A 115,782-nucleotide genomic window follows, 5' to 3' on the forward strand; every position below is an offset into this window, starting at 1 on the left:
TGCTTTTACACAGACTGTCAAGTATTGGATGTGATGCTAACGCTCAAAGATGGTTCCACAATTACCTCTCAGGTAGACAGCAGTGTGTAAAAGCAGGTAATGCCCAATCTGCATTTTTATCAATAACAAAAGGTGTTCCCCAAGGTTCAATTTTAGGGCCTATCCTATTTACAATCTACATTAATGACATTGTCCAGGCCCTAACTACTTGCACGGTTCATTTATATGCTGATGATAACATTTTGTACTGTTGGGCAGATTCAATACAGCTGGTCATTGACAAGCTGCAATCTTCATTCAATACTCTTCAGGAGGCACTCATTGGTCTCAAACTCATGTTAAATGCAGAAAAAAACAAAATATATGGTATTTACAAAATCTAGGAAAATTGATTACAGTACATGTGACATCAGCACTTTATCAGGCACAGCAATTGAAAGAGTCCCACACTACAAATACCTGGGCATCTGGATTGATGACAAACTCACTTACAAAGTTCACGTTAATAATCTGGCTAAACAACTGCGGACAAAACTTGGTTTTCTCTACAGAAACAAATCTTGCTTCCCAATGTTTTGTAGGAAAAGAATTGTTGAATCTGTTTTACTCCCTGTTCTTGACTATGGTGAAGTGATTTATAGACACGCTGCTGTTACAACCCTTAAGCCCCTGGATGCAGTTTACCACTCTGCTCTTGGGTTCATCACCGGTGATACCTACAGTACCCATCACTGCATTCTGTATAACAAAGTTGGCTGGCCATCTCTCTCTGTGAGACGAGACCATCATTGGTATTTATTTATTTACAAAGCGCTCCTTAACAAACTACCAACCTATCTTGCATCACTATTACATCTAAGGACAGGAGCTTATCAGACCAGCTCTCAGGACCGGATAACACTTCATGTTCCTTGTGTCAATTCTGAACTAGGAAAAACTGCTTTTAGATTCTGTGCTCCAAACACATGGTATAACCTGCAATGCACTTTAAACTTAGAGTCCCTGATAACTTTGGGAGATTTTAAAATTATGCTTAGAAGTTTTAATGTTCTTACATGCACATGTTTTAACTAGAAATTGTATTAATCAACTGTAAATTTCTTACTGGCTGTTTATTTATCTATTTTTCTTTTTTTCTTTTCTTCTTCTGTTTCTATTGTATTTCTGCTTTGTTGCCCAATTGTAATCTCAGCATCATTGAAAATGAGGGCCACCCCTCAGTGTATTCCCGAGAAATAAATAAAGGTTGAATGAATGAATAAACACATACACACATACATACGTCCATTACTGTGAAAGATGTTGTGATTGTAATATGATTCATGATTACTGGGATATATGTTTGCATCACACTTTTAATTACAAAAAAGTATTAGGAAAAAAATTAAGTGACATACATACATACACACATACATACACACATACATACATACGTCCATTATTGTGAAAGATGTTGTGTTTGTAATATGATTCATGATTACTGGGATATATGTTTGCATCACACTTTTAATTACAAAAAAGTATTAGGAAAAAAATTAAGTGACATACATACATACACACATACACACATACATACATACATACATACATACATACATACACACATACATACACACGTCCATTATTGTGAAAGATGTTGTGATTGAAATATGATTCATGATTACTGGGATATATGTTTGCATTATTAATTTAAGTATTAGGAAAAAAATTAAGTGACATTTGTTGGGATCTGTTCCAAACAAACATGTTTTCTTAGATCTTGAAAACAAGATTTGTTGGCCAGGGTTCTCTGCAGAGCTGCAATACTTCATCATAATGCTGATTTGTCACATTTTTCCTTTTTCAAAAATTGCTGCTTCTGTGATTTAGATATTGTTCTTGTACATTTTGCAAATTCAATATTTCCATTAATTGCACAGCCCTATTCTGTATCACATTTCCTTCTCACCTATGGGGCATATATATGCATATATGCTGATACCTATAATGTATGATTGGACAAGAGTGCAGTGGAGATGAGGTGATTATAATCTTCCTGTACTCTTCATGCACACAACATTAGTATAATGAAGAAAATCCAGCTGGAACTCCTACCTGAGTCGATGGCTTGCATAAGGCATTCATACGTGGTCTGAACCAGTTTCTTTGCTTCTTCATCCACCTCTCCGACGTAAAAGGTTTCATTGAGGTCACCATGGAAACCGTTGTGGTAGACGGTGATGTCCACTGTGTAACAGTAACACACAAGTCAGAGCCATTGTGTTACATGACAAACTAGATTCTATTATGTTAAACACAAAGACCGTTATGAATAATGAAACATAATGGTGTGAACACATTTTTTTTTAAAACATTGACCTATTTGCAAGGCCAAACAATACGTCCATATTTAAGATTGCTTGTGAAATTGGAACTGCCAGTGGGCAAAGTAGGACTTCACCCACTTAAGGAGAAATATAGTGAGCAGAGAATGTGACTAGCAAATCCCCACTGGTAAAGGTTAATGAAACAATTTGTCTTGTCGGACCACGCAGCAAGAGATGAGTTGCTGGCAAGTACTCCATCAGGCGCTCTGAGGGGAGTGGCGGATGGAAGACATCGCCTAAGCAGAGATATTCATAAAGAGGCTAAAATTGGCCAAACTCCTGCTGACAAAATTTCAGGATGCTGGTAGAACCATTTGTCATGGAGGAGGAATCTTTTTTCCTTCCTCACTTCAATCTTGCTAACTACAGGCTGCAATGTGTAGCCAACTACACAACTGTTATCATGGAGTTAGGTGTTATCGTGTAATGCGGCGTGAGCATACCGTTGAGGATGTCTCCTTCTTGTAGTTGTCTTCTATCTGGGATGCCATGGCAGATGACCTCGTTGACAGACGTGCAGCAGGATTTGGGAAAGTTGTAGTAGTTGAGAGGGGAGGGGTAGCAGTTCCTTGCTGTACAAGCCTGAACAGACAAAGCATGTTGGTTAAAGAGATAGCTGGGTCTGCTCCGTAATAGTCGACTAAACTGTTGAGGTGAGAAGAGTCTTAGTTGACCATGTTTTCAGTAGTTTGTTAGTTGCAGGGAAAAAAAACACCTGAAACATTTTGGAGCTGCGCCTCGCTGTTAGGATGAAAGTATAAGGGGATTGTTGCAACATGGACCTTTTCTCTTTTAACACTGAAGTCAATGTATGTATAAACAAACAACAACCTCCGGTGCTGAAAAGTGAAGCCAATGCGGATGTGCCCTATGTAAAAACGACCACAATCACAGCAGAGATAAACATCTTTACATACTGGTATGAAAAACATTTTCTGTCTCTTTAGCTAAATTCCCTCTTCATGACAAGTGTACAGGTGTTGAATTTTCATATAACTCACCCGTTTAAATATATGAATGCTTAAAGTTATGCATAATTACAGACGTGCCCACTCTGAGTGACAGGTGGATACCGTCTCAGATGGCTAGCCGCTAGGTAGACACTTTGTTTGGCTGCCTCAGCTCCACTTACGCTCCAACATCTGCCCATTTTTAGAAAAGCCAGGAGTTAGTCGAGTCAGGCACTGCCAATATGGTGACAGCCAGAGCCACCACACTGACACCTTCGAAACAGCTCTTAAGAAAGCTATGGGTAACAACACAAACATACCGTCCACACTAATCATTTACTGGCAATGGTATGTGTGTCTTTTTTTCTTATTCCATGTAGATCATAACGCTTGAATATATATCATGACTTACTGAAATCTGTTGGAAATAAATTTTATGGTGCTGTTTATCCAAAACAAAACAGCTCCCCTGTTTACACGCATTTGTTCACAGGTCTATCTTGCCCGGACCAATATGGCAGCAACGCTGTCGTATCACAGCAACAAACCAATGCAAATATGGCATCCTCGGATTTAATGTCTATGACCAGTGCACTGCAATAACTGTGCTGCAGCTGCCATTAGCTAGTAAGCCTTATAGCCTGGTCTGTTTCTGGGAACAGTTACTCTACATCACAATCCTCTGTGTGTTGAATGTATTAGATAAGTCAGATATGACAGTGTCTGCCTTCAAGTCATTATATTGTACAAAAGTCAACTGAAGTTGAATTGATGTTCCACAGCAGGGGGCTTCATTTCTGTGTGGCAACTCAGTGTTACATTATTTATTAGCAGCGTCTGTTCCACAGCAATAATTAAACAGATTTAAATAAGACTAAGAGTCTACAGCAACTTCATCTTTGAACTAAAGCATGCAAACACGCTTACAATGCCAACATACTGATGTAAGGCAGGCATGTTTACCATGGTGACCATCTGACTGTAGGTTATCATGTCAGCATACTAGCATTTGGTTATTAACACTACATATATATATATATATATATATATATATATATAGGATAAGAGTAGGGCTGCAACAAATTATTATTTTTATAGATTAATCAATCATTAAGTTAATGAATCATCAAAATTATTACTTTTCACCCTAAGAGGAATTCCTGTGCAAAATATCATGGCAGTGTATCAGATAATGGTTGAGATATTTGGCTCATCTCAAATGTCAACTTCATATATTTCACTGTCATTTACCCATAAGGAAAAACAGGGATGCCCATGTATTTAGAAAGGAGTAAAAATATGCATTTGTGCACGACAGCTATTTTTACAATGGGTTTGTGTTTCTGAAGGCAAGGAAAAGACACAATATTCCAGCCTTTATAACTTGCATGTGTGTGTTTGTGTATATTCACCAGATGGACAGCGTGATCGATTTCTTCTGTTGTTACACCCGGTTTCACCATCATGGCTGCAATGTCCAGGACTTCTCGTGCCAGCTGTGAATAACATACATGTCGATACCAAAATGGATTAAATGGAACACTAACAGCACAAACCATGGCAACCGTGTGACAGGGACATGACGTCAGTTCTGTTACCTTGCACACCACCCTCATGCCTTCTATGTCCTCAGCAGACAGGATCTTGATCTGCGATGTCCCCTTCAGAAACTGCTCAGACTCAGATATCCCTGTGTAACAGAAACAAAGACAGACGACTGACATCATTCACACGTCAGGGCTCAGTGAAGCTGATGAGGACCTTGCAAAGCAGCTGCCGCAAGTCTATCAATTTTAAAAGCAGCAACAACTTGGGCCATCTCAGCTGGATCTACATACTCCTAATTGATTTTACTTAACATAATAAGTGACAGTTGACAATAAGCCATCTGGTAGTGAGCAGGCACATGGCATCGTCACCCGGACTGTTGACTTTTACCTTCTGTGGTGTCTGACGCCTGGCAGCTTCAACATAGCACACAATTAATTCAACGCCAGACCATGAGTACACGTTTCACTGACGAATCGACAGGAACATCGTTCAAAGAACAAAATCTACTTGCTAAGTCTACACTCAGCAGAAGGCGTGTCTGGAATCTAACACAGCTTCCTGAGTGGACGTGATGCAAATGAGCGAACATCAGATTATTTAAGTTTTTCCTAACGCAGATGACTTAACCTGCTCCATGTGTCAGTGAAGAGACTGAGACCTGCTGCTTTTGAATAAACCCTTGCCCTGATCCTATTTTTGTGTAGTTTTGGTGGATTTGCTTCACCTCCTACCTATTTTTCTTATTTTTCCCTCCGGTCAGCAGTCAGACTGAATGAAAAGAGACTATTTTACAAAGCTGAGAAGCAGCTCATACTATGATCCACAGCACCCTTTTCATACAGATATCCTCAAAACAGGACGAGGTCTGCAAGGAAAATGGGGAGCTGTTGGAAGTTGCAAGTAAGTAAACAGTCCCATAACTATACAATAAAGAAGGCAGCCTTAAGAAAGTTACATTTGTAAGATTAAATTACTTCCGACACTAAACTTACGCATGAGCAGAGAGAGAAAATACAAGTGAACTGCTGCCACATCGCTCGTAGTAGACAATTTTTCATGCTCCATCTGCTGAACTTCACTTGCTCACTGTATGTTGGGTTGAGCGAAGTATCAAAATTTTTATGATCTTATTTTGTCAAAGGTTCAACATTAATGTTTTTTCCAATTGCCTGGTTGGGCAAGTGGGTCAGACATCTAGTTGCCCAAAGTCAATTTTCACTTGCTCCTAGACAAATATCATTGTGGTTGTTTTTATTTTTAATCAAGTAACAACAAAGTAACTATTTGAACTACAAACTAGCCTTTCTTTTTAAACACAATACGCTCACTTTTGCAATTACCTGACTGGCCGCAGCAGTCATGTTTCATACGAGCACCAGAAAGTTCCCAGAGAGGGGCTACTGCCAGCTCGTTACTCCAGCAATGTTTTTTGGAAACTTGGTGAGCCTTTGAAAAACTACCGTTTTATCTGCCTTGCTCTCAAACTTGGAGCAACGTGTGCAATTCATATTTGGAGTTTCACCCACATCCTCTAACGCCTCCTGACTAAGCTCTGTGTTTCAGCTCAAAAAAATGTTGCCATATTCTCACGAGTGTCTAATCAGTAGTGTGCATTTGCAACTCTCAACAAGGATGAGACGGAAGTGAGATGGCTTACTCTTAATCTATTTCAATCATCAGCTGGAGAAAAAACTGTGTTCAATTCCTTTTTACTGCTTGCCCCGATTGGGCAAGTGAGTTGCTAGATTTATTAGCCCCGCATGGCATTTTACTTGCCCCAGGCAACTGGATAATCCATATTGTTGAACCCTGAAGTCTGTGTTTGGTTTTGTTAATACTGCTGAGCTAGAGTTGTGATGTTAAATCTGTACTGTTTAATTTGAAAATAAAAAGTAACATGAAAAAGGGATTTCAATGATTCCACAAACTTGTTATCATTTGTGTTAACCAATGTTTTTGTTATTATACTTTGTGTAGATATATATGGCAAAAGTTTCCTTACATTCCATATTTCTATCAGACATAAAAGCGACTTGCAGTACTATGGATAACTAGTTGCTGAGAATAATCTACAGCATCAGCACCTGAGCAGAGGCAGAGTCTAACGACACTCACACTGTCGACTCAGAGGAACAGAGCAGGACTGTTCCGTGGAGAAGAACAGAAGCACAGGTGTCACATGCAGCCGGCGTGGCAATAAATTAACCTACCTGCAACTCAACTAGAGATTAAACAAGATGGTAACGTTATTCTTGGACTGAAAAACACATCAAGACAGTATTTTACTACATGCTGGTCAAAGCACTGGAGTCATCACAAATTCACTGATTTATAATTTATTAACTCAACAAGATGATTGCTGGATGAGCATGAGCAGTTGCCTAGCAACACGGACTTTAGACAGGTTTGTGTACAAGTCAAATACAGCCCTCCTTCTGACCTGAAGAGCCCACAGTGTGAGTGCTACAATCAATTGGACTTACTTACGCTTGGACAGGGCTGCTCAGAGAAGAAGCAAAGCATGAGAAAAATCACAGTGTGCACATTAGCATGTCTTCATTATGGTATGGACCGCTTCCTTATGCATTTATTAGTGGTAATAATTACCTTTTTATATTCTGACAGACAATTCCAGTTTTGACTTCAGCTCAATGACAGTACCACATTAAAAAACATTAGCCTGTAACAACTGTGCCTCAGTCCCTGAGAAGCCATCACAGGAGAATGAAAGGAGACTGTAACCATGACTACCTGAGTATGGATCTATGCAGTCAGATGACAGGGATGTAGAGGTTGCCATGGTTGCACAATGAAGGGCTTGCCCAGAGACATGAACGTAAATAAGTCGGGTTACACAGGTAAAGGCTGTTTAACAGCACAAGATACACTCACGTTTATGGTTCAAAATATCACCTCTGAAAGACACGTGATTATGAAGAAGGCACCTACATAATACTGAATGACTGTCAAGTTTAAAATACCAAAAAAGATGAACATATAACTCAGAGATCTATTTAAAGCTACCACGGGAAACTTTAGGATTGTGTTGATTTTGGAGGCCCCTGTGGACAAAAGTGAAGCTACCACTAATATAATGTAATTATCTAAGTAAAATCTCCTCTTGCTTCCTTTTGTAAATGTAAACACGGGCTTGTTTCATCTGATTTCAAGGAGAATCTGACCTGACGACAGGCTTCAAGAACAACCATGCAGACAGAAAGAATCAGTCTACTCCCTGACGTTATTATTTGCTTTTGTGGATTATATAAAGACATCAGTATTAAATTGAGACTGTTTTATAACCAGTTAAAAACTCCTGATAGTACGATTTAAAAGCAGCCGCATCAAGCAACATTTTTCAAGCAACACTGAATCAAATGAACTCCAGTGAAATTACACTGAACACTACAAATCCTACAGAGAATACACATCTCATTAGCTTTCTGCCACTTGTTCAAACCACATAATAAAGGTTCAAATGCATGAACTCATTGCAGACAGCTGTTTGGCAGTGACAACACCACATTATCTCATGTTTGTGGGTGTTATTTTTTTAAATACATTTCTTTTTTAGAGGACGAGAAAACTGTACAATGGCTGAAAGAAGAATCAATTAGAAATAAAGCAGTGTTTAAGAACAGTAGTTTTTACTTTCACAAGTTACAAAACTTGTACAATTGCTAGTCTTGTTCTTCATCAAGTTCTCTGTCTTCAGCATTGCCTACAGGGGCGCAGACTATCCTGTTTGTGTAGAATTCTTTAGCCACCAGCACAAGACATAACAGCTCATCTGTGTATTCATGCAAAAAGTTATATAAAACACATGCATGGATGACCGCTTTGTCTACACTATTGTAACACACTGAGACTGGCCTTCAGCAGCTTGAAACTCAGATTGTGCACTCACGTGTTATGAAATCTATGCCATCAATGGCTGACTTTTACATTCAAGTGATCTAAAATACCAACGGATCTCAGAGGTGTTGTTGGGCACTCTTCAGAGGGTTGACTGGTTCTCACCCAGGATTGCAAAAAACCCTCATATTCTACAGATATAGTGATGTTCCTAGGCCTGTCACGATAACTACTTTTTGTTGGACGGTAAACACTTCTGTCATGTTTAACTTGTTCTGGGATGACAAAATATGTATGTTAAATATGTTTTTACATTCCTATTCTTGCTCTGTACCATCTTATTTTATCTGTTTGAATTGTTGTGTGACACTTGATCCTGTCTGTTTTATTTTGTTACCTTTGTGAAGCACTTTGTAATGTGAATTTTGAAAAGCGCTCTATAAATAAAGATTATTATTATTATTATTAAATGTTTGTCATTTCAAAACAATTTTATGCCACTGATATAATGATGACATGACTGCATATTAGAATACAATATTCAGACAGTGGAAATGTGAAAAAACAAATTAAAACAAACTGCGGCACAGAGAGCACGACAAGAAATTACAGCAAAATGCATTTCGTTTTTTTTTTCTCTGTTCACTCTGCTTAGGCACTGTGAATAAACACTTAGATGCTGTGCCAAGTTTTTGATGGCATTAAGTTGGTGACATTAAAACATAGGTAAACACATATGGACATGACCTCAATCATTTTTTCTGACTTTGAAAAGCTGATAACTTAATTATGGTGACAGGTCTAGATTACACTATTTAAATATAGTGAATAAACACGTATTTATATGGAGGTAAAGCTAGGGGTGATTCACAAATGCCAAAATCTGATTTTTGCAATAAAGTTAGTTAATAATGTTATGTTGACAGAAATTGAACGATGAAACTAAACAGTGAGGGAACAGTCTGTAGCGTGTGTTTGGGCACATTTTGGATTAACTGACAGAAAAATTAGCTTTCCAAGACAATGGTCATGTGTTTTGAGAATACTTCACACCTAATCACCTGCAGACTAACATTAATGGAGCCGATCACTGAAGTCCAATACTAACAAAACGAGGTCAACTGACCAACACAAACTGTAGCACTTTATAAACTTCAACCAACTCTAGTGGGGCAAAGAAAATAACACTGTCTGTTAGTCTGTTTCATTTCAAAAACCCCGTGCTGGTACAACACTTTGGTTGTACAACAACAGCTTTCCCCCAGTAGTAAAGTAGCAGAAAAGCTGTTCTCCACTACTGGGGACATAATGTTAACAACACAGCAGTATATTACACTTTCATTTCATCATTTCTAAACAGGAAGCAGACTGCAACATGCTTCAAAGATAATGCAGTTAACTTCAATAAACAACTTAATAACTAAATAACATGAATAAAAGCTGCATACTCTCACACAGTTTTCTCAGCTTTTTTCCTTTAGTCAAACAATCACCCTCTTCAAGACCAGTTAGCTTCACTGACAGTAGTGTTTCATTTGCAGCTCAGTGGGCAAAGGACAGGAGTTAATGGTTTGACATACTGGAGTGAGAGCCAAAACATAGTGCCTCACTTTCTTTTTATTGACACACTTGTATTCAAGTGTTGTTTTATGCTGTGTACTTGCTGCTGTGTGATTGTTTTCTGACTGCCTGCCCAAGGACAACAGATGTTAATTAGTTGTTAGCTAACTCTTGCGCGATTACTTTTAGTTGTGCGGCGTCCCTGTAAAAAATAAATAACTAAAACATCATGAAGCATTTTGAATCAAGAACTGATTCTGAGTTGGCCGGAGAAGGCAACTGTGGGGTAACCAAAATCATTAATAATCCGTTGACCGTGACAAATTTCATGTCGAGCAGTTGTTGAGGTATCCTGCTATGAGGCAAAGTGTTTGATAGACAGAGAAACAGATGGATGGACAGACTGATCAACTTCATCATTCTTAGGTCCTGCAGCCGAAAGGCACCATAACCACTGCGGGGTGAATGTCACGGGGCAAATGTGCCGGTGGAATAACTAATTCTCATACTTAGATCCTTTATTTTTGCGTGTGTTTTGCAATTTTATGTAATAAAACATTTTCTGACACTTATGTAAGAAAAAGGCATGGTTACCTCTGGGATGATCCGAATAGTCAGGTCTTTGGATGTCACCGGGGACAGACCTCATGGGAGTCTACACCAGGGACCAATGAGAGGACAGAAATGTTACATCATGGAATTAAGTGCTGGTTTCCATTCTTTTTGAGAGACATTTCCATGTTGTAAAACTGTTTTAACACATTCAAAACAAATATACAGCATCAAGTATCATTATATGAGCCTTTGCTGGATTTTTTAATGGTTTAAAATATCTGATGTTGTATGCAGTAGCACGGTTTATCACCTCTGCTTAAAGGAGTTAATGTAGTGTCCAAAGCCTGAAACCTATTTGAGTGAATGCACATCCTTTCAGCTAATAAGGTGCAGAGCTGTGTGACAAATGGTCAGTTGACATTTAAAAAAAAAAGTGACAAAACATTAACAAAGGTCATATGTATATATAGAAACTCTCTCTCCCCAGCTGCTGCTATGGCTACAGTTGCTAGCTGTAAATGATGAGAAAAATGGTGAGAAAAATGTGCAAATCATTTTAGCACCTTTGAATACAACCAATTACGCGTGTCTGAGCTTAGGTCTCCTTTATCCATTTTCATTTCATGACTCATACATGCCAAAATGATGTCAAAATCAAAGTTGTTTTTTTTTTTAACAGCATGAACTTACCAGGGGGTAGTGAGGGCGTAGTTTTCCTGTGTAGCGGTAGCCTGGCCATGGGTCTGTGTTGACTTCCTTCTCCACACAGTTCTTCGATTCATTCAGATTCTTGTCCTCCTCTGACAAAACACAGCACAAGGTCTCTGAAGCATCTGGCACCGTGGTGTTAATTCACAGTCAAAGGACTATGTTTTTGTTCTTGACTCTTGTAACAAGCTCTAATTAAACACCATATACAGGTTCAGCTGCTAGTTTCTAAAAGTTCAACTTGTGTATCAGTATTATTCACCAAAATAGCGAGTAACACATTCAAAGTGAAGAAAGTACAGAACCAACTTTGATTGGTAATACATACTTGCTTTTTTGTGCAGCAACTTGTGAGACACCCAGCTCCCTTTGAAACATTCCTGAAAATAAAAACAAAAGATCAAAATGAGGACATACGATGACAGATCCAAGTATCTTAATGACAGTGCTCGAGCTGTAATAATTAATTGATTAGTCAAGAATTAGTTGCCATTTATTTTGATATTCTATTAATCATTCCAGTGATTTCTCAAGCAAATATTTGTTAGTTCCAGCTTCTTAAATATAAGGATTTGCTGCTTTTCTTTGTCATCCATGTCTAGGAAATTAAGGGTCTTTGGGTTTTGAACTGTTGGCTGAACAAAACAAGTGATTTAAAAATGTCATTTTGGCTTCTGGAAAATTGTGACGAACATTTCCCACAACTGTCTGACAGTTAATAGGCTACATGATTAATTATTTGTCAAAGTACTTAAGTAAGTTGCAGATTAATCAATGATAAAAACAATGTGTTGGTTGTGCACCAAAGTACATTTAGCTAGTCAGACAAAATTCACATACATGGTCACTGACCCATTCAAACCTAACAAAAATAATAATAATGCTGTGTGGTGCCCATTCTGGCAGATCTGGCTCCAGAGTGCCTTACAGACCCAAATATACAGTATCTTGTATGCATCTTTGGAACAATCACACCATAATTTGTTAATTTCCGTGGTCTTTGTGTCTTTACTGGACAGTTAACAGCTGAGAGAGACAGGAAGTATAGAGAGCTGGGTCAGGTTGCACGGCCAAAAGTGCGATCACAGCAAAGATCTCTAGGGTCAAATGCCATGGCACCACAAGTTCATTTAAACTGCCACCCCACCAAACTATTTATAAAGCTGCATTAGATCTACTTAAAACTAGAATTGTCACGATACCACCGATACAATACAAAACTTCAATACAACACTGGTATTAAAACAAACAAAAAAAACAATACTAAATACCTATTTTCATACCACAGCAAAAAGAAAAAGGCACACAAAAATGATAATTTTCTTTAATTAACAAGCTACACAAAGAGCTGGTACAGAAAGTTACTGAACACTGTCTGGTTTTGCTGCAAGCCAAATTCCCAACAGGACAATAAAAACTGAAATGAGCTGAGGTCTTGAATGAGCACTTATATTTTTATAGCTTCAGTACTTTTGATACTACACTAAGTAACCTGATATTGGCAATGTTTAAAACTCATGGTGTTGAAAAAGTATTGAAGTACTGATGTTTAGAGCCAGAGAAGTATATCAGTCAGCCGATATTATCAGTCAATACGGATTCATCACAGCTATATCAGTCTATATCAATAATGCCAGCATATACATTGTCAAATATGAATACTTTTTTGACAAAACATAATTTTTAATTTGAAGTATTTTTTAATTTAAAACATCAGTTAAAATTTATTGTTTCACTGTACTGAATAAAGTTTGTTGTCAAACTGTAAAATACCCTGCCTCCATGACTAATCTTTGTCACAACTGTTTGATACACACATCTGAGGGTTCAGACCTGACTTTATTTTTGGGGCTGATCACAATATCAGGGAGTAAATAAATTCTGATAGATATACTGGCAGATGTGTCTGTCTGCCTGTATACAGAATATCATACACAGAATGTAGAATCATACACAGAAACACTCATTTTTTTCAGTGTTCCCTAAAAGTCGCAGTTGCAGTGGAGGCAGGATAATTAACAGTTTGGCAATAAACATTAATGTCCAAAAATCCAAGGCACTGAAAAAATAAACTTTCCCTGGTATTTCTAATAATTATGAATGAGTATACCATAGTATAATTTAAATAAAAACACACAAATAGAGAAAAACATGTCTGTATTTTAACCCATATTAACGTAAAATTCTATCCACACAGCTAAGAAAAACAACTTGTATCATGTTCTGTTAAAAAAATAGACAGCATGTATGCCGATACAATATAGTAGAGCTGCAACCATTTTGATAATCGTTATTAGTTAGTTATTAGATTGTTTTCCATGTTTCCAGCTTCTTAAACGTGAATATTTTCTGGTTTCTTTTCTCCTCAATGACAGTAAACTGAGTATCTTTGGGTTGTGGGCAAAACAAGATAAGACAAGGTGAGGATGTCACCTTAGGTTTTGGGAGATACTGATCAACAATTTTCACCATTTTATGACATTTTATAGGCAAACAACTATTGATCGATTAAATCGAGAAAATAATCAACTTATTAACCTACTATGAAAGTAATTGTTAGTTGCAGTCCTACAATAAAGGCAAATATAGCTGCAACAGGTTAATAAGGAGGTGATAAAATCAGCTGATCAATGTATTGCTCAGGCTTTAACTGCAATATCAGCTAATATATCAGTATCAGCTTTTATTTACCCCTTTTTATTGTTATCCGCATTGGCCCCAAAAATCCAGCTGGACAGGCCCTACTTTTAACAACCTTAGTCACCTCTTCTGCCAAGAAAGCGATGCTTTATAGGCAGAGATAGTTTTCAATGTAGTGTCTGCTGCAAGACAAATAAACCACAAAGCAGCATCCGTACTCTTTATCGAATAAACTCTCATACGTGACTTGCGATAAGTCCAAGCCCTCTAGCTATGCATTGAAGTGAAAGACAACACTGACAATGGGTCTGTCAATAAAGTTGCGGTACTGTTCGAAAAAGTCATGCTCAACTGTAAATAAAGTAGAGAAGAGCTTCAATTACATCCTTAGGGGCATAAACAACATTTAGTCACGTGTGAAATCTTGTCAACGAGAAATTTATCTTCAAACTGACTCATCTATGACTGAGATTTGGTCTCATAAGAGAGAAAGTACCAGGATCAAACATCGTGGCACCAAGTGATCCGTCACGCAACATTAACTCTGCAGCACTCTACAGCTCTTTTTCTCTTTACTTAGAGCTGACTGCATTAGTAGAATACCTGGTTCATACATAATATACTCGGTTTCATACAGACTTTTACGCTGTTAGTAAAGAAACTTTTTTTTTACCACAAACGTCCTATCACTCACTTTAGCTGACCAGGCAAGAGTTAGCTAGCTGAGCGGTTTCCCTCGGCCTACTGTTACAGAGAAAGCATTGGTTTCAAACACTTAGTGCATTATTCATCTCCAGCCATCTGTATAACATTACACAGTAAGAAGATATTCATTAACTTTAAGCAAATTCATTATTAGCGGTTTACCAGGCACCTACACATGTCTACCTAGCTAGACAGTTAGCAGCCTCGTGATGAGACACCGGGCCCTGGTGTGGGGCTACAGCCGCCAGATTAAGCCAGACACGCCGAAAGAGAAACAATACCTGTGAACAGAAATAGGAGCCTTGAATACCAAGCTTGATACATGTGGGACACTGAAGTTTGGCGTCCTTGCTGCAGCCCTCTGTCTCACACTCCCTTCTAGCCTCGGTGCTCGCCATGCCTTCGTCTGCAGGAGGGGTGGAGTCGCAGAGAAGCAGCCAGCCAGCGGCGGCCACACTGCGCATGTGCCAGCGGCGCCGTCACGTTGCGTAGCTCCGTCCAATCAACAGAAACTTTCCTAACACAGATTTGTAAGATGGCGACCGCCGAACCGGTGAGCACTTTCTCCTAAGAACATATCAAAACATTTTAGGAGGGCCTATTGCTTGTAATTACAGGGCAATATCCCATTTAAGTTAATGAACAACTTTAAACATTAGTTTACGAAATCAAATTGACCGTTGTTACAATCACACGGCCTGTTTTGACTTGTTTCGAGTTTGTCTTCTGTGCCACGACCTAAGCGTAAACGAGGAATGCTTGTGAGTGGAGATCTCCCAACTTTAAAGCTGACGTTATAGCTAACCGACGTGCCGTTCACCTTTGCGAAGCGAACCACACCAATTTCTACTACAAAATTAGTTACTTAAACATTACTTAGGGTTAACTGCAAAAGTACATATATGAGTAACATTTATTAAAGACACGTATGATTATTATGAACTACCACTAAATTCGGCGTGTAACATGACCCACCAAACTCAAACAGCAGTTTTGTAGCTAAAATGTGAGCTGTCAAAATTGGTTGCGCTGTCTGCTGACCTCTACGATGCAACGTTAGCTTGGTGAGTTACTTTAGTGGCTGAGGTTGTCGTTATTTTAGCTAACGCTTGACGCTACAGTACCAGCTTTAAAGTTGTTTTTATAGCTAATGAAACGCTATTGGGTGTATAAAATGCAAACAGAATTCAAGACGGACCCAGGTTTTGGGTGAGGGGGTTCTGCCAAACAAGGAATTATTTAATTGGCTGTTATATAAATGTAAATTACATAGTGTTCTTTCCGCTCATCAGCAAACATGCTGGGAATGAATACAGCCGTGCGTAACAATGAAGTTACAGCATCAAGAAAGTTAGTTGTCACCAGTAGTGGGCAATGTTAGCATTAGAGTTGGCTAGCTAAACTGTAGCTTCATGTCACAGTGAAATGTGTACCAGATGTTCATATCATGTTTCACTAGTGCACTCTTCCTCTGCACGGAATATATTTTTTTAAGTTTGCTTATGACAAGGGGGAGGTGCCTTTGTGACAGTAAACTGAGTATCTTTGTGTTTTTGACATAACAAGACATTTGAGGACGTCCCTTGGGCTTTGGAAAACAGTGATCAACATTTTTCACCATTTTCTGACATTTTATGGACCAAACCACTAATTGATTGCTAATCGATTAATCGAGAAAATAATTGACAGATGAATTGATAATGAAAAAAAATTGTGAGTTGCAGCCCTATTTGTGTTTTAAGTGTACGGCCATTTGTTTGACTCAACAGTTCACTTGTAATCTAATCAACAGCTGAAAAGTTATCACAAAAGAGATTTGACTTAATCTGTTACAAGATAAGTTATGTAGAAAGCATAATCTTTTGCACTGGGAACAGAAACCAACTGCCTGCTGTGCTTGTATGATTTAATCACATCCATATCTCACTGTGTTTTAGGAAACCACCCCCAGTCCAACCCAGCCTGATGAAGATGGAGCTGAGGAGACTGGACAGGAGATAGTGAGCCCAGATGCCTACATCAAACACCCCCTTCAGAACAGGTCAGAGTCTGCAGTTTAAAATGTATTTGAGAAAGCCAGTTTATTTAAAGCCAGTATTTTAACACTTCATCCGTCTTAGATTTGAATTTTTGAAAATGATATAGACATTCATGGTCTTTTTCAATAGTCAGTGCCCATATTTAGAGAGCAAGCAATATAAAAATGTTATGCTGCAGATTTAGGAGGGTTACAGGTAGTTGCTAGAGAGCGGGGTACAGTATGTCAGAAGTGACATCATAAAGCTGCATTATTAGAGCATAATATATATTTAACACTGGCCAGTAACGTGTTAGTTTGTATTTGCTGTCATTCAGGAAAAGACAGTGGAGAAGAATAAATTTAGGCTAACTGTTACAGCAGGATGCAACTTAAAAATAATTTCAGTCCTCTGTATTACTGTCATGAGCAAGCAGACAACCTAAATATTTAAAAACTTATGTTGTAAACCCACTTTATCAGGAATCAGTCAGTTCAATATTAGGGGTAGTTTAACAGTGAGAAAATAGAAAGTTGTACTTCCCTTTTCTAGTATATAATTTGTCAGTTAATCAATGAGTGGATTGGCACAAAATCGAAAAAAATAACTGATTCCTTTGTTTTATATTTTGGTTAAATCAAGCAGAAAATACAGATATTTGCTGGCTCAGCTCCTCAGATTTAAGCGTTTGCTGCTTCTTTCAGTTTTAGCCTATATGATTGGAAATGGAATGTGTTTGTGTGCTTTGTACTGCTGGTCTGACAGAACATATGGAGACATCCCTGTGGGTCTTCAGAACATGTAATGGACATTTTCCAGTGTTTTTTGCATACTCTTCATTGACAAAACAATCAATTAATAAAATAAATAATTGACAGATTAATTGGTAATAAAATGCTAGTTAGATTTGGCTGTAATAATGACTTGCCATTTTATTTAAGCCATAGTAATTAAAATTAAGCTTTACTAAGAATTAGGGGTGCAACCAGCAGTTGTTTTCATTATCATTTCATTATTGATTAATCTGCTGATTGCTGATTCATTTCTTAGTCTTTAATATGAAAAAAAAGATTATTCATTTACTATCAGAAGTGATAAAGAAAAGTACCAATTCCTTATATTTAAGAGGCTGGAACCATAAAATGTTTGACATTTTTGCTCAATAATGACTGAAACAATTAATATATTTTTAAAATACATGGCAAGTCATTTCTTTCATTCAACTAATTGTTGCAGCTCTAATTTTTGTTTTATGGACTGCCAGTAGACATGTTTTGTTTTGGTTCACCTGTTGAATTGAGGAGGTTTTGGATCAACTCAAGTTGAGTCAGAAAGCAGGGAAATCACATATATTGTCCCTGTTTGAATACACCGGTATCTGATCACCCACTGCTTGGGCTGGGCTGCTCCCAGATGTGCTGTAAAAACATTTTCAAAGAAAAGATCAGTGACATGCGCGTCACACAGTTGCTTGATCTGTAGACATAGTTCAAGAACTGAATGACCCTTCCCCCACAGCTGAATGGACAGCTCATACAGAAATGAAAGTGACCATTCACCAAAAAACAATGAACCCTGTGTTCACTCAGCAGTTCACAAAATTGTCTCTGTACATTGCACTATAAAATCATGCCAAAAAAACAAAATATCAATATATGATACAATCTATCTGCAACTTAGCTCTTCAAAACTGCAAAATCATGTGAAAATTAATCTGAATCACTGATTACATTTTAATATTTTTTTTTTGTTTTAACTCTGGTCTTGTTATAGATACTAATTTAATGATACATAAGAATATATAATGAATAACATAATGATTAAAAATAATGTGCCTTCACTTAGTGATTAGTGATGTTGCTTGTGGCTCTGGTCCTGTCTGTGTTTTCATGTTCTCCATGGGTTAAAGTGGATTTCCTCTCACAATCCAAACAAATGCAGTCTGCTGGATTGGACATTTTTATTTCCCCATAGTAAGACTGTGACTGTCTGTGGTCTGGTGACCTGTCCAGAGTGTTTCATTGTTTTTTTTTTTTCCTCTCTCGGTCCATACTCGGATAGGTTCAATTTCCCTTCTGTACTGAATACAAATAAGCAACAATTGAATATTTTATATATATTTAAATTCCACAGGGATATTTGTGTCCAAAAGGGTCAAATAAAAAAGCCAAACTCAAATAGAAAGCCAGTCAGCTTATAGAAAAGTTGGACTCAAAACACTTAGTTGGTGTTTCACAGCTTAGTTGTGAGGTTAGAAATACATAGGTTGAAGTCTAATGGTAAAATATCCCCACAAATTGACCATTACAGTGCTGCAAAATGACTGAAATGCTTTCATTGCTTCAATAGTTTTCATTAGTTTGGATAAAGTAGTCAAGTAGCCGATATTAGATATGATTTTCCATTGAACTAATTTATGCTAGTACAGGTCAAACAACATTAGACTATTAGCATTCATTTATCTTTTCCGGAGTGTCTGTGTGGGTGAGGATAAGCACACAGCTGCTATTTGGCTATTCACACCCCATCCCCTTAGTTTAGGATGCAAATAGCACCTGCCTTTTTTATTATTACTTTCCACTTTTCAGTCACAGTTTGGTTAGGTTTAGTAAAAGCTCATGGAGTGTCTCTGACATCAGGGTGCAAACAGCACTGTTGGCCACGGACACCTGGGTGCTTGTCTTTACCATGGTAGACCATATACACCCATGTGTAAATTGACACAAATAATAGTATCTGGTTTTCAGTCGCAGTTTGGTTAGGTTTCGGAAATAAAACTACTTGGTTACGTTTAGGGGAAGCCTATGTTTTGTCTCTGCCAGGTACAAATAGCTTTGTTGGCTGCAGACACCTGTTTGTTTCTGTCATGCTAGGGTATAAAATAGCCACTTTGCTATTCCACCAACTAGTAAAAAGCATCAGTCTTCTCGATCTCCCTAGTTCTTTACAGGGTCATTGGGTGCATGAGCTTATCCCAGCATGCATTGGAAGGCAAAGAAACTCCCCTAATGGCTTGTTCACACCACATGCTAGAGCAGTGAGTGACGACACCATCACTGAGCTGCGGCGGCTCGCACACGCTGTGGTGTCCACACAGGCTTCATTTCTGCTGCGAGGCGGCTGCTAAAAGCCTTACCTTTCTGTATAGAGTTTAATGAGAGGAAATCCGTGATTTCCCCCTCAATCAGAGAGGGAGGGAGGGATGAAAGGATGGAGGGAGAACAGAAAAGAGAGAAACACTGCCCTGTCTTCCGTGACATACTGGACAGATGTAGACAATGAAACTGTAATGAGAGGTGTCCTGTTTCTGATACGATGTCGATATGACTGTCAACAGATCATTTTTAAAGTGTATTTTTGCACAGAACCACACGCATCATGTAGAAAAAATAGGTGTGCCTCAGAATCTCTAGATGAAGCGTAACAAGAGCAGTGTCTGAGATGTGCATGTGTTAGGCTGCGCTGCTCAAGCGGGCTGTGTGGACGCTCTAACCTATGATGGGGCGCCAAAATGAAAACCAGCTCGTAACGCCACACGCACACACTACTCCAGCATGTAGTGTGAACAAGGCCTTAGAGGACCATGTAAGGGACTGGACATATATGGTGCTTCTGATTATGGCTTGTGGTGACGCAAATATTTTACCAGACAAGCGAACAATGAATACACAAATGTGTCATAAACTGAAGCCTACCAACTACTGGACTGTCATATTTGCTTATCAGGCGTTCTGCTATGCATGCACAATGTAACTCAAAGAAACTTAAGTTGTATCTGCGGTCTTTTTCAGCAGATGGCATTTATTTGGACTGTTCTCTCATTTAAATTCACCTTCCAACCCACGTGACAGATTAGCAGCTTAATGGCTTTATAATAGGGTCAACAGCCAGTTTTCATTATTATTCCTCAACCTAAAGAATTTAAAGCAGTTGATGAGCCAGAAGAAGACTCAACATCAAATGAGTGACACAGCGTCACAATTAATTAAACTAGGAGAGTGATGACTTGATTTACTGAACAGTTTGTGACAACAGCATCCAGGTGCATCCATACATCGCTCATTTGCTCTGGAGCTCAATAGCTTTCCGTTACTTTTGTTTACCTCGGGTTTAATTAGGGCCTTGTTTCATTTATGCAAATTCCTTTTTTTTCTGTTTTCACCCCAACAGATGGTCTCTGTGGTTCTTCAAGAATGACAAGAGCAAAACATGGCAGGCCAACCTGCGACTCATCTCTAAATTTGACACGGTTGAAGATTTCTGGGCGTAAGGAGCAATAAATCTCTCCAAGTCTTTTTATTTTCCTGTACTTCCATGGAGGCAGTGAAGCCGTAAAATGTCTTAATTGTACACAGTTTCTTTCAAATACTGTTAGATCAGCATGTTGTGTTAATGCTGTGCTTTCTTCATTTCAGTCTCTACAACCATATCCAGTTGTCAAGCAACCTCATGTCAGGCTGTGATTACTCCCTTTTTAAGGTGCGTTTGATTTATTGAACATTTAAATGCGCAGAGAGAGTAGGGAGTTCAAATACACATTAAAGTAAAGTTAAAACTATTTTTTACAAAAATATGATGGTGTGATAATAAAGTACTTTACATCAGCGTTGATGGTGAATGATGATGATGAAGTTCTCCTGCTGCAAAATCTGCTGTTTGTCCTGAATCCTGTGATGTGGCATGATTAAATATAATTAATAGTTAATAGTATTAATAAACTATTGGTGGTAATTGATAATTGGTGTTAAGGTGGAACTGCAGGCTATTTCACCGTGGATTTCTGGTCTCTGTCTCTGGGTAGCCAGGGGATGTGCTAGAACAATGCTGACCAATAAAGTAATAGCTATAAGCTAGGGTGTGGCTCGCGTGCAATGCATCCTGGTACATGTAGGCTCCACCAACATGGCTTTGTGAGCAGGAAAATGCAGCTTTTTCAGTCAGTATAGCAGCACTGAGGAATTTATTACTTCACCTGACATTCACCATCAACACTGGACATCCTCATGAAAGGTGCTGAAATTTTCCTTTAACACACCAGTGTCCACAATTGCTGTATTGTGTGTTCAACAATATGTACAACAATTTTGTTTTCTCTCTCCTTTTGTTTCTGAGTCAATGAAGATAAAAGAACCACGCAAAAGGTTATAAAACATCTCTGTATTAAAGTGGAGGATCACATTTACATCATAAGAAAGCTGATCCATCATGAGGAAGCTGATCCACACTTTAAATACTGGAAGAAAAAGTCATCTTTTTGTGGTTATTTGAAGAATATGAATTTCTTTCATACTGATATCCTTGGGAAAATAATTGGCACTGAATTGAAAATTAAATAAAAAAAAAACGTTTCATCACCAATTAAGACAAACTGCAAGATTTTTTACGCCTACAGAATCAGGCAACGCTCCTGCAAACAGAGCAGTGCCTGACTGAGTCGTTTCAGTCGGAAAAACGGCATCGTTACTGGAAGGTAGACAAACAAAGACAGATGTGGGCAGGACTTTTTTTCTGACTCAGTCTGTCTCTGCCAACTCAGCTCGTCAGTAAAAGAGCTCATTTAACCAGATGTGATGATAGAATATGAGAGGCGTGTGTGGAAGTTTAGTAAGTTGAATGGCAGCAGGCAACTAGCAGGAGGCTGCTAGCAGCTAACAATACTGTGTTAGAGGTTGTTAGTGATAATAAATGGAAAAGCAGTAATCAAATATAATTGCAGTCTTTTTTGTCAGTATGCTTTTATTGAAATCATGAACATTATCACCTGTGGAGAGGACAAACTTGTATTCATAGCAGGGGAGTTAGTTTATCAGCACCTGTCAACTTAAGGTTAACAAATTTTAGATTTAAAATCTCATAAAATAAAGCTTTCTGCAAAACACTGCAGTGTGAGTCAGAACGTTGAGACAGAGCTTGGATAGAAGAGCATAAATACATACTTGAGAAAAAGATGTTAAACAAAATCTCTTGGCACATGTTGAGTTCTTGCTACCTTTTGTAGTGTTCCAGCTGCAAACTTTGGTAAGATTGAAGGAATTTCTGCTGTGATTACTGAAGAGTTGGAAAATTTCTTGCAGGCAATGCTGAAGTTGTGCTGAGACCTCACATTTTCTGAAGCTGTTTTGAAGTTTTGGTGCCATGGTTTTGGGATGTTTTATTGACAATTTGAACCATCGCTGCAGGATGGCATTGAACCCATGTGGGAGGACGAGAGGAACAAGCGTGGCGGGCGCTGGCTGATCACACTCAACAAGCAGCAGAGGAGATTAGACCTGGACCGCTACTGGCTGGAAACTGTACGTTTGGCTGCTGGGCTTTCTCTCCTATTCAGTGTTGTTACCCAAATGAGTGATACTATTAATCATTTCTTGAGTCTCATGCCAACATAGTACATTTATTACCTGCTGGCAGCCATAATTAGTTTTACCACTTTTATCACTACATTTGTCAGACTGCCAAAATGAGTGATTACATCCTCTCATATCTTTTAAAACTGATGTGAGTCACACACCAGATTTTTTTAGTGCTGCCATCATCGTTTTTCACAACAACACCTTGTATGATACCAAAGAAAATATACTATTGCTTTGACTGTACACTGAACCGATGCTAAGTGGTAAGAATATGGTCAAATGAGAATATTTGCTTGCTTGCTGGTGCCCCCCCCCCCACCCCACCCCCGTCGTGTTGAGCTCTCTTGCTGCCCTAAAGGTCACTGACAGTGATACAGTCATTCAGTACACTATGACTTGACAGTTAGCAAACAGTGCTGACTAGACTGCCAATACTTGAACCACTGTTGTGTTTCTGGGCTGGATGGAGTCACTTTTCAATTGACATTCTTACTAGAGAGTTCTGTTATTTAAACCAGTGTTTAAAAAATATATTGATTATTATCACTACCAAGTGTATACTATCTGTATGGCTCTGGTATGATTGCTGTCATCATATGGCGTGGGATACAAGACGCTGCTGGAGAGAAGCAGGTTTCTGTTTCTAGGCTAATAAATCACGTGATATCAGATCGGTTCATACACTTGTGAACTCACTGATACCTGATCCAGCATTTTAGGCATTATGCAAAGCATTTCCAATACTGGTATCAGTATAGGAACAACACTTATTCTTTTATCATTTATGAAGCTGGAAACAAAACAGTTTTTAATGATCATGGACAGTTTCAAATGGACCACAACTGATCAGGTGGGAGGAAGTCTTCTTAACAACCTATATACTGGTGTAAAAAGTAGTCTGGATTGCTGCCATTGGTGCCTGGAAGCTGTATTGTAGTGTTAATAGTGATTAAACAGTAATATCACTAATACCTCATCTAAGCACTACACCTCTGAACAGCGCTCCACAAGTTCTGTGCCATCTTTTTCATTTAAACAGTTCATCTTGACTGACAGAAAAAGACCTTTTCTAAGGATACAAGATGTTTTATTTATCATTTACAACAAAGTTGCATTACAAAAATTCAATCTACTTTCCTTGTGATTGATTGATTTGAATTGGAACATAAGCAATACATTAAAATATGGAGCAAACTAATTTATATGGAGGAGTGCTGAGGATATATTAAGCAGTCTCCCAGCCTGAGGGAAGAAGCTGCTCTTCAGTCTGGTACAGCAGCAGTTACTTCTTCATCTCCTGCCTGATGGCAGCAGGGTGAACAGGCTGGGTGTGCGTAGTCTTTTAGTATTTGCTGGGTTCTGGGTACACATCACACCTCCCCGATATCACTGGTGCTTGGTAGACGAGTCCCAGTGATCTTCTGGGCAGTTTTAATGGCCCACTGTAGAGTTTACCTGTCCTGGACCGTGCACATCCTGTGCAAGTTTATTATGTTTCCAGTCAGGTCGCTCTCAATCGTTCATCCGTATGGATTCATTAATCTGTCAGAATAATTTCTTAACAGTCATCTGACAGCATTTGGGTTCTGGGTTCATTTGGGTTCTGTGAACGCTTGGCCGCCACAAGCCAGTTATCCCTGTGGTAACTTTGGGTTCTGGCAGATACCCATGCACCATGATGCAGAGTACACAGTCCTGGATCTGTGCCAGTGATGCTGATTCAAACACCTATCATCCAAATCCCTGAAATTTGTTCTGTCAGACAAGGCCTGTGCATGGCTTTTATTTTCTTGTCTAGTGTAGGCTGGTCTTGTGTTGATTAGTTTGGTTTAATAGTGTCTGTTATGTCTTGAGATGACATTTTGTTCATTATCAGAATGATACGATGATGATAATATGAGTTTGGATTGTTGGTCTTTTCTATATTTATATAAGACTTAACAAAAGATTCCAAATACTATTCAAATATTAATGTTTTTTAATTGCTATTTCCTCTTCATCCATTCACCAGCTCCTGTGCTTAGTGGGAGAGGCCTTTGATGACTACAGCGATGATGTCTGCGGAGCCGTGGTCAACATCCGCACAAAAGGAGATAAAATAGCCGTCTGGACATCAGACTATGAGAACCGGGAAGCTGTGACGCACATAGGGTGAGGCAGGTTTTTCAGTAATTTATTGAAAATAAATTACACAAATACAACCTCTGCATCCTCTTATGGTGCCATTTTCCTGTTAACAGGAGAGTTTACAAGGAGCGTTTGGGGCTTCCCATGAAGATGACTATTGGCTACCAATCTCACGCAGACACAGCCACCAAAAGCGGCTCAACCACCAAGAACAAATTTGTTGTTTGAGAAATGCCCTACGTGCCTCTTTTCATTTTCTTGTCTTATTTGTTGTTGGTGCATATGTTTACTTTGCTGCAAAGACTCTGCGGAATGCAATCTGGAAGACGAAACCCAGTCCGAGACAACATGCCAAACATTTCCATAACATGCCCAGGACTTGAACCACAGGAAAAAGAAACCAAGGAAAACAGATTAAATGAATCTTCTTAAACACTAACAATGAGAGGTATTAATAGTGGATGAGATTTAGAGTGCTGCATACTCTACTAAAGAAACTTGTGTTGATTTCTTTTTTTTTAATTCAGGGGATCCTGAAATGCAAAAAAATGTATATTTCTCTCCCGTTTTCTACAGCATTCTTGATTTGCTGTAATCCTTAATGACATTAAACACTTTTAATTTATTGTTAATTTGCCTGCATATTATTAGATTAGACCTTTGTTTTATGCTTTGCCTTGAACTGTTGCACGTAATCAATCTTTTTAAAGTATTTCATGACGTGTTAATATAATTAAAACATTGGTTTTGCAATTATTAGTTGTTAACTTGTGTAATACTTTTTCATTTTAATTGACTCTTCCTAAGTCCCGCCCCTTTTTGCTCTGTGTTTCTGTGTTTCAACAGTTAGATTTAGGCATGAGGAGCGAGATTGTTTAGGGTTAGAGTAAGATTATCAGGGTAAGCCAATCAGAAGCAGAGTAGGGCAGGTCATTCCTTTGCCATCCTGGGGGAAAAAAAAATCTCGTCCTGTACTTACGCTATGTACTGGGCTCATCTATGTTGTTTATATATGTTACTCATATCTTTAGTTAGCTAATCTTAGCAAAATGCTAGCCAACTAGCATGCCTTATAATTGTAGATTAACTAGCTAGTTAGCAAGTGTTTTGCCAACATTAGCTATCAGCTATAACTAGCTTACAGTTGATGTTGATTAGCTAGCTAGTTACCTAGCATTTGGTTACAGAGCAAAATACTAGCTAACTAGCCAGCTAACAATTGATGTAGCTAGCAAGTTAGGTTGCATTTTGCTAACATCAGCTAACTTAAGGTGTTACTATTTATTTGTTGCTTTTACAGATTTATCTGCATCATCCTTAAAAGTTGGCTCTTTTCAACATAGATGGGTTTAGCACATAGCATGCTAAATCCAAGGTTAAAAAAGGGGCAGGACTAAGAGGTCAATTGGTACATTCCTTGTTAGATATGATTAGCTTTTGACTCACAGTGGTGCTATATTGTAGGATATTGACTTTTAGTCACTGAGGACATTTACAGTAGAGAGGGGACATGATCAATCTCAAAGAAACAAGAAAATCTCTTCCAGCTTCCAAGTAGCTTACGATTCACTATAGCTGGTGTGAACGTGCCAATGTTAAACCTACCCACTCCCACCCCATCATCCTGAGATCCCTTAAAATGTCAGTATAAAAAGAACTCTGAAAGAAAAGGTTACTTTGGGCAACATGGCTTCCCATCTCAGTTCATTGCCACCTTTAAAAATGTCACTTCAACATGACAAATGTCATCACGTTCTCAAGGATCGGCATTCTTTAAGCCAGCAGGCGATGCATCCACAACTAGATCCTTCTTGATAAGAATCTGATGAAGCGTTAAGTGACTGTAGAAGCTTCATTAGGTCTGTGTTGAAGTTATGCCGTAGTTGTGGCAGTAACCTTTAAATGCCAGCTGATCTATCATGTAAGATGCTTTGCATGCAAGCATGCACCTAAATAACAAATACAGTAGTAAGTAGACTGTCTATATATATATATATATATATATATATATACACTGTTCCAAGACACATCAGAAAGTGCCACACAGTAAGTTGACACCTGTAAAACAAAATCATGCTGTGAACATCCCACATCCACAGTGCAGTACACTGTGAAGCATTGAAATCAGGGGAAATGGTCAAAAAATTCAACCCTTTACAAATCCATGTTAATTACTAAATAGGCCTGCTGCATCAAACATACTGAAGCTGGCCTGCTACCAGAGTTTACCACCACCACAGCTATAATGCATGTAAAATATAACTTTTTACCCAGATAAAGAGACGTAAAACACAAGAGGGCATATTAATTATTCTGCGTCTATTCTACAAGTTCTACATTAATAACAGAAAATGGCTAACACACTTAACACTGGTTTTCATAACATCACAGTGCTCCAACTCACATCTGTTACTGCACATCTATTGAAAATATAAATAACCACAGTGTTTCGGTTTCAAAATGACAGTATGTTATTTGTAGCGTGAGTATTAAAAACTGAAATATCTTGTAACTCATCTGCTTTTCTATGCGTGTCTCATCCTTAATGATAATAATTTGTCATCTGGTTAGAGAGTGTCAAGGAAAGAACAGCTTCTGTACACTCAGTGGCCAGTTTATTAGGTACATCTCGCTAAAACGAATGCAGCCCTGCAGTGAATCCTACACTGCAAAAATAAAGTAGAGAAAACAATCAGCTGCAAAACCTTCACAAGTTTACTCAACTGAAGGCTAATTTGTTGTGTTGAGAAGTTCATTCAAAGTGCAATATTAAGTTTGTAAAAGTTAACATGACTAGACAAGTAAAACAAACGCCTCGTTGGCTGCATGCTGCTGCAAAAAAGGGAATTACAAATGACATTGGCCCACTGGCAGAAAAGGGTTCAACTGGTGCTGTCACCCAACAGCCCCACCTACGCATGAACAGCCAACAGGAGTCACAAGCAACTTCAAAATAAAAGCACTGGTACTTCGCAAAAAAAAAAAAAAAATTAAAGAAAATGCAACTTAAATCATGTCTTAACATTATACTTCATAGAAAAAGTAAACAAATCATACAAATTATATAGACTATAATGTCAACAATTACACAGTCTGACTGTCAAAAATGTAAATATAAATTCAATAAAATGTAATTATAAATTTAAATAAATTACTGATTAAATTATACATTTAAATACAAAATAAAACATGTCATAAAAAAGCTCCTCTGCGCTTGTAAAGAGTTATTTGCTATACATAGCAACCATATAAGTTAGCTGTCACTGTGGCTTGTGATGTAGTTGTTAATGTTGTGATGACTTTCTGTTGTCTGTACCTTTTACTTAAGAAATATTGGTTCCCAACATGTAATGTATTCAGGGTCATATTTCCTTACCAAGTACTTTGAGCTTTTACTGGCTCAGGGTTGTCTCCCACATCATTTTTTTTTCATTTTAAAATGCCATCTGTTTTGTGTCACTGCCTCCGAGGGAATGTTAGCTCGCTAACAGTGGCAGACCACATACATCTCTACCTGATGATGTGTAGTGAACTTTGTAACTCAAGAAGGCTTTGCAGCTGGTCGCTTTACTTTTTAAAGTTTCCTTAACTTTTTTACAGTTCAATTTTCGAAAATGTTATTGTGTTCATTTTTTTTGTTCAGAGGTGTTCCTTAAACTTAATAGTTATTTTTGGAGGCTGTAGTTTGTGGTTATATACTGAAAGATGTATTATATTTAGTCAGTGGTCTGACAAAATATCCAGTCACCTCTTAGTAAATCAGACATAACATTTTGCAGTTTGCTGCAGTCACATCATTGCATTTATTGACAACTGCCCACCAACACAGATGGACATAATATTTTTAATCTTTCTGCTGTGAATAGTAGTAAAACTCAAGTGGCCCAGTTTATGCAGACAGGTAAACACAAGGCCAGTGACACGGTCACTTTATTAAATGGGGTGACAGACTAACCTTGGCAGCAATAAATGCAATCAATGTGCTAAATTGAATTTAGCGCAGTTTCTGAGTCTCCAGTCGGCCCCAGTAGCTGCAGGGCTTCCTTGTTTTCCAATCAGGGCCACTTATCAAAATCCCAAACCCTCCAACGTGAGACATCGGGTCAAATCAATCGGACAGAAGGACGTCACATAATCCAGCAGGGGAAATATGAGCTTTTAAAATCAGAAAAGACTTCCAAAAGAAGAAAATATCGCTAAAGAGAGCCATAAACTCTGACCTGAATCAAGCAGAAAAGCACAAAAAGCCAGAATAAAACATCATTACTGTGGAATATTTATCCAGCTGACTTGTTTTAGGGCTGCACTGGGCTTTTCTGTTTATGCTGTGGCTCCAGGCAGGTTTTAATAGGTAATCATTTCACTGCTGTCCATCACTTTACACTGGAGGGAGCTGCAACCCCATTTAACTTTAAACTGGTGTTTGTAAGGCCAGTAGGCAGTACGGGGATGTATTTGTTTTCAGCCGTAAGTCTACATCCTGCAGGCTTTCATCTTTAAAGGCAGTGATTTAGGGGCTCAGTCTTGTGTGGATTACACTGCGGTCTTGTCTTGTCTGTCTGGATATTTCCTATCTGGGGCTTTGATGGTGGCAGCTCACAATTCAGAGGAAAAGAAATTAACTCAGGCAGCAACACCAGTTGAAAAATGTATTGTGTGTGTGTGCAGGGCTGAAGAGGGAATTCACACAATCAACAAAAGCATACAACATCAAAAAGGAAGTTTTTGTGTGTCACTATGACTGCCGGTGTAGTGCTTACATAGTAATGTCAAGAAACATATACTTGGAATGAGATTACACTTTCAAAATCAAAGAAATGTGTATTATTACATGCGGTGTATGTTGCCAGCAGCTATAATTAGGACATTACATTGTGTAATACCCTCACAGCGAAAGGATCTAAGCCAGGGCCATTTGTGAATCTCAATGCTTTATCAGCTTGCCATTCTGTATATAGCTGATCAATTTCCCCAGGGTCCATTCTGGCGCTCATTTCACTCCCAGTAGTATAGAGATCAATGGCGGAATTTGTTAACCCAGATTAAATGAATCAAGAGGGTAATCAGAGAGGCTCTTAGCCTACTTTGTGGCTTTGTGATCCAGAATTCTTGGATTATATATAAAGCCCAGACATACACTTAACATATATACAGACGGACCCAAGAGACACCATAAATACGGAACACAATTGTGCCGTGTAAAGCAGTCATTGAACACATCGTGGGGATTTTATTGATCCACTTGTCTGAGCCAGTAGGCCTATACTGTGAAGCCCAACTCCTGACAGCCAGCTAAAAAGCAACATCATATTATCCCAATTTTAGCTCCACATTGCTGGTTCCCAGTGCAGTGCAGGATTGATTTTGAACATTTTATTGATCACCTTTAAGGCACATCTTGGAGCACCCTAGTTATTTCGCTTAACTTTCAGCTGAGATCTTTGTGGCTGAGGGAGCTCTGTGGTCCCTTATTGAGCAACTTTCTAACCTTGTCCTGCTTTAAGACTCACTCTGTAATTCTGAGTCTGAAATTTCAGTACCTGGCAAAGAAATAGTTCACTATTTTAGGAAACTTTGCTGAGGGGTTAGATGAAAAGATCAATACCACTCCGACGTCTGTCCGTTAAATATGAAGATAAAAGTCAGGAGACGTGAGCTTATTAGCATAAAGAGGAAGCAGAGGGAGGAAAAACTTTAACCTCCAAAGCAGATTTAAAAAATCTGCCTAAAGCTCACTTAACTCATTGTATCTCAACTGTTTAATTTGAACAAAAAAGTATGAAAAGGACAGGTTGCCATTTTTGAGGACCAAATAGCCTACCCTCCCAGTCACTGTACTAAGTTAAGCCAGCCCACTTCTAGCTGTAGCTTCATATTAAATGCAAAATGACAAACTCTTCCCATAAGACATTTCTAATTTCCCTATGCTATTAAGTGTGTGGTCATTTGGACTTTCAAATTCTGACTTTTCCTCATTTAATCATTGATACTGTCTGCTAAATGTGAAGCTAAAAGCCTTGAGATGTTAGCTTATTAGCATGAAGAGAAAACAGGGGAAAAAAATTGCTTGGCTCTGTCCAAAGCTAAAATAAATCTGCCAGCACATTGAAAGCTCATTAAATAACAAACTGTATCCAAATTTAAAAACCAAAGTGTAAAAATGACATGTTGTGGTTGTAATGGACCACATACCCTTCCAGTCTTTCTGATAACTTAAGCCAGCCAATTTCTAGTGGCAGCTTTGTAATAAAGGCGCAGATATGAGAGTGATCTTGATCTTCTCATCTAACTCTTGGCAAGAAAGTGAATAAATGTATTTCCCAAATCGTCTATTCCCATAAGCCAGTTGCAATTTCCCTCTATTACCCACTGTAGTGTGTGGTGTTTTGTTACTGTCCATTGAATATGATGTGAAAAGTCAGGAAACATGGAAAGCCTGAACACACTGTACATAAAATGTTTAATTTGTACAAAGAGAAACTATAAAATCACATGTTTTGCATTTTAGGGACCACGCACCCTTCCAGTCTTTGTGAAAAGTTAAGCTAGCCAACTCCTAGCTGTAGCTTCATATTAAATGCACAGATATGAGAGTGACATTGATCTTTTCATCCAACCCTTCACAAGAAAGTCAATAAATGCATTCCAAAATATGAAAATATTTCCATAATTAATTTATCATTTCTATAATATTTGCTTTTGGTGTGGTCGTGTTATCACTTTCGCAATACTACTACTACCTCATTTATTCATTGCTATTGTCCATTATGAAGCAAAAAGCCAGACGTTAGCTTATAAACACAAGGAAAGGAAAAAATAGCTTGGCTTCATAAATCACATTATATCTTAATCTTAAAAATCCGTACAAAAAATGTGTAAACATGTCAGATTGTAGTTTGAAGGAACCTTGTTTCAGTCTTCGCTAACTTAAGCTAAATGACTCCTAACTGGCTACATGCACAGATATGAGAGTGATGTACATCCTCTCATCTAACTCTTGACAAGAAAGTGAATAAAGTGTTTCCCAAAATGTCAAACTATTCCCTTAAGCCACTTGTAATTTGCCTACTATCTAGGGAACTTTGGTGCGAGGTCATTTTGTGACTTTCAGAATCTGACTTTTACTCATTTAATCATTGCTACAAACCACTTTGCCCTTTTCTTCTTCCCTTTGCTAATTGAAAAATTGACATTTAGTATGCATTGTGTTAATTAAGACAGTGATTTGTTTCTTTAATACAGTGGTCCTCAATCCTGTCCTGAGGACCCTCAGTGCTGCTGGTTATCTATCTTCTTACCAGGTGGTTAATTGCTGTTAATTACATTCACCTGGCATTGCAGGTGTCAATCAGCGCCTCATTAGGTGGTTGGAATAAAAAACAGCACGACTGCGTGGAACCACAGGAAGGAAAACCGCTGCTTTGGAAAAGCAAGTGAGGAAAAACAAACTGAAAAGGTTATTTCTGCTAAAGTGGGTCAGTCAATGAGTTTGTGCACTTTTGAAATAGCTTGAAGATACACAATCAATAGAATATCTCATTAATTTGAGTTGTGCATTCATCTAACTTTCAAAGGATGGTGAGGTTAGAGCTGGCAAAGTTCAAACAAACTGGAGGTAATTAGTGTAGCCTTTTTGTGACGTTTCATGGTGTTTGCACTTGCAGTTACAGTATGTAGTAAATTGGCTGGTAATAACGTTCCCCTGTGCATTCCCTGTGTGTCATTCATCTGTGACAAATGAGCTCTAGAGATTCAGTAGTCATGTTTAATTTGTTGTCTCGATTCACTGAGGTGAGTATTTTCCTCACATTTAATTTCATAACACTTTGTTATATCCCACCCAGTGTGAAAAACATTGGCATGGTTGACTACATTTTTTAGGCTGATACTGATATCAATATTTGGGAATTAAAAAAAAATCAGATGATAATTGTGAATTTAACATGAACACAAAACATTTTGGTGCAGGTGGATTTTTTTTTAAAACTGTGACCATGACACATATTGAGCACTTGCAAAATCAGCCATATAATCTAAACAGAGTTTAAATCTCGTATTTCAGATCTGGATTTTCACCTTCCAGATGAAGCCTCTCCTCTTGTTTCTCTCTCCATCTGTGTGTGTTTGTTCCCATCTCCCATCTGTGTGAATGCTGTGCTTGAGCTCTGCCTCTTACATAAAATTACAGCCCAGACAATCAGGATGACAAAATTCTAGATAGATTGCAAATAAATATGAAAAATTAGGATACAGAAGGGCTTCAAGCAACTTCAAACACAAACAAACAAGAGGTAACCGCTGGCTTACTCCAGACAACCAGGTTGCAACGGAGTAACATCCATTCACTGATTTTTGAACTATGTTTCTTGACACCTGATGAATAATAAGTCTAATATTCGCTCTCCACCAACTCCAGGGAGCTCTTTAGCTGTTCCCCAATTCTCCAATATGTTCACTAGCTTGTTGCTAACTTTATCAGTCTTCTGTTTGGTGCTACAGAAAGGGAACGTAGAACTGCCTGTTGCACCTGGAAAGACAAGAAGACCAAAACAATGAGCTGAAGGATGTTAGCAACCTCTGTGGAGTTGAGAGCTGAGGGGAAGTGGATGATAATCCTCTGTAGGTTTGTCGCTAAGAGCATCCCCTTTCCCATGCACACAGTCATTTGATCCATTGTTAATATAAACATGTTAATTAGTGCAGCTTTAAACACATAATTTTACCAATTAGTACGAGGGTTGAAATTAAAGCTTTAAGCCCTCTGTAGCTAAAGGCTGCCTATGTCTCTAACTGTACATTTCAAGACTATGTGTGAATCCCACTGTTACATACATTAGCTATATAAATCCCATGTTCCACAGTCAAGTTTTGAGTGTGTGCTCACACTGGAAAAATGTGCATACTAAAAACTGCCTGAGTGTGCCGTTGTTTCACAGTCCAATACACAAAGGAAATGAATAAACCTCTCAGAGCTGCAAAAAAAACATAAATTAATTGGAGTTGGTGGTGAGACAGCGACAGAAATATCGAGGAAAACAAAAGTACAAAACTGTAAAGATGTTTTTGTTTTCTTTTTTTTGCATACTTACTGCAAAAACAGTATGGCAATTAGCATGTGGTGCATATACTGTATGCAGTTAGTATGTATGAAAGAATTAGGACACAGTAATTATCCCAGTAGGCTTAAAATAACAGAAGAAACCCTCTGAGATATAATTCAAAGAGTGATCCCCTCCTTGTAGTTGGTGCACAAGACATTTACAGCAGCTGAGCAAAAAGTTGTAGCAGTTAGTCAAAAATGAAGAAAAGGCGGTGCGAAAGCATATTATGTTGTCTGTCAAAGTCTTAAGGATTATCCAACCTCCAGGCCACTGGTGCTCTATAAGAACTTCAACAACATTATTGCTGCCTTGTGGAAAAAGTATGGATACCCTTCAAAACATGGCCTTGTTTTAGGAGATGTATGTTTTTTCCTTCCAGTACCAGTATGTCAATGAGTGCTTTTGATTGTGCATGAGTGCACTCAGTACGTATTTATTATGGTGTGTCCCCAGAGGGAGGCCCTAACCTTCACACAATTGTAGAGTACTTATTTGTTTGCCTTTATTGGAATAGATTGATGAAATAATGTATTTAAATCTACAGACATTCATCATACTTAAACCCAGTTCGGCTTTTTAATCATACCAAGTAGCTGGATTAGCAAATTAGCTGTCTGCCTACACAGCCTGCTAATTAGCCTGGCTAGCTAAGGTAAACATTGGATATTATATCATATTATCATTACATTAAAATGTCAGTCAGAATCTATATTTCAAGGTAAGGCAAGGTAGTTCCAGGTGACAGAAGTTCTGGATTTCGAAATAAAGGATTCAAAAGTAAAAATTCAAACTGCTGAGTATTTAACGTTGCAGCTACAATCTTGTTTTGGCAACTCAATGATTGACATAAGTGTATAAGGCAAATGGTGAAAATGTTGTGAAAATGCAGCTGTTTTTCTTGTCCTTCTTCTGTTATATTTCCAGTAGATTGCGGTACTGTGGAAAAAAAAAAAGTAGTTCTGACTGACAGAAGCTCGATTTCAGGGTTTTGAATTTTAAAATACAGGCATCTGGATTTCAAAAGAAAAAAAAAACGCCAGTGACATACATTATGTACATTAGGTTGCTGTTATACTGGCTAGCTATCTTAATATTGTATATCATCTTAATTCAAATATCTACCAGAATTCTTTTCTTCTGTCTCTTTTATGGATCCACTCAAAGCAAAGTGCTCAATCTTTCAGGGAGCGTTGGTAGATATGATCTTGATAAGTTTTTTTGTCTAATTGGAGAGCTATATTTTAGAACGCAGCAGTGAGTCGGCAACGTTGCTGTCCAAAGCTACTTTTGTCCTCTACAGCCTTGTTTTGACCTTGGTGAGTCAATATTGATGTAGGCGAATAAGGAAAATGCTGCAAATGTTAGTGTAACTGGTCTTCTTCGTCCTCTGTTATATTTTTGGTAGATTTTGGTGTTGTGGAAAAAGTAGTTCAGATTGAGAGCAGTTCTGGAAGTAAAAGATTCTTGATTTCAAAATAAGGAATTCAAAAGTAAAAAGTAAAACTGCTGAGTATTTATTTAACATTCAAAATGAAATGAAATCGTAAAAAACACCAAAAGCAGACCTTAAATGCAAAGATATCTTTTGAACCAGGTTTGCAGAGAAACACACAAACCACTCTCCAGTTACATGAGCAGGATAGGATGACTTTCACTGAGTGTGGTGAGGCACAGAGACAGGCAAATAAAATGCTTACAGTCCAAACCAGGAATCCTCTCTATTTTCTGGTGTTCTCCAGTAAGTTAAAGCTACAAGTGTTTGACGACATTCACATTTTTCTGCTGCTTGTTTTTTTAATGCCTCCAGTACTTTGCAGTCAGTTGCTGCCTTTGTGCACTTGGCTTGCGTTCACCAACTGATGCAGCCTCCAACTATTCAACGCCCACCTCGGAGCCACTTGTCACTTTTTCATGGCTGTTATCGCTCAGTTAATTTCCCAAACAAGTGCATTTGTGCAAGACTGTATAAAGGATTGTGTTGTGTGACTTTCATGTGCACAATAAATTGGCTTTTTTTTCTTTAATTGCTCCTCTGAGGCGTACACAAGACAGAATTTAGCTGGAGTTACACAACTACAGCTGAAATTATACAATATTTTGAGCATAACTCAGGATAATGAACAGTTGTGGTAATTATAAACACTGCCGTGGAGTGTTGCAATATGGAAAGGAAGGCTAAATAAGGGTTATTTTATTTTTTATGTTCATTTTAGTGTCTCGTTGTCTTCTAAACACATTTTCACTGCAGACAAAACATTTAAAAGCTTTAAATTTGCTAGTTATCATGACATTATGACTATGTGCTGCATATTTTATTAACATTAGGCTCCATCTGTGTGCTCCCATGTCATTCCATTAATGACCTGTTTATTGCTCTGTGGTCTGAATACTCATCCTGTGATCACTGTCTCCGTACTCTCATTTACCAAGTATTGGTGGTAAAATGATTTCATTACTTGTGTCGAACACCCAGCCGCTTGTTATTGCAGACCCTCACCGGGTTTTTTGCTGCTCTCTCCTGACTAATTTGCCTCCCACATCACAGTAAAAAGGAGGAGAGGTTGCAGTGTTCCTTGCAGGTGCTGTGAAGTAACAGGGCGCTTGACCAGTGATAAAGCGGTTAATATTCCTGCCTCCTATGCTAAGCAGACACTTTATCCTCCACCTTCTAACACCCTGCCTCTCTTTCCCTATAGGCTAAGTCTTAAAATTGTACAGCTGTGCAGCAAAACAAACATATTTTAAGCTTTAGGGTCATTGCAAATTCTGGCATTAATAAAACATGCAGTACATGGTTTTATGTTTGTTTTCTTGTGTTGTAGAGGTTGTTTTCATCTACATTTAATGTCCTATTACAGACTATAAACCTAATCACTCCAACTCCAACTGCAGCTTCTGCTTTTATTCCTACACACTTATGTTCAGCCGTTCTGGAGTATAGTAAAGAAAGGAGGTTCACACAATAACAGCTCTAACTAAAAGAGTGCATTCAGTAGAGTGCAGCTCTCTGCCACGCAGTATGAGCCCCTTTGTAATCACCAACATTTCAATCAACAGCTGTTATTAAATTGAATATTTTTGTCCGTAATTGTAACAAATTACAATTACGTTTATTTTTTAGTTTAAGTGCATGTGACTAGTTACACGTAAGTAGCTTCTGTCCAACACTGTTGTTATCCTGTTAGAGATATGTGTGAAAATGCGTCATAATTAGTGTGTGAATTCTTGAGTTATGGTCAAAAATGTGTTTTGTAAGGTCACAGTGTTCGGATCCTTTGACCACCACAATCTAAACCCTATCTTGACGTCACATACGCAGTAATATGGTGGGCAAAAATAAATGTTTGGTTTAAAATTTTTTGTTAACTCACTTTCAGCATATTGATTTTTTGCGTACATGTAATTTGTCATATGGTATACACATTCATATGTGTGTGTATATATATATATACATATATATATATATATATATATATATATATATATATATATATATATATATATATATATATGTAGTCAGATGATTAGCTTAGCTTAGCATTAAGACTGGAAGCAGGGAAACAGCTGGTCTGGCTGTGTTCAAAGGTAAAGCAATCCTATCCTCCTATCAGGATCAGTGACTGCCTGTAGTCTCCTGGTCTCGCTGGTTGCCTGGCAACCTCATGACAAGACTCCAGACAGAAACTGCCCTCAGCCAAGAAATAGTGCCAGCATGTAATCCCCAGTAACACCACAATTTGTCATCTTTACACATCGGTTTTGGAAAAAATGAAACGAACAAGATATGTCATGTGTTAATTAGTGAGCTATGGAGTCAGGTTTTTTTTTTAACCTTTGGAAAGATCCAGACTAGCTGTCGCCCTTTTTTCCTGGTCTTGTTGCTAAGCTAATGACATTAGAGTTGTATTCGTGATCTCATCTGCCTCTCTGCAAGAAAAGAAGTAAGTGTATTTTACAAAATATCTAACTATTCCTTTAAAACAAAAGTCAGCACCTCAGAGCCATGAAAATGATTTCTTATGAGTGTACAGTATTCATCTGTTACTAAATGTCAAATAATATTGGAGTTTTCACTGAAAAGTAAGCCAGACTAAACCAAACATCTCTGTGCTGTGTATTTACTTTGGAGGTTGACCTTTAAGCAGGTTTCTGACTGCGATACACAACCTGACTCAACCCCCGGACGGAACATCAGCACATCAGCTGGAGGTGCTGCTGTTTAAAGTGGAGCTGTCACACAACCCTGCATGACACCTGAGGCCTTATGCAAGTCCACTGTAGTTCTGAAACCCACCAGGAGGCTGGTCAGGCGTCAACCAGGGACGTGAAGCTACGTCAGTGAAGGGCAGATGGACTGGTGGAAGATGTAAGGTTTATGTAACTTTCCCTCTTTTTGCCTCAGTGCTTACAGTTACTGATGCATATTGACGGTTTCAAAATGTCCACAAGAGAAGGAGTGAATTCCCTGGAATGTTCCTACGAGCTACCCAAGATGTGTCTGTGAGCAGAGCCTTGTTAATACCAGAGGATATCATGTACTGAGCGCCTCGCCATGACACCAACATTGTGCACCCAGCGTCATCACAGGGCTCACTCAGGCACAGAACACCTTTGGCGCGATGAAATCAAGATGGCATGATTGTTTTCTTCAAGGCCACGGAGGTGAGACCAAATGGTGTGCCTTCTGTCCCCGTTGTTTCTGCCTCTCTGCACAACCTCTGCGTGAGTACAGGCGACATTTCTGATCTAAGCCAGATGCTTATGACCCCGAGGCTCTGCCGCCACCGGGCTCTTGGATGGTGGAGGTGAGTTGGGTTGAGTTGAGGGACCGTCCTTCAGCATGTCACTTAGATCTTTTAAATTAGGTTTAAAACTTCCTCTGCTTTTCAAGTCACACAAGAAGTACTTACTTAAGTTTTCCTGATTCCTCTATTGTACTTAAACAATCCATGCCCTACATTGTTACCTTATTTTTCTGTATTTTCTGGTCTTAAAAAGCAAAACATACATGAGCTTATTGCTCCAACACCAGAAAAACAGATCAGTATCACATTATAACATGAAAAGTTTGCTGTTATAACAATACACTTTTCATGTTATAACAATATATTTTCACATTATTACCACATACAAACTTAGCAGCTTATAACAAGGAACTTTTCTTGTTATGGCAATACAGGGGAGAGCAGGGACAAAAGTGTAGAGGGGAAACATGGATCTTTTCTGTTGTAATACAGAAGTTGGGAACATGCCATGTACACACACATCAACGATTCCACAGCTGAAAATTAGCCTGATTCGATCAGTTTTTCAGAGTTGAAGTTAGGGTTAGAACTAAAAACAGATTTTGTACTTGGAAAGTTTCTTCTTTCTCAAACTTTTTACAGCATGTATCTCCTCAGAAAATCTTTAGCTTTCTAAGTACCAGCTTAACCCGTTTTCACCATTTTGGGCCTTTTATGTTCAGCTCTAAGTGCTTTCGTAGCTTCTAACAGAATCTTTATGGTTTGAAATTTAGTTTTTCTCCTGTGTCGCTGTTTGTACTTTCAGGTATCTGCATTATTTTACCGTTTCATATTCGCTTTCAGCTGTGTCAACATCATGTTAAGTTACTGCTGACGAAACCCCTGAAGGAAAATATTTGTGCTGCTTCGTAATAAATGCATTTAAATAACAAAACAACAGAGGATTTTTATTGTGAAGAACTTAAGCAAACAGTGTGTTTATCCCAGAGATGTATATGAACAGTTTATCCACTGCTTTACAGCCGCTCAGTTTGAGCCTCCTCAAGCACATCTTCAAGTAAAAGACACAACTTAAAGCAGGTAGTCCTGTTGTAATGGACATGCAAACCCCTGCAGTGCTGGGCTGATGGGCTGAGTCAAACCAAGTCAAGCCAGGCCAGCTGTGTGTATGGAAAAGGACCATTTGTTTGCACTGTGGACGCTTCACCAGTGCTTCTTGTCATCCACTTCATTTTCAACATGATTGCTCAAAATATCCTCCTCCTGATCCACACTTTTCCTGTTTAGATCCATGATTACAGGGTCTCTTACCATCTTGCTATCACAGTTTAGCTTGTAACTGCCAGTAATCATGGATGATATGTGCATGCAATGTGCATGATTGTGACTGTACAGCAGGCTGATATTGCAGCAGAACGATGGAAAAGATAAAACAGTATACATCTACAACAAATCACACACAAGAACAAAGTTACAGTACACAACAGCAAATAAGCCAAAGAGATGAACAGAAGAGACAACATTTATTAACATTTATGGCTCTTAAAATGAACAATATATAAATGGAGTGTGGCAGGCAGTGAGACAGTCAGGCACTAAACTCAAACTTCAAACTTCAGATTGTGTTTTCAGAGCAGCAGGTTTTTGTTTTCAGGATAACGGGCTTAACTTCACATCAACAGACAACAAACAACTTACTGGATACTCATTTATCCAAATTAAAATATATAGATATATATTGTTATGACATGAAAAACATTGTTATAAGAAACTTTTTAAGTTATTATTTCACTGTGTTTTTCTTTTTTTTTTTTAAACTACATACATTTTCTACCTGTGGTGATAAAATGTTTAACTTAATCTGGTAAACAATGAAACTGCATATTGCGTATGGCACAATAGCACAATAATTTTCAAGTTCAAACACACACACACACTATTATATAGCTAAATTTTAAATATGAAAATGCATCTTGGGGTTTTGTTTGTCTCTTTACATTCTCACATTTGTTGGCTTTGAGTGTTTTTTCCTAAGCCTGTCTCCCTAACAGTCTGCTGCAAAGTGGCTGCAGGCAGCAAACCGATATTAATAATTGCAGGTATTAATTCAGGACAAATTAGATGATTGCAAAAGTGACTTTTACTTCATAAGGCATAATTAGTGTCACACAGATCTGGCAGTGTGTGCTCCTCATTTATGAAAGGCCTGTCAGTCACAAATTATGTTTACAGTCTCCTCAGCTGACCTTTCTGAGTTGGGTTAGGAAAAAAGAAAACTGAAATGTCATGTACCCTATGTTTTAATCACTCGAGATATTACTACAGTGAAATAATATTTCCTGTTTATCAATCCAAAATGTCAAAATGCAAGTCGCTTATAATTATAGCCTTGCCTCCGTCATTATTTGCCATCAATCAAGAAAAGTATTCTGGCAGGAGTCTGCAATTGTGCAGACATGAGTAGAATAAACTGCTTTGTCATTAACTAAGTGGGCTGTGAAATGAAAAAGGAGGTAATGTTTGGTTATTTAGACATTTACCACTCAATCTCCACAGTTCTCAGGATCCTGCTGGTTTTTATTGTAATCTTTAATTAGGTGCTGATTTCCAGCTGGTACAGCAGGTGAATTTAATTAACTAACCAATAAGGTAGACAGAAGAGAATTCATGTGAACTCCTACCAAACATTAACTGAGGGTATCATATATCCTTTTTTTTTTTTATTAAACTGTTTTACAAAGAACCACACAAGTAAATCTTTGGAAGAGTTCATTTGTGTATAGATGAATGTTCCTGACCATTTTTACTGCTATTTCCACATCACTTTATATTATCTTAATGCAGGTTATTGCCAAAATAAACATTTTAAATACTTATAAATGAGAAAGACAAAGCCTGTAAGCTGACTTAACAGGCCATGTCACTGATTTTATTTCCTCTCACTGGGAAAACAATAAAGGACATTTTAGCCTGTTTCATAAATGAGATAAAATAAGTGGTTGTAACAACTCTGGAAGGTTGAGACTCAGGTGCAGAGAACACACAGGAGGCAGAGTGAGGTTCAAACAAAAATCACTGTCTTTACTAGAGTCCAAAAGGCAAACAAAAGGAGACAGGAAAAAAGGCACAAAACTAAAATCCCATAAACAGGTGAAGTCCAAACAAAACCATGGAGCCTAACACAGCAAAAGCTAGAAGCAGCATCACTGACAACAAAGACAATCTGGCAGACATGTGGAGCTGGTGGGGGTATAAATACACAGGGATGGCAAGGAGGGTAATCAGGGGCAGGTGAGTAAGTGGCCTCAGGTGTGGTTGATGAGAGGCGGGAAAACACAGGAAACTGAAAAGACACAAGAGGTAGCGTTACAAAATAAAATAAAAGGAAATAACACGATGAAAACCAGAATGTTACAGTGGTGGAATTAACAGGTTCTCACGTTTTAAATGATTTATAAAAGGTTTACTGCAGATATAAATCTTAAATTTGCAGAAATTCTTCCACAGATTTATTTATTTGGTGACCCAAATAAAATCTCCTGTGACCCACCTACGGGCCACGACCCAGGAAAACACCAACAAACAAGACGAAACATTCTACAGCAGCATTTCACAAATATGGTAGGGAGACATATGAGGAGACATATGGCAGTAAAATGCACGCCGATGCAATTCATTCAATAGCTGTCATGATTATCTCTCAACACCAATGTCTACATCCTAGTGACACTAGATGAAAGGTCAGGGGTCACCAAAAACACTGGGCATCATCCTCTGGGGACCATAAATCGTGGCAAGCTGCCATCGAATACTTGCTTGTTTAAACACTGCCATCCCTTGAGCAAGATTAAAATATGAAAAAAGTAAACAAGAAGTTGTTGTCTGTTAGAAAAACAGGAAAAATCTGTCTAGCAGTACAGCAAGAGGAGTGACCTGCAGGCCATCAGCTCATCTGTATACAGTGTGTTTCTTACCATGACAAACATTTCAGTTCAAACAGGCTTCTATAGACAAATCTTACTTTGTAAAACAAAACTCAGACACTCACAGACATAGAAAATACAGCAAATAACAGAAATATTCTTTGCCTTCTAATGTACTCCATTCAGCATATACCTCACTGCAGTTTTAATTGATTTTCTGTATTGCAGAGACGTTTCCACGGGGAACTAAGTGATTGCTACCAGTGTCAAAGCATTTGACAATAGACTGTTTTCTCTGATTTACACCGCTGGAACCTCATTTAAGATCTGCAAGTTAAATCAAAGAATTGTCTTGAAAGGAAAAAAGCTAATGGAGGGATTAATTCCTCTCATTTAATGTGATTGTTTTGTTTTTCCTTTTTTTAATTGGGTTGTTTCAGTGATATTCAATCCATCAAATTAAATGTTTTCATGGAGCCTGGTAAATTTAATACCAGTTAATGTAATTAAGAGTTGCTGTACAACAGAAAAGCTGAGACGAGGACAATGCATCAAACCGGGAGAGGAAATATTTGATGTTAACGTCATGAGTAATGGCAGAGTAATGAATTATGGAGCAGAAAAAAAGTGTGACTAGCTACAGACGTTTTAGGTTATGCTTTATTTCTTCCTCAGCATGGTTGTCATAGATGCCAGAACTGTGTCTCTTCCTCTTTGGTCTCTGGTTCTGTCTTTACTGCTTCTATTTTGGTCTCCCTCTCAGTCCAAAGTGTCAGGCGGCGCAGGAGGGGAGTGGCAAGCCAGTCTTTCACCACAGGGAGAGGAACGGAGTGCTCGGTTGTCTAGCCAGAACCCCATAGAGACATTAGCCCCACAGGTACATGCTAATGAAGACAGCGGAATCAATATTCCTGCCATCTTCCCCACAGCGACACACACACACACACACACTGTTGTATTCCTGTACTTGTGAGGACCTCCCACTGACTACACTTAGTCCTCGGTCTCACACCAAGGTGAAGTACACCCGTGATTACACTGTTAAATATCATCACACTTTTTGGTGAATCTAATCTGCTTTCTATACTTCAGTTAGCTAATTCTCCACATTTCCCAGAATGCAATTTGGGAACCCACATGCATTTTTGTCTGGGAAGAGGAAGGAATGGGCTGACATTTTATGAAATACACTTTTTTTGCTTTCTTGCAGAGAAATAATTTTGGTGTCAGTGGTTCTCAAACTGAGGGGCGCTCCCCCTGGAGGGGAACTGACCCACTGCAGGAGGGGAATGGATGACCAGGGGAAATATATGGAATGAAACTATGTTGAATTAGTATGATATATGAATGGAGAAAAAATTATTAGTTGTTAATTATGCATCCAAATCCAAATGCTATCTTCAGGAAGTTGGTCGAATTTGCTCATTATTATTCAGCACACAGCACAAATTTAACTGCTCTGAGTATTTCCACCAAAATGAACTGGTTCAGAACACCTGAAAAGTTGGTCCCCACCTGGAACCAAAGAAATAGCAGGTTTTCCTTGGGAACCAAAGTGGGCGTGTCATATTCTACCGCTTCCATGTGCATTCTGCAATGCCCTCTTAATCATATAAGAATATTAAATCAACTTGATGCTTTAAAGACACAACAATTGCATTGCCAATGAAGATTAATATGATATCTCATAAAAAACATCCCGTTTGGATGGATGTTTGGATTGGTTGAAGGTGAACAGATACAGATAATGTCTCTCTGCACCTCTACTGTTAACGATTGGAGAAAATTGCGTGGGGTTGTGAACTTTTTTCAACTTCTTGCCAGAAAAAAAAAATGAGAATCACTGTTCTATATGAAGCTACAACCAGGGAACAGTTAGCTTAGCTTGAAGGACTGGAAACAGGAGGAGACAGCTATCGCCAAAGCTCACTATTTAACATCTTATATCTTGTGTAACTCTCAGTGAAAACACATTTTGAAAGGTTTTTTTTCTCTTTAGATTTTGAATTAATTTTTTAATTAATTAATTATGTGGGTTATGTTAGTCTTTATGCTAAGCTAAGCTAAGGTCTCTTGCTTCATGATTAATGAACAGGCAAGAGACTCTTGACTATAAAAAGTTTATAGTCATATAGCTTATGAACAATAAGTGAATTTCAGGCATTTTTTTTAATGTCTTATGGATGGATTGCAGTCTCGTCTGTCGAGGATACTGTCTGTGAATAAATTTGTATCACTGCCTCTGGTATCACTTCAGTCATTTTATTATTCCGGGTGGAAACCTGACTTGCAGTGGGCAGGGACACAAGATAAAAACGACACAAACAAAAACAAAAGTACAAAAACAAAAAGTACAAAAAGGCCCTGCTCTTTCTGATTCTGGGGACTTGTACGAACCTTTCCCTTTGTTGTTTTGGATAGCAAAAACAATCTGAGTTTCAGTAGGAATGCAAAAAATACCAAAGTATCATTAATCGTAAAACTGTAAAGAAAAATATATAGAATCAATAGCCATTTAAATGATGTTAAGGTGACAGAAAGAAAAAAAAAAAGAATTGCCACTTGTTAATGCACACATTTGACCACTGACTTTTTGTGCAGTCCATCGTTATTTGCCAGAAACAGCAAAAACGTGAGCAATAGGCTAGCTAGCTGTGCAGCTAATGTACAAACCAACCATGCAGGATCGATCTGGCTTTGTCCTTGTTTCTAGTTGTTCTCCATTTCTCTATATGTTTATCAGTTAGTTCCATAAAACCATATAGGGGGCTGGGCAAAGTTTCCACACATTAACACCTTGTTCACAGTAGCCATAATAACATTGAATAACAAGTAAACAAGTATTACCAATGACACTAATTAAATACTGTAGGACACATTCACTTTCTAGTGTTCAAATCAAGTTATGTTCGGCTTGCCTGTCCTTTTTCACTCAAAAATGCGGCACGATACAGAAGCTAAATACTCTAGCTAGAACTCCATAATCTTAACCTAATCCTAAATTAAATATTCACTCAGAATCTAGATCCTAGAATAAACCTGTATCAATCATCTTCTCACTTTGCAGAATTTTTCTCATTCCTTGCTGCCTTTTTGAGGACTTTTGGTCCTCATAAGGATAGAAGTGAGGGAAAAACAGTGTCACCCACATCTTATATCTTCATTATGCCGCATGCGAGTCGGGGGTCCCCTGTGACTTAGTTACAGGGAGAGTATGTCACAGAAGATTAAAATAAGAGAAAGATAAGGAGAAGTGTGCTGGTGTATGTGAGAAACAAGGATAAAGGGTAAGAATGGATGAAAGCTGATCTCGGATTAAAAGTCACACACGCAGGAATGTGAGAAAGACAGAGGAAATAAAAAACGGAAAGTGGAGGTAGAAACAAAATATCCCACAGGCGCTCATCTCTTTTTTGCCCCATGCTGTGAGCTGCTGCTCACTGGTAATAGCAGACTGATTAACTTGGAAGGCTGGATTCCCACCACTCCAGTGGCAAGCTAGAAAGATTATGGCAAAAGACTTCCTGCAAAAACTTTCAAAATAAAACATTAAATGCAAAAATCATTTTAGACTTCAAAAAAGTCACCATCTAAAAACACATTTTTTTGTTGTTATGTGTGTTCTCCCTGCAGTCTAGTTGTAAAGGCAATTTAAGGTGACAGGACTGCTGGCATTAAATCAAATCCTGCTTTGAGTCGGAAAGATTTGATCAGGATTTGGGTGATATATGAGCCAGATATCGACCTGTTCTTAAAACCCAGATAAGCTTTATCTCGAAGTCAGTGTTGTCCACCTCTGATCTGAGTGATGCATTTCTTTCAGCAGAAATTGATTGGCGAATTGATCAGTGCTGGTTGTCTATGAGAAGCCTTTGAGTTGATGCTAATGTGACATTTTATCTGATTCCACACATACGAGAGAGTGAGCGTTCATTATCATTGTAACATCTTCTTTTCCTTTGCCTCTCCATATGTTAAATTTATGGTTGAGCCAAGATTTAGTGTTGTTTGGCGAGGGAAATTATAAAATGAAAATGGTCAGTTGGTAGTTTTCAGACTCATTATGGAGGGCCAGGGTGTTGTTGATTCATCTGACCTTGGTCAAATGTCTGTAGAAGATCAATGCTGACCTATTTAAAAATGAATGAACAGATGGATGGATAGATGAATAAATGGATGAGTGGTCAAATACATGAGGCAATAAACAACTTAACATGATGAATAGATAAAACAACTGAAACAGACAAATATATAAAAAAATAAATAAACCTCTAAAGTGTCCACAGAATAAATTAATTGATGTACCGGAGCTGACAGCGAGACAGTGGGACCCACTTGAGTTTTGTACATATTGACAAAGAAACCCAAGACGAACAGCAATAAAACAAGACACTACCTGGACCCAATACAGTTTGGACCCAACCCATCTCAGTATAGGGACCAGTAGACCTTTTTCCCAGCAGCCATTTTGACATTAGTACCATAGGTAACCACCTGTGTTATCCTACTTTTCGATACATGGCTGCCGTCAAAAAGGTCTACGCAGACTTCTACTGTTGGGTTCCAGCTCACCTTAGCTAGCTTTATCTTTTGCCTCTCTTTTCCCATAACCCACCAACAGCTGGTGTTTACCAGTTGCCAGCCAGTAGCCTTTACTTCTTTCCAGCAGTTTGCCAGCACCTTCGACCTTGCAACAAGACATGGTCTACACTCCTCTGACCTTCATCTGTTGCTCTCTAGTGCTTCCACTCTCAAGTGATTTCCTACTGAAGACTTCATGAAACGATCCTGTGTGCTGAGATGTTGTGCAGTTTGTTTACATACTGGAGTGCATCTATGATGCGAACATCCATGCATGAGCACGCTTAAATTGAGGCTTGTTCCAGGTCATGTATGGCAAGTTGACACATTAGACAACTGTTTGGAATATTACACGGCGTAAGTCTCTCTCTATTGCGAGTCAGCATTACACTTTTCTCATCAATTAAATGTCAGGACACATTAGCAGCTCGTAAAGCATGTACTGCCTATAGAAAACAACTGTAAACACACACCTCTCACTGTCCTTCAAGTGGTTAAAACACCTCGATTGTGCAGTCTGTGACTATGATTATGCTTCGAGTCTGCATTCGGGTTAGTTCCTGAAAATTCTGTCCTGAATTTGCACTTCATTTAATTTTGTCCTTGAAATCTCAAGGGACTGTTTTGTTTGGCAGCACTTTCCTAATATATTGATTTTTATACATTTTAATTTAACCTTTTCCCCCCTGGCCTGAAGTGCCATTCATCCATCTACATTTTTCTAGACTAAATGGCACTCAGCTTGTGGTGCTCAAAACACCAAAAATTACATTTGAAAAGTCTGAAACCCAGTGTCCTTCTCCAAAAATCATGATCCAGTTACTCAAGATAATCCACGCACCTTGTAAGCATTTGTTACTACTTTCTGCCTGCAGTAGAATCTACTAGACGTCCTTCTCTCTGCTCTCCCTACATGAAACTGCTCACAACAAGGTCTGCAGATTATCTTGAGTAAGTGGGTCATGATATTTGGAAAGAGACACTGGTTTAACATTTTTCAAATGTATTTTTTGGTGCTTTGTGCTCCACAAGCCGAGTGCCATTTAGTCCCATTATATTGGAGAGAAAGCAGACATCTCTGTGGCAGACATCTCCAAAACTCTGCAACCCACACCAAAGAAAATCTAGATGGATAAATAGCACTCCAGGCCAGGGGAAAAGTGTGTGTATTGATTTTGGGGAGAACTGTCTCTGTAAAAAATCTTTGCCAAATATATTTTATCTTCAGTATGCACATGATGTGGGGTGAGGGGTTCAAAAATCTCTCAGATTTGTAATTAGCCAATTAAGCTTGGTTGCTTTACCAGTGGGGCCGTGTTCCCATGGGATATTATCTGTCTGATCGGGCAACTTTTGATCATATAAGTTTTATATTAAAATCGTTTGATGTGCTGTTTTTTCATAACATACAAGAAAGGATATGCAGGGTAAATCCTGCTGAAATTGTTATGAGACACATATTTATGAAATGTTTGCCTGTGCATTTTATTAAACTTATATTTTCTAAAAGTAATAAACAAATTTCTTCAGTTTAAATCCTACAATAATTCTCTTCCATATGTTAGCAGTGGGAACACAGCCTGAATTGCAGCCTGAATAAAAGATCACTGGATAACAGTGTCCTGCAGCTTTTTTTTTCTCTGTGATCCCTCATGCTAACATTTGCTGTGCATACACATGACGTCAGCCACTTTGTCTTTCGTTATTTAATGCGGGTTTTTTTTTTATTATCTATTATAATAATGTTATTTCATGCTTTTACTGTGAAAGAGTGGACCTGCTCAGTCTCTCTGTGGACGCAGCTGCGTGCTTGACGCATCTCTCTCTCCTCAGTGTGTCTCTACCTCTCTCTACCCGCCGTCATCCAGCGCGGTGCCGCTGCCTCGTTAAACCGGGAGCCGCCGTTCAGGAAGGATGAGCCGCCTGCTTACCGGAGACAAAACCTGATTTAAGTAAAACATTTAAAACAGACAAAAACGGATCTCTTTTATTATGAAGGTAGTTTTCTATGGAAGACAGAGTGGAACTCAGTGACAGGATTGCGTTGACAGTCTGTGCAGGTGTGTGAGTGTGTGACAGTCAAGACTCCCCACTCAGTGATGTAAAAACGTGAAGGTGGATTTTGGCATGTGGAGGAGCAGGTAAAAGGTAAGACTCGTATCACTTTTATTGATCATCGATCAGCTTTAAGACTTCAGTTTGGATCTGATGTCATTTCAATCAGCTGTCAAGATGAATGTAAATCTTTTCCATTGCACGACTCACTCATATTAATTGACTGTTAACTCGCGGGGGAGAAAAAAAAAAGATATTGACACTTGGTTTCATCAGCAGACTATAGCCTAGGCGTAGCCTCTATCTGGGCAGGAGGCGTGGGGAATAATTTTTTAAAGGGGGGTGCAAGTAATTGAATAAAAATAAATAAATAAATAAATAAAAGAAGAGAAGTGATGAGCTGCCCATGACGTCTGTGGTGATGAATGGAGATAAAAAGCTCAGCTCAGCCTCAGTTTGGGAGTGATGTAGGTGTTGAGGGGAAAGAAAAATGTGGTGCATTCAGTGTGTGTGAGTTAAGGTGGGTGATGACACTTCTTTGCCCTATCATTGTGGAGAATTAAGTGATGGTAAAAAATTTTCATCAAACGTGTCTTGAGTGAATAGTTTGTGGATGTGGATGTGACTATTTTTCTCTCTTTCTTTTTTTTAATAACTGAAGATAGATGCAGCAAAGAGATTGCATGTGTGCACACACTGGGATGACATGATGACACTAACACACTTCAACCAGGTGGATAAAAACCCTCCCCGAGCAGCACGGCGGGGGATGACACATGCACTGTATGAAGTTGGCGGCTGGTGCTCTTGCTGTGAGTCAAAGTGGCCCTGCAGCAGAGGAACACAGGTCTTTTTTTTCCGTACATCCCTAAAGTGGACCCTCTCTTAAAAGCCTGCGGGGGTGAGGTATAGTGTAGATATATCCTTTCATGCGGATGAGTGCGTGCAAAAAACCCTCACTTTAGACACTTCTATCCTGAGCTTAAGTATGAGAAATAGGACTGAATTATAAATGAGTTTTGCTCCAGCCGAGGGACTCAAAGCTACTGTCTCTCGTCTGACTTCCGCAGGCATTAATTGGGTATGGCGTGGCCTGTACGGGAATTGTGTGCAAATTTAATCTGCCCGTTCTTATCTTTGTAACGGAGAGCAAAGTTCGGGAGGGAGAATTGCCAGAAATGCATCTGTAAGCCAGATCTAAAAATACAACGAGGCATTCAGGAACAACAGTTTGTCGAGCCGTGTGAAATGATGTATCAAGCTGACCACATTTCTACATCTCGTTCACACATCTGGGATGTAAAAGTAGAAGTTTTTTTTTTTTTTCTCTTGTGACAAATGAATTCAGGCGCAGGGACTTCCACCCTGCTGTCTCCAAGCAAGAAGGATGCTAATGGAGGAGAGACAGAGAGAGAGAGGGAGAGGATACAGGCGTTACCGCTGCAAGATAGAGGGAGAAAGACAGAGAGGGAAGAGAGAGAGGGAGCGCGTGTGAGGCGTTTCCATGGCAACCTGTCAGGGGTGTGTTTGGTCCCCGGAGACGGCGAGGAACGGAACGGAGGGGAGGAGAGAGAGAGAGATGAGAGGCGAGGAGAAAACTATCCCTCGTTAAGGGTGAGAGGGGGATGGGAAAAGGAGATAATGGAGGGAAGGAGGGGAAGATGCCCCCCCCCCCCCCCCCCCACCACCACCCTCTCCTCTCCACCTCCACCTCCACCTCCCATTGTTTGTTTTTCTCCCCCTTATCCGTGCTGTGTTCTCTCTCGTCTGCTCTTTTGGAAGTAACTCGTCGTGGTGGCGTGTTCGTGTCATATGGGAGGCCTTCACGGTTATTATCAAGTGCACGGAAGCGTTGACGTGTTTGAACTCATTTGAGGACATTTGCTGTTGACTCTCTGAGCTCGTATTCATCTTTTTTGGCACTTCAGTGATGTGATTTTTTTTTTTTCAGTCAGACTCATCATGATCAAAATCCTGACCTCCACAGCCTCGCTGGTCAAGTTCAAATCCCAGCATTCGTCACTGCTCTTGATGATCAGACTAATGTGTTGGCGCTTTTTATTTCCCTCAGATGATGCCAGTAATGTGGAAAAGCAATGCCAGAGTTTGCTGAGTGTTTTTGCTCTGTGTACTTCTGCTGATTATTATCTGTAGTGGTTATTGTTAGGACTTCCATTCTCTGTGGCTGTTATCTTCCACCTGACAGACACTCTACAGCTCACATCTGACCTGACACACCCACATTAAACTGAAAACAGATCACATGTTCTGTAACATCAAAAAATCACAGGAAATCCAACCTCAGAATCAGAGACAGGTTCATGGCCAAGAAAGAAAAAGATCAAGTACTTCAAGTCAAGAAGCTCCGACAGAAAATAGACAGTAAGAAATGGAAAATATAAGATATAAGATTATGAAAAACAGGTTCAGCATGTTACTTAAATGAAAGGGCTGTGCATTTACGTGCAGGAATGTGCAGTTTTCACCAGTTCACAGCATAGAGTATAAAAATATTAACTTAAGCAACTGATGATGTAAAATATAATCTTAATATTTATCCTCATTCACATGTTGCAGCAACAAGTGTGGCCTAAATATATTTGACATGAATAAATGACTCCTCTCACTGGACTGCAGGTATTTTGTCGGTGGTGACACCAGTTTTGAAAAGCAGCAGAAATGAGCAGCAGAGGAAGTATTCAGCTGCTTTACTTAAGTAAAAGTACTTATACTACACTGTAAAAACACCCTGTTATGAGCAAAAGTGCTGCATTTTAAAGCCTTACTTCAGTAAAGTATGTAATCAAGAAAAATGTACTTAAAATAAATGTAGTCAATGCAGAAAAATGTCCCCTGTGACAGTTATACTTTCATATATGATATTATACATCAGATTTTACTGTAGTGGTTTGCAGAGGTGGAGCTGATTGAATTGATTTATTTTGTACAGGACTGCAACCAGAGCTGGGCAATATATCGATATTAGATTAATATTGTGATAAGGGACTAGACATCATCATAGATTTTGGATGTCGTTATATCGTGATATGGCATAAGTCTTTTCTTTTCCTGGTTTTATAGGCTGCATTGTGCAGTGATGTACTTTATTGAACTTGCCAGTTGTAGCTGTAGCTGTTCTATTATTTGCTTTTCACCAGTTAGTCATTATGTTAACATTACTGATGATTATTTGTTAAAAATCTAATATTTTGTGAAAGCACAAACAGTCATCCCTATTCGCCCAGCCCTCACTGTTTTGTTAATAATACTGAAAATAAAGAGAAACGCCATCATAATTACCAACTAATTGTTTCAGCTGTACTTGCAACTGTTGGGTGGTTTCATTTGTACCAAACATATTTTGTAAACTCATTATAAGTATGTTTTGTGTACAAAAATCTTGATTTGCAAACTAACTATAACTGAAGTTGTCTGATAATTGTAGTGAAGTAAAAAGCAAATGCAGTGGAGTAGAAAGACAAGACTCACGTGAAGTACCTCAAATTTGTACTTCAGTACACTGCCTCAATAAATGCACCACATTGCATGACTGGAAATTAGGGTTCATCACAAACACTGCCCTTGTCGAGTTAATCAAGATTGTATGACTCATGTACATTGTCTCATGAATTTTGCACATGCAAAGAAGTTTTGCCATCTAAACACTGATGCAAATAGTCTCAACTTTGTGTCTGTTGTCTTTCTCATATGGTGTGAATGCAGGATAAGGTTGCAATGTATTGCTGAGGCCTACACAGCAGTAGTCATAGCTGTCATGGTAAAAACATGAGAACCCTACAGCACAAGTCAGGAGAGGAACATAGGTACAAAGTTTAAAGTCTTTATCCGGAGAGAAATACAAAAATACAAGAATCCAGGCAGTCAGACAAAGTACAAAGAGGTCAGGCCGAGGCAGAATCTGAAACACACGGGCTGGGTCAAAAACAAGACGAGACGCTGCAAAGCTAAGACACGTGGAACAAAGACAATGTGGCAGATAGCTGGTGGAGATGGACCAGTGTGTGGGGAGCTAATGAGGGAATTGGTGATTGCTTTGGTGGAAGGGCTGTCAGGTGGGAGCGGCGGGGTCTGAAATGGCAACAGTGTAATGAGTTAAGAAAATACGACTCAACAGAATGAATGAACAGACTGAAGTACAGAACCATCACTGTAGCTGTGGTAAAGTAAGAATAAACATGAATTAAATTAGAGTGCAAACTTATTTGTATTCAGACAAATTAGAGCTGCATGTGTTGCTTATTTATTTTTACTTTTGGCATGTCTGGCACCCATATTCTTGAGCTATTAGTGAATGCATTTAAGTCATTGTTCTGCAATCAACTGTTAGAAAAACAATACAACAACAGCTGGCTGCGGTGCAGCACCATTATTAATGCAAGGACTCGGCAGATTCACACACACACTTTTAATTGCATTAATAATTATCCTCTGAGTTTAATTTTAACTAATGAATAAAATGCTGTTCAGCAGCCAGTTCTCATATCCCAGATATTGGACCTCCCAACCAGAATTCATTAGACCAAAAATGTGTTATGCTTTTAAGTGCATGTCCTACATTACACGTGAACATAATATGCAATGGATTGCCAAGGCCGAGCAAGTTTCAAGTCTCTTCAAGTTTATTTTATTTATTAGAGCACTGAAATAACTTGAAAAGCAGTCGTTGCAGCTGTTTCAGTGGTGGTCACTGGGCACTGCAGTGGGCAGTTATGGTGGCCCAGTTCGAAAAACAAATAGATGGCATATCTAAAGTTAAAAGTTCCTGTGAAATGGCGAGCAGAGTTCTTTTGCTTCTGTGTTTCCTGTCAAACAGGCTGTTTTGGAGGGACTTCACGCATATTGATTGGTGGTAGATTGGTAGCGCTGAATGTGTCATGCAATTTAAGTGGTCCCTGGATGTAGGATATTAGCTGTTTCTTCCCAGACTGAGAGCTCCCCGGCATGACTGGAACCTAAACAGCCTTCAGGACCAACAGAGGCCAGTTTGATAACAGGGAATAGGCAACAGTACTGAGGTGGTTTTCATGGTGGGTTTGGCTGCCAGCACCCATAATCGAGCTAACTGTAGTTAGCAGTAAGCAAAGTTACAAGGACGTGATAAAGTACCACCTGAACACCACTGGCTGAACAAACAATAGTGCGCAACATTAGTGGCTGCATGGATGACGGTAAAACTCATTCAGATGCTTGTTACACGCCCCTGTGCTTTGGAAAATGTTCTGCAGTAATGTCATGGATATCTGATTTGTAGGATTGAAACGTGAAAACATTTGAGTCTTGAAAACAAGAGAAAAGCTATCACCAGGGGACAATAGCTGTTTTTTTTTCTCTATAGGCTTCAACAAACATGTGTAGACTATGTAATTCCTATGATTTGCAGTGTATTGTATTCAGATCCAGTAACATTCCTTTAGAGTATATCATTAATTCAGGTCCTTTTCTGCAGGTCCCTGTAGACTGTGGTCAGTAGGCCTTTAAGCCATCAGATCTTAAAGCAACAAAGGATCCACCACCGTCATTGTGTGTGCGAGTCGGCGCAGAACCCCTTTGCTCTCTCTGAATGTGAATGGACAGTAGTGAAGAATCCAGCAGCGATCAAAGTTGAGCTGTTGGTCATCCACAGCAGAAGTGGCAAGTGCACAGCAGTAGACAAGTATTAGATAAAAAGATTCACTTTCATTGCAAGGGATCTCTGCAAAAACACTAGAAGAGTCAGAGCTCTCGAGCGCTAAGATTCATCCCCAGTGGTGAAATTTAAAAAAAAAAATATGAAACATGACATCTTCTAAGAATTTTTTCCTAAAAGGATTAAATCATAGTAGAAATAAAAGCAATCCAGGATGCATAGATCTCAGCTCATAAGAAAGCCTATGAGGTGCTGTATGGAGGAGGACTTTTATGTAGCTCGTGGGGTGTCTTAAGAAAAGAAAGACATGGCTGCAACAAATGAAGACAAGAGACAAGTTCTCAGAACGTTGAATTACAAAGACGTGATAAAGTGCTTCGAATTGCAGGGATGGAACTGCTCTTTAACTGGAACTGCTTTTTTAGGTGACGTTAAGAGCTCTCTGAGTGTGCTCTCAAAATAGTCACAAACACAGGATGCATTTCAGTTTTCTGAAACCAATGTTCTGTCCAACTGGCTAAAAAGCTACAAGACAACACTCTCTGAAAATTAGAAATTAGGATCAGGTTTATTATCAAGTAGGTTTTCGCATACAAGGAATTTGTCTTGGTGTTTCAGTGCAGTGGTTCTTAACCTCTTGATACCCTCGAGTGGGTCAGTGAGAACATTTCTGCCGGTTGCCAAATGGTTGAGGAGAATAATAATAAAATATTGTGGCAAGCAGCAGAGAATGGGGGCCAGGAAGCAGCTCTCAGCGACATCAGCCCCTAAATGACATTCAACATGAGGGACAAGTGCTCACAAATATTCCAAAATATATATATAAAAAAAGGACCACCTCACTAATGATTAAAACTGTAATCCAGAACAAAAATAACAATGATTAACATAAACCACCATTTTCTGAACAGAGACAAACACTAACAAAATGTAACATTTGCATTGTGTGACATAAAATAGCAAGCTTGACAAACTACTCAGTCTAACTCAGTCATGATGGGAAATGAGGCTATATTTTAGACTGGGTAATGGTTTTTACATTACATTGCCTGCACCACTGATATAATTTTCCTTACAATAGATTTTATTTAGTGTGGTTGTGAGTGTGAAAGTGCGAATGCACATGAGTCCTGATTGGATATATACACACAGACAAAATAACTTATGCCACAGCATCATGCTGGATATGAATTTTGTAATTTATTTTTTGATTGATTCGTTGTTTTTTGTGGAGGTCACAAACAAAAACTAGTCTATTATGTTTTAGAGAACGCCAATAAACATAAGCAGAAAAATATAAAGAAATATAAAAAGTCAAGTACTGCTATTCAAGAATCATAAATGGAAAATATGAAATTGACGTTGAATGTGCAAAAGTTCGCAGGGCTTCAGAGATGTGACAGAAATTAAGGCAAAAGCACCAAGAACATACATACACTTGTTCCAAACGGGTTCTTCCTGAAGGGCTGAGGTTCTTTCCAGAACCATTTGAAGAACCGTTTTGTCAAAGGTTTTTTGTACCGTAATATAAAAGGGTTCTTGGTAGAACTCCCAGGATGACATCTAGATAAAACCTGTGGAATATAAAAAGGTTCAAGGTAGAACCCCCTGAGAGATAAAACCCTTAGAATATAAAAAAGGTTCTTGAACCTTCTCCTCTCATCACCCTTTTCCACTAAATAAGCTGTGGTTCTTGACACGGCTCCATTAGAGATCCTTTGAACGTTGATGCTATGCAGTGAATCGGGGGTTCTGGATGAAACATTTCACAGATGCTTTCATGTATAACCCTTTACGTTTGTTTCGGGGTGGAATTCTCTGAAGGGGTTTCTCAATGGAACCTTTAGAAAAGATTCTAACAGGAACCATGAAGGGCTCCCCCATGGATACAAGCGAAAGGACAGTTTATGGTTCTAGTTAGCACCTTTATTTCTAAGAGAGTACAGTACACACAACATCACGGAACAGCAACAGATATAAATAGAACCAGCACACACGCATGATCACAGGAGAAAAATGATACTATAGCAGTGAGTTTACTGACTCTCTTAATCTGTGTGCTCTTATTCTTGAATACTGATCTGACCACAGTCACAGGACAGAGGAGACTCCCTCCAGATGTAGCCATGCAGCACATTAGCGATGCAGCGAGCTAAGGAGTGCTCGGTTGTTATTGGAGACCAATTTTTAGTTTGACAGGGAAGACAAGGCTAGTCTGTGGGGCCCTTTGCTGGAGTGTGATTAGCATTGCAGATGCTGCTTTCTGTAGGCGTCAGTTTCAACAAACTCAAGGTTCCCCTGTCTCCAGTGCATGATTAAAATGTAACAGTCGTGCGTGGGAAATTCACAAGAGCAGAATTATGCTCCAACACTCTCAGAGCCTATTTTTTGCTCAGGTATGTTGCACCCCCTCCTGCAACGCGCTCTTTCTCTGCCGCACAAATACACACAAGGGCTCGACCCACATGGGTTCCTTCAACGGCGGAGGAGCCTAAAATCGTCTCAAAGCTGCCAAGGGATATTATTTTCTGTAAGATATTCGACATCAAAAATTAATGTGTGAATGTGAACGAAGACATTGCTGGAAATGAGAGTCGCGAGAATTTCCTAGAGAGACAAAGGACAAAGAAAATCATTTTTGACAGCGTGGAAACAGGAACACTGCTAAAACCTGTATTATTAATATAAACATAGTCATCATTATAATAATAAAAATAGCAAGAATTATAATAATAGATTTTTCCATTGACGTAATTATAATCATGAAGATCATAATAATAATCAAAACAAAAATACCATACTTATGGTTATGTAATCCTGCTGAGACATTAAAAAATCAATTGAGGTTACGTCCTCCCACACACAGCTAGCACAGTATTGATCAATTGTGAAATAAATATGTGATCAATCAAACTGCATCGTATTCCTTACTGTAGACAACAGTTAAGTTGATTCCTGATGACAGCCTGTAGTATCGAGGCCATTCATCAGAAAATCAATATACTGTATTGGTGTAACCTCCTGTATGTGCACACAGACACACACACACACACACACACACACACACAGTACTTTTACACACATACAGAACATTAATCCAGATCATGGTTGGCAGTAGTTGAAGAAGTATTACTTAAGTAAACATAGCAATATTGTTGTTGTTACAAGTAAAAGTCCAAAAGTAAGTAAGTAAAAGTATTAGTATCTAAATAAATTGAAATGATAAAAAGTAAAAGTACTCATTATATAGAATGGCCTATTGCAAAATAATGTTTATTTTCAAATTAAATTACTGATGCATTAATGTGTCATCACCCTAATCTTGCAGCTGGTAAAGGTGAAGCTTGTTTTTTTCCTGTATATTTAGCCTGTTAATTGAAAATAAGATAAATAAATAAAGGCCATTTTTTCTCCATTAAAATCCATAATAATACCAATAATATAATAAAATCATAATTTGCTCAGTGATTACATATTGTATTATCATCTGAACCTGCAAAATATGTAAATAAAAGGTATCAAATGAATTTAGTGGAGTAAAAAGTACCATATTTTCTTCAGAATTGTAGTGGAGCAGAGCTAGAAAGTAACATACAATGGAAATACAAATAATTACACTACGTGAGTAAATGTTACTTTCCACCACTGATGGCTGGAGCTGCTTGATGTACAGGTAGGATGCTATTTTGCTATCAGACGAGGAGCTACTCTTATTTTTCTTAACATGTTACAGTATATGCAGAATTTTAAAGGACCAGTATGTAGAATTTAGTGGCATCTAGTGGTGAGCTTGCAGATTGCAAACACGTCACCTCACCCTCCCCTTCCAAGCGTGTAGGAGAACCTACAGTGGCTGTGAAACTAAGACTAACTTAAACAGGTGAATTATGTAAAATTAGCTATAGAGACCAAAATCTTTTTTTGTACCAGGCTGTAAACGTGTATTTCTGCTGTAAAAGTTGGCAGTTTTTTGTTTTTTCATACATTAGCTAATTTTTTTTAGCTCCAGAGGTTGTTGCTTGGTTCTGGGCTTCTGTAGAAACATTGTAGTGCAACGTGGCAGCCTTCATGGAAGAGGACCTGTAGATATAATGGTTCATTCTAAGTTAATAAAAACAAAATTCCATTTCTTCCATAGAAAACATAAAACACCATAAATCGTACACCCTGGACCTTTAAAGATCAGCAACTGATTTAGAAATGCAATGTATTGTTAGTGCTTCTCTACACATTTCTGCCTTATTTATTAATGTATTTGCATTAAAATGACTAATGTTGTGTCTTAAAGAGCACAGCGTCCATACTGTTCTGTACACCCACCGCAGGTACACATAGCATTAATAAGTAATGAGGTAATCTGTTGCCTTAATGTGCACAGTGTAAACCCTTTACATCCATATTTTGTCTCATAGCTCAACACATACTAGAGCAAACAGCTTGTGGTTGCTGTGACGGCTGACTGAAAACACCTTTGAGGTGCTAAAAGTCAGAATGTTTATAAGTGCCTGTCAATCTTGCTGCTATATATAAAGATGCTCAGCTCTCAGCAATGTCAAGAGCACATAATGGCACACATCCTTCCCATTGAGGATTGTGAAAACGAAGCAACAGGCAGGTCTCTGGAGGACACACTCCTGTAAGAGAAGGCAGTAACATGGGAAAGAGGCTTTCAGCACATTGGTCGTTGCCAGGCTGGTGTGGGCTTCCCTGCCTCTGGCATTATACCCAGAGGGAGGCTGACATTAGTTGTTCCTCAGAAGCCTATTTCTAGATTATTTAAAAGCTGAGTCTCTAAAAGGAGCTGTGTGCCCTTTTTAACGCAGTACATTCATTAACACAGTCATGTAGTTTAAGGAATGTATTCGCCCCCTCTGAATCTAATTTTCTGAGGTTTTTCTGCATGTTCTGTCAGCCGCTGTTAGCTAACGAGGAGTTCAGCATTGCAGGATGTTCCTCCTGGGTGGCTGAATATCACAACATGTCACCATTTCACAACCTACAAAAGCCTTGTCTTTGCTTGACTACTAGAATTTTGCCTAACCCAATATATCAACTTTATAGTAGGCTAGTTTAATTTCCATCTAATTTGGTATTAGATGGAAAGCTTCAGTAGCAAGGGCTTTGTTGTGACCATGTGCTTTTGCAAGCTAATTTACCAGGCTTGCTAGCACTGGCTTTATGTGGCAGCCTTTTGGTTGTGTAATATTGTCTAATTTATAAAAAGTTGCTAGGCTTACACATAGCAGAAAATTAGCTCAATGTCAATTTATAGTCATAATGTAATGATTTATTTACAATTTAACACCAGTAACTTCAAAAGTCAATATGGGTCAATCTACTTTATAGTAATTAATTTACCATTAGCCTGAAAACTACATTAACACTGGCTTTGTTGTGGGGGCCTGGTGGCTGTGTTAGCTAATTTACAAAACTTCCTGGCTGCTAATAGATTGCAGGAAAGTGGCCTAATATTAACTAATAGTCGTATTGCAGTGATTTATTTCATTTTTAAATACAGTTTAACACCAGTAAAAGTAAAAGTCAATATTTCTATATATAGTAGTTAATTTAGCATTAGTTAATTTAGCATTAGCACTGGCTTTGTTGGTGGTTGTGTAAAGTAATATCAATTTATGGGCAGTACTTAATTTCACTTTTAAAAACACTTCAACCAAATTACATGAAAAAAACACATTTCAGCCGTCTTTCTTTTGAGATGTCACTCTGAGACTGCATTGACAAATGACATTTGAAAAATGTAAAACAAAAAATGAACAATAATACCATTGCTGACAACTGTTGACTGTGTTCAAAGGACCCCAGTTAAGAGTTGCAGACATATTTTATAGCAAAAAAATTAAAAAATAAAACTTTTTATAATGCTAGAAAAATAGGATTATATTCTACATGATATCTGTTTTTCACTGGCTTTTGCAGCAGATGGACCATTGTGGAAACAGACAGTGGAGGAGAGGAATTAAATGTGACATAAGCCAAGAGCCAGATTTGATATCAGAATGTCAGAGTACCTGCCGGCCCTCCTGCCCTCGCCCTCATCTCTTTTCCATTTTGGTATTTATTTTCAACAGTGAGGCTCGTAACCCTGCATCTGCAGGAGTTCTGCTTACATTTGGCCCATATTCTATCATTAGCTCCCCCGACCTCTCTCTTGCTGCCTCCCTCCTCTCTCCAGCAAATTTACTTTAGGCACATATACAGTAAAAATGATAGAAACAAATAAGAGGGAAATAGATTACACATTGTGCAGGTGATAGAAATGAAAGCCCGGAGGGGTTTATGACTGAAATGAGCAGGGAAAGGTTATAAAGACCGTGCTGAATTGGATAACGGAGCGGAAATGGCGCCAAAAGTCAACAGGGAGGCATTTGGGAATGTCATTTAAAGTGCACGAACGGCACGCCGTAAAATAAAGTGGACCTGAAACAGAAAATGAAAGTGAGAGTGGTGGAAGGTGTGTGGGTGTAAAGACAAATCAGATATTCTACTGTCCTAAATTATGAATCTTGCCATCTTTCAGTGCAAAATTAAGTGTGCAATAACTGCAAGGCTAATGATGCTTGTTTTTACTATCCTGTTTTTTTAAATCACATTTTTGATTTTCTGTCTAGCAATTAAGATGCATTAAACACCACTTGCAATATGATAAAGCATCCCATTTCCCTGCAAAGTAAAGATAAGGCAACATCTAAAACATGGTTATTGTTAAGTATTATAACATTTTCCTTTCCAGTGAAATAAAACCCAGTATAAATAGTCCATGTTAGGCTTGCTGGTCCAACCAGGGTGTAATAAATGACACTAGGTGATAGACAAACACAAATCATACTGATTTCCCGACATCATATGCGCGGTAATAAAAACAAGCGCTGATTGCCTGTCATGTATGATAGAGGGACGAGACTGTCTGCTGTTGCACATTTCAGAACAAATATTGTTCCAATCTAAGATGGTCAATAAGGCTATATTCACCTCTGTGACAGGATGCAGGATGGCTTCGCTGGAGTGCTCAGTAATAGCACAAATAAAAACAGTGAGCGCGGATACAAACAGGTTGTTTGTCCAGGCAGGAAACAGAGCAGAGCTCCCTGGGAATACCTGCTGTACGGTAGTAACCGCCATGTCAATACGAGCGGCCCGGCAAGCTGTAGTCTTAATGCACTCACCTCCTCATCATTATAAAGCACTTCAAAGAACACAAAGGCCATTAAAGCGGCAGCGTAGCGCCAGGTCTGTGTGTTTCCAGTTGCGGAGCCTGTGGCCTCTCAGCTGTCCTGTTGTGTGGACGCCAGCAGTCTGGCTGATCCTCTGCCTGAGAGCACACTCCTTGCCGTGGGGCCATGTGGCTGGTTGACGGCCAAAGCCACAGCTTCAGTGGCTTTTTAGGATGACAGCATCGGCACCGCATGCCCTGCAAGAGCTGCGTCCTTCTGTGCTGCTGCCACAGTGAGCAGCTGAATCCAAGGTAGTGTGCAGAGCTGCCTCCCAGTCTGGGTAATTAAAATTTTAGTTCAGTTTTGTATTGAATGCTTGGATATATTAGTTTTGGTGGCATAATGCGTGTTATATGCATAGACAGAAGTTCTGAACAGGTGAAAATTTATATGTTTCAAACAATGTAACCACCACTGCACACATGACTCTATGCATCCTTTATGTTGGCTTGAATGTTAAGCAATGCGTCCACTAGAGGGTTCCATTCAAAGTCAACAACAAACTGTTGTTGAGAAAGAGGCGAAAGCCCAGGCAGCATTACAGACAGCAGTGGTCTGTGCAGCCATTAAATACATTGCGATATGTAGACAGAGAATTATTTTCACTAATTGACAACAAATGTCATTTTCAACAGTTTAGGATTTTTAAAACTTCTTTGTTGTGTCCTGTGGTCTGTGTGGCCATTAAATACATGGCCACATGTGGACGGAGAATTAAAGGAAAGGACAAGCGTCATTTCCAATAGTTTCACATTTTTAAAACTTATTTGTCGTGTCATGTGGTCGTGTCTCACTTGAACTATTGGCTGCATTGCTCCAGATTTATATCTGTAAAGACTGATTTATGCTAAACATTAGATTTGCATGCGGTCACAGATGAAGTCTTGTGTCCAGCTTATGTCAACATGTTATGATGTATTTACTGGCCGCACAGTTCTCTGCCATCTCAACGCCGCTTCTGCTTTTGACTATTTCTCATGAAGTATAGTAATTCCACCTCCAGTGTTGCCATTTTTGTTGTCAGAAAAATTTGACTCCTATGCTTTTTTAAGGTAACTTTTGACTATGAGCTGCACCCTCTAGTGGATGTGTAGCTGAGCATCTATGCCAGGTTAAAGGCTGCATGGAAGTATGTGGCCAGTGACGATTATATTGATTGAAATGGATGTATCTATTTTGTACAGAAAGGGGACATAAATGAATCTTAAGCTTTCAGAATCGTGCAGAAATACAGATGAAATTAACACACAGAACATCTGTATTTGTGTCTAATGTTTAGCATAAATGAGTTGTTCAAGTTTTTTGTGTTAAGGTTAGTATACCAAGTGTGCAGCCCTAAATGACCTTTTGGTGCTGACTGACTGACTGACTGACTGACTGTATCTTCACTTTTGAAATGTGCATGCGCCACATGTGCAAAGGACTACAGGCGAGAACCAGCAACAAATTGTCCTGAGCATCTGGCATTGTTTTAATTCCCTCTGGAAATGAGTAAATGACCTAAGAGTTCATTTAACTTGGGAAGTTTTATGTAATTATGATGGTAGATTGTCAGTGACTTTCTCCGTTGAGACAAAGTCACATGAGGACAGTGTTTTGTTTCATGTTTCCCACTGTGTCTCCCAGTTAGTGTGACCTGCAATAACTTCTAAAGTGTTTCACAGTTCAGTGGAGAGACGAATGTGACTCCAGAAGTTTTGTTGCAGAAAAGTTTGCACTGATGTGGATTGTTTGCCTGAATACAAAGATGCTGGTGACAGCCACAGATGACTCATCATCAATAATTTGCACTTTATCTGACTGTGCAGAAAACGTATTTACAGTGTAAGACAGGCAGACAGGAGGATGACAAAAGAGCAGTAGCAGTAATTTCATTCAAATTCTGTTCACCTCCATTGTATTGCAGCAGCTGCTGAAAACCCAGCAGCAGACATCTCAAAACCTCTGCAAATAAAGACATGAGAATAACTAAACACCCGGCTGAAAAGTGTGCGACTGCCCTATGTGATTGAAATTTTCAAGCCTGTTTCACCGCTGACCCCATCCGACAGTGATGTCATGTAGTACTGAGACATCTATTTATCACTACAGCAAAAAGAGACGTTAAACCACTGGAAGTCAGCAAAAGCTGCATTTTCACTGCATTTACCTTGTAAAAGGTAAATTAAAAAAAAAAGAATTGGTACTAAATCTTATCTTATCTTCAGTACCCCTGCTGATATTCAGAAACATGAGATGTCACACTAGAACACCAACATCTCAGGCCAAAACAATCTGGACGGTGGTTGGTAAACTGCTCCAGGCTCATCTTCCATGTTACCAAGGTGCATGAGGCCGCCGCCCGTATTGTAACGTTATTAGGGTAGCACACATTAGTTGACCCTGCTGCTAGCTAGAGTTTAGCATTAGAATACAGTTAGAACAAAGACTTGGATATTGTAACTAGAGGCTACAACGAGGCTTTGCATGTTCATTTATAACCAGAAAGGTTGTGTACACGAGAGCAAGCAAAAAAGACCACAACCATAGTCTTACGAGCTGCTAAAGGGCTCAGTGCACAAGTAACTTGATTATGTTACATGTAGTAGGCTTGATGGCTAACTAGCTGTTACCACCATCATGATTTTGTTATGAAAATTTTGCAAAGCTAGGACGCTTTACAAAAATGACATAGCTTAACTGGCAAAGAAAGAGGGAAACACCTAGACTACATACACAGGGAGACAAATGAGGGACAGGTGACGCTAATCAGCAATTTAAAAAGGCGGGAAAAAGACAAAGACAGGCAAGAAATTCAAAATGAAACAGGAGACAACATAACCTACCAACATACCATGTCAACAGGTCATTCTTTAAATTATTTGAACTGCAAAATATCTTTTAAAGTAATGATTGCTGAGTTGCATGATTCTGTCACTGAGTGCCAAAATCGAATCTAAATAAAAGAAATCAACAAAATTCAAACATTTATTACATCCAAAATGGAAGTGAAATAAAAAATAGAAATCCCATTAACAACATACAAAATAAAATATTCATTTTCATAGGATGAATCTGAATTTTACAAATGGGATGTTGCAGTTCCACACTGACAAAAGATGGCTGAGTTTATACATAAACATCTTGCTGCGTGCAGCTTTAATGCATGCTCGGTAATTTTTGACTAATTTGATGTTTATGCTTATTTGCCAAAACAAGTGCACTCGCTGTAAAGCTGCAAGACTCTTGCAGTCCAGCTGGATGAAACCGACTGGAAGGAATTCAAGCGTCTGCCTATAGAAACACGCACTAAGAGCACAAAGCGTTTGGTGAGAGCCAGATTCTGCAGAACAAATCATTTCCAAGTGTCACACTTTGGAGTTGGTAAGCACACGGAGAACCGCGGCTCGGACGGCGACAGTTGACGAGAGAACATCCTGAATGTGTTGCATTTCCCTAATCTTGCAAAATGTGCAAGCAGTCCTTCTCACGGTGTTTGTCAGCTGCTTTGGGGATTAATTAGCATAGCAGTGTTGGAAATGGATCCACTGCAGAGGAAGACTGTCCCTTATTTCACACAGTGTTAGTGGCCCAGCGTCACTCCCTTACAGAAATAGGAAGCTCGCAATTCAGGAAACTCTGAGATGGAGATGTATGTGTTACTCTTAGAAAGGTGCTACTTGTGTCAGCAGGCAAATGTCGCTTGGTAAGACTGCAAACACCTTTCTGTAGAACAACACCTTTCTTTCATCTTCTTCTTAAAAGACCTGCAGTGAAGCAATTTTGTTTCTTTTCATTTTAGTGAATTAAAGTGAAATCTTTCACGTCAGGTATAAAGGTGTAAATGTCAACTTTTTCTCAGGTGGGAAGGGAGTGCATTAACATGCAAACATGTGATTAGATTCTTTTGTTTTTTTATTCTAGTTTTACACATTTTAATTACAGCACCGTAAAGCTGTTAACTGTCAGTTTCGGCATTAAATATGGAGTGAAACCATGAGTGTTAATTATTTACAGCTGTTGTATGTGTTCACTGATATTCACTGCAAGTATACCTACAGGTACTTTACTGCACAAGACTTCTACTGCTTCGTGCAACAATGTTCTGTCTCATTATTATTATTAATATTGCTTTTTACCCCTTAATTTTCTCAATAATCTATTCCAAGCTGCCTTTTACATTTTTAGGTGTTAAGTGATTTTGGATCAGCTACATTCTTGTGTTGTTATTAACCTTAAAGCTATAACATGTCACCTTTCCACATTAAAATTTAAAAATTAGAAAGGTCAGACCTATGTTATATATTTGTTCAGTGGTATACTTATATTACCTCAAATGTTTCAAACTGTTCAAACACAGAACCCTCCAGAACTTAGATATTGTGCGTTTGACATCACAGTTCTGTTTGATTTAGTGACACCTGTGGTTACTGGTGGAAACACTAAGACGATCATAATAATACATATTCCAAAGTTAAATTCAAAATGAGGAAGGATAAGGACTTCCAGGAGGTTTATTTCCTTTTCCCTAATTGCCTGCCATGTCAGTTGTCGAACATGATGAAAATGTTTGTCACTGTATTTACATAAGGCTGATATAAATGCATTAATGCAAATATGTTTCCTCTGAAAAGATCCCGCTGTTGCGCTTTACCATTACGTGACATGTGCACAAATTACATGCTGTGTGCACATTTAACAGCTTTTGTCTTCAGAATTTCATGCAACACATGCATGCCTCATTTTCTATGATTCCCCTGTGCATGTGCACGCTATTCGAATACAGCACAAGAATGGCGGACCCCGCCTCTGACAATGCAACCTACCAGGGGTGCCTCAGTTTTCCCCAATCCTGGGCTACATCAGCATTATAGTTGATTATTGTTTTTTATAATAATTTATCAATTAATAAGTAGCTCTGAGAGCGGACATCTCAGAAATATAATAACAAAGTAAGCATTCAAGTGCACAACTTTTTTAAAACATGAAATATACAAAGTAGTGTTAGTATTTAAAAAAATAACAATAGGAGTTGTTTAATTTTCAAATAGAAAATGTATGCCTGCTTGAAAATTAAATTATGGCATTTTGTTAGGCTGCTACTATTAACAAAGACTTGGCTAGGGTGCCAATGCTGGAAACAACTATATGAGTTGCTAGCATATACATGTATCTAGCAGCTAGATGCCCTCTGTGTGTGGATAACAAATTGAGGTGCATTCTGGGACATGTAGTTCATAAACACTGCACTTCTGTAATGCAGCATCATCATTTGCAAGCTCTCACAGGCCACATAAAATGAGATGCTGAACTGGATTTGATACATTTGCACTAGATAAGAGAGATAACTAATGGATGTAAATACATTTAATGGCTATAGCAGAATAAATAGTATTAAAAATTAGGTTTGATATGAAAAGCTCAAGGACATTAACTTAAAATTCCTAAACCTTGTATTAGTGGATTACGGAACGTATTAAAGCATTCAAAGTTTCAACTACTAAATGCTGAGGCCAGCAACTTCATAAATTGAGAGGATTATTTTGGATGTTGTGGGCTCTCTCTCCTCTATTTGGAGACATAGTTTGTTCAGCAACTCACCATGGGATTCATTAGAGGAAGAATGATGGCTGGAGTTATTTTTTTTTTTTTTTTACTCAAGTCTGTTCCTTCACGTAAATTTTCTCGAAGGCAGAGTTTCCACGAGAGAAGTGCTTCTAATTCCACCCTCAGACATTTGGAGGTTGGCAGAGTGTGTCATTACTTCATTGTTAAGTGCAGTAAGGGATTTCTGTTGTGACACAGTGCTGTCATTTACCTTTTTGTTGTACTCACTTTACTTTATACTGCCTCGTCTACGTTATACTCCATATAGTCGGTAAGTCCTGTGTTCATTTGACAGAATGCTTTTTGACTTCTCCCAGAGATAAGATCATAATACCATTCAGATGGGTTTACATGTCAGTGTCGCGTTTAAATACAAAGACAGCAGTGTTGAAATATTTTGCGGCTGCACTACATTCTGGTCTACAGAGGCTACTGTGCGCGGCTGAGCACTTTTCCAATGGAGAAGAAGAAATTTGCATACTAACGTATTGCCACATGTCTTGTTGAGCTACAAAAGCTTGAAGGAAATGAATTAGGCAATTTGCTGCTGATCGCTCTCTGAAAAGTAAGAATACTATATCTGTGAGCGACTAAGTGCTTGTAATGTTTCCGGTCGTTTATCAGTTTTAATGGATCATTAAAAAGGAGAGGGAACCGGCTGGGTGCACTCAGGTTGCCAAGACGTGCGCTAAGTGCACTCAGCAGCATTTCCATGGACTGGACCTCAATCACAGAGCTTTTGGCGTGTTTGGATAATAATTTGCAAAGCCACTCATCCCTCCAAAATCAATATCTCTTCATGAGTTATTTACACACTCTCCATCTCCAAAAAAGCTGCATAAATTTTGGTTTTCTAAAAATCTTGATAAAAGATTTTTTTTTGCCACAAACCAGCATGAAAATGGGGACAATCAATTCTTAATGTATCTCTATTGTGCAGCTTTCTAAAACTTTTGTGCAGCTTAACTGTAGCAATAACAAACACCTGAATAGAAGTTGGACTCTGTCTGACCTGAATGGAACAGAACCTTAGTATCAAAGGTCACACCTGTGTTTGCTATATGTTACTATGGAAATAAAGCTTTGATTGAGGGGGAAAATGCATTTGTCATTGTTTGCTATAAGCAACATTTTGATCTTTAAGGGAAGGGTTCTTTAATTTTAGATTCCTAAACAAGTGAGTTTCCAGCCTTGTTGACTTGTAAAGTTGTGTTAGCCTAACAGCTAATGTTGGCTAAACATTAGCTTGCGAATTCTGTTCTGGCTGTGCTTTGTGTAATTTAATGTGTCAGACAATATTAGAAGTTGTTATATCACCGTCTGTAATTTTCAACCCACAACTTTTGCATACCAAAATTAGTTTTTTTGTTGACCAACTTATAGTTTTTGTAGGCAAACAAGAATATACAGTCTAATTTTTTCCAACTGTCACTCAGTAACATTAGTTCTTCATAGGTCTCTTCTGCAACCTGATTGGAGGCTGTCAGACTGGTTCAGACAGACTGGGTCTGGGGAATTAAGTGTCGACTTGCTGAGGATGAATGTTAGTTGATTTAGGAAAAGAAAGGAATTGTATTGATTTGTGGTGCGCAATTTAAATAACATATTTTTTAATCTTTGGGCTTGGGTGAAGCTATCAAGTATTTTCAGGTCAAAAGGATCAAGTTCATGTGAAGCCACCAGTCACTGGTGTCAAAGTCACATCACAAGCCTTTTTTTTTTTTATTTTGTCAAGTTGAGTTTATAATCATTATATTTATGACTCAAGTCTGGCTCGATTCCAAGTCATGTGACTCAAGACTAGTATGCATGAATAGTCATTAAAATATTTTTTAAAAAATGATTAAGGTGGTTTTGTTTGAAATACACATGACCCAATTTTCCAAAAAACATACTGATAGACAAAAAAAGTTTTTTCAAGGAAAGGGCACAGCCAGAATTCTTCTTCTTGCCTCAAATCACCTGTGCAGCAATCTGAATTTGTCCCTAGAAAATGAAAACAACAGTTTTATGAAGGTATTAATGTCCAGATTGGAGTTAATACTAGAAAAAGGTGGTATCTATTGCTTAGACATGTCTCTGCTCGGCGGAGCAGCTGCCACTATTTACTCTGCTCCTCTGTGTTTCATTGATAGAAAATAGATGAGGTGCTAATGGATGCGTGCCACCAGTAGCTCTCCATCCCGTGTAAGACACAGGCTTTGCAACAGAGGCCCCTTTGTCCTCAGCTCCTCCGTATTGATTTTCTGGCATATGCTTGGTTTTCTTGAATGGTACAGATTCATAATGTTAGGACAGCTTAGCCACTGAGTCTGCAGAGGGATGAGAATGCACGGCTTCGCTTTGCCAAAAAGGAGTCGAGCTAAATGATTTTCTGTGCTACTTTCTCAACTGGATGGTCTTTAAACTGGCTTCCTCAGGAGATTTGCTTTGTAGGGGAGCAGTCGTTTAGATGACTACATGAGGGAAACACTGTTTAAACATATAATAGAAGCTCTATCCAAACCACACTCGCTTCCAGCAGAGACAGTATGAACTTGTGCAAGGGGAGAAATTTTCCTTCTCACTTAGTCTTTCAAGTGGATATCAGACTGTGCATAATGCTCTGGAATATTTATGCATGCAAGTGAAAATGAGTTAACTTGGGATTTCAATGCATTTAGTGAACATTTAACTGGTCCAAACTTGCTCAGTTCCCAAAAGAGTTCACATGTGCCAGTCTCCAACTATGCTTGCAGTTAGCCAATTATGCGGCAGGTGTAAAAGGCTGGTGGTATCCTGTGAAAGCAGCCAGTAAGCTCACACACACACACACACACACACTAATTTGATGCTGTTACATTAAGTCTGTGGATCCACAGTCTGGCGTAAACAAATCACAGCCTCTGTCTCAGCCACAGTGAGCCCCGGGCTTCTGTCGCAATTGGAGTTAGAAATCCACAAACCATATATTGCAGTCAGTGGTTTTATTGCAACCGTTTCACCTAAAGAAGAGAAAGAGAACATTAGGGAATTAAGTCATTATTGACTTTACCGCAGACCAGTACAAACTGCAGGAACCCTGGTGGAAATAAGAAAGATCCAACTGAGGAATCTGATCTTATGAGAAACTAATTTGTAAAGAAAATATTGCTCAAACATTTTCATTAATAGTTGTCTGACCAAAAAAAACTAATTTAACAGGACAAGTCATCCCCAGAATAAAAAAAAACAAATTTTCTTCTTACCTGTAGCACTAGTTATTTATCTAGATTTTCTGGGTGTGAGTCGCAGAGTTTTGGAGATATAAGAGATGTAAGAGATGTCTGCCTTCTTTTTAGTAAAATGAGACTAAATGGCATGTGGCTTGTGGTTCTCAAAGCATCACAAAAAAAAAAAAAAAAATCAAAACCAGTTTGTCTTTCCATAAATCAATATACTCAAGATAATCCACAGACTTGGAGTTTGTACTTTCTTTCTGCATTAGAATGTACCAGAACTACTTGCTTTATGCAGTAAAGTCTATTAGAACTACTTTCTTTACACTAGAAAGAAAGTAGTTCCTACATGAAACTGCTCACAATAAGAACTCTGAATTAATTTTAGTGACCAGGTGATGATTTCTGGAAAGAGACACTGATTTTTTTTTTTTTTTTTACGCTCTGAGCACCAAAAGTCAAGTGCCATTTAATCCCATTATATTGAAGAGGAGGCTGACATCTGTGTGGCCGATATCTCCTAAACTCAGCAACTCACATTCAAATATGGCTGGATGGATAATAACACGTGTTAAACTCAGAGCACACATTTATTATTGCTTTAAGGATGCTTTTATTTCATTCATTTTTTTCCCTAATTTGTTTAAGCTAAAAATAATGAATTAGAATCTCAAAATAATAAAAACATTCTGAAAATCAGTATTTTGGGAAAGTTTTGTCATCATAATGGCTTATGGGATTCTTATCCTATAGGATTCTTTTTTCCATTACATTGGCAGAAATGGGCTTTCATAGTGACAGACAGCACACTGACAACTCTGCAATGAAAATGCAAACGTTGAAAACAAGCGTGTAGAACAGGGATCTAGCTCTTTGTCACTAACACAGACTCCAGTCTGCAAATACAAACCAGAGACTTGGAGAGTAACATCAGATTTCATAATCAAAGAAGGTTTATATCACGTCAACACTTCTGTCCTTATTTGCACACTCCCTTTCTTGCACTTGTCCACATGAATGCTTCCTGTCTTGCCCTTTGCATCACACCTAAATAGAAAATTAAATTCCTGCCCTGATGAGAGTGCAGGGCCAGAGGTGTTGTTTAGATTTAGTCTAGTCTGCCTGACTCATTAGTCCTTTATCTGACTGCAAGTTAAAATGTGTGGCCCTGAACATGGCTCAGCAGCCAAACTGTGCTGCTTCGTATTGAATCAATGGCGTAATCCGTGGTCCTGAAATTGCAGACAGATTTGTGATTCCACCTTTTTCTTTCAGTATTTTAAAGGTTTGAAGCCAACAATTTACAAGTCTTAAGTGTTTAGAGTGATTCAGAATGGCTTCACTGAACGATGGAATGGAAAAAGAGAGAGTCATACACTTTCAGACAAGTTTTCTTCTCAGGTAGTCATAGTTTTACACTCGTTTGCACACAAAAAAGTGACAGAACCCTGCTTACTTTCTCACTTCAGCATAGCTGGCCAATTGCTGCAGGAAGTGGGCATGATGGTTGGTTTCGGAAAGAAAACAGATCTTGGAACAACACTGAAATGGTGTGGGCTCCAGAGGAGCTGAATCAAACCCAAACAAGTGTCTTAGAATTTTTTGAGTGGTTTGAGGAAAATAAAAATATGTAGTTATTGTGCAAAAAAAAATAAGGAAGTAAAAGACCAGTTTTCCTCACAGAGCATATAACAGAACACAGAGTTGGAGCAACTCTACAGCTTGGCTTGACATGAAACTCTCCTGGCTGAATCATCAGTCCATAAGATTAACAGCTGCATTAGAAAATATCTAACTCTTTGATGAAAAATCTAAGGTGCAAGTCTGTGCACATAAAACATCAGGGGAGAAGTTAACTACGACTCCCACGGTGCATTTTGGCAAGAAACATCAAACCATTCAGCTTACAATTCTTGCCATGTTCACCACCAATGACTCCAAAGATTACAGTGCTGAGGAAAGTGATTTTATGAACTGCAGCTTAGATTAGCTCACTTTTCATTTCCAATTTTGGAGACACATTTACAACTGCACAGGCAAGTAATGAAAAAAAAAAAAGATTCTTAACAAATTGTTTGCACCTCTGACTGCTTTGTCTCTGCAACGGCAACGGCAGCTGATGTCACGGCAGAATGACAGAGAAAACACATTGAAGTAATTCAGATAAGTGGCCATGACACAAACCTATAGAACTCAATGTATGATTTAAAAAAATATGTGCTTTCTTGAAGATATCATAATATCAAATAATATCAAAATACCGCAAACAGACATATTTAGTGTGAAGGTAACCTGAGAAGCACTCCCCTTGCAAAATACTCAAATTAAGGGGGGAAAAAACGGATTTGGCTTTTGTTTATTGGCTAGAGAACAAAGCTTTTAAGCTCGTTGGAGTGAAATGTGTTGTGCAGGGCCATGGCAGGATTAACCTGTTAAGGGGCCCCGGGGCAAAAATGTTTTGTCGCACTCCTTAATCCCTCCGTCACCTGACACCTCCGGTGCTCCATCAAATACAGTAAGAAATAGTGTGCTTGTGTTTTGAATGTGTGGGTTAATGCAGAGATTTATTTTTCTCATGTATTTAATATCCATAAATGTGTGCAACACTCAACCTGTCAAAGTAAAAATAACCAAAGTAATGATGAAGTATGTAAAATAAAGAAACTAAAATACTCCTATGCTGGAGTACTAATGGGGCTTTTCCATTGGCACTTTTGGCCATGCCAAGTCGAACCATGCTGTACTGATTTGCGTTTATATTATCATTCTATAACGGTGCCGAGTTGGACCTGGGATGGACCTTCTCTGAAGTGCAAAAGTGAGTGAACTCATGTCTGTCCAGGAGACCAGAGAGAAAGTGTCTGTGCTTTTGTAGCTTCTCTGAATCTTTATGGTTTGAAGTTTAGTTTCTGTCTTGCGTTGCTGTTGGCACTTTTAGGAATTTGCTTTATTTTGCTGTTTTATGTTTGCTTTCAGCCATATAAAAATCATGATAAGTTACTGCTGATGAAAACCTGATTTTGCTGCCTCATAATTAAAGTGTTTATATAACAAAATAACAAGGTGCTGTACTGGAGAGGCAAAACCCTGCTGGGCTGAGCTAAACCGAGTCAAGCCAGGCCAGGACATGTGTATGGAAAAGGAGTATGAATGGCCTTAGGCTGCCTTTTCTATGTGTCAGTGAGTTTGAGGCAATATGGTTCAACAAGGCTTTATTTAGGAATTGCACCACATGAGAATCATTTAAACTGAAATAGATTTTTGGCACAGGATCCTCTAAAAGAAATTAGGTAATAATGCAGGATCCACTTTAGTCGATATTGTATTTAAGAAGCACAAATTTCCAGGCTATTGAAATTGGAATTGATTAGATTACATACAACCAAATGAAACAAGTTGAAGCTGGGGTTGTTTGGGCCCTCGAGGGTCCAGGGCCCAGAGGCAATTGCCTGCTTTGCCCAGTAGAGCTGCTGAAAATACAGAGGCAGAGCAGTGTAAAGGGGTTTGGAGAATGACGAAACTCTACTGAGGAAGGAGAAAGTGGCAGAATTAATGAATACAGGAAGTGAATTTGAAAAGTAAAAGCGACCCTCATTCAATAGCATGTAAACCCACGTGGCTGCTGATGCTCACGCTGCCGATTAATTCCGACTAAATGCCCGTCATGCTAACATCGTCCGTGCCGAGTGTGGCGGTGCCAGACTCTGTCACACAGGATTGATGAAAATGACTCTTTCCCTTTCGCTCCAATGTCACCTTGGCCGTCACAGCGACTTGAATTCGTTTGGAGCTGCAGTGAATTCTGGGGAGTGACAGTGGAGATTGCTAATCCGTCAGAATGATTTGGTGACAGGCGAAAGTGCTAATCCCCCCCATGTTATTCAGTGCCAGTGAGGACTGCCTAATCCCTCGCTGAGGGTCTGATGTAAAAAAGAGATGACGCTAACTAAACGGCTCTCGAGGAAAATGATCGGAGTGGTCTGGGAGAAAGTTCATGCTTCCGACATCAGCACAGCCAATATTTACAGCGGCTCTGTGCGCTTTGACATAATTTTTTTTTTCGTACTCAGAGACAAAAATGTATTATGTGATGACTGACAGCAGAGTTTTGTTCCACAGAATAGAAATCAATACTGTTGCAGAAACACGGGTTCCTAAAACCCTTAGGAGAAGCTTTATAAACCTATTTCAAGATGAATTTAGTCCTTTTTCAGTGGAGCAACTGGTTCATTTTCAAGTACACTCTTAGAAATAAAGCTTCTAACCAGAATCATAAAAAGTTCTTAGAGAACCCTTTTTGGTTGCTGGTAGAACCTTGTCAGGGACCAAGCAGTGAGGCAAAGAGGAAAGCAGGAATTTGTTGAGAAAGAGGGTTTTTATTTACCCAAAAAATACAAAACAATATAAACCAAGAACTTAATAACTAGGCCTATAAAAGAGGTCAAGAGAATATAACTAGACTCAAAATGACAGCAACAAAACAAGGTGTTAACTGAACAAACTGACCTAACAAAATGGAACATGAGGGAACATATATACTGGCTCGGCCAAACCAACTAACACAAAAGGGGAAAACAAAATGGGTATCAACTAAAACTAATACACAGGAAAAACTAACTTAACCCAAACCCCCCTCTGACATGGCTGGAGATGGTACGGCCTGATGAGCTGGCCACAGGATTTAACAGGTTCCACGGCTTGGCCACACCTTTTGCCTGTCCAGGAGGAAACCACCCCCACCAGCATGGTAACTCAAAAGAAGACAAAGAAAAATTATTAATACAACAGAAAATTACTAAATTTAACCTTAAAGTGTGAAAACGTGTGCACTCAATTTAAACAGTGTAAAGCTAAAGGAAAATAAAGAAATTATAACTCAAATAAACTGTAGTGTGGACCTGAATTGTTTGGGGTGTGGTTGACTCCAAATTAAACTAACCTGTACCTTGAACAAAGAAGTGAGGTGAGTGTGTGCATGGTTTTACCCTCAACTGTCCATTTCTGTGGCCTTGGCCATCACAAACCTTTTATAAAGGTCCCACTTAGAACCATTTCAGTGAGTTCTACCTAGAATCATCTGTGAAAGGTTTCACCCAGAACGTCCAATGAGAGGTTCTAAAAGAGATTCATTTTATGGTGTAATGGTTCCACCCAGAACCCTCTTTGTGGGTTTTATCCAGAATCTTTTTGACTTCTAAGGGTGTGAACAAGAACCCACCCGGGCAGTTCTGCAGAGAACCTTTTTATATTTCAAAGGTTCAGGGAGTTCTGCTGAGAAACCCCTTTATATTCTGAGGGTTTTATCTAAGACTCACCCAGGTGGTTCTACTGAGAACCTTTTTATATTACAAGGGGTCAGGGGGTTCTACTGAGAAGCCCCTTTATATTCTAAGGTTTTATTTAGAACCCGCCCATGTGGTTCTACTGAAAACCTTTTTATATTTGAAGGATTTTATCTAGAACCCGCCCTTTTCTGTGTGTGTGTGGGTGGGGTGGGTTGGGTGGGTTGGGGGATGCTGGGGGGGCGGGGGGGCTCTATTGAGAATCCTTTAATAGTCCAAGGGTTTTTATCTAGAACCCACCTACCAAGACCCCTTTATACTATGGTACAAAGAAACCACGGCAAAAGAGTTCATCAGAGATTTCAACAATCCCTGAAGAGGTCTTTCTTCAAAAAGGGTTCTTCAGAAGGTTCTGGGCAGAACCGCAGCCCTTCGCGAAGAACCCTTTTGGGACAGTTTTTTCTAGGAGTGTATGATATCGAGTCACACCCTGGTAGCCTGGCTGGTGGTCATTTGCAGTGACTGTAGGTTCAATTCCAGGCTGGGGGCCTTTTAAATATCCCTAAACCATGTATTTATATATTTCAAATAAACCATTCAAATATCATTAATATGTGATTAACTCAATTCTGATTTTTTTTTTAAAAAAAGAACTGAAATATACTTGTCGAAATGGATTTTTCTCTCACAAAATGTTTCGCTGGTTGTTATTTAGTGAAAAGAAGCTCAAGTGCAGCTGCTGCAGCTTGTTTCTCTCACTCCTGGTCTAAATACAACCTGATTTGAAGCCAGTGTGAACATGTTGCTGCTTTGGCACAAAATGTCCACATGAGTTCAAACATCTGTCTGAGAAATTAGCTGCTCCAGAAATCCACCCAGCATTCAGGCTTTCATCAAACTCTTGTTATTAATAATTGCCAACAGGCAAAATTACTTCCTAGAAATGTGTTATACAGAATACAGAGAAAATATCAGGTCCCATGCTGACATAGTTTATAAGTGGAAGAGACTTTCCAGGGAATGAGAGGAGCTTAAATTCCAAGAGAAAGAAATAAGAAATGAGAGCGTATTACAATTACGAATCCTTTGGCAGCTTATGGAAATGACTCATTTTTAAAGCTAGAATTAATTATAGAGCTGTCAGAAGCATCTGGCCATGGTTTCTGATACCTAATCTAACCACATATTGTTTACTATCATTTGAAATTATTTATTTTAAAGAAGAAATGTTAGAAATGAGGTATATATGCAGCGACCCAGAGGTAGAGAACAGAAATAAAAATGTAGCTGCATTTTTTTTTTTGAATCTGCAAATGAATCAGAAACTTCTTTTGAAAATGTAAGAGTTGATCATTTAATTATCAGCTCTGATGCAACTCCAGTATTGTTACAATAACTGTGAGCTTCTCATTCATACAGATGAATCATCTTTTCTGGCTAAATGAGAGAGCTTGAAGCTGGGAGAAAATGAGCCCCAGAGAACTGACAAAAAAAAAGGCCTATAAATATATTTGATTGAAGAGCGCTGAAAAGTGTTGTCCAAGGTAAGAAAACCAGCAGCTAAAGCTCATTATGTCTTCTTTATTTAATCTATAAAAAAAAATGGAAGCATGAAAACTACGTTGCGATACTATTTTTCGCTTCTAGATAACGATTCCAATACCGGAACTTTCCATATCGGCCAATACAGAGTACTTATCCAATAACAGCGTGTTTCAAAAAATGTATATCTTACACAGCAAAACTACTTCCTATACTACTCATCCCATATGGATGTGATATTTGAAATTACCATCATTGTAGTGTGGCCTGGTTTGGGTTAAAAGAAATTGGAAACTGCCACATCCCAGCATGCATCATGTTTGAGGCCTAAAAAAACGACCTCATATTGGATCAGTGCATAGACTCACACGCTCACCGATACATTTAGGCATTTAGATAAAGAGGCATTTCTTGTACTGGTATTGGTAATGAACAATCCAAGTAAAATCAACTATTTGATTACGTGCAGAACTATTTCTTGGCTGGGAGCTGTGACTTCCTGTCAGAGGAATTGGTGACAGCAAGACAGCAACCAAAATATTTTGGCACATAACTTTACGTAATTTATTTAAACAAACATGATATGGCATGTTAATTTGTGAACTTTAAGCTGGTTTAAGGAGATTTTTTTTTTTTACTTTTCGACAGAGCCAGGTTAGCTTTTTTCCCCGCTCTCAATCTCCATGCTAAGCTAACCATCTCCTGGCTCAAGCTTTATTTTGAACATACAGATTCATTCTCTCATTCGTTCATTCAACCTTTATTTATATGACACCAAGTCAATTGCAGAAACAAAAAAAAAGGGGAAAAAAACAACAGAGATATGATATGATCTTTATCTAGATAAAAATTGCAAAAAAGGTTGATAATTGGATAAATCTGTGTAGCCATTGCGTATTGCAGTCCAAATAGACTGTTTATTAAATAGGTTGTAATCCTGTTTAATATATAATCTTGATACGAGTGTTTCTGCCCCCACCCCCATCCTCCCCAGACACAGCAGAGACAGGCGGGCTGCAGGAGCTCCGGAGGAGCACAAGATGCTACAAGCTTGTAAACTGACAGTAACAAGCGACGATAAGTCTTCTACTGTAAGTTTATCAGCCGTTTATAATGTCAGCTGTCTGTCAATGTAAAGTTAAGCCCATTATCATGAAAACAAAGGCCCGCTGCTCTGAAATAACACACTCTGAATGTGAGTTAAGTGGCTGACTGCCTCCCTGTCTGCCAGATTCCATTAGCATTTTGCTCAACGTGACAGTTATAAACATCTGCACTGTCTACAAGATTGTTAATGATTTCTTACGACTTATAAATAGACACTCATTTGGCAAAAATTCTGCATTAAATTGAACTCTGATTAATGTGAAATGGACAAACAAAACAGCTATTCTGGTCCAGAAGCCAGTGAAGCGAATTTCCATGTTTCCTCCATGTCTCCATAATTTCCTCCTGGTCATTGTATGATTTATTACAGTGAATAAATTACAGATTTGTCTTTAAAAATGTAAACTAAAACACAATTATGTGAAAGAATTACAAGTAGAGGATGGGAGGTTTAAGATCAAATTTCTAAAATGTCCAAAAGGTATGATAAGTATTGATTTTAAGGAAGTGCTGTCATTTCTTCCAGGAGTCAGGTGCACTAAAATTAAAAGCGGTCTTTCCAACTTCAGACCTACCTCGCTGAACCAAAAGCAGGAGCGAGTAAGAGGAGCAGGTCTGATTGACTCCGTCTGAGTGTCGAAGCACTTCTGAAAGATAATATGGTCATTTTCCAGTAAGGGCTCTAAAAAGATACCAGTGAGTATCATGTCTCTGTTGGAGAGAAGACCACCCAAACATCTATAAAATACACAATGGTGTGTAGCAGACAGGAGAGAGGATGTTCTTATTTAACTCTTGAAAATGTTGAATCATTCCTTTACTTACTGTGGGAAAATAATTGGAGTTTTGGACACTGGAAGCTGACAGATACCTAAATACAGGGAGCAAGTTGTCGCTGAAGCGCTATGATGGATTAAACTTGCTTCTTTTCTATATATACTCTCTGTAAAGTGAATTTAAAGGCGGTTATTATATTACCTGTCTGTTATCTTTCTCCGTGATTGAATCCAGTTGCTTGTCTTGCTGACTGTTATCAAAGCCTCAGTGCTTATGAACACAATACAAACACCAGATGCAGTTAGTCATTTATGTTTCCCTTTACTTAAAGTAAATAAAAATGCCTCATTTATGAGCTTCCTTGCTGTTTTCGAATGAGGGTACTTTCCATTGTTCTCATTACCTCTGAAATCCAGAGAAGCGTCTGTTGAATCTTAAAATCAAGGACGGACTTTAATCAATACTCAGGATCGATATGGGCACCATATAATTGCTACAGGCCCCTACTAGGACAGTACAAATGCCTCCCCTGAGTTTAGTGGCATACATAAAAACGTTGACAACGAGAGGCCGTCTAACATCAGCGGGTTCCTTTTCCCCTTTTTATTTTTAGAGGTAAGGAATAGATGTAAGTTAACACTTGACCTTTTTAAAGTGGCTCTGCCTCTTTGCCGCTGTGGTTTGGCGTCAATCTGAAATTGAAAGAGACAAAGTTTTGAAGGTAGTCACAGGAGCTCCTTCACCTCTTGAAAAAGAAAATGTTAACCATTGTGCGCAGATTCTCTCCGGTTAAGTAAAACCTTGTATGTGGGCTATTTTGGTGTTTTTAATATGGTTGTTAGGATTTCACACAAGCTTAACAGAAGATAATCCTAACCCCTACCCCAGCTGCAGCAAAGCCTTGGATGGCACTCCTACAGAACTGCTGAAACTCGGAACTAAACGATAATGCAGTTTTCAAACCCATTACGTGGAACTTGTTTGCACGAGATAACATTATTAGAACGGGTGCAGCAAAAACTGGTGTAATAAGCTAAGACAAATCTCATTTTGGTGAATGAGGAAGGGGCCTATGAGTCAGTGGTGGTATGCATATACCATGAAAAATGGATGAGTTCTACCTCCCGAGACTAAAATTAGACAGAAACCTAATATGGAGAGTGTCCTTCAAGTAACACTCCGATTTATAGGCAACAACAAGACACTGAGGGCGAGAAAAATCTGCCATTCCACAAAACATTTGCCAAGATAGGTAGAGAAACGTAATGCCGGTTGACACACCGTGGAAAATCTGATTATTCCTTTTGCAGGAAACCTAAGCAGCCATTGAAATGAAGCTATGGCGTCTTTTCAGGCAATCATTTCACACAATATGATTACTGTGTGACTGTCCTTCAATGACGCTACTGAGGTAGAATATAAAGTGGCATAAATGTACATGTTGCATGAATATCGATACACAATTTTCAGTACCATTAGCTACAGGTTTTATGTGTGTGTGCATGTTAATGTTTTGTGGAAAAAAAAATCAAGCGGAACCATTTGACAAGCAGCTAATAGATTAGCCATTTACCTAGTTCATTAATTAATGAGGAAGGGTCCTAATGGGTGCTTTTAGTCCAGCAAAAGCCAGTTATTAATGACTAACTAACATTTAAAAGTGAAGGCTTAATAATAGCTTATTCATTCATCAAGTAAAGCTCTTTTACTCATGTGTCATGTTTCTGTTATCATGTGAAGTGCCTTTTAAATCACTATACAAACACCTATTATTACTATGATTAAATTTGTGACTCAAAACATACCCATTTCTCTGAAGCTTTTGTTGTTGCCAAAACCAGTAAGCAATTGCATTTTGTCACCCGTGCATATGTAAGTGTCTGCTGTAGAAATATTTGTTATGGCTTTATTCAGACATGACAAGATCGATAAGAAAAGTCCCACAGTGTTTACACAATATCTGCCGAGTGTCTGCTGTTTTGTCAATGGAGGCATAGGCGATGGATTTTCATAAATATACATAACATGTTTTGCTGCTGAAGCCATTATTAAGATAACTGTGAGCTTAAGTTGACACAGACATATTTTCACCTTATATATAGGGGCTCATTTACAAATAGAGCAGAGCATCAGTAGCATTTATTTGGAGTTGTCATTGCATCGTCTTGAAAAGTCCACTATTTGCTCTTCTTTTAGCTCTGCTTTGGTCTCCACTGACTGTATACAGTATAAAATGAAGCCAAAATATCCCATATACGAGCAGTGCGATCCTTCACTGGTGATGTCATTTGGAGCCAGAGTCTGCGCAGAAATTATCATGGTTGTAGCCGTGGTAACCAGGTCCCCCCATACTGTCGCCAACTCAATGGTGAGCAAGGCTCAGCTGTCAAAAATGACAAAAATGGCATCAGTTAACTCATTAAAACCACACTTACAGGAAGAATGTACACTTCAACATACATCAACATACATTGAGAAAGATTTATTCAACATGTAGTCTGATGTGTTAGTTTGGAAGGGGTGGGCTTTGTGATTTACACTGCAGTCAGCCACCAGGGGGAGATGGAGAAGCTTTGACTTCACTTAAAGGGAGATGTCATGTCGTCCATCTTTATATACAGTCAATAGCCTAACTCCTGAGGGAAATATGTGTCTCTTTACCTGTAAAATGCTCCACTATCATTACCAGCTAGTCGCCATCTAACATGTGGTGCTGGGCAGGTAATGTACAGCAGTTTTTTTTTTTTGCAGAAACTACTGATCCCATGTGTGATGAGCGAGGTGAAACTGAAAACAGTTGCTGGGGCATAAAACCAAAAACGACAAAAAATGTTGCATTATACAAGCCAGTATTTCTTCCTCTCACTCAACCAGACTCCACTGGCAAAATTGTTAACTTTACCTCACACTGACTGCCTGTTTCTTTGAGTTGTTGTGGGATTTGGGTGTTTTAAAAGGTTAGTTTGGATTCACAGAAGTTACACAATAAACACACAAAAAATCAGATTGAGGCAGTGGTAGATCAGCAACTCCCAAGTTCTGCAAGGTAAAATTTCAAATTTCTCTAATTGAGTCTGGTTGAGCAGGAAAGAGCAAAATTTGGCTTATACAATGGCAGTTTTCCCATCAAGAAAAAGGGCGTCTGATGGCAAGGTAAAGCAGTGAAAATATTCTAAATATGCTTCTCCAAACTGGAATCCTGTCGGCCACCATTTCCTGTAGGTAATACACTGGCTATTGAAAAGTGCCTCACACAACCCCACTTCAAAATAATCTGAACTATCCCTTTAAAGCACTCAGGAACTGCAGAGTTGGGTGATAATCCTCTGAGGGTCCGTCCAAATGAGTGACACCTTTTACATTAGTCATAGTCAAATAATTCATTGTTGAACTTGAATTTGGGACTGTTATGAGCTCAGAAGCTAATGCATTTTGAGTGCATGTGATTGGAAAGCATCTGATGAGGTATCTTTCTTAATAAGGCCAACATGAAATGCGTGAACCCTCGTGCTGCTGCAGCCCCACTTCAGACTTGTGCTGCTTTGAAAGTGATATGGAAATATTACTGGATCCTATCTAGTAAGATTACTGACATAATGTTTATGTAAACGTGACCAGGGTGCTTATTCAGACATGTAAATTGCCATCATGCTGTATAAGGAGCATCACTGAAAGAGGCTTAAACGTGACATAATTCAGCTGGTGGAGGAACAGTGTTCATATTATATTCATGTCCACAGCATGGAGCGTGTGTTGCAGAGTGTTTATGCTTTTTGTCTCAGTCCTGGAGGGTACAGTTTAGAAAACACTGTGCCGTCCGTCCCTCTGTCTATCAGTATGAGCAAACACTGACTAAGTATTAACCGGACTTTTCTAAATCCAGAGACTGCGGGGTAAAGCAACATCCCTTGCGAGCCTGCAGCACAGCAGACGTACAACAAGCCACATGGTGGAAGACAGGATACGCTGTTGATGGCTCAACAAGGCACCGCTTCAGAGGAAACATGGCCAGTGGTGCAGAAAGGAGCTGTTTAATTGGCAGAGTTTGAATGCACAAGCACTAATTAGCCGAGAAGAACACGGTTCAACTTCCGAATCCCAACAGCATCCTGAAAACTCTGCTGACATTTTGCACTCGGCAGGGTGGTCAGTGGGTGTGCAGGGTGCCACAATTCCCAGAATAGAAAATGCATTTGGTTTGTTAGTATTTGCGGCGAATACACGGCGAGTTATCATCAAACTGAGCTCAGGCTCCACTGACAGTACAAAGTATTAAGGTTGCTTCCTGGTGCTTTTACACAGTCCACATCTCAATTGACTCAAACCTTAAAAAAAAAATCCTGCAGCTCCTCTGTTCCTCTGTCTTTTTACATCCTCTGTCTCATGATGTATAAAGAACAGTCAACAGGGATTTTTGTTGTTTTTTTAATCCAACAACTTGATGAATGCAGCCCCTCATGTTTGCTTAATTCGGTGCATCACAACAAGGTCCCTTTTTGGCTCGACGTCAAATTGCATGTAAAACACTGTCGGAGTGTTGCAAACGCAATTTGCACGCACGTTTGTTTGTGCATCAACATGAAGTCGCGATAAGGATGATGGGTTTAACGATGTGTCCTTTCAGGTCAATTATCATGCCAAGTATGTTATGTTATGTGCTCACATCGCGGCAGTAATCATCTACATGTGAACTCTCTCATGTGAAATAATTCCATTATTCATGCCACTATCATATCTGGAAATGGGCAAAGCAGAACAGTCAGGCCCATGTTTAATATTTCATGGGAGAACAATGGGACGAATGTTCTATTGCTCACTTTTTATGAGTCCAGTGATACAAAGTGACAGATGAAACATAAGAGAAATTCATATTTTTTTAAAAGATGAGCAAACAAGTGTAAAATGTGTTTTAAACTTCATTGCAGAGGTTGTAGTGAGAGTGAACGGAATAAAGATTTATGTCAGAGGAAAATAATAATGGCTTCTTTCCAAAGAGGTGGCTGCAAAATAATTGCAGCCATGTAAATGAATTCAAAGCCTCATGTTTGCAAGGCTGTGGGACGAGGGGAGAGGATTTACACTCAAGATTTTTATGCACGGGCACCACACAAACGACCCATGTCTTTAAAGGGGTAGTTCAGATTATTAAATAGGGTTGTATACTGTTGCAGCATTGTGATAATCGATGTATTACCTAGAGTAGACGCTGGCTGGCACACCCCCACTTTGGAGAAGCGGAGAGGAGTATCAGCATGGAAGCTAAGCAAAGCACTGCTGTGGACGGAAACAAAATGCATTTTAGCCACTTAAAAACGGTCCACATAAAAACATCAGCTCTTCTCATTTTGGGGTGACTGTACTAATATAACATTGGCTCAAAGTTGCAGCACTGCAGATGGTACTTCTGACAAAGATAAAACACAAAGATTAATTGATTTAATGGACACCTAAGGGCAAATAGAAGTGTCCAGCACACTTTCTGTCGATAAAATTCATTATTAATTCATAAATAAATTTGCAGGGATCAATACTGTAATTTGGACTAGTTTTAAAAATTCATTGCTACAGTCCAATTAAGTCCTTCTCAGTCTAAATGCATTCTCTCTGCTCCCGTCAATGGCCGCATATTTGGAAAGAAGCGTGATAATGAACAGGGATTTAATGGTGCTCATTTTGACAGATAGGCCCGCAGATTAAAATCAACATGTGCGCCAAGCATTGCTGGAGTATTACAGCGATCTCCTGGAAGAGCCGTAATCAGTTTCTCAAGCTTTACTCGGTTAAAATCACATTAGAAATCACAGTCAACTCAGGCAAACAAGGGTTTTATCTAATCTTGTAAGCATGGCTTTCCTCATTTCTTCATGTGTTTCTGCTTTATCTTCAACTCGGCTCTCTTTATTTTTCCCTCGTCTCTCTTTCGCTCTCACTCTCACAGTGACTCATGCATCACCCTACAGCTCCTTTTCGGCTGTCAGATTTTCTACAGTTTCACTGACTCTAATCCAATTCAGAACCAAATCCCAAAACGCTCAACCCTGTAGGCTGCCCTTCTCAATGACCCCCCTCACTATTACCATTTACCCAGAATTCTGCGGAATCTTGTATGCTTTCAATCCTGCCCATTACACAGTTGGGCCCAAGTGATTCTAAAAATATGACTCGTCTCGAAGGGAGTCAAGGAATGGCCACTACAGTACTGTATGTGTGCCACCTGGGTCAGTCTGGGTCAGACTACCAGAGACATAAAATAGGCCACTGAGAATATGAAGTCAGATGCCAGTAATGTGCCATAAATCCTATTCGCACAGGACCAGTATAACCAGGGAGCTTGTGTGATTTAGAAATTATCCAACCACAACTGTGTTTCATGTGGTGTGTGATATGTCTGTATTTTACTCAAATTTACTGACACAGTCCCCTGGATAAGAGGCCAGAGCTCTGCGTAATATCAGCATTTCAGAAGCTGAGTGTCTATTTTTCTGCAGCTACATTAGTAAAATAGTTTAGAGTGTTTTTTTCCCCCCACTTTCTGTATGTGTTACAAACATCAATACACATTTAGATCAAGTAATAGATGCTTTGTGGCTGTACTTGAATGTGACAACCCTTTGTTTCCCCTAACCTCCTCTGTCATTATCACTCATTATCAACAGGGTTAGGACGGTTACTTTAAAAATGTATATACCTGTTAAAAATGTAACAGGTACATAACCTAAGCCAAGTCTCACAATATTTAAGTAATGCAACTTCACTTACTTACTCCTCTTACTTTTGGATCACAACAATACTGAATATAGCAAAATGTTCAGCTTTAGGTTTATTAGTTTTTCCAACTATTACGTCCTTTGTTGTGTGCAACTTATTGATTGATTGACTTAAAGGCCAAAAAATTGTGACATTTCCACCTACTGAAAGCATTTTTTTCAGTACGCCATGATGAAGGATTGGCAGCTCTTAGATTTCACATGAGACCAGAATGAAGTGTGTATATTGAGCATAGTAGGATGTTTTGTTCTTTATTTTAAAATGTGTTTTAAAATGGTAATTCTGCTTGTAATTCCCACTTTCACTAAATATATCTGTGCATCTTTTTTATCTGTTCCTGTAATGGATTACAGTTACCCTTTTTTGTATCCACATTACGTAGTCCCATTGCATGTAATCCATTACTCCCCAGTCCTGATTATCAACATCCATTCAGCGAATCTCACACTGCTGTTCAGTGTTTTATGAGCTGCAACAAAGTTCATTCTTGGCTCAGTTGCCTGACAACAGAAAACGAAAATAAAAAACAGAACAAACTGTCGAGATAACTAATAGGCAACAGTAACAGGCAATTTGCAATGGATTTTTATATCCATACACATACATATATGTATATTTTTAGATACATATATACATATTTATATACCCAGAGTGAAAGGGGATGACATGCAGCAAAGACCCACAGGCTGGAATTGATCCCATGTACGTGGCTCAGTACATGGAGCCAAGCTCTATCAACTGAGCTACCTGCCAATCATTTGCAGTGTTTACTCTAAATGACAAATTATGGACAGCAGATTTGTGTGGTATTAAGATCACTGATCAATTATTACAGATTATTAGAAATACCCAGGTATCACTAGTCTTGTGCAAATAGGGCTATAGAAAACTTTAAGTCTGTAAATTTATTGAACTTTTTTAAAAACTTCATTTGAACTAGCATATTTTTGGGTGACATGATATACGTTGATATTAACATCTTATAAAGTTGATATTGCAAGCATGCATGCATCTGGAATACAAATATAAGTCCAAATTCACTCTTTATTTAACTTTGTTTTAGTCTCCACCATTAAATGTACATAAATATGGACAACGCATCTCCATTTTCTCCAGCTGTACAAATATGAAGGAATATTCTGGGCATGAGGACTGCCATCTTGCACTGGTGACGTCATTGGGAGTCAGAGTCTGCACAGAGGCGATCAGGGTTGGAGCAGTATCAAGATCCCGCCCATACGACCAATCACGAGCAGGGCTCAGCTGTCAATCATGACGTGAAACCTCATTTTTGTAGCATCAGATAACTAATTAAAACCAACCTTATCAGAACAATGAACACGTGAACAAATGAAAAAGTACTACTGAAACGAAACCGTGTATTTTGATTTTTCAGTTTGTCCATCTGCTAACATGGAGGGCGTGGAGTTTATGACCCATACTACAACCAGCCACCAGGGGGCGATCAAGATATGGTTTCACATTTGAGGAGCTCTCATATTGTCCATGGCCTCCATAAACTCATGAGGGAAGTATGTGGCTCTTTAGTTGCTTGATTCTCCACCAGCTAACATTAGTCACTAGCTTTGACAGTCTGCCGTTTGGTGCTGTGCAGGTAATTTGCTGGGAACAGCTGCCTGCTAAAACTGTAAACAATGATGATGAGGTGTTAGGGAACCAATACATGCTGAGGGAAACTGCAGAGCTGGGTGATAATTATCACTATGTGCTTTCACATTAAACTAATTTTCTTTATTATTAATTTAAAAATATTTGTCCAGCTTTAAAAGGTCATGAATGTCATACTTTTAAATGTCTGCAGATCCTTCAAATGTTAGCCGTTTCTTATATCGTCTCATAAATTTGGGACCATGTTTCCCAAACCTCCTGTTCTTACACCTTAACATGTTCATTTTTTTTCCCCATCTGCCTTTTACTTCTGCCACCATCTGCCATTTTGAGACAATCTGAAAAGCTTTAGCTTTGCTGCAAAAACCAAGGCCTCATCAAAACAAGCTACTAAATCTCCGGCTAATTCTGAACAGGTGCTACGCAATACAAAGATGTAACCTGCAGAGCCCCGCATACACCTCGTTCATTTCTTTTATTCCCACCAATGTTTGAAGAAGTGATGTAGTGATGATATAATGCTACTGTCGTTGTAAAGCACCTTTTTCTTGGAGTTTTGTTTTTCTATAATTTTATATTCTTTGAAGCCGCATTCTGCTATATAAACAGATAGCCGAAGGATCACATAGCCTACTATTATATTACATTACATACTGTCAACTCTTATCAACTATCCGTTCAGTCATTCTGCAGTGGAAGAAACATGTCTTAAAGGTAAATAACTGAAAACCTGAATGCAAAAAGCAGGTGGAGGACAGGCGGCCTGTGTGTCAGATATGGATTGGGACATCAAACAGACTGCTGGTCTTCAGCAGAATCAAAGAGACATCATTTTTCAAGGTTATGGACTTGTACAAGTGCTGAAATAGTATTTTAATCCAAGGACATGATTTACAGACTTTGGGGAATCATTTTCATTCTATCAGTGTCTGCATGTGAAACCTGTACCTGGACAGATTTTGATTTATGGTATTTACTGTGAATGTGTCAGATTTTTTTTTAGGAGAATTACAGGTTTAAAATGCAGAAAAATGTCCTCAAAATCAAATACGTTTACAGTTTTGATTGAGTTTTGAAATGAAAAATGCCTTTTTAATCCTTTTAATCCTTTCCTCACCAATATTCTTTGTATTTGTTTATCGAAATCATGGGAAATCTGTTCTGCATTTTATGGTGGACTGCTTCAGCAGCTAACATAACATAACACATACGTAGGGTTGCCATTTGTCCTGTTATAGTACAGTATTTTCCCATACTGAAAAATGTCACTTGCTGAATCAATATAGGATGTTATTTGTCCCTTATTATCATGCACACCATACTCTAATGCAGAACAGTAATCTAATGCAGGAAAGTATTTTCTGTAACCTATGGTGAACTGTCCGACCTGAGTTATTGTGACAGACCAAACAATGGTCAGTGTCTATGATCTGATGTTTCAATCCTTAACTGATACAACAGTGCTTTACTCTCATTGACTCTTTATTTCCTTTATGTTAATACTCAGAGTAGCAGGGGACTTTGAAATCGATGCATAAAAAGTGCAAATTGGTGCATTAAAATTCACCAGAATTCTGAAAATAAAATGTCCCCAATCTTGCCATAGGGAAATGTTTTTGGTGCAATTCCGCTAGTGTCCACAGGGAAAAATTGGAAGCAAGACTGAGCTGTAATTCCCTATCTAGGTTTATATATTACATCTATGTTGGGGGGGTGCAGCGTTAACAGGTAATTCAAGTCCCTCCCTAGCTGCCTGTTTTTACAGCAAATACGTAAATATGCCGAAGCAAATGACACTCTGATTTATGTTTCATGTGGCCTGTGGAGAAATTAGATTTTTTTTGCAGTGGCTTGTCAAAAAAAGCTGAACTTGTTTTCATCTTTTGAGGTTTAACCAGAGTGAAAGCAAAAACATGTCCAGCATAACAATAACCGTATTATCATGTGATTTTTTTTCTGATACGAGCTTAAATAACTTATAAGGCCGTCATGTTTTCATGTGCACGGCAACTCTCTGAGCAGAGCCTCGGCCAGGCTGCGTGCTGCCTGACACACAACTCTCCGGCAGATCACCAGACCAGTTCCCCACTGCAGCAACAGACAACTGGACTGTAATTATTAAACAGAGAAGCAGAGGAGGAACAGAGGCTGACGGGTAAAGGCAGACTGATAAATACACAAAGACAGAAGCAGGCTTGTGGACGGATAATAAGGTAGACAGACAGAGATAGTTACCAGAGCACCAGATGGATGGCCAACAAGACAGGTCGACAAATAGCAAGGCGGCCAGAATGACAGATTGGAAACACCTTAAAGTGGGCTCCGCTATACCAGTGAAAGTGAATCTCCAGGAATGTGTTCAATTTGTGTCTTCTCTCAGTGAAAGGACTAAAGGAATATGAAAAAATGTCACCCTCCTTACTCTATTCCTTCCTTTTTTCATTAATTTGATTGGCAGACTACACAGAGCGGATGGGAGTAAGGTTTTGTAGTTGCTGTGGCAACGGCCTGCTCTTTGTTAAAGGCTACATTCCTGGCATCTGATGTTTCTGCGCTGCGATCGATAAAAACCTCCAGCCTGCAGGGACTGATGAACGGACTGGGGCTTTTGCCAGGCCAGGCAGCGCCGGGGAGAGGGAAGGAGTTAGGTGGAAGATGTGTGAACAGGAGGACGGAGAGATAAAACAGCGATAGAAAGATGAGGGAAAAGAGGAGAGATATGGAGATGCGAGCGGTGCAGCTGCTGAGCCGGGCGGAGGGGTGAGTGCTGTGGGAAAGAGCAAGAGTGAGCGTGTGTGTGTCTGTGCTCTCCGGCTCCTTCTGCCTCATCTCGGCTATTTTCTGAATGTCACTCACTTCACTATCAAAGTAAGGTATGTGTCTGTCTGTGTGCTCATCATCTGCTTACCTTGGCAGGATTTCGCCTCGCTGTGATTGACAAGAGCTCTGCAAGCCGTCAAAAGCTTTTTAAAGGAGCCTTTCATATTTCTAGCATTTTTCATTGCCTTTATGATAGTGCATTCAAATTTCCACTGCTCACAGACGTACCTTGCGTTTTGCACACCTAATTGGCAAAGATAGCCAGGAGCAGAATGCAGATACTACTGGTAATGAGGCAATTATGGTCAGCCTCTCTGTCTACTTAGCCATCTGTCAATTCAACAACCTGTGGCTGCTGGAAGGTGTTTTTCCGTCAAGGTCTGTCTTTCCAAGCTGTGAAGAGACATGGCACTCGGAGAACATTATGTTTTACAGTTGAACTCTGCATCCTTCCCCTCATTACCCTGTCGTTATCTTCTCTTCCTGTAAAACCTTCCCTATAGGGCGGCTGGGAACTGGAGCAACGTTTCACTGAGTAAATGAAATAAATCGAAAAGAGCTGACACAAAATAACACTCACAAATCAAGCAAAGATCAGCCTCTCCAGGAAGCCGCGATGTTGATTCAACCAATCCCAGTAAATTCTGCACCTTGAATTTTGTCCAATCACCTTAACTTTTTCACAAATATGACCAATCATGTTAACTTTCCACGAGTTACACAGATCATAGCAGTCACCCCACGCAAACGTCATACATTTCTGGGGATTTCTGCTTCATTATTTTGTCACATGCACTGAAGATAACACATTGTTACTGATCTTTATTAATCCTCTATTCACTTAAATAATGTATAATTTTGTGCATGCTTTATGGAATGCTCCCAGGTGCACTTCTTTTACCAATGATGCATATTTTCTGAGGCTTTTCAGAAAGATTAATCAGAACAGTCAGAACAAAGTACAGTTTTTTTCACCCTGGAACAAGTCACCTTGTGATTTTTAGAGAACCTGCCATGAAATCAGGCATTTTAGGCTGCAACAATCCCCAAAAAAGCTCCAGAAATCATGGAGGAACTGGAAAGAATCACAAAAACACAAAAAATTAATTTCTTCATGTTAAAAAATAAATAAATAAATAAATAAAATAAAATAAAAAAAATTTATTACACAGTGCACTTATCCTGTTACGTAAAGCAGAAAGTGCTGCCATGCCAGTATGCTTTTCATCATCATGAGCTGTGTGACTGTGTTTGCTACAGAGACAAGCACAGTGACTGCAATAATGTGGACTTGGATTTAGAGTGCAAGTAATGTGCAAACATTAAACACCAAATGACTTCCTCATAAAATAAAACTTTAGCTGGGTCATTTCAGGAGCAAACGTAAAACAGCAAAATACAAAATGTGTAGAAAACAAGGAAGCAGTAGTTTTCAGCATACAGAAACTAACAGAGCAATAAAGCGATGATGTAAATAGAAGCTGTAATATATGAGATATTTATACTTACTCTATATAAAATGCCATTTGTTTACGCCATATATTAATGATGAAAATAGAAATGCAGTGCATTCAGTCTAAAACAAAAACAATAATCCAGTGAGATGACTCAGTATGTTGATTACTTATTAAGCAGTCATATATTTGTTTCCATTCAGCCCACTGGGGTTATGATGAGTGTCTGGCAAATGCTGCTGTAAACCCTGTGGATTCACTTATAGAAGCAAACACAAGCTGCCATTTCATTTCCTATTTTGTTTGTATTTTAGTTTGAACACTTGCCACAGAATCCATTCAACACCCCACCCCCTCAGACAGACCATTATCGCTGATGCAAAATAACAGTCGCACACACATGCAGCAGCAACAAATCCACATGGGCATTTAGCCTCTCTGCACTCTAACGAGGGTCATTTCTCGCCATCGGGCTGAGACATCTCCCATCCTCATGAAACATCCCCAGTTAGCCTGCAACCTTTTGTGCTAACACAGTGATGAACGTTCACATTTTTTTTTTTCTGCAGCTGATATTTCTCTCGCTGTGTCTCACCCTGCTGTGAGTTTAATTCCATTATATCCACCTTGCCGGGAAAAGGGACAGTTCATTAAGGGAGAAAAGACTTGGCGGTTTAAGAAGACATTAAGTGTAAAAGGTTGGAAATGTAAAAAGGTGGGGGGCAAAGAGGTGAAAATAGTCGGAGTGGAGTGTAGAGTAGTCTAACAACTTGTTCATGTTCTTGTGTCTTGCAGGAGTTGTTCGTGATGGTGCTCTGTATGGACAAGAAGCTGTGCCATGACAGAGGGCAACGTGGGTAAAAGAGACATGCGACACCCAGCCCTGCACCACTGCCACCTCTTCCTGGGCGGGGCCTTGCTGCTTCTCCTGGTCAGCCCGGCCCTGAGCTGCCCCGCCCGATGTGAATGCTCTGCCCAAAGCAAGTCGGTTAGTTGCCACCGCAAGCGCCTGCCAACTATCCCCGAAGGCATCCCCATTGAGACGCGCGTCCTGGACCTCAGCAAGAACAAGCTACGTATCATCACGCCGGACAACTTCTCTTCATTCCAGCAGCTGGAGGACCTGGACCTTAGCGACAACCTCATCAGTGTGCTCGAGCCGGGCTCATTTCGCTCTCAGCTCGCTCTCCGCTCGCTCAACTTTCGCAGTAACTTGCTTCAGCTGGTTCCTGCCGGCGTGCTGTCGGGCCTAACCAACCTCACCCGCCTTGACCTCAGCCACAACCGACTGGTGGTTCTCCTGGATCATGCCTTCCAAGATCTGCGCAGGTTGACGTCCTTAGAGGTTGGTGACAACGAGCTGGTTTTTATCTCTCAGAGGGCCTTTACGGGATTACTTGGACTTCAAAGTCTGACCCTGGAACGTTCCAATCTAACTGTGGTCCCTACTGATGCTCTGGGACATCTGCACAACCTGGTTGAACTGCACATGCGCTACTTGAGCATTGGTTTTCTAAAGCCTTATTCCTTTAAGAGGTTATCGCGTCTCCGCCGACTAGACATTGATTACTGGCCCTGGCTGGACACATTGCCTCCCCACTCTCTGCATGGCCTCAACCTCACAACGTTGTTCATAACCAACACTAACCTGTCTGCCTTTCCCGGCACAGCACTGCGCAACCTGCCCTACCTCACTCATCTCAACTTGTCCTACTGCCGCATCCAGCACATCCATCAGGGAGATCTGGGCCAACTCCCTCACCTGCTGGAGTTCCGCATACGAGGGTCCCATCTGGCCTCTATCGAGCCTTTTGCATTTGTAGGCCTCAAATCTTTGCAACTACTGGATGTGTCACAGAACCACCTGGACTCTCTGGAGAGGGGAGTGTTTGCCTCACCAGACAGCCTCCAGAGGCTCTGTCTGGGTGGAAACCCATTAGTGTGCGACTGCAGATTGCTTTGGCTGCTCAATAGTCACAAACCACCCTCTCTGCAGGTTCTGGATGTCCAGCCGGAGTGCAGCGCCCCGGAGCACCTTATGGGCAAAACTCTCCGGGACCTTAAGGAGCCTCTAGTCTCCAGGTACATGACCTGCACCAAACCACGGATTGGACCCAACACGACCCAGCTGCTGATGGCTGATGAGGGTCAGCCCGCTCACCTGAGCTGCATGGCAGAGGGAGCACCTCGGCCCTCAGTGGTCTGGATTACACCTCACAGACGCTACATCACAGCAAAGAGCAGTGGCAGGGTGGAAGTTCAACCAGATGGTACTCTAGAGATCAAGGCAGCAGAGCTGCACGACAGTGGGGTGTATTTGTGTATTGCCAGTAACCCTGCTGGTAACGCTAGCCTGTCAGCCTCTTTAGCTGTGAAGAGCCTGGGCATCGGGGAAAGATCACACTACATCAACAGGAGCTCAAACTATCTGTCAGACTCTAACAGCACATGGGGGAATGGGACAGTACTGTACAACATGACAGTCCCGATAGACATAAAAACTATCATTATATCTACAGCCATGGGCTGCCTGTCTTTCCTAGGTGTGGTCATCTTCTGTTTTCTGCTTCTGTTTGCCTGGAGTCGAGGGAAAGGACGCCATAAGAGCAGCTTTGATATTGAGTATGTCCCTCGCAAATCCAACGGAGCATCAGCAGAGGTGTCAGAAACCAGTGGCCCACGACGGGTCAACATGAAGATGATCTGAAAATGATTCAGGCTGAAGCATACAATAGCAAAGTCAAAACAGCAAAATGTCCACATATCAGCTGAAAAAAAATGTTTTTTTTTCTATGACACAGTGGATTTGTGACAAACGAAAGTGATGTAATAATATAGTGGGTATCAATATGACGGTGATCTAGTGATAAAGTTGGCATGTGAATATAAAAGTGAACCCGTGGACGTGTTTATATGAAATAATGTTCTCATACAGTACATTGAATATACTACTATAACCAACATATCAATATGGGAGTGATATAGTGCTGCACTAGGCATGTGTTTCAGTGGTGATGTGATGAGTAATGATGTTGTCGACTCACCGTGACATCAAGGTGACGGAGCGAGCCGCTGGGAGTGACTGGGGACATCTTCGTATGGCAGTAGAGCTATCATCGCTGCAACATGTCAGGACTAAATTGTCTAATACCCATATTAGCTGCAGTATGAAAGGTGTGTTCATGTGTGGGCGCGTGTGTGTATGTGTGAGTGCATCAGTGTGCGCATGTTGCATTCGTGCGTTTCTTTGTGCATGTGCACGCATTGCCTTTCTCGTTGGACGGAACAATTAAAATGAATGATAGGGTCCAAAGCGTTTTTTCCAGGCCTTTTGTCCTTGTTCGGTCATTGTAACAACAGTATTGTCACTGTTGAGTGAAACAGAGGATTATCTATGTTTGTATGCAAAATCACAGTTATTATATTAAAGAGAAATGCTGCATAAATTTTGGAATAGGTCATTGTCCCCCTTGGAACGACTCCAACATTAGATGGGGATTTTTCTAAACTCAAGGAAATGATAAACACACACACAGTAGTTACAATGTGAGGTGTGAGCTTTGTCTTTACCATAGAGCTCACGTTCAGCAACACTTCTCCTGAGAAATAGCAGTGGTCAGTGGTGTTATTACTCTGGAAAAGCTTTTAGCTATAGAAATGGCATGTTAAACCCATTTTATAAGATAATAAATCATGGCAGATTTTCCTGCCAGACAAATCCCTTGATATGATATAAAAGAGTCGGTGTCCAGACACAATGGCAAAGATTTACTGGCCGGTGCCCTGTTTGGGCTGAGACAAAGTTGAGCTTCAGCAGATTTATGGGTTGAGTTTCCCCCCCTCTCTCATTTTTCTTTGATCGCACCACTTCAAGCTAGCGTGTCCGGATTCTTCCCTGGGGCACTTGGGTATTTAATAGATGGCGATTTGAAAGTTGTAGTGGAATCTTGTATTGTTTAGTTTTTTTGTTGAAAATGTTTTAAATGTTTAGAAGAAGAAAAAAAAAACAGTAAATCAATTAAGGGCAATTCTTTGTAATGCAGGGACGTGGGTGTTAACTTGTGTGATCCTGTTGTGATAAAATGTTCAAGGTTGTAAAATTGTTTTCATATGACAAATTTATGGGTATATTTTCAAAAGGAAATAAATCTTAATCATACCCCTAAAATTGGACTTCCAGTAGTTTAAATTTTATTTGCTGACTTTACAGTGATGTTAGCATATTGCCTTTGAAATCCTATTAATTATTTTGTCGAAATTATAATATAATTTATAATATTTAAAAATGTTCTTATAACTCATGATATTTTTGGTAACATGTTATTTGAACACGTATGCATAAGTCACTATACTGTCATAAACATGCCATGACATGAAGAAGTCTCTGTTAATGTTTATGACCGTTGTCGTTAAGTGTCATTCAATCATGCCATTTTTAATGCAAAGCTGACATTGTTTGAAATGCCAGTGTTATGACAACTTGACATAAACCAAGACAAAGGTTCTTTGTTATAACAACTTGACATTAACCAAGACAACATAACCTGTCAGTCTTTGTCATGACAACTTGACATGATCAAATTTACTATAAAACTGCTTAGCTTGTTACTTTATACTGTCACATGTGGTTGGTTTTGACACTGGCCATCATGAGACGTGATAAAACAGTGACAGTCTTATGCACACTGCTTAAATAACATGTTATTTATTTTTCTGTCACACTGTATTGTATTAATTAACTTTTTTTGCAATTTCTGTCATGAAGTAAACATTGTGTTGTAACCACTCCACAATTATGGCATTTTTACTCATGTGGTCGACATTATATTACGGCATGAGTGTGATTTGTATATTACTGTGTGCATTTTGCAGGCTATTCTGACAGTTCCTGTCCACAAGTTGTCAGCCAGTGAGCTCTTAGAGGTGTTAATTAGTCAAGCTTGAACACTTGATTCATTATACACTCACATCAGGAGCAGCCTACAGTATCCAACATGGCAGGTAAAACATGCAGTGGCACAACATTAAAAGCATAGCACTTAGGCATTACTGGCTGATGCCTTCAAAGTAGCCACTGATGTCCGCACCGCAGACCTTCAAGGCCAAATTACTGCTCTTATCTGATTTCTAGGCGCCCTAGCAGCATGATTCGAGGGATAGCCGTGTTGGTTGTTGGTTGATTGTCTCACCACTTTGGTTTGGATGGTTTGGTTTGGATGGTTCACTGTGGAATTTAGTACAAACATTGACAGTTCCCACAGGATGAATTGGACTTGTTGGGCTAAAATGTCTGGACAGCTATTAAATAGATTGCCATGAAATTTGATGCAGACATTAAAGTTCCCCCTACAATCAATTGCAACAACTTCGGCTGTTGACAAAGTTTACAGAATTAAGAGAACTGGTTGGCAGAATATGTCAGAAATCGAAAGGCAATATTTATAAGTATGTTTTCATTAGTGTGCCATCACCTGACCAAAGGTTTGCAAAAATAATAAGCCTGCTAATTAGCGCATGTTAGCGCGATAACATGCTAAACTAAGATGGTAGACATCAGCATGTTAAAACTACCATTGTGAGTCTGCTAGCTATTCCTATGTTAGCATTTAGTTTAAAGCACCACTGTGCCTAAAACTGGCATTATACTTTTCATTTCTGTGAAAATGCAAGAGTTTGTGTGACATAAGCTAAATTTCATCATATGCATAGGCTCTGTCTGGACATTCACATACCACCAATTTGTTGTGACCATGCAGACTGTCCATGTTTCCACTACAAAAGTCCTGTAGACACATCTACTGTGGAAGGCAGACTCAGAAACCAAGCTATTAGGCTATAAACAGAACTACTATGCATCCCTGGTGTACACATCTGTCCATGTATGCATCCATTTGGGAGTATAATCCAGGCTTTAGTTATCTCGTAGAGCTGCTAGCGTGGCTGTAGACTCCAGTAACAGAAGACTTCTTGTCTTTAACCCGACCTTCTCCTGTTTGTCTTCCACACAGTTCATTTACAGTGTATGTCCTCAGTTGGACTTGGCTGGCACATCTTCTCACACAGTAACAGAGTCATGGCAGTGGTGACACTTTCTGGATTGTGTATTCATATGCAAGCTGCTAGAGGTTGCATGTGTTCCAGATGAGAATTGGAAAACTGCAACCCCATGCAGCTTCTCACTGATCAGAAAACATTAAAACTGGGACACATGAAGGAAAAACATCAGAATTGGGACACTTTGAGCTGCAGCAAGTATAGCATAAATAGCCTGTAAGCAAGCAAGACATAACACATTACATGACCTGTTGGCTACTTAAAGAGAAAACCTGCGTGACATACCTGTGGTCATATCTATGCTCTCATCCTAGCCAAATGCTTCGCTGAAAAGGAGCTCTTAACAGCTGCCTCCTTCACTGCCTCACCTGACAATCAGATAAAAGGATATGCTAATTTGGCATCCTGCTCCAACAGAAAGTGTCTTTTTCAGACAGCACTTGATGCTATCATGCTAATGGTAAAAAGACTTTCTGCCTTTTGTGTGTGAAAGCTCACAGGGAATATTCAGGCTGCTGCTGTGGCGTTATGAAGACAAGATCAAAGTCCCTCCAATAGGCCGTTATTATTCTCATTGCCGTTTCTCTTTTACTGAGAGGTTGCAGTAAACAATGGAGAGGAAATGTAATGAATCTATTACTGTCTAGTTGGTATCTCTCCTAGATGGAGGATTTCCGAATCACTCGTTTAATAATTCGAGCTCATACAAGCGGTTAACAGAGTGTAATTTATATCATAATGTAAACGATTACCCTGCTGAGTGATCTAGCAAGGAAACATTGCATTATTGGCTTTGTTTTATGCCTGCGATTTAAAACCTGAACCATCATTTATTCTAGTAAATATACGATGCCAGCACTTCAAGTGACTTAAGGAGTGTTTGGTGGCGTTCAAGTAGAGGTTTTCATGCTCAGGGCCGTACACCCATAAATGAATAATTTCACACATCATAAAGGAGCTCCATAAAGAATCTGTCACATCCTAGCTGCCTCATCAAAGAGCATGAATCAAAGTGAACCAGATGCTGTGAGCCTGGTTGGGTGCTGCATTAGTGTGAGTTTAGCTTGGTTGTTGAAGGGCTCTTTCACACTTACCTCAATGACACCGGGCTTTTAGACTTTTTTCTGTCTGATCCAAACCAAAATTACAGTTGTGAATTTCCAAGCACCAAGATCTAGACCAAACAACCGAACCATAGTTCCTTAGAAGGAATCGGAGGGTTCCGACTTTTAGACCAATTACAGGAAGTTCTAGCTTGGTTATTAAAGGGCTCTTTCATACCTACCTCATTTTGCCCAGACCTTTGGACTGTTCTGTTTGATCCAAACCAAAATTACAGGTGAGAAATATTCCTCGAACCACATTCTGCAGCAAACAGACAAACCTTGGTTTGACAGAATGAGGTGGTCTCGGTCCGGATCAAATGGAACCATGGTTTGGTTTGCATTTTTTGGATGGTTTGGACTTCCGGACCAATTACAGGAGGTTTTGGCAGGCTGTCTGAACCTGGAAAAGGAAAATGCACGTGAGGAAAAGAAGAGAACAAATGTTTACATTTGGTCTGACAATTTTATAAAGCGTCAGTTGAAAAAATTCCTACATTTTTCTACATTGACGTCAGATGAGCACCCATCTACAAACCGCCCCAGCAGCTCATGCAGTAATGATGACAGGATGTAGGTATGTCATGAACAGTTCTTTAATGTGCTCAGATAACTGCAATGTGGAACCAGAACTGAGATTGAAGATTAAATGAATAGGGTCTGGAAAAAAAATGTAAACCTTTGTGAAGACTTTGGTTTAGACATTGCAAAGGTGTGAAAAGGCTTGAAAAGAAGCTTCACCACGTTACATATCCAGGTATCCAGGGATGGATGAGCCATCTTACTGTGGGATCTTTGACCTGTTGCCAAGTGATTGAAAAATGAGAAGAATTTCTGCTGTGTTTTGCAGCAGGGTTATAAGTTCATCCCGTCTCATGAGGTCATCTTTCTTCTACAGCCAACTTTACTTCAGCACTTTTTACCTCACAAAATCTGAGCTGACAGGAACTGTATGATGCTATTTTGCCTTTAGGTTTCTTCTAGATATACTAAAAATACCACAGGAAGCCTAGAGGGTGCATCAATAATACAAATAAGGTCATATCTATAATTTGGGGAGTATTTTGCTTTGAGAAACCTTGGGAGTTGTTATAATCCTGGCTCAGGGAAAGTGACATGAAGGAAGAAAACTAAGTTGATTAAACCAAATTTAGGTTAATTAAGTAAATAAAAGCAATACACAAAGTGGTGTGTAGGGACTCTAATAGTTCCACTTAGCCGTCAGTATGATATAGACACATCACACTGAAGTAATTAATAACTTTAATCAAATTATAAAATTAAGTTTCCAAAGAAATATGATCAGCATATTAGCATACTTCCAAGCATGCACTGTTTGAGAGTTAAAACTCTCCTGAGAGCCTTCTTTTTTATAGTTTGAAGAAAGCATTTACAATGAAAACCTGCTGTGACACACTTTAAGATAAGTCCCTAAACTGTTACTCTTCAAACTCAAGTGCAACTGAATTCATATCAAATTTATTTGACTAGAAAAGTGTATTTGCTTTGAATCATGGCAACATTACTTTAACTTGACTTCTCAAGTTCAGTCACCTTAAACTTTTAAGGTAGTGAGGACACTAACTTTTTTAAGTTACCTATTTTATTTTTATAGTGTAGATAAATACAATAACCAAAGTTTCATATAAATTAATGCCACCTAACCATGGATTATTTTTGCACTAAATGCCTGACTGCAATGCATTGTGGATGATATGCACCTCTGGAGTGACCATTGCTGTCGACTCGCTCCCTCAGCCCTCTGAGGGTCGATCTCATCAAGTTCACTTAAAATTTCACACAAATGGAACAGCACTTGTAAGGGCAGTAGGGATTCCCCCAAGGGCTAGCACTGAGGGGAAGTGAACGAGGGCGTGTTGAAGGACTAATGAAATGCAGCGAGTGTGGGGGGGTGGAAGACGGGCCTCTTTTATAAGTGGATCGGGTGATTGGGAACTTCTTGATGCAAAGAACAGAAGCCAAGTATACAAAAAGCTACACTGGTTTTAACAGTGAGGAATTTACATTCTTAAAAAAGTTTTAAAAATTACACCTATAGATGCTTTTACTTCTAAACTTTAACTTTTTCTTTTGCTTCCCCAGTCTGACAATGCACAAAGAAATGTTCATATTTTGAACCAGAGTTACTTATATTCCTCACTTTATCACTAATACATCATTATTACAAATCTGGTGAGATACTGATCTTTTTCCAAACTGCCCCTGTCTTACTTGTGTTGCCAATCATTATGAGTGCTACATTTCACTGTCTGGTTGCTCCAGACGTCTGTGGTGCTTTGATAGTTACCTGAATCAATAAAAAATATTGGAGCTTGCTGCAGTGACTCTTCCCAGTGCCCTGGGGCTCCCTGATAATGTACAGACGATAATGAAAGGTCAGTCAGTAACCGAGCTGGCCTGCAGAGATGGCAGGTTCATGCCACACACGGTCCCAGAAGGGAAAAAAGTAAGGAGTTGTAAAAGTGTAATGTTAGAAACTCTAAAACACACACACACACACACACACACACACACACACACACACAAGAAAAGTTCAGAAAACTTTAAAAAGTAAAGCAGCCAGCTGCAAAGCCTTTCTGAGTTTACTCAGCTAAGAGCAAGTGTCAAATTAGGTTAAGAAGTTGACTTCGCTATCTTGAGTTTATCAAACTTGACATTATTATTCAGACATACTCATGTACTTTAGTTCACTCAAAGTGCTACCTTAAGTTTGTCAAACTTAATATTAGTATTCAGACCTACTCATGTCCTTAAATTGGCAACACTTAAACTATTAAATTTGATGAACCAGAGATTGTTTTTTTTTTTTTAATTTTACAAACTTTATATAGCACTTTCAATTAACTAAAGTACATGCATAAATCTAAATAGTAATGTAAAGTTTGACTAACTTAAGTTAGTACTTTGAGTAAATGAGTAGATCAGAATATTAATGTTATGTTTGACAAACTTAAAATAACAAATTAGCCCTCAATTGAGTTTTTTTAAAAAAAGGCTTACCAGTTGGTTGCTTTACTTTTTTTACAAAGTGGCCTGGTAGTTTTGATGTTGCCGGTGTTGTATCGCTGTAAAAGGGGCTGCTGCTCTATAGACACATTGATGAACTAATCCTCCTCTAACCATCCATCAACATCATCAATCATCAATCATCTTACAGTACATCATTTACAGTACATTACTGCAGATGCACTGGGTACATTAATCTGTCTTCTCATCACACTTGATAAAAAGTACAAGAGATTAAATAGCCAACTCCAGTTATTGGTCCATCACGTCACATACAAATAAGAAATATAAAGCAAGAAAAGAATTTTGAAACTTACTTCACTGATAGATTTCAGTACCATATGTTAAAACATGGCCCATATTCAAATGGAATCATACACTTAATGGGGTAAAAACTTAGACAAGTAAAACAGATGGAGCCCCAGATTCATAATTGTGTTTACAGCTCCTAAAGTTGCAGCTTGGCATCTTTCACAGTGTTGGGAATTTCTTCATCTGAAGCATCTACAGATATTTCTCTACAGCAGTAAATAACAGAAGGAAGCAAATATCTGATGATTTTATGCAGAAGACAAAAACACTTACAAGGCTTGTATGTGACTTTGAAAGATCATTCCTCTTATAAATGAAAAGTTACATTTATAAGCAACATAACACTGGCTCAATTCAAAACACTCAAGGACTTACGACGCTACTACAGCTGTTCATTCTGGTATGACCAGTAACTTGATGGCTAATTAAAAGCTCTGAGTAGATAACTTTAGGTAGATGTTGCTGCGTTACTGACATTACTTTGTCTGTTTGCTAACTTTGTGTTGTAGTAATAGTGTAGTAGCGTTTGCCTACTTGTGCAAGTGTTCAAATCTGTTCAGACAGATTTCACACTTACTTATTCACATGAATTTTTAGTGGTTGATTCCACCAAGCATGCCACGTCTGCGCCACAGTACTGATCTGTCCTCTGCACGGCTGCAAGGCCCACCAGCACCGTGTTAGAAGCATTTCAGCAGAGGATCGTTTTGCCCACCTGATTATTTTTCACTCGCTCAGATTTTGTTGATTAGGTCTTTTTTCATTGCTCTTTGTGCTTTTCCCATGGATAAGCAGGCTACGTGGTTAAATAGTTTATTTTCCTTCTGTTTTTATGATCGTGAGTCTGCACAGGGGTCTTTTACTTTGAAAATTAACTGGATTCTCCCTGCCTTTTCTGTGTCTGGCTTCCTGCCTGTTAGAACTGCTCTGTGCTAACTGATGTGGCATCTGTCAAAAATAGATTTGGATTTGAGGTGGAGCAGAGACGGTTCTGGAACAAGCCTAGTAGAATGGCTGCGATCAGCTCCGACTGACGTTGCGCAGCCATAATGCATTGCAGCCGTGCCTGGTGGAATTTAGCCATTTGCCTTCCAAACAGCCTATGTACCAACTGTGTAGACATTAGCTGTAATCAAGCTAGCAAAGTATGCATCACTTGTATTTATGCAGAGTGTGTCTTTGTGTGTGTCGTATTTCAGCTGGTGGCGCTAATTCTCCAGTCCAGTGGTATGAAACCATTCCAAAAGAAGGCACAGTGGGATGACACAGTTAAAAAGCTTCAGTCATAGTGGATATCACGTAGACAACATGATGGAAATATGGTATTTATGTTTGTTTAACGTATAATTTGAGGTACATTATAGTCTCTTCATCAGTTCACACAAAAGCTTATGTTTCATCTGCTGTTTTCTGTTGTTTTTATCAATACAACTCCTCCACTTAAACCAAACCTTAAAATATTTTTTGCAACATTTAGACTTAAAAAAAAAAAAAAAAAAAAAAAAAAATCCAGTTCCCGCACATAGAATCAGGTGGGTGGAAACATGCTTTGTGACAAGAGTGCAGCTATTTCCTGGAGAGCAGTTCCTATTCTCATGTGTCAGTGAAGGTGAAACCACACCATCAGCTCCCCATTTAACCCTTCTCTGGTCAAAGTTGAGCGCCACTCATCTCATCCCTGTGTCACTGCCCCATTAAAACACAGCTTGTGGCAAGTGTCAGCGAGAGGTGCAGTGTGAAAGATGAGAGCAATAACAGAAAAGAAGCGCATCACATTGCATGACTAGTCGACCCCCGGGGTGTGGATTGAATTGATCTGTCGTCCAAGCCTCTGGGGGTAGAGAAGGTTCAGTCAGTGTGACGTCATTTTACAGACTTCTCCCCTGAGTTGTATTAGCCTGGACTGGGAGTTTATGAAGATGCCCTCCCTGCAGAGTGTATGAAAAATTACAGCTGGGTGCCTGGAGGCGTGCGGTGTGATTTGTGCTGAGGCCACGGAGACTTACAGTCATATTAGAGATGTCCTCTGGGCTTCACTTTCTACATGTGTGAACAGCAGCCCTGTAGGCAGCTAAGTGTTTGAACTGTCTTATACTCAGCAACACTGCAGTATCGCTCTATAAAACCCCAGAGCTGTAACTTTAATTTGAAGGATAAAGGATAGAGAGAAACATGTCATTTACATATCGGTGTATCTTATCATTTTATCATTCTTTACTGTGGCTCTGCAGTTGGCCAGTAAGCGAGGTGAATGATTATAAATGATTAATTTGTGAGTTATGACTCCCTGCCCCGTTTCCTCCTGCAGATACTAAATCACAGAGGAAGAAAAGCAAAGCTAGGTGCTGATTAATTCAAACATTAATTCTCCGTACAACAAGCCTCCCAGTCAGCTTTAAATAGGCCCATTGTTCAACTGAAATTCGCTCTCGCAAGACACGGTCGTCTTTTCATGCCACTGAGTCACCAATTAATTTGGTGCATTCTGGAGGGCTGGCCAATGGCAGTTTACACCAATCACATTATTTCAAGTCTGTCAAGTCTTAACTGCAAAGATGTGACTGACACGCAGTCTGCTTGGTCTTTACGCCAACAACAAGTGTGATAACCACTTTTTCTTCATTAATGCGAGAACAATAAAAATTTTGGTTGCACTTTATTTTACGGTACACTAATAAGACGTAACAGATGAAAACTAGAACTAATGTTCTGTATTAGACAGCATTAGACCCCTATTAACTTTATTAGTGGGTAATTAGAGACAAATTGCTCCAGAACTGTACTGTAAACTAAAGTGTATTATTTTTTCACTATTAGAGGATAATTGGGGACACATTACAAAAGAACTGTACTGTAAACTGAAATGTATTATTTCCCACTGTTGGACCCTTATTAGACATAATTAGATGGTAATTAGTGATGCATTAGTACAGAATTGTACTGTAAACTAAAATGCATCAATTCCACTGTAACACCTTTATGAGACTTCATTATAGGGCAGTAAGGGACACATTGCAACAGAACTGTACTGTAAACTGAAGTGTATTATTTCCCACTGTTAGACACGTATTAGAGTTAATTAGATGGTCATTAGGGACACATTACAACAGAACTGTACTGTAAAAGTGTATTATCCCCCACTGTCAGACCCATATTAGTATTTGTCAGAACGAAATTTGGGATACATTATGACAGAACTGTACTGTAAACTAAAGTGAAATCACACATCTGCTAGTTCCCCAACCAATACGTGAAAAGAAGGGGTGTCTCAAGTACCAGATATGTGGTTTAACTTTAGTTTACAGTACAGTTCTTATGTAATGTTTCCCTAATTACCCTCTTATAAAGTCTGATAAGGTTCTACCAGTACGAAACAATGCACTTTAGTTTACAGTACAGTTTGGTTGTAATGTGACTCTAATTACATTCCAATGAAGTCAAATATAGGTCTAATAATAAGCATATAATTTCTAGTTTTTTATACAAAGTATGGCTTGTTCCATCTTATTTTTGTGTATGGTGACTAATTAGGGTATAATTACTATCTAATCAAGAACATATTTCAAATATTTGTCTAATGTGATACAAAGTACAGCTGTTTACCACCAAAATTGGCTATAAATTACGCTGCAAATATCTTGCTCTAATTGCCTGTATTGGCCCAAGAATCTGTCCTTCGTTTAGCACCGGTCACATGTCAGCAGGCAGTCAAAGTGATGAGGCAGAAGTCAGCGCCTTTACTGGATGAAGAGGTCAGAGTCATGCTTAGAGGGTCAGGAGAGCTAATTAGGCTGAATGAATGACGGGGACCTGAGGGGGTAAATGCAATTACCAATAGAATGAAAGGCATAAGTAGAGGAGATAAACCCCTGAGATACGCACTGATGAAAGTTAATTTTTTTTTTTTTTTTCGCTTTAAGCCCAGAAATACCTGAAATTAAAATTAAATATATGCAGCACTGTAGCAAGAAGCTCGCTGCACAAACAGCTTTTGGCTCATTACCACACAGCACACACACTCTGATAATCATTAGAGCATCGCAGTTAGCTGCCAGGATGAATATACCTCCCTTCTGTCTGGAAATTTATGGACAATATGACAAGTATGATGACTATGTAAAAATTTTCCTGCTCGCCGAATTAAATGATGAGCTAAAAAGCTGCAGTGTACAGGGGTAACAAGGATCACCTGCTCCTAAATATATACACCCCTGTCTCAGCAGGTGCTGCAAGATGAGTTGGACTGAGCCCGCAGACGGCAGAATGTCACTTCAAGCACGTCTGGAGAGAGAAGCAGCCGGAATAATCATTATAGCCTGTTCAGCTTTTTCCCAAAAAGGGAGCAATAAGCAGAAGAAGTACCTGTGCTGCATGTTTCATGTCGCCTGTTTGATTGTTTGATCCGGGATAAAAGAGGCACGGGAAACCCAGACGGCTGTCTCTGCTTGGCTTCCTTCCAAAGACTGTCACTGTTTGGAAACGACTGGGAGTCCCTTAATGTCTTAGCAGTATAGGAAGGATGTCTAGAGGAATTTAAATCTGCAGCAGGAAGACTGGGGTTGACACTGAACAGTGTCTGAAGGCACAGTGGTAATAAGAGCAACAGGGCGTAAATGAACCCCCTAAAGAAAGATCTCAACACTTGGAACAGCTTTGCCAGCCAAGAATGATGTACATTCAAGTGAGGCAGCTTGATGAGTTTGTCATGTAAATATCACTGATAATAAAGAATAATAAAAATTTAGAACATGAATGAAAACTAATCCTGTCCTTACAGATGACTATTAGGGTCAGGCATAAAGGAAAAAATGACAGCAGGATAAAAATAGTATTTTGCATTTTGATAATAAAGTAAAAAAGAAAAATTACAATCAAGTCAAAATGTTGAGAATAAAGTCAATATGTCAAGAACAAAGCCCATATGTAAGGAATAAAACTGAAACAAAGGGAATAAAGTCAAAATGTAGAGAATATAAAATTTAAAGAATGAAGTCAAAAAGTCAAAATGTCGAGAATAAATTTGAAATATCGAGAATAAACTCAAAATACTGAGAATAAAGTCAAAATGTCGAGAATAAATTTGAAATGTCAAGTAGAAAGTCCAAATGTTGAGAAAAAAAAGCCAAAAGTGAACTTTCAGTATTAGTGCATAGGTAGGCATAAGAAAAAATATCAATCAGAGAAGGTAGTTTTGTGAGGATGAAGTTGAAATGTAGAAAATTAAGTCAGAATGTCAAGAATAAAGTCCAAATGTTGAGAATGAAGTATTAGCCCCGAACAAGAGAAAAAATGAAACAGAGGTGGAATTGATTGGATTTTGAGAATAAGAATAAATGTGAAAAGTCCACAATAAAGTCAAAATTTAAAAAAAATGAAGTTGAAATCATAAAAATGAATAAACTCTAAATGGTATTTCAACTTACCTCTCAAATTGAAAAACAGAAATCTTCCCGGCCCTGATACTCGTCCATATATCCCAGACAAGAATATAGATACTGGAAGATTCTACAAAGCCCAAGAAAATGACAAGATCAAATGCCAACATTTTTGCAATTCTCACTTTCTACAATACGATGAGAAAGGTAAAGTTTAGATTAAGCAAATGAAAGACTTGGTGGATGCTGGGGAAAGATCAGGGTTAGGGTGAACCAAAAGACAAATGTAACTGAACACACACTTTTGTCTCACACATGAAAGTTAGATGTACTTCATGGCCATTCATCAACCCGACACACCTTTACTTTCTGCCTTGCTGCATAAAACTCTGTACACTAGCCCTGCACATTAGGTATAAATCACAATGTGAGACAGGGCTGTACTGTGCTGATGTGTACTGCAATAGAAAGCCATATAAGTGATGGAAAAAGTACAAAAAAGTTATCCAGAATGTTGAGTGAATTCTGTGCCTGACTGCTCAGGTCTGAGTTGTGAGTAAAGCAGCCCCACCGAGTGCCACTGGCACTTAGACATAGGGAATTGGAAAACAAGTTCAAAAGGATTCTGGAAGCTTTGGTCTTGACCCAAGAAAACCTGCAAGGGACAAAGCAACACCCTCAGAAAACAGCAGGCTTCGAGTAGAGGCGGCGTACTGCAAGAGGGATGCAGCAAGGTGCGTTAAAATTCTCGAGCAGAGGTGGGGGACGCCAGGCTGGGAAAACTTGCAGGGAGGAGCTTTGCTGAAAAGCTGTATGTGCCACAGGAAGACTCAGGAACACGACACGTCCCATTGAATTTTTGCTCATATTAATTTGCAGTCTCATTCATTTCCAGCTCAATACTGAGTCTGTGCTGAGTGGGATTCATAGGCACAGAATGCAGCTTTGACATCAGCTAAAAAAAGCATGCGCATTGCCTTAGCATACAAATGCATATTTGCATATAAGGGTGACCAGAAAACACCAGTACAAACAAATGATATACACGATACAAACAAAAGGGTCGAGCAGAGGCAGGTGTTCAAAGGGCTCAGTGCTTACAGCATGGCAAATAAAGCATGATGAGCACATGTGAGGCATGAAATCCCAACACAAACACAGACAGTGGGTCTGCAGTGGACAATAACTGCTGCCTTTGAGCCAGAAACGCACAGTTCAAGACATCTGCTACAGCAGCACATATTAAAACACATAATAACAGCTAAGACAAAAAATGACCGGTATATGTGACATTAAGCCCATAAAAATCTCTCTCTGTCAGAGCATTCGAAGCGGAAATGATCAAAACTGAAGTGATGCATTGAAAATCAAAGAAGGTCAGAGGTACACTGTTGGCTTTGCTCGTCACCCTGATGAAGGCTTGTTCAAGGTGAAATGTGTCACTAAGTGTTAACTATTCAGATTGTCAGGACAGAATAAAGGCTTTTAAATTTTGCATCAAAATCATCATAAACCTGTCTGCAGTGGTCTTGGGATTTTAGTACATTCTGGTAGTCTTCATTCAGAGAAGCAGTTATTGATTCCTCTCTGTCAAGGACATTGCCAGTGCTGCTGCCCCAAAATCTTTACTAAACCTTAGGTAATTTGTATCGATCCAGTCCAAAGTTTCCTGAGTTCTGGCAGATTTTAGGGAAACACAGTTAAAGAACTAACACTTCAATTTTTTTCATGTTAAAGGTCCAGTGTGTACCATTTACAGAAACCCATAAGTATGTTTTCATTAGGGTATAATAACCTGGAAATAATAAGGGCGGGGGTCCTCTTCCACGGAGTCCGTCGTGTTGTACAGCCATGTTTCTACAGTAGTCCAAAACAAACAAACCAGATATTAGAGGTGCACAGAGACACCATTATCTGTATCTGTTCAACCAAGAAAAAGATCTGCGTCTGTATGTGTATTTTGATAGAAGACCAGAAGTGGGTGTGGCTTATATCAGAAGTCACAATAAATCAGGCAAACATTTTCTTTTCAAATCTGATATACATTGGCAATGGAGTGGTTGTGCCTTCAAAGCATCAAGTTGATATAATACTGACATATGGGCACTCTTTTTTTGTTTTATCTAAGTCCTTTGAACTGTTTGAAGTTCACCACCAACACCTCTAAATTAGGGGACACTGACCAGTCAGCTAGAACCAGGAAAATGAAGCTTTATAAATCAAAACAGTTTTTTTAAACATTTTTTCACTGAACCCTTTCTGTATATGTTATAAGCTTCACTTTGATGTAGGATAGGTCACAGGGGTTTGAAAGAAATCAAGCCAGCTGAGACAAAAGGATTTTGTCTCACTAGCTCTTCCCAGTTTCCCTGAGTAATAGCCGGAAACGGACAGCTGTCAGTCTACTGCCTGCATTGCGAGCAACAAATTGAAAAAGCAACCTTGGGTAGAAAAAAAAAATCTACCTTTGCAAAATTTTCTTTGCGTTATTTGCTATTTCCTGAATAACATTCAGATTCAGGTGCATCCCTAACAGACACTAGTTCTTGATAAGGCCTTTCATGCTGTTCTGCAGCCACCAGGTTCTTCTATGTGCTTGAAAGGGAAGGGTGATGTGCGGTGTTTGCAATCTACATGCCACTAAATCATACACACTGGTCCTTTAATATAAAGTCTCATTTAATGATCTCATATCATTAGATACAGTTATTATATTCCTGACAATACATAAAATTTAGAAACCTGGGGAAACGAAACATTCTTTAACACTGTTCTGTTTTATTCTAATATTTCTATTCTAATACTTTTGTAAGGGTAAGTTTAGGGTACTTTTGTATCTTTTAAAAAAAACGTGAATCTTTGAGTTTTAACAACCAAAAAAAGAATTTAAAAAGCTGGTGAGTAAATTTACTCAAGTGAAAGCGAAAAATGGTCGATCATTTAATGATTTTAATTGCAAACATTTAATTTTCAAGCACCCAAATAATGACAAATTATTCACAGCTCACTGTGACCAGTTTTTGAAATACATAATTTTGTGTGTTTCTAAACTCGAAGATTCAAGTTTATCCAAAAAAAAAAAAGTAAATTATCTCAACAAAAGTTTATAGAGTGGCAAGACTTGTTTTTGTTTATTTCACAATATAAGAGTTTGAATTTTATTTAAAACTCAAACATTTTATGAAGCCAGTCGCCTAATATGAGTTTTCTAAACAGGTTTTTTTACAGTGTATATTCTTTATATAATATCCACACTCGTAATACTGAGCATTGTATTGCAGTTCTCAATAATGCTTATAATCTTTGGACCAATATGCACCCTTTGAGATCTATTGCTACTTAGACAGCAAGTACATTAACTCCCATTAATGTCCAGTTCTTGATCATCCTAATACACCGTGATGAGTCTTTGAGACAGTATTTGAGACAGTCTGTACAGAAGCTTGCAGTGTTAGTCTGTTTAGCTGTCTGTTCCAAACTACTTTTTTTCACTCATTATAATGATTGGCCCGTGGCAGCAAGCCACAGTGCAGCTGGGCAAGAGAAAATGAGCTTCTTTGAAGTTCCCTCTTTTGAATGGCAACACAGATCGTTGTTGTTCTGTGTTTCAAACCTGGAGTCTGCTTTGAAATCACACAAAGGGATCGGGCTTATTATGGCCTGGTAGCCTGTCCATACTTTGCCCTTTTTAAAAAATGTTGAGTAATTGGAATTGGCAGGATCAGCCTTTGCAGAGCGTGATGGCTTTAGATCTTCGTGATCATACTCATGTTCACATACACTGTATTTTTTTGTTCTTTACATTATATTGTGTATTCATGTCAGTGTTTTATGTGGTCTAATCCTATATGTCATCATGCCCCACACAGCATGTGCTTAGAATGTCTTTGCCACCATTATTTTCAGATCTTACCCAGGGTACGGGAAGGAACATAACAGGTTATTTTACAAAGGGAGGGGAGCGTGGTGGCAGAATGAGGGAAGTTAGGATTCATGGAGGCCCCGGAGGCTGCTCTGAGGGCAGTTTTGCCCCATTTCTCGTGGCCATGTAGGTTAGTGGGGAAAGGACTGATGTTAAACCGATCCTAATGGATGTTGGCGGTGGGCAGCAGGCTCCCGGCCTGGGCGGAAACAGGAGCCCGTCTGTCTGTCTAATGTCAGATGAAAAGAGATGCTGTGCTGTCACTGCTCTCAATCACATCTCCCTGAGCAAAAACACTGACGCTAATGAAGTGAACCACAGATACACAGGCACAGCCACAGACTCCATAACCTCAGAGCTTTTTAGCGCAGATCACGGCTCAGTCATCCAATTTAGCTCTTTGTACTTAAAATTCCAAATGAAATTGTGTTAAATCCAAATTAAATTAGCAATTCATGAGGTATTTATGGTGCCAAACACATAACAGATCCATTTGAAATGACTTACTGAGATGCTATTAAGTGACTGTCTTCATCAAGACTAGAAAATTAACATTCTTACCTTAAAGCTCAGTTAACAGTAATGATGTGTAATTTATTCGAATTTAATGCATTTGAGTGTTATCGCAAGGCCTTCGAGTTGGAAGAAAAGAAAGCAGGCTGCCTGTTATGTCACATAATGCCAATATTGCCTTTGCTGAGAAATTTCAGTTGTACTGTTCAACAAGACTAGGAGTCCATGGTCAGACTAACAGCTCTGCAGGATTGTACTTAGGCACAGTGTTCCCGACATATTGTGTTCCCAGGGTCGTATGTCCCCATATTTATATATTTATGGTATATAATGAGAACATGGCAAAGGGTTCTGTTTTCTCCAGTTCTATATGTGCTGTCCCATTGTCCTCTGTTTCCAACATATTATGTTCCCAGAGTCCCATGTCCTCAGAGTCCAGGTCCTAAGATTCTATGTTGCCCAGTCCTATGTACCCAAGATTTTAAGTGCCCAGGTTTCTATGTTCCCAAGATATTATGTTCCCAATGTCCTGCGTCCAGAGTCCAATGTTCCAAAGGTCCTATATTCCCAAGCTCTTATGTTCAGAGGTTCCTATGTTCCCAATGTATTATGTTTCCAGAGTTCTGTTTCCCCACACTCCCGATCCCACAGTTCTATGTTCCCAAGGTATTAGTTTCTCAGGTTCCTATGTTCCCAGGGTATTATGTTCCCAGGGTATTGTGTCCCCAGAGTCCAATGTTCCAAAGGTCCTATATCGCCAAGCTCTTATGTTCCAAGGTTCCTATGTTTTCAAGGTCCTATTTTCCTGAGTTCTTATGTTTCCTGGGTCCTATGTTCCCAAGGCCCTATGTTCCCAGGCCCAGAGTTCCCAAGATCTTATGTTCCCAGGGTCCTATGTTCCCTAGTGTCCTATGTACATACGTGCTCTCCCAGTGTCCTGTGTTCCTAGATTTGTATGTTGCCAAGTCCCCATGTTCCCATGTTCCCCAATTCTGCATATGTGTGCTGGGTCTTATGCTCAGAAGGTCTTAGGTTCCTTGCTTATGTTCCCCAGCTCTATATAGCAAATAATGGGTTTGGGGTAAGCATATGTTTAGTATAGATCATAGGACCTTTGGATAGATGAATCCACTCCTCTTCAAGTTACAGTATAAGCTAATATCAGCATGCAACCCTCTGCACAAAGACAATGCTAACATCCTTTTGTTTAGTTGGTAAAATTAGTCTACCTTTTTGATCATCTTTAAGATGTTAGCATGTTGACATTTGCTAATTAGCACTGAACACAAAGAACAGTTGAGGCTGATAGGTCGTTGCATGGCAGGTATTTGGTCATAAACCAAAGTATTAGATAAATAAAGTTTTTTGACCTGATGATGGCACAAGATGAAAAGTCAGGGGATCACCATAAAAATCAATAGACTTTATCCTCTGGTGACTTTGAATAACTGTCCAAACTTTAAAAGCAATACAGTCCCCAGATGTTGAGCTATTTCAGTGTGACCAACCAACTGACAGACCAACATTGCCATCCACAGTTCTACGCCGAAGGCATGGCTAAAAAAAGAGAGATCAGCTGGACAGCCATTTGCTATTTTTGTTTAGAGTGAGTAATGCAGTAGTTTCTTCATCTTTAAATAAATGACTAACCCACACACTCCCCATTAATGTAATAGGACCGTGCTGTGTCAAATGCACTGTAGGCTGGAACTAGCTTCTTATAGAATCATTGGCATGTAAGTCAGAGAGTATTTGGTGGATTCACAAATATATAGCTAATTACATGTGAAACTGTGGAAGAGACTGTTTTGTTTAGTGAGTGATAATCAAGACAAAAAACAGGCATCATTTAGAGCCAAGGCTACTTTAGTTTAAAATAAAAGAGTAATGTTTTTTTCATGCTCATTATGAATGGGTTGTGAATAGGAAATAGGCAGCACAGACAGGTTTGCCTCCCACTCATCAGGGCACATATAGATACAATGACAGCTGAAGACAACAAAATAAAGGCATAGAAAGTCTGCTGAATGAGGATGAAAGTGAAGTCATGCAAGTTTAAAGTAAAGTGTTTCTGTTTTCAAAGGAAACAGTGTCTATATTGACACTGTTTCCTTTGATATTTCTCACAAACCCTTCCTTTAAACCCTGCCTGATGCTACAATGTAAAAGGTGCAGTTCAAGTGATGTAATTTTTTTGAATGGGTCCTATTCAGCTCTTTACTTTAGTGATGGCAGTCTAATTTTGTGCATTAAAACAACCTGAAATTACATCCCATTCCCTCAACCTGCTATTTTCATTTCAGTAAAAGCTTGCCACTTTGGTTTCTCTTAGTATTGTTATTGTGCATTGCCATTTTGTCTTGGTGACTTGGAAAGAAGGTTAAGTCTAATTCTAACTAAAATTAAGTAATGCGTCTGTCTGTCTCATTGCCTGCCAGACTCCATTAATATATTGCTCAATTTAACTGCTATAAACATTTACTCCTTGTTAAAGATAATTAATGATTTCTTACAACTCATAAACAGACACTCACTCATTCAGCGAACATTCGGCATTAAATTAAACTCTAATTAACGTGACACGGGCAAACAAAAATAGTCATTCATAGCTGTGGGCCCCCCTACGATTTATTACAGTAAATATA

General features: G+C 39.1%; 3 protein-coding genes across 5 annotated transcripts in view; 2 read left to right on the plus strand and 1 right to left on the minus strand.

Annotated features, from left to right (window-relative positions):
* Positions 1-15,329, minus strand: part of metap1 (methionyl aminopeptidase 1) — a 37,808-nt gene extending 22,479 nt beyond the window's left edge. The window contains exons 1-8 of the mRNA XM_084743320.1: positions 15,172-15,329; positions 11,874-11,925; positions 11,528-11,637; positions 10,877-10,937; positions 4,915-5,006; positions 4,729-4,812; positions 2,810-2,948; positions 2,095-2,226 (exon numbers count right to left, since the gene is read on the minus strand). Of these exons, the coding sequence (XP_084599446.1) occupies positions 2,095-2,226; positions 2,810-2,948; positions 4,729-4,812; positions 4,915-5,006; positions 10,877-10,937; positions 11,528-11,637; positions 11,874-11,925; positions 15,172-15,288 (787 nt within the window). The 5' untranslated portion in view covers positions 15,289-15,329. The remainder of the gene's footprint in view (positions 1-2,094; positions 2,227-2,809; positions 2,949-4,728; positions 4,813-4,914; positions 5,007-10,876; positions 10,938-11,527; positions 11,638-11,873; positions 11,926-15,171) is intronic.
* A 61-nt stretch (positions 15,330-15,390) lies between these two features.
* Positions 15,391-26,141, plus strand: eif4eb (eukaryotic translation initiation factor 4eb). 2 transcript variants are annotated; one of them, XM_084743322.1, is made up of 7 exons: positions 15,391-15,443; positions 16,828-16,931; positions 21,079-21,174; positions 21,324-21,387; positions 23,088-23,201; positions 25,270-25,409; positions 25,499-26,141. In XM_084743322.1, the coding sequence occupies exons 1-7, from the start codon at positions 15,426-15,428 to the stop codon at positions 25,611-25,613; spliced, it is 651 nt and encodes a 216-aa protein (XP_084599448.1). In that variant the 5' UTR covers positions 15,391-15,425; the 3' UTR covers positions 25,614-26,141. The 2 variants fall into 2 exon arrangements, with proteins under 2 accessions (XP_084599448.1, XP_084599447.1); XM_084743321.1 differs by lacking the exon at positions 15,391-15,443 and adding an exon at positions 15,523-15,651.
* A 23,476-nt stretch (positions 26,142-49,617) lies between these two features.
* lingo2b (leucine rich repeat and Ig domain containing 2b) lies at positions 49,618-97,616 on the plus strand. 2 transcript variants are annotated; one of them, XM_084743257.1, is made up of 2 exons: positions 49,618-49,883; positions 93,627-97,616. In XM_084743257.1, the coding sequence occupies exon 2, from the start codon at positions 93,670-93,672 to the stop codon at positions 95,536-95,538; it is 1,869 nt and encodes a 622-aa protein (XP_084599383.1). In that variant the 5' UTR covers positions 49,618-49,883; positions 93,627-93,669; the 3' UTR covers positions 95,539-97,616. The 2 variants fall into 2 exon arrangements, with proteins under 2 accessions (XP_084599383.1, XP_084599384.1); XM_084743258.1 differs by lacking the exon at positions 49,618-49,883 and adding an exon at positions 91,064-91,317.
* Positions 97,617-115,782: the final 18,166 nt, after the last annotated feature.

This window comes from Lutjanus erythropterus, chromosome 18 (genome assembly GCF_056507025.1).
Source record: "Lutjanus erythropterus isolate fLutEry1 chromosome 18, fLutEry1.hap2, whole genome shotgun sequence".
NCBI classification, from domain to species: Eukaryota; Metazoa; Chordata; class Actinopteri; order Lutjaniformes; family Lutjanidae; genus Lutjanus; species Lutjanus erythropterus.

Excerpts from the sequence above, each read along its gene's own strand:
- lingo2b (XM_084743257.1), top strand. The coding sequence starts at position 93,670 with ATGACAGAGGGCAACGTGGGTAAAAGAGACATGCGACACCCAGCCCTG.
- eif4eb (XM_084743322.1), top strand. Across the intron at positions 16,932-21,078 it reads AAACACCCCCTTCAGAACAG|ATGGTCTCTGTGGTTCTTCA; the intron begins GTCAGAGTCTGC and ends TCACCCCAACAG. Across the intron at positions 25,410-25,498 it reads GAAGCTGTGACGCACATAGG|GAGAGTTTACAAGGAGCGTT; the intron begins GTGAGGCAGGTT and ends TCCTGTTAACAG.